Source organism: Anoplolepis gracilipes, chromosome 12 (assembly GCF_047496725.1).
Source record: "Anoplolepis gracilipes chromosome 12, ASM4749672v1, whole genome shotgun sequence".
NCBI lineage: Eukaryota > Metazoa > Arthropoda > Insecta > Hymenoptera > Formicidae > Anoplolepis > Anoplolepis gracilipes.
In genome coordinates, this window is record NC_132981.1 from 2,029,965 (window position 1) to 2,174,143 (window position 144,179).

General features: G+C 28.7%; 9 protein-coding genes and 4 pseudogenes across 13 annotated transcripts; 10 read left to right on the plus strand and 3 right to left on the minus strand.

Annotated features, from left to right (window-relative positions):
* Positions 1 to 10,051: 10,051 nt before the first annotated feature.
* LOC140671907 (proto-oncogene tyrosine-protein kinase ROS-like) lies at positions 10,052 to 21,527 on the plus strand. Its single transcript, XM_072903622.1, is given in 18 exon segments — positions 10,052 to 10,103; positions 10,658 to 10,866; positions 12,597 to 12,837; positions 13,057 to 13,332; positions 13,409 to 13,615; positions 14,740 to 15,099; positions 15,211 to 15,380; positions 15,471 to 15,834; positions 15,947 to 16,210; positions 16,302 to 16,607; positions 16,955 to 17,057; positions 17,177 to 17,815; positions 18,045 to 19,468; positions 19,625 to 19,708; positions 19,846 to 20,084; positions 20,373 to 20,843; positions 21,031 to 21,151; positions 21,209 to 21,527. Coding segments are annotated over 17 exon segments (5,625 nt in total). The 5' UTR covers positions 10,052 to 10,103; positions 10,658 to 10,695; the 3' UTR covers positions 21,394 to 21,527.
* Positions 21,528 to 28,293: 6,766 nt separating this feature from the next.
* Positions 28,294 to 40,711, plus strand: LOC140671911 (proto-oncogene tyrosine-protein kinase ROS-like). The gene is made up of 17 exons (XM_072903629.1): positions 28,294 to 28,467; positions 28,740 to 28,974; positions 31,785 to 32,028; positions 32,248 to 32,523; positions 32,603 to 32,806; positions 33,977 to 34,330; positions 34,441 to 34,610; positions 34,718 to 35,078; positions 35,192 to 35,458; positions 35,550 to 35,855; positions 36,210 to 36,312; positions 36,429 to 37,064; positions 37,298 to 38,730; positions 38,884 to 39,000; positions 39,114 to 39,328; positions 39,593 to 40,063; positions 40,261 to 40,711. The coding sequence occupies exons 2-17, from the start codon at positions 28,804 to 28,806 to the stop codon at positions 40,618 to 40,620; spliced, it is 5,688 nt and encodes a 1,895-aa protein (XP_072759730.1). The 5' UTR covers positions 28,294 to 28,467; positions 28,740 to 28,803; the 3' UTR covers positions 40,621 to 40,711.
* A 734-nt stretch (positions 40,712 to 41,445) lies between these two features.
* Positions 41,446 to 50,129, plus strand: LOC140672022 (tyrosine-protein phosphatase 10D-like). The gene is made up of 9 exons (XM_072903818.1): positions 41,446 to 41,467; positions 41,837 to 42,060; positions 44,509 to 44,752; positions 44,981 to 45,253; positions 45,338 to 45,529; positions 47,699 to 48,052; positions 49,084 to 49,256; positions 49,365 to 49,725; positions 49,840 to 50,129. The coding sequence occupies exons 2-9, from the start codon at positions 41,893 to 41,895 to the stop codon at positions 50,127 to 50,129; spliced, it is 2,055 nt and encodes a 684-aa protein (XP_072759919.1). The 5' UTR covers positions 41,446 to 41,467; positions 41,837 to 41,892.
* A 60-nt stretch (positions 50,130 to 50,189) lies between these two features.
* Positions 50,190 to 55,456, plus strand: LOC140671909 (proto-oncogene tyrosine-protein kinase ROS-like). The gene is given in 9 exon segments (XM_072903627.1): positions 50,190 to 50,489; positions 50,922 to 51,024; positions 51,240 to 51,878; positions 52,028 to 53,439; positions 53,591 to 53,674; positions 53,834 to 54,048; positions 54,337 to 54,530; positions 54,532 to 54,805; positions 55,003 to 55,456. Coding segments are annotated over 9 exon segments (3,366 nt in total). The 5' UTR covers positions 50,190 to 50,404; the 3' UTR covers positions 55,363 to 55,456.
* An 11,539-nt stretch (positions 55,457 to 66,995) lies between these two features.
* LOC140672023 (inactive hydroxysteroid dehydrogenase-like protein 1) lies at positions 66,996 to 68,052 on the minus strand (annotated as a pseudogene).
* A 13,399-nt stretch (positions 68,053 to 81,451) lies between these two features.
* On the plus strand, positions 81,452 to 84,488 carry LOC140672026 (glucose dehydrogenase [FAD, quinone]-like; annotated as a pseudogene).
* A 3,020-nt stretch (positions 84,489 to 87,508) lies between these two features.
* Positions 87,509 to 91,739, minus strand: LOC140671813 (F-box only protein 21-like). Its single transcript, XM_072903420.1, has 8 exons — positions 91,184 to 91,739; positions 90,302 to 90,595; positions 89,768 to 90,221; positions 89,505 to 89,641; positions 89,295 to 89,406; positions 88,997 to 89,146; positions 88,519 to 88,798; positions 87,509 to 88,272 (listed from the first exon to the last, which is right to left on the minus strand). Exons 2-8 carry the CDS (start codon positions 90,484 to 90,486, stop codon positions 88,091 to 88,093), a joined length of 1,500 nt encoding a protein of 499 aa, XP_072759521.1. The 5' UTR covers positions 90,487 to 90,595; positions 91,184 to 91,739; the 3' UTR covers positions 87,509 to 88,090.
* Positions 91,740 to 93,426: 1,687 nt separating this feature from the next.
* Positions 93,427 to 97,811, plus strand: LOC140671803 (uncharacterized). 2 transcript variants are annotated; one of them, XM_072903410.1, is made up of 7 exons: positions 93,427 to 93,766; positions 94,733 to 94,999; positions 95,082 to 95,544; positions 95,687 to 95,811; positions 96,856 to 96,964; positions 97,164 to 97,306; positions 97,395 to 97,811. In XM_072903410.1, exons 2-6 carry the CDS (start codon positions 94,749 to 94,751, stop codon positions 97,248 to 97,250), a joined length of 1,035 nt encoding a protein of 344 aa, XP_072759511.1. In that variant the 5' UTR covers positions 93,427 to 93,766; positions 94,733 to 94,748; the 3' UTR covers positions 97,251 to 97,306; positions 97,395 to 97,811. The 2 variants fall into 2 exon arrangements, with proteins under 2 accessions (XP_072759511.1, XP_072759512.1); XM_072903411.1 differs by having other exon boundaries at positions 95,082 to 95,437.
* A 1,427-nt stretch (positions 97,812 to 99,238) lies between these two features.
* Positions 99,239 to 104,725, plus strand: LOC140671778 (glucose dehydrogenase [FAD, quinone]-like). Of its 2 annotated transcripts, none has more exons than XM_072903370.1 (5): positions 99,239 to 102,053; positions 102,341 to 102,696; positions 102,887 to 103,195; positions 103,536 to 103,738; positions 104,589 to 104,725. In XM_072903370.1, the coding sequence occupies exons 1-4, from the start codon at positions 101,467 to 101,469 to the stop codon at positions 103,733 to 103,735; spliced, it is 1,452 nt and encodes a 483-aa protein (XP_072759471.1). In that variant the 5' UTR covers positions 99,239 to 101,466; the 3' UTR covers positions 103,736 to 103,738; positions 104,589 to 104,725. The 2 variants fall into 2 exon arrangements, with proteins under 2 accessions (XP_072759471.1, XP_072759470.1); XM_072903369.1 differs by having other exon boundaries at positions 99,242 to 102,053; positions 103,452 to 103,738.
* Positions 104,726 to 109,893: 5,168 nt separating this feature from the next.
* On the plus strand, positions 109,894 to 115,815 carry LOC140671777 (glucose dehydrogenase [FAD, quinone]-like; annotated as a pseudogene).
* Positions 115,816 to 119,155: 3,340 nt separating this feature from the next.
* Positions 119,156 to 123,502, plus strand: LOC140671859 (glucose dehydrogenase [FAD, quinone]-like). 2 transcript variants are annotated; one of them, XM_072903531.1, is made up of 5 exons: positions 119,156 to 120,150; positions 120,447 to 120,802; positions 120,960 to 121,268; positions 121,527 to 121,810; positions 122,305 to 123,502. In XM_072903531.1, exons 1-5 carry the CDS (start codon positions 119,564 to 119,566, stop codon positions 122,656 to 122,658), a joined length of 1,890 nt encoding a protein of 629 aa, XP_072759632.1. In that variant the 5' UTR covers positions 119,156 to 119,563; the 3' UTR covers positions 122,659 to 123,502. The 2 variants fall into 2 exon arrangements, with proteins under 2 accessions (XP_072759632.1, XP_072759631.1); XM_072903530.1 differs by having other exon boundaries at positions 119,157 to 120,150; positions 121,524 to 121,810; positions 122,305 to 123,498.
* Positions 123,503 to 124,598: 1,096 nt separating this feature from the next.
* LOC140672027 (glucose dehydrogenase [FAD, quinone]-like) lies at positions 124,599 to 134,418 on the plus strand (annotated as a pseudogene).
* Positions 134,419 to 137,265: 2,847 nt separating this feature from the next.
* LOC140671744 (F-box only protein 21-like) lies at positions 137,266 to 143,087 on the minus strand. Of its 2 annotated transcripts, XM_072903312.1 has the most exons (9): positions 142,489 to 143,087; positions 140,958 to 141,492; positions 140,062 to 140,361; positions 139,528 to 139,981; positions 139,265 to 139,401; positions 139,055 to 139,166; positions 138,754 to 138,906; positions 138,276 to 138,555; positions 137,266 to 138,029 (listed from the first exon to the last, which is right to left on the minus strand). In XM_072903312.1, the coding sequence occupies exons 2-9, from the start codon at positions 141,110 to 141,112 to the stop codon at positions 137,848 to 137,850; spliced, it is 1,773 nt and encodes a 590-aa protein (XP_072759413.1). In that variant the 5' UTR covers positions 141,113 to 141,492; positions 142,489 to 143,087; the 3' UTR covers positions 137,266 to 137,847. The 2 variants fall into 2 exon arrangements, with proteins under 2 accessions (XP_072759413.1, XP_072759414.1); XM_072903313.1 differs by lacking the exon at positions 140,958 to 141,492.
* Between the last annotated feature and the right edge of the window lie 1,092 nt (positions 143,088 to 144,179).

The window sequence follows — 144,179 nt, forward strand, 5'->3', positions numbered from 1 at the left end:
ATATCCGTTAAAACTTTTTTGATACTATGAATAAAGGGTTAAAATATCTACTTCATCATCCTAACACACACATATATATATATATATATATATATATATATATATATATATATATATTTTAGAAAAATTCAAAATATATTATAAACAGATATATGGAATTGTATTATCATATAATTTATATATTTCAGAGTGGACACCAGATGTGATGAAATGTGCGCTTTACAAGCACAAAATGGTATGTATCTACAAATGTGTACATAATCATGAGTTACAAAAATAATTCATATTAAAGAGCAAACATATCAATTTATTTACTGTACACTGAATATAATTAATAAAAATATCCACGTAATAAAAATTATGACATTGTTTTATATCATATAACAACAGATGATATTTTTCGATGCTGCTTTAATAAATCTTATAATAACGGTATTTAAATCAAATTTTAATTTTCATCTAGTCAAATTTAATTTAAATTTTATTCAAAATTTTGTTTAGTAATAATTAGCAATTACACTTACTTACAATTAATTTTAATTGCTATTACAATATATATTAATTAATACGTATTGTTGTGTATATGTATATGTAATTAAACATTATTTAAAAAAATAAAGTAACATTTGTTAATAAAAAGAAAAATATTAAAATTAATTTATTTATATACAAATATATAAAAAATTAATTATTGATAATTTATGAAATGAATATTGGCATAAATAATTAATATAGAGTTGGCCAAATAGTATTGTCATTTTTTTATAATAAACGACATTTTGTGTTTTTCATTACAATATACATATTCTGAAAGCTAACACTTCAACGCATGATTTTAAAGAAATTGTTCCGTTTAATTAAATTTTCTTAAATTCACCTTAATTTGAAAATAAGTGTCAAAAAGATATATTTTAGAGAAAATATCTTTTTTATTTCCGCAAAAAGAAAAATAATAACACAATACAAATCGCAGTAAGAAATTTTTTTTTATGGTTTATACCACGTTTTTCCTTTACAAAATTGTAATAAAAAAGAAAAGTATAATTGCTTAAAAATATATTGCTTCTTGTCATTTATTTTCAAAATAAAATTAATTAAAAAAATTTTAATAAAATGTAACGACTTTTTTTTTAAATTTAGCGTTGAAATATTAACTTTCAAAATATATATATATATATATATATATATATATATATATATATATATATTTTATGGCTTAGGATAAGTACTTTAATAAAACGTCATCTAACTTTTGATTAACACTTAATATATATAATTAATATAATTTACTGATTTGGGAAATTTTTCTTGTTTAGACAACGGTTGTCAATAGCCAGAGTCACATGTTTGTTTTATAATTATAAATTTTTTCGACAAATCTCGTATTTTAAATCATTCTTTGTCCATCACATGTAAATCACTATTTGCGTAAATTATTGTTCTTTTGTAAGTGGAATTATTCGACAATCAAAATAGTACATAAATGATGCTATTCACAATCTCAACAAGTAATAAGTTTTTTTTAAACAAATACGCTTTTTGACGTTTCGTAACATGAGGTGCAAGTTAACATTAGCACATGTCTCACGTAACATTTTTAAAACTTTTAAGATTTTTCATTCGTAACTTAATTATATCGAACTAATTTTTATATTGCATTAATTGCTCTTAAATTAATAATTATATGTACAACATTAATATTTGTTAACTTATAGACTTTTCAAATTTATTAATACATAATTAATAATAAATAAATAATAATAGTTATAATATTAATATAAATATAAATAATAATATTAATAATATCAATATATAATAAATATAAATAATAATAATAATGATAATAATAAGTAAGTAAGTAACATTATCTTATTGTTGTATATTAGATCGACGATCAAGGTTTATTAAGAGAGGAAAAGATTCTTGGAAATTTGAAAAACATTATTTCTAATCAGACCAAGTTAAATTACGGGCAAAAGTTCGTTTCCACGTGCTTGAAACAAGGTAAACAAAATATTTTTACTTCATATTTTAGTTCATATTTTATATAATTGCCATATCTTATTACCTTAATGTATACTCCCTCTTTGTATTATTATTTTATTTTACTACATTTGCGTATTATTGTTATTACAAACATATATAACAAATAGAATAATATATATATGTAATAATATATATTTTATTCGTTTTATGTTATTATTTATATAATAATTATCAGAATCATTGTAAATTTTAATGCAAAAACTTTTAATATTCTATTATATTTTCTTATAATTATAAATTATGATTCAACTTTCCTCTAATGTTTTTGTATATAATATATATTAAAATTATATAGTATCAGTTTTTTGTAACAAAACTAATTTTACAACCTTTATTTCAAATTGCAGGACATCAACACCCAGGAATCAATGAAGAGAAGATTATGATATTTATAAAATGTGTTTTACCAGTAGTAACTTTAATCGATAAACCAAGTTAAAAAAAAAACGCTCCTTCTTATATATACGTCCATATACGTATATACGTACATATTCTCATATTATAATTTCTTATATTTTATCCTTCTTATATTATATATATGTATATAAGTAATAGTCATATAAAATAATAACAATGTGAAAAATACCTGCATAATAAATATTAATCATTTATACCCTCTTCTCATATTGTTGAAATTTTTCTATATTTACAAAATTTCATGTAATGATTGTAACGCTTCTTATGCTGGTCGAGTAGACTGTGATAACAAGAATCAATAAGCATAAAAACAATATACATAGAAATACTGCACAATATTCTGTTATTACGAATCACAGATTGACTTTGATTGATGTAAGATAGAAATCTTGGATGGGAAACTATTTTTGAATAAAAGACTTTTGTCGGAAATGCTTTTTAAATGTCAAACAAAAAGAGCATAAAATATTTACACATTATTTTCCTTTTAATATGTGTATATTTTAAAAGATGCCTCTTAAGTAATACATCTTAAATTTTGTACCGCTCTCTTTTGGCTCCTGTGATATGTGATTTTAAAATATTGTAAAAATAATATTTTTAGGAAAATAAATGTAATCCCAATATTAGATTTTAACTCTTGACATTATTTTGTCCGAGGATTACAGCTGATAACGTCAATATTAATCAATACATTGGTCCGTCCGGAGTCATAAGTGATAGAGAAGCATTGCGAAGAGGTGTAAACGATGTAAACGAGAGTCGAAGACTTTAACGTGTTGCGATTTGCAAGAAAGCGATCGCGAAAAAGTAAGAATTTGTATTCTGTATTATATTATATCATGAATAATATTATATCAATTATATCGTTTATTAAACGTTTGTGTTCCTTTAAAAGAGTCTACATTTATTTTACTGGTTTGCGAGTGCCGATCCGACTTATCAAGATCAATCTGCAGACAAAACAATATATTTTCATGATTTTTATCTTAGACTAAAGACGCAGAAGAGTAGAGCCTCTTCCCTGTGTTCACCTGTTTATTTAAATATTAATTTTTTTTATAATAGATGTTCTCTTGATATTCGGGTTAAATTAAAAAATTAGTTTTTTTATTTCTTATTAAATTATATTTATTTTACAAATCATTTAGAGGACATAATTCTGCCATGATAAAAGAATTTATCAAAAGTAAACTAACATTTGAATAAAAATTTTGCTAAATATTTCCAGTATGTTTTTCCACTAAATATCCACTAAATATCTATAACATTTTTTTGTATACAGTTCTGATAGTAACGAAGTAATGGGCAAATGTAAAAAAAAATATAAACACAAGTAGGATTTAACGAAAAGATGATATAAAAATGATAATTATAATATTTGTAAGCGAAAAAACTTATACGTAAATTGTATCAGTGATTGAACGATATTTTAAAGCCGTGGAGGAACTGATCTCATTCTTAAGCCTTTGGGCTATTTTCGCACTCCTGTATTACGGTTATAAACAAAGACAGATGTTATTTGCTGTCAACAATCCCGCGATAGGTCGAAAGACTCAATAAAAAAGTCGACTCCCTCGAGTTAAAGCCGCACCAATGAAAAATGTCATTATCTGTGTATCAAGATCAACTCATATCCCTAAAATTAGCCTCCCAACGAGTACTAAATTAATTAATTAATTCTAATTTATTTTTAAATTAAGTGCTAATTAAGTGCTGAAGTCCTGAATTAGATGCTCTGCTTTGGCAAAAAAAATATTGTATTATATCTAATTTATATTAGGTGAGGCTGACTTGACATTCAGCTGACTCCCCCTCACATATAAAAAATAAATTTAAATAAAATAATTAAAAAAACAAATACCTAATAATTAAATGCTCGTTCCGTTTAACAGAATTTCAGACTTTAACATCGGTCGCATGTATCGTCTTACAAGAATAAAGTAGTATTAAAAAAATTTACTTTAGATATAATTTAACAATTTCCGAAAACATCTAATTAACATCTAAGTTTTATGTATTTCTTTTTTTTAAATTATTTTATTTATATTTTTAAAAGTTTTTTAAATTTATATTTATAAAAAGTTTTGAGACCAATTTAAAAAAGTTTCCACCTGATAAACGTATCATCATAAGAATCAGATCTACTAACTTTTTAAAATCATTTGCAACATACTCATGTCCAAAAAATACTGCCATTAATAACCTCTTATCTCTGAATTCCGTTACAAAAAAATTTCTAAAAGAAAATCAAAATATACTTACACGAACTGACAAAGAGAATGTCATGGTGGCATTAAACAATGTAATGAGTATGTTGAAAAAAATTGAAGAATAACTGAGAGATCGAAACACGTACATTCCAATAAAGAAATAATGATCCCATCAATAAATTAATCGCAAATCTTCGGGATTTAAACGTAAGGTGGAAAAACCACGGTACATTTCAAATTCAATTTATCGCTCCTTGTTGTTTACTGATGGTGTTTTACCAAGGGCTTACGTCCAAAAATTAATTGCCCATACAGAATAATAATTTCTTCGGTCAACAGTCCACTATACAACTTAGCTTTGTTCTTACACAAGATTATGATCAGTAGTTTTCCGAAACTTTACACAACTATGTAAAAAATAGTTTTGATCTTATTAATAAGATCTCAGATGTGTATATAGATAACAGCGTTAGATTAATTTCGTTAGATGTAATATCTCTCTTCACAAACGTCCTGATACGTCCTGGCTTTAGACAGCATTTCTAGCAGATGGTACTCTTTAGTTAACAATTGTGACATCCCGAAAGATGAATTTTTAATTGGTATCAAATTTGTGTTAAACTCTATTTTAAACTTAGCGATATTTTTTACCGCCACTTCCTTGACACTTCCATGGAGTCCCCCATTATCACTCATCGTGGCAGACATAGTTTTACAAGATTTAGAGAATAAAGCCTTCCAAAGTTTAAATTTTGTTCCCCTCATATACGTTAGGTATGTTGACGACATATTGATGACATTTCCCTCAAAATCTATAAATGACACCCTTTCCACATTAAATTCTTTCTTAAAATTAAACTTTTTAGATACAACTTTGATCTTAGATAATAACAGCATAACATGGCATACAACTGGTATTATAAACCGACATTTCCAGGCAGATTTTTTAACTTTCTTTCCTAACAGCCGTATTGCCAAAGAAGAGGCACCATCATAGGTCTCACAGATAGGGCATTTCTGCTGTCTCATCCGCGCTTCCATTCTGAAAACTTGACTTTTGTAATAAATATTTTCTTATATAATAATTATCTGTTAGATATGATCTTCCAAACTATAAATAATCGTCTAAAATATTTAATTAACAAATGTATGCGTTATACGTAGGACAGACAGGCAAAAACTCAGCACTAGAATTTCGGAACACCGTCTTCATATAGGAAGAAATTCTACGAACAAATCGATTATAATCGACCATCGTGTTAACCATAATCATAACTTTAAATGGAACAAAATAGAGATACTTGATAATGAGCCTTACTTAAATAAAAGACTTATATCGGAAGCTATATTCATAAAAAGACAGCAGAACGGCCTTAACATGCAAAGGCGATGTCGTGAAAGCGTCCGGAGTAAGAGAGCACTAATCAGCCTTGCTTAGGGACGGTTAAAAAATTAATAAGCAAGAAAACATTCTCGTGTCGTTGTAAAGGTTACATAGAAAAATAAGTGACACTCACAGTTTCGAGAGTTTATTTATAATGTCATTATACGAAAGAGGTAAGGCCGCCGCACACACTTACATAACGCATAATGCATATACATAAGGAAATCGATTGGTTGAATTCTTTGTGCATGTGTTTATAGATCAATCAGTTTCCTTATGTATATGCATTATGCGTTACGTAAAAGTGTGTGCGGCGGCCTGTAAACAATCTATATCCGTTAGCTATAAAAAGAATTATTTACGAATTTAAGTATTGCGGATTTACACTTGTTTTGACGTTATGAAAAAAACTTACGTCATTTGGATTTCTGTTTGTCAGTTGATCTGTTTTTATTAACAAAATTTAGATCATCCTGACACTCCTACTGGTGGAATAATCAGAGAAGAGCGCATATCCTCAATAAATCTACGTGTTGGAATAGGTTTGTCTGCAGCACAGGCACTTTACAATCTTTTATATTTATAACAACGTACATATATTAATTATGTTACCGGCGTTATTTCAATACGATTGTTTTTTTTCATGTCTTGTATAATTTGCGATAATTGTCCCATTTATTTTTATATTCCGACTGATATTTATAACTGCTCTTTGTTTATTTATTACTTTTGTTATTTGCGCTGAAGATGGTTGAATAAAATTCAAAATAACCGAAACGTTCGCCATCACTTAATATACATACCATTAACGAACTTCTTGAAATATACGACTACAATTCTCAATCATTATTTTTATTTACTGTTTAGGGCTCTCAATTATATTATTTATTTATATTTTTTATTATATTGATGTATTGATATTGATTTTATTTTTTGACGTAGGAGGCCAACTTAAATCAGCACCGCCTAATATACATATAATTTTCTGCTAAACGATTTAAGCACCTAATTCTGAATTTCAACACTTAACACCTGGCTAGCACCTAATTTTAAGATAAATAAAAATTAATTTAGTGCTGCTGGGAAGAAGCTAACTTAACTCTTACCGCGCGTATATAGCTATTTTTAGTACCTTTAAAGTGTACAACGTGGGTATATTATGTCTGACGCATTTGTGAATGAATAAAAACGTTGTAAAAAATCCTTCTTTCATCTTTCTAAATAAAAATTGAAATAGTAAATTTGAAAAATAATTTGTTTAAGTATATTATTATTACAAATATGTGAAGTAGAAAACTCAAATACACTGTTATGGAAAAAAATTCATAACTTTTAAATAAATGATTTAAAAAAAATAAAACCATCAGGAAATTGAAATTAATATCTTAGAAAATGACAGAAAAATATACCATATTAATAAATTAAAATTAGATACTTAATTTTGAAACATGAAAAGTTGTAATTTTTTAATAGTCGCAGTCAGGTCTTAAATAATAAATGCTTTTTTTGTATATTAAACATTTTTATTACTAAAATTTGTATCATTTATCATATATTATATATATATTATAATAGATAATATTTCGATATTTCTTCTGTCGAACGTATCAACATACTGCATGTACTAAAAAAATATACCATTTTTTTAAATTTAAACTAATGTAAACGTTTTTAAAAATACTCAATAAGTAAGATTTTATAAGAAAATAATTAAATAAGATTCATAAAAAAATAAAAATTAATTTATCTTCAGAAAAAATATACGTAAAGTGTATACATGAATCTTTAATATCTTCCGGAAAAAGTGTGCGTTGAATGTATAGGTGCGTCTTTAAGGACCAGTACAATGTCACAGTTTAACCATATACAGTTACGACAGTAAGGGTGATTTTCGTACACGCGTTACGAATTCTATTTTTTAAATCTTCTGGATTTTGCGGCAGAGTCTCATATACTTTGTGCCGCAAGAAGTCCCACGCGAAAAAATCCATGGCATAAACAATTTTTAATGATTCTTACAAACAAAAATGTGGGCAGGGAATCAATCATGTAATTTTTTCACTTTTTACAAAGAAAAATTACACGATTGATCTCCTGATTTTATTATGTTTCGATTATGCGAAGTCGGTAAAGCATGCCCCTGCCGATCGTCAGATAGGCAACCCAACTTACTGATCTGTATGTTGCGGAAGCACCCTGTACGCTTAGTGATTGTACGCGGTTTTGCCTCTAACTCAATTGAAAACCGAAATACATCGATAGATGGATTCCAAAGAATACCGAGAATACGAGAAGAAGCGTCTTTATTAATTCGAATTGACATTACTTCGCTCTTCTCGCAAATATCATTTAATATACTTGGCTCATTTGACGACCAATGATTTAGTTAGTTGTTGAAATAAACATTGATTTAAGAGTTTAATAATTTCATTGCGCACTACTATTATGTCTTCAATAGTATTCGCGCTTGTTAATAAATCATCGACATAAAAATCACGTTTTATATGTCGTGCACCAATAAAAAATTCCACTCTATATAATTCTGCTAAATAATTGAGAGTTCTTGTAGCCAAATACGAAGTAAGTCACAGTCTTTGATTCATAAACCCCCACATCCGAAGTTACGTCCTCTCGCCACAGAATTCTCTATAAACGCGTTTGTAATGTATGAACCCATATTTGTCGACACATTTTTGTGATATCTGCGGGAAAAACAAATTTAAAAGTTCGAAATCGCAAAATAATTGAAAATAAATCCTATTGAACAGTCGGACTCATCATAAGGATATCGTTTAGTGAAGTTTCAGTATCACTCTTACAAGAGGCATCGAAAACAACTCTCAATTTTGTTGTTTCGCTTGACAATTTCAAAACACAATGATGTGGCAAATAATACGTAGGCAATTCTTCATAATTGTCATTTTTATCATTTATTCGTTTCATGTGTCCGAGTATTAAGTAATCTTGAATAAATTGTGCATATTGCACCCTCAAAGAACCCCGCACAGATCTTATGGAAAACGGCCCCCGGTTAAATTAGCTGAACTTTTGATATGATGTAGTTCATGATGTCTTGATCAAAAGTTCCAATGGGCCCAAGCTCGTAAATTGAACAGTTTCCGAGATACGGGGGATCAAAAGTCAATAATAGTGCGATTATTCGAGACTACCACGTTTGAGCATATCTGAATGTAAAAAGCATTGTTGAGCACTGTTCATTTACTTGACCTCTAAAAACTCAATAGTAGTGCTGTGGGCCCTTATTAAATATGATCCCTTGACCCCCTGATCCTCTGATTCTCATTCAGGAGTCAAAATAAAATATCGCTGATTTAATGAGTGGATATTACATAATCGGCACAATTATTAATTTTTTATGTATGTATAATATATATCACTGCCAGTGAAAACAAATTTTTATACATTTATGATATATTTGAAAATGTCGCTATTGTTATATGCATGAATGCTTTTTAGACACATTCATACACTTTAATAAATCATTTCCAATTGTATGCATGTATAGTTGAATACAAAATGTATATATTATATAAAATAATGATAAATTAAATAAAATGATATGTAAATTATTAAATATATAAACAAATATTTCTGTAATTGTACTATATCTATAAAAATAATTAATCAGAATATCTTTTTACTAATCAAACGTGATATACTTATGTCAAAGAAAAAATTTATTAATAAATAAAGATAAAACATTTAGAAGAACTTACATATATATTAATTATTATTTTTTGTTAAACAATTCTTAGAAAGCGTAATTCTTTGTGAAATAGCGCCCAGTATCTAACTGAAAAAAAAATGAATTGCAAGCAGAGCAAATTAAGAGTTATGGTTCAACTAAAATGGTTACTATGAATCGATTACTGGTACTATAATTTCAATTAATATGATTAATTGAATCACCAATCACACAAACGCAAACACGTTATAAGTCACTCCTCTCGAAACGCATGAGACACATATTTCCGACTGTCAAGAACAACAGACATGAATATTTGGTCCTGAGAACACGCAGAGTATGTACATAATGGAGACAATTGTCACAGTTACAGTTTTTAATATAAAATAAAAAGAAATAAAATATATAAAAATAACTAAGTAGATTAAAGTTTTGCGCATGAATAGTGGCAGTGAAGATCTGTAATTCTGTAATTTTTGGAATGTATGTAATTCACTCAAACAATTATTACAACATATTTATTTTTATTTGATTACTTGTCTACTATTATATATTATATATTAATATAATTTATATATATTATATAAATATAACAGAAACTAGAAAAGAAAATTGATAACATTTATTTTGTTTTCCATCGGATGTATACGTGTCAGTTCATAGCATCTTCATTAACTTTTATGGAAAAAAGTAAACATTTATTTATAAAAAGTATTATAATTTAAACGTATATAAACTGCTTTGTATTTGGTTATAAAGAAAAATAACTTTAGAAAAATATTTCTTGATTGATATACTAGTCAAATTTCAAAAAATAATATACGTAAGAAAACATCAACTTGATTAGTACATTTCTATGGTTCAGAATATCGATAAAATTAATATTTACAGCTGAACTATCAAGAATTGCTTGAAAGAAAGCTGATTAAATGCAAGTATTACAAAAGGACAAAATTATTATGTTGAAAACGGTAATATGTGTTTTACTGGAAGTGTTAATGTTAATAAGAGTGGTCATCTTGTCGGATTCGGAAGATAGTGTAGCTCCGAACAGCTTTCAGGAAGAGTGTTCTATGTGTCCAAATCAAACCTTCACACAGGTAAAAAATATTATTTGATTTATTATTTATTATTTATTATTTCTTATTTATTATTTATTAAATATATATAATAAAATTAAATGTATTGTAAATAATGCAAAAAGTTATTTATGTATATATAATTAAAATTATATAATGCGTAATCAAAATTGATATTTTGAGTAAGAATGTATAATGTAGTGTAATGTTTGACAATTTCTCATTTTAAAATTATCACATAGTAAAAATAAATATTATGTAATATTAAATTAAATTTAATTTTGAAGCAGTTTATTACAATATAATCATAATCCACGCTTTTGTAATTGATGTATATTTAAGAATAGCAATTTTTGACATTAATGATTCCGTTGATTCTGTTTACAGTCTCTGTTATATTTATAACATATGCTCTAACACAATTTTTTAAATTTATATTTCACTCATTTTTCTGTAATGTTTAAAACAGTTTACTCTAAATATTTATTTTTGCAAAATAAAATTAGTACTAAATTAATCAATATTTAACAAAATCAATATATAGAGAATCAACATTTTTTAGTTAAGGATAGTTGTATGTGTACAACTAAATAACGATTTGTAATATATTATAATAATATGTAAAATAGTTTTAGATGTCATCTCAATTTGTATTTCAAATATCAATAAGCTTTGATGTCAATAGTTAAATCATGCGCGCAACAGCAGCCACTCTCTGCCACTCGATTTTATATGCAATTTATTATTCAATGTATATCAATATATATTTTGAACAAATATAAGCATTAAAAATATCAACACTGTTTCTCATTACAATTTGAATTAAAAATACAATAGAAAAAAAAAATTTAGTAAAATTTCTAAATACACAAATTTATGCGATTTTTATAATTTTCAAAAGATAACAAATAAAAATGAAACAATAATAGTAATAAAAAACATATTTATTTCTTAAATAAATATAAATATTGTTAAAACTACAATGATTTCGAATACATTTATAAGAAAGATGTCAAGTAAAAGTGGAGTTGTTTAGTTGAAAAAGTTAAAACCAAAGTAAAAAAACTAAATTATAAGTTAAAAAAATCGAATTATTTATAAGCAAAAGTTTAAATACAGCAACAATTAAAAAATGTTAAACTTTTTATGATTTATTTGTTAAAAAAAAGTCATAAATTTTTCTTATTAGCTCTTTTATATCCATTCTTATGTAATGTTAATCTTTCGCTGTTTCGAATATTCATTCAGCGGTTCTTTTTTTTTATTAAAAAATTAAAAGATTAAATTATTATTACATAACAAAATCCTTCTTATTTGATATTCCATATTTAAAGGCATATTTTATATTAATGAAAAATTTATACATATTATGTCTGTTTTAGAAGAAATATAAGTATAGATATTTATTTCTTTACAAATGAAATTAATAATTATTTAATGTTCGTATACCAAACATCATTTATAGCATCTATCAACACGTCAACAATAATGTTATAGATTCGTATCCTTCCTACGTTCTCCGGAGACGCATTATTTTCTCAATGTGTACATATTACTGTAAATCCGCGATATATAACAAATTATACTTATATATATATATATATGTATATCGATATACTATTTGTTTCCAATAAACAACTGTCTTTCAATTTTCGGACTCTCACTTGAAGCATTTCAATTTTGAGTGAATAATTTTTCAAATATGATATATGCATGCAAATTAACGGCAATTTTTATGTGCCTTGCCACAGGTCACATACTCGGCTGATCTCGCAATCAAGATACCAGATAATCTAAACCAGAATGGGTCTTGGTACCGTTTAGATTACAATCCACCTGTTGGTTTTCCACCGCCAAATACCACTATAGCCGCCACCGAGATCGGTGACGTAAAGTTTAAGGGCTTGCCTGGCATGAGATACGAATATTGGTTGTATTACAGCAATAGTACTCTTCATGACTGTCTGACGTGGACTGCCTCGATTACGACTCGTACGTGGATCGATGTTGTGCGATAAAATTATTTTTAATAGTGCATTTTTTTTACAGTACTCCCTTATATAAATGTAGACAATTTGTTTTCTTCGCTTTTCGAATTAAACAGTTTTATCGTCTAAAAGCACAATTTATTTACTTAAATAAACAATTAAAAGACATGCGATAGAGATTCTTAAGTAAAAGTTCGATTAAAATAGAATTTCATTTCTTCAGCACCCAATCCGCCTAGAAACTTGACGGTATCGATACGAAATGGAAAAACCGCGATTATATATTGGTCACCTCCGGCTCAAGGGAATTATTCCGGTTTTCTGTTGCGGACGCAGAGTTTCAACGATATTCGAAATCTTAAAACCAAAGTCATACCAGTCGACTCGATGCCATATACATTCGGAAATCTCTTTCCTGGTGCTACGTATTCGCTTCAGCTCTTCACCGTGTTGAATGTCAAGGAGAGCGTTGCTTACACCAGCAGAAACTTTACAACAAGTATATAATTGAGAATAATAGCCAAGTTTTTTTTCTGTAAATTTCGTATACAAATATGTTATTGAATTATTTTTAGAACCAAATACTCCGAGAGAATTTTCTGTCCGGTTCAGCGACGAAGCGACCCTGCTGGTAATATGCTATAGGCCGCCTTTCTTTGACGGAATATACACGCACTACAAATTTAGTATAGATCCACCGGATACCATAGAATCTGTTCTCTATGTAGTGAAGAAGGCATCTGTAGGTAGCGGAGAAGCATTTTTTGAAAAACTCGTTCCAGGTCAGCTGTTTGCTGTCACGTAATTACATGTGCTAGGCACTATCGGATATACCAAATTAATAACATTGTGTGTGATTTACGTAAACGTATTTTATAACACATTGTTACGTTATATAGAAAATCAATTTTAATGAAACAGGAAATGCATTTGTTTTTTCTTTCTTTTAAGTTGCAATGTGTATATGTTACAAAATATTTATACGCGTTGACATTGAATCGGCGTCATTAATTTCTTTTTCTGAACATACAAATCGAAACTATTCTAACAATAAGCAGAATCGCGGAGAAAGTACGCGTCTGCAGTTAAATAGCGCAGCTCATGAATTCCAAAACAAGTAAATTGTACGTTTGTACAACAGTAAATTGTATAGAAGTTGGTCAGCTGGAGGAGATATCACTCTAACAATAATACAATTGTATTAATACTTACTTTTTCTAAAACAAAAAACTAGAATCTATTTAAAAGACCTTAAGTAGACCTATAAAAAGAAATTACATACGTAAGAGAAATTAATTTATTTATTATATAAAAAAAATAATTAAAAAGCATTCATTTAGGTTTAATTAAGTTGTGTATCAAATTCTACTTAATATGTTGCACATGTTTAATTTACTTGATTGTACAAGTGCAATGAAATCTGTTATCACAACTGTTATCTGCGGTATTTCTTAGAAAATTAATTGAGTAATAAGAAAAGCGTATGTTATGAAAATTTAAAGTAAAATTGCTTGGCTTTTGAAATTTGAAACAAATCAATACTCAATAGTCTATTGATTTATATTTATGGATTTTTCCAATTCTCAGATGTGCTTGATCTAATCAAATAACACGAAAATAATACTAATAGTTAAATTATTAACTCAACTTGATTGTGCCTTATGTATTAAATATTTAATATTAATAGATTTAATTATATACAAAAATTTAAAACAAATACACAGAGATTTTGGACAATCAAAGTTATTTGGTTTAAAGCTTGTCATAAATCAACCATTATTGATGACAATTAAGATTAAAAAAATTACATAAATAGATATATCTTTTTATAAAAATTACACAATTATTGCAAGTAAAAATTAATGAGCCATATAATTATTTTTCTTAAGTTTTTTTCATATTACAGGCAGAGCATACAACATTTCCGTGCAGACAGTTTCCGAGAACGAAACGTCCGCGCCCCTCACAGCTCAGCATCGCACTGTGCCGTTGCGTCCCCTCAATGTAACCTTCGATAAATCTTCCGTAACGTCGACTTCCTTCCGTATGTTTTGGAATCCACCCAATGAAACGTCCGAGTTCGACATGTATGAATTATCGCTCGATAATAATCGGAATCTCGCGCCAATCAGGCGAAACAGACACGACAAGAACAGATGGGAATTTAAGAACTTACAATTAGAGCCTGGCAAGACGTATAAAGTATTCGTGAAAACGGTTTCTGGCGACATTACAAGTTTTCCGGTTAGCGGATATGTCACTCTGAGTACGTTGTCGGTATTTTCTCTTAATTTAGAGCCTGTTAGAATCGATATACTTTTCGCATGATTATTTAATAAATACAACGTTTCTTGATTTCTTTTTTTTGTATTTTTAGAGCCACTACCTGTTCACGATCTTAGAGCGATCGATGAAGAAGCTGGTCAGGTGACAGTTGTCTGGACTCCGGAGAGTTTCAGTACACAAGACAGTTACAAGTTACAATACCATGAGGTGGAAACAACGATTGGTGGCGATACTAATACTTTGACGACTAATAAAACAAAGGTTTTATAAATTATTGAATAAAATAATTTTTCTTAATTGTTGCCTAATTCATTGGAATTTAATATTTTGACAGAGTTGTTAAATTTACAGGTTATTCTGACTCTGCTGCTTGGAACAAATTATTCCATAATAGTACAAGCAATTAGCAATAAAGTCGAGTCAAACAAAACTGTCATATATCAAGCGACATATCCCGCCCCTCCTGTGATCAAATATGTAAAGACTATTGAAAAAGGTTTGAACATCTCCTGGCAGAGCAATATCAATTATAAGCATGCAAAATATGAAGTAACCTATCACAGGAGAGACCTTTGGGAAAGTGTGAACACTTGGATTACAAAATCGGATTATATCATTTTTAAAGATCTTTACCCTGGTGGACGATATAGAATTTCAATTCACACCATTAGTCATGGACTTCGAAGCGAGCCGTGTGATTTTGACGAAACTGTTCGTAAGTAATAATCATTCTCTAAATTCTTTACACTTTATATTATATTTAAATGCAGTATTTGAACAAACACACAAGTTTGTTAGCTTTATTAATAATCAAAATTATTATTTAGTGCCTCATCCACCTCGGAATCTCAGTATCGAGAAAATTACAAGGAATACTTTTGTCATATACTGGGAAGCTCCGACGGATTCAATGGTTAACGGATATCTCGTCAGATATCGTACGCAAAACGACAATAGCTGGATCAAATCCTTAAATGTCCGTGCCGCGGAAGTGAAAGTGGATATGACACCCGGTGAGAGATACATTATACAAGTAAGCACTCTCAGTTATGAAGCTGAAGGTCATTCATTGCAAATGAATTACACAATCAGTAAGTATAATACATATATACCATAATTTTTAGTAATAGTTAATAGTATATTTAAATAATTAACAGCGCGACTTTGTTTATGTCATTTTAGGGCCTAATCCAGTTTTAAATATCAATTCATATCAAATCATCAACTCTACCAACTTAATTTTCGAATGGCTGCGACCAAAAGGTCGTATCGAGGCTTATTTTATAAGATGGTGGTCAATAAAGAATCCAAAGGATAAGAGAACGAAAAACGTCAGCGAAACCAACGATAGTAGTTTTAATGAGAATGCTATGCAAATTAGAGAGGTTCTGCTGGACAATCTAGTGCTTGAAGAACAGTATGTCTTTGTCATCCATACGGTGTCTTATGGTTTAATTGGCGACATTGGTAATTTAACCACAAAAATAAGTAAGTGCACCAGTCTTTTTCTGTCCATCTTTAATGACCAACTTAAAATGTTAACAAAAAGAAAATTATTTTACTTCACACACTCAACGTCTAACAAAAAATATGATAATTGACGTCTTACCAGAAGACCAGAAAGATTTCAAATCCTGTATCGAATGTCATTGATCGCACAATACGTAAATAAGTTGTGACACTTTGCTGCATAATCGTGAATTAATTACTGTCATCTTTAATGGCAGAGATAAAATGTTACAAACGATTATTTAATTCCAATATTTTTATATTCAGGTATTAGTATTAAAAATTTGTATATAATTGTATTATCATCCAGATATTTAAATTTGTAGAGTACATTCCAGAGTACATTTCAAGCAAGCCAACATCTCCTAGAGCATTCGTGGAATTCCACAATGGATTTATAAGTAACACAGACATTTCTGTGACTTTCAGGTAACAAATATACATTTTTAGTATATATTTCTTTCAAATTTAACGCGACATATGAAAACGTTGATTCTGTTATAAATTTACTAAATATAAAACTAATAAAATTTTGTTTTTTTGGACAGATGGAACCAACCTGAATTTACACATGATATAATACAAGGTTACACAGTACAGTGTTGGTTTATACAGAATCATAAAATGATTCCGATCTGCAACGACAAAAGTATTCTTGCTACGAGATTGGAGAATACGGTGCAGAATTTAACATCTAACACGACATATTATTTTAGAGTACGAGCGCATACTAAAGTTGGTGTTAGTCCTTACACAGATTTAAATGTATCAACCGCACATGAAAATCCAATACCACAATTATTGACAGTATCGAATGACGGTATCGATATATGGGACCTGGATTCTAAAACCAAAAAAATTAATATCTCCGTACAAAATGTGTTAGAAGTCGCTTATTCGATAGCGGAACATAAAATTTATTGGATCGATTTCACGAGAAATCTAATGACATGAGAAATGAATGAAAATAATAATATCACAAAAATAGCTCGGCTTCAAAATAATGCAAGCAATCTTTGCATCGATTGGGTAGCAAGAAATCTGTATTGGAAGGAATTTGACTTAGAGTTATATAAATATGTCATTATGAAGCTCGACTTAACAATGTGGCAAAATGGCATAGTCAAATTTGATAAAATTAAAAGCACAACAAATTTCCGTGATATAACTGTATTGCCAACTATGGGGTACGTTAACTGCCATTTATCTGAAAAAATAAACAAATTTTCTATTAAAGATCATTATTTTATCCATAAATTCATATGACTTTGTAATTAAGATTATACACATAATTTATAAAAATATCATTTAAATTAACAAGTAATTATGAGAATTTTGAATATATACTACATGAGTTTTGCTATTCTTAAAATAATATATAATATAATAAGTAAAATATCCGATATATTTTTTTAGAATTTTATATTGGAATACAAATTCATCAAATTTAATGCAATTAGATTTTGATGGAAAAACCACACAAATCTTTCAATTAGATACATATGATACGTATTACTGCTTTTTTAATACACCAACGTTGTCGACGTATTTCTCCATGATTATTGACGACATGAATATTGAAGAGCCGTTAATTTATTGGACATCGATGGATTACGTGATTGTGACAGACATTGATATTTGTGATTTCAATATCATTTTAAATGCCACAGATATTAGCTATACAAAAAGTTTTAACTTTTTAACGTTTGACAAGACAAACATATACATTTCTACATTCGACAATGATGAAATCTATGTTTTGAGAAAAATATATGCACGTCTCGAGAGCGTAAATGCATTTAAATATATTCAAAAAATAAAAATGCCATACTCAATTACAAGATTTTATGCTTTCAGTAAATCTTTACAATCATACCCTCCGTCCAGATGTCTGACACCTAAAGAAAAAGTTTACAACATTAAAATAATGGAAGTAATGACAAACAGCATCATTGTAAATTTTACGGAACCGGTTCACAAGAGTGGTTGTAAAAAATACAATTTACCTACTACTTTATATACTCTCTACATAAGCTATTGTGTGGACAACAATGGCATTAATAAGTCCGAGGAATTCAAAGTGCAGACGTATGAGCGTTATTACAAAATTCAGAATTTAACACCGCTTACAGAGTACGTGTTACAGTTAAACCTTAGTAATTTTTACGTAGATCAGTTATCGATGAATCCTATATTAGGTTCGGATGACACACTATTTATAAGAACTAAGTTGGGCAAGCTTAATGCACCGGAAAACATAACGGTTCAAACTCTGACACCTACTATAGTGGCAGTTCAATGGATGCCGCCCAAGAAACTGAACTGCGTGCCTGTTACCTACGAAGTGCATTGGAAACTTATTTTAATAGACGGAATACCACACACGGGCGAACAAGTAATTAAAATGCCTAAATATACGGCAGATGGCATGTTTTCTACAAAACTTCAGTTGCTATCTGCATATGAGTACTTGATATATGTGCGTGTATATCCAGTTAATTTCAGCGATTTTTACAATGACAGTTCAAGTAAGACCATTCGCACATACTTGGAACCGAACAATATCACTTTGAGCGAAGTCAGCATAAACACCATGAACATATCTTGGATTCCGAGTACCAATCTGATGGTTCTTTGTGCGTTAAAATACAAAAATGATTCGACAGAAAATTGGCAAACAACAAACAATATTAAGGTGAACTGTAAGAAAAAAGTAACATTCTACATAAAAAATTTACGACCGGAAACTTCATATCAGTTTCTCTTGATACTGAGATATCCCGAGTACGAGGAAAACTTTACATGGCCGTCTGATGAAAGATTTACTTTTTCAACATTAAGTAAGCAAGAGAAGATACCATAACACATATTAAATGTTTATTTTAAAACTAAGAATGCTTATCAAATTTAAAAAATTAGAAATAATGAAGTTACAAGAAGTAGAAGTAAGTTTTGAAACCAAAATATTTAAACTATTTTATTTTTGCGTAATTAAGGTGATGATATTTTGACCACTGCAACAGTGTTTGCCGTTATAGTTATTGTCGTTATACTAATTTGCGTCTGCTGCTTTTATTATTGTAAGTACATTTGATACGTTTCAGTCTTTAATTACAAATTATATTGGATTTTTTATATATATATAGAGATTTTCTGAAAAAGTGAACTTATTGTTAGATGTAAATATTACATATTATACATATATACATATTGGTAGGTAAGTATATTATAATTTTAATAGTATATCGACAACGCAAGGAAGGTAATGAGCAAGTTTTACCTTCTATAATGACCGACATCGAATTAGCGAGTTTAGATTTGATGCCTACTAAGAATACTATTCAGTTCAATACGTCATACAGACCTATGTTGCAATGTAATTCGAATAAATTGATGAAAATCAAACGTGAGCAAATTACAATAACAGAATTACTTGGTAGCGGCGCATTCGGAGAGGTAAAAATTAATTTCTTAATGCAACGTTTTACGCCATTTAATTTGAGATAACAAGAAATTAAAATAAGATATGTACATTCTTTAATAAAAATAGTTATAATAGCTTTTGCAGAAATAACTATTTATGAGAGAGATTAAGTAACAAAATTTTTTGAAACAACATACTCATTTATTCTATTATTTTTAATTAAATTATATTATTATTTCAAATAAAATATATTGTTACTTGACATTAAATTATGTATTTTTTAATGATGTATATTTAAATTAATGTTAAATATTTTACAGGTGTTTCAAGGAAAAGTAAAGAATTTAGAAAATTCGGGCATGGAGATAACCGCTGCTATAAAAATGCTTCGAGAAGGTGCTTCTTTGCAAGAAAAAACGAAATTTTTACAGGAGGCCAGGCTTATGAATCGCTTTCGACATAAACATGTGCTAAGATTGTTGGCCGTTTGCTCAGACAAAGATTCTCCATCACTCGTGTTGGAGTTAATGGAAACTGATCTGCTAAAGTATTTGAGAGAGAGTCGAACATTGCAACCATCAGATTCGCATGCTCTGCGTCTGCAAGATTTGCTCGCCATGTGCGAAGATGTTGCGCGAGGCTGTTGCTATCTGGAAGAATTGCGTTTTGTACATAGAGATCTTGCCTGTCGAAATTGCTTAGTATCCGCGAGAGATCGTGAGACTCGTGTCGTTAAAATTGGCGACTTTGGGCTAACTAGAGATGTTTACAGAGATGAATATTACCGTATGGTAAATACAATTATAAAGAAATAAAACTATTCAGAAATATTTTTTTGTTTTCTTTGAAAAGACAATTTAAGAAAAATAAATTACTTTTATATATAAAACAAAAAATAAGTGTATAGTATCTTTTGGCATATATATGTTAAAAATGAACAACTTTAACCAGAAGAATTTCGCTAAAATTATGTTTTAGAGAAGTGAAGATCTGGTTCCTATTCGCTGGATGGCACTAGAATTTTTGGATACTGGAAAATTTACTTCCCAGAGCGACGTTTGGTCATTCGGAGTGTTAATGTGGGAAATTACATCATTAGGTGAGAAACCCTATACTGACAGAGCTCCTTCTGAAGTGATAAATTATGTACGCGCAGGAGGCAGATTGTCGAGACCTTTCAACTGTCCATCAACACTGTACCAGTTGATGGTGTGTTGTTGGAATGTAGAGAATCGCAGACCGAATTTTAAACGTTGTCTGAAAAATATTATAGCATTGAGAGAGGTCGTAGAAGACGCACTACTAAGTCCAGTGGATAATGAACAAGCGGCAAATGATTAATTTTTTGTATGTATATCACTGCCAGTAAAGGTGAATTTTTGCATATCTATGAAATATTTGAAAAAATGACTATTATATATGCATGAATGTTTTTTAAAGTTATTCATACAGTTTCACAATTCATATAATTGTATGCATGCATAGAATATACAATATATGTTATATAGAATATTAATAAATTAAGTAAAATAATATCTAAATTATTAAATATATAAACAAATATTTTTGTATTAAAATTTAAAATTATGTAATTTATATGATTACTAATTTTTCCTTACAAAACACATTCACACGTATAATAAATTATAAGCTATTTTAAAAATTGATGAGCTACTTTCTTTTTTCTATAAAAAAATATTTTTTAAATAGCAATAACTTGTTACAATAATCAAATTAAGATTAAAGTTTCTAGTTTTAGAATCTTTTAGTCAATTTCAACTTTATTCATTTAATTGAACAAATTTTTTCAAAAATTTGTCAAAGACTGTCAAATAAAAAAATTGTAGTACAATTTTGTTAATTACATTTTAAGGAGCAGAATTTTAATTTGTGTTTTTTATAAATGTTATATAATTTTTTATAGCAAGAGTTATTTTTTTATATAGTGTATATGATGTATCATCGTTATTCTTCATTAAAGTAAAATCGATCTATTACGTTACTATTTATTTATTATGTTTCTTGACTTGTAGCGTAATTAGCAAATTAATGCATAAAAGATTGCGTTTGGCATCCTATTCGGGAAAATCTTGTTTCGGCTTTTTTTTCGTCGCAGCACACATGGAACCTTCGATATCTCCGTTCTCTACGAGTGTATTCTGTCACTTTTCTTTTTTTGACGTTTTATTTCTGTTTTTTCTGTGACTTTGGTGAACTATAGAATCTATACCATGTTGTGCCCACAAGGGGTGTGAGGCACGGGATTTATCGGGATCGTTCGTCGGGAAGTGGGAGGTTGCGGGCCGTGGCCGGATTAATTTATTCACAGCGAAAATTTTATATTGAACTCTTACTTTATTAAACTCTCAAAAACGTATCTTGTTGTCGAGTTATTCACTTACATTTAACTAATATCGTTTAACGATTCTCCGCAACGGTTATACAATAATTTGACTATGAATTTACTATTTGCGATTGATTAACTAATTCGCAACTGCCCGATGCAGTTTTTATTAATTCTAATTCGATTTTACGACTGTCCGTTACAGTCCTTATTAATTCATTTTTGTGTTACGACTGCCTATTGTTTAATTATGACGGGGGGAGGGGGAGTTTTATTACCTCCAAATTGCATGATTTTCGGAGAGGATTCCTTAGGAACATGACCAAATATGGTCAGGCTGCTATCCGAGTCCTGATGCAAGCAAGGAATTCCAAAGTCGAAATTCCTTGCTTGCAGTATGTGCAATTTCAGCGATATAATATAGCTTTTGGGGCTATAACAACCATTACAGTAAATTTTTTTTCCAAAAAATGTTTTCTAAAAGTTGTAAAAATATTTATCTTATATAAAATACTTTCTTTTGTAGAAAATCGATTTCTGCAACAAAAAAAGTTTGGCGTCCTGCAAGAATAGAAGATTGTAAAGAAGAGCATTTTTGTAGTCCATATCTTGCTAAACAATGTTTTGAGTTAGCTGTAAGAAAAGTAGCCGAATATAAAAATCGTTTAAATGCTTCCCGAAAACAAATTGAAAGGTTGAAATCAAAAGTACAAACAGTTGAAGATTTAATATATAAATTAAAAGATAAACAAATAATATCAGAAACGGCAGCTCATATTTTATTGGTACATCACATATATCACATATATCACATATATTTTTATTTATAAATATATAATATTTATCTGTAAATAATAATGAGTGAAACTCATACTAATTTTTCAATACAATTGTATAAATAATTGTATTTTATATTTGTTCTTGATAAAAATTATATAATACTAAAATTTTCTCATGAATATGAAATAATAAATTAAAAAATTAAATTTTTTACTATAATAATAAATACTGTAATAAATTTAAAAAATTTATTTCATTTGATATATTAACATATAATTTATGAAGCAATGTAACATTTTGTATCAAATAGTTTTGTAGACGATAATTTCATGATTTATAAACATATTTTCTCTTCAGTTTTTGAAATTACTGAAAAACGTTCTTTGTGCACAAATATATGAGACAATTAATATTACTTTCTTTACATAACGTTTTTAACTATTTTTTAAAACATTAGATAGATATTAAATAATTAGTTTTTGAGAGTTTTCTTACACTATATTACTATACGACTTACTCATATTTTACATAATTATTTACATTTGAAAAAGACTGTTTCAGTTTGTCTCACACTATAATAATAAGCAGTTATTGAGGATAAATAATATTCATCATTGATAAATTTTTGTTTTCTGTATTGGTGATTAAGGCTGATAAGGTGATAAGGGTGATAAGGATGATGAAGGTGATAAGGTATGATAAAATATTTATCGGATGTATCAATTAGCTAGAGAATTCTTAGAATCTTGATAGACTCTAGAAATTCTCTAGTTATATTTGATATTTTGCGTGTAACCATGGGTAACTCCGCATGCGACGCAAACAAAGTAAAGGATTTTTGTTTTTTTTTATAAAGACTAATGACTCCAAATAAAGGATAAATTGATGCGACTAGAATTTATAACGTTAATGATAAGTTTATTCTGAGTGTTTCGTTAGTTACAACTTGTCGTCACGACGGCTGGAGCCAGAATGATCGCTCCGTCCGTTCTCTCCAATCCCACCGATCGTCGTCTCTGACTTTTGATTTTCAAAAATAAATGTCCGCAATATACAGTATCAGTGAAGTAAATATAACACATCACAAGTCAAAGATTTTTTATTTATGACAATGAGTCGACTAATAACATACTAATACAAAATAAAATAATATAAATAAATACAAAAGAAATAATATAAATTAAATACGAAACATTGCCCGCCTTGGAAGACTAACATAAGTCTTACAATATTTGTACACCATTCTATAATAAAATTCAAACTAAAGAAAACGAAAAAAAATTAACAGATAAACGTTAGTTTGGAAATGAATGACATACTTGATTATTCTAATTATTACTCATCGGTGATCGTCACAATTATTTCATTGAATATATTTGCAATATATACTTGATTAATTTTAATCTTTGTCAGTGTAAATTAGCTAAATCATTGTTAAGTTAAATGTCGTTTAAAATTATAATATTATCAAATTACATCTATTAATATTTATTCAATGTCTAATGGTAAAATCGCTAATTTCGACATTGGTCTTATGATGATTTCCTTGGTTGTAATTATCGTCGCCGACCGGGCAATGTTATCCGATCCAAGGTGAATCTTCTTTACGCGGCCCATCATATTTAATGCAGCGGTGACAGTCCCTATTGTTTTATTAGCACCATTTGGCCGACCTTTAATTGCTCGCCCTTATTGATTGAAAATTGGAAAAAATTTATTAAATTCAATGCTCTTGAAATTTTACCGTGCGACACATGAATATTTGTTCCATTAGCGTTTGATAATGCCTTCTGAGAAATCGTAGACAGTAGACAACAATTCGACACACCTTATTCAATTTGGAGAATTTATAGATCAATTCCACAAAAAGATTAATGATTGTTGTACGTACGGCGATAGTGATTATCTTACGCAATTCGAGTAATTCCGACTTCGTTAACATGTGAGTCATAAACAGGCCATCTATTGTTATTATTCTTTAAAAAATCAGATCCGTTCCATCAGAATGATAAATTTACAATATCGTACGGAGACACACCTCGCGACAACAAATCTGCGGGATTTGCTGACGATGGCACGTGCCGCCAATCGCTGTATCTCGCTCACACAATTTGCAACGAATACCGACCAACTACGCGAACACGATGAACTCCAATGCAATGTTATAGTAGAATCTGACCATTAATTACTTTCATATCAGTTAAGTTAATAGATGATCGTACCTTATCTACTAATTGTGCTAATAAAAGTGCTGCACAAAGTTCAAGTGGCGGAAGTGAAATTGTTTTAAGAGGAGCAACTCTCGTTTTTGAACACAACAATTCGGTGCGAAACTCATCTTCGGCAATTTGATTCTGGATATATATGCACACGACATATGCTCGTCGCATCCCAAAATCCGTGCAATTGAAAACTGGAATAATTATTAAAGATTCTAACGCACGTGGAACGTTGAGATTGTTTAATTGCTCTTCAAAATTTAACCATCTTGTATAAAGATCTATTGAAACAGACTCATCCCAATAAAGTTTTAATTGCCAAATTAAAACTTCTCTTGCATTATTAATTTTGAAATAACAATCACCGAACCCATCAAACTAAGAAAATTAAATAACTTTGAAATTTCTGGTAAGATTGTATGCAGTTTTGCCTCTAACTCAATTGAAAACTGAAATACATCGATAGATGGATTCCAAAGAATACCGAGAATACGAGAAGAAGCGTCTTTATTAATTCGAATTGACATTACTTCGCTCTTCTCGCAAATATCATTTAATATACTTGGCTCATTTGACGACCAATGATTTAGTTAGTTGTTGAAATAAACATTGATTTAAGAGTTTAATAATTTCATTGCGCACTACCATTATGTTTTCAATAATATTCGCGCCTGTTAATAAATCATCGACATAAAAATCACGTTTTATATGTCGTGCACCAATAGAAAATTTCACTCTATATAATTCTGCTAAATAATTGAGAGTTCTTGTAGCCAAATACGAAGTAAGTCACAGTCTTTGATTCATAAACCCCCACATCCGAAGTTACGTTCTCTCGCCACAGAATTCTCTGTAAACGCGTTTGTGATGTATGAACCCATATTTGTCGATACATTTTTGTGATATCTGCAGGAAAAACAAATTTAAAGGTTCGAAATCGCAAAATAATTAAAAATAAATTCTCTTGAACAGTCGGAGCCACCATACGGATATCGTTTAGTGAAGTTTCAGTATCACTCTTACAAGAGGCATCAAAAACAACTCTCAATTTTGTTGTTTCGCTTGACGATTTCAAAACACAATGATGTGGCAAATAATACGTAGGCAATTCTTCATAGTTGTCATTTTTGTCATTTATTCGTTTCACGTGTCCGAGTATTAAGTAATCTTGCATAAATTGTGCATATTGTACCCTCAAATTTGCATCTCGTGCTAATTGTCTTTCTAAACCGTATAAACGCCACAATGCTATATCACGAGTATTACCTAGTGTCTTCAATTTATTTTCATCTATTGGTAATTTGACTATAAATCGTTCTAATTTATCTCTAGATACATTATTAATATAATGTTGCTCACAAAATTGCTCTATTACAAAATAATTATCACTGGCGCAAAATTCTTCTTCTATTTGCCAAAATTTTGTTAATTGATTATGTAGTTGTTCATTAGTAATTGCAAGATGAAATGATTTAATTTCTCTATTATGTACATACGTGAGACGTAGCATTATCTAACCGATCGGCAAGAATCGAGCCCAAATGTGTTTTTTGAAGTGTCGGATGATTTTGACATGAATTTACGCGACCGACACAAATTAGTTGCACCAACATAAGTCGATTCCTATTAATATATCAATATCCGAGCACCGATGAAAATCCGGATCAGCCAATTTAATATTATGTGGTATTAAAATTTTTTCTCGCTTGGTTGAAGACACAGGCAAACGTTCTGTGATACGATCGAACCATATGCACTCAATAGTTGTAGAAATTGCGTTCCTTTGCGATTGCAATTTTAATGTTACTGCGCTAGTTGTATTACTCGCCATTTCATTAATTCTCGTTAATTTAATATTACTTGAATAAGAATTTAATCGAAGCCGATTAGCGCATGCTTGTGTTATAAAGTTAGCTTGAGAGCCACTATCTAATAAAGCACGACACGGTTGTAACGGTTGTACCATCTACTATATTTACTATGGCTATCGAAAGTAAGATACAAACATTATAAGAAGATAGTAAAAGTGCGGTACCAAGGCTTGAAGGCAGGTTGCAGATGCCTCCCAACTGTCCATCAGAATTATACCAGTTGATGATGCGTTGTTGGAATGCAGAGAGTGCCAGACCAAATTTTAAACTTTGTTTGAAAAATATTATAACATTGAGAAAAGACTAAAAGATGCATTACTGAGTGAATATTACATAGTCGGCACAATTATTAATTTTGTAAATAATGAATTTTTTATGTATGTATAATATATATCACTGCCAGTAAAAACAAATTTTTGTACATCTATGATATATTTAAAAATATCACTATTGTTATATGCATGAATGTTTTTTAAAGACATTCATACACTTTAATAAGTCATTTTCAATTGTATGCATGTATAGTTGTATACAAAATGTATATATTATATAAAATAATAATAAATTAAATAAAATGATATGTAAATTATTAAATATTATATATAAACAAATATTTCTGTAATTGTACTGAATATCTATGAGAATAATTAATCAGAATATCTTTTTACTAATCTAACGTGATATCTTTATGTCAAAGAAAAAATTTATTAATAAATAAAGATAAAACATTTTTAAAAATTTACATATTTATTAATTATTATTTTTTATCAAACAATTATTAGAAAGCGTAATTCCTTGTGAAATAGCGCCAAGTATCTTTCTGAAAAAAAATGAATTGCAAGCAGAGCAAATTAAAAGTCATGGTTCAACTAAAATGGTTACTTTGAATCGACTACCCAAACTGGTACTATGATTTCAATTAATATAATCAATAGAATCACCAATCACACAAACGCAAACACGTTATAAGTCACTCTTCTCCAATTGCATGAGACACATATTCTCGACCGTTAAGAACAACAGACATGAATAGTAGGTCCTGAGAATACGCAGAGTATGTACATAAAAAAAACAATTGTCACAGTTACAGTTTTTAATATAAAATAAAATAAAATTAAACATATAAAAAATATCTAAGTAGATTAAAGTTTTGCGCATGAATAGTGGCAGTGAAGATCTGTAATTCTGTAATTTTTGGAATGTATGTAATAAACATTTGTTTATTAACATTTGTTTTGCTTTCCATCGGATGTATACGTGTCAGTTCACAGCATCTTAATTGACTTTCAAGGAAAAAAGTGAACATTTATTTATAAAAAGTTTTTTAATTTAAACGTATATAAAATGCTTTGTAATCGGTTATAAAGAAAAGGAACTTTGAAAAAATATGTCATGATTTATATATTAATCAAATTTCAAAAAATAATATACGTAAGAATACATCAACTTGATTAGTACATTTCTATGTTTCAGAATATCGATAAAATTAATATTTATAGGTGAACTACCAAGAATTGCTTGAAAGAAAGCTGATTAAATGCAAGTATTACAAAAGGGCAAAATTATTATGTTAAAAGCGGTAATATATGTTTTACTGGAAGTGTTAATGTTAGTAAGAGTGGTCATCTTGTCGGATTCGGAAGATAGTATAGCTCCAAACAGCTTTCAGGAAGAGTGTTCTATGTGTCCAAATCAAACCTTGACACAGGTAAAAAAGATTATTTTATTAAATATATATAATAACATTAAATGTATTGTAAATAATGCAAGTTATTTATGTATATATAATTAAAATTATATAATGCGTAATCAAAATTGATAGTTTGAGTAAGAATGTATAATTTGGTATAGTGTTTGTCAATTTCTCATTTTGAAATTATCACATAGTAAAAATAGATATTATATAATATTAAATTAAATTAAATTTTGAAGCAGTTTATTACAATATAATCGTAATCCACGCTTTTGTAATTGAGATATTTAAGAATAGCAATTTTTGACATTAATAATTCCGTTGATTTTGCTTACAGTTACATATTTTTTGTAATATCTAAAACAATTTACTCTAAATATTTATTTGTTTTTATATAGTAAAATTAGTACTAAATTATATTTAATATATTTACCAAATCAATATATAAAAAATTAACATTCTTTGAATTAAGGATAGTTGTATGTGTACAGCTAAATATCGATATTGTAAAATATTAATATTTAAAACAGTTTTAGATGTCATCTCAATTTATATTTCAGTATCAATTAACTTTGAAGTCAATAATTAAATCATGTGCGCAATAGCAACCACTCTCTGTCACTCGATTTTATGTGCAATTTATCATTCAATGTATATCAATATATATTTTGAACAAATATAAAAATTAAAAATATCTATCATCGTTTCTCATTAAGATTTGAATTAAAAATACAATAAAAAGAAGATATTTTATAAAATTTTTAAATACTCAAATATTATTTTAAATATAAAATTAAATTTAACTTTGTAGCAGTACATTACAATTTAATCGTAACGCATGCTCTGTAATTGATATATTTAAGAATAGAATTTTTTGACACTAATGATTTCGTTGATTCTGCTTATAGTCTCTGTTACCTTTATGAAATATGCTCTGACACCTTTTCTAATTTATATTTCACTAATTTTTTTGTAATATCTAAAACAGTTTACTCTAAATATTTATTTTTTCAAAATAAAATTAGTACTAAATTGTATTTAATATTTAATAAAATCAATATATAGAGAATCAACATTCTTTTAGTTAAAAATAGTTGTATGTGTACAGCTAACTAACGATATTTGTAATATGTTATTATAATATGTAAAATAGTTTTAAATGTCATCTCAATTTGTATTTCAAATATCAATTAACTTTGATGTCAATAGTTAAATCATGTGCGCAATAACAGCCACTCTCTGCCACTTGATTTTATATGCAATTTATCATTCAATGTATATCAATATATATTTTGAACAAATATAAAAATCAAAAATATCTAACACCGTTTTTTATTATGATTTGAATTAAAAATACCATAAAAAAAAATTTAGTAAAATTTCTAAATACACAAATTTATGCGATTTTTATAATTTCCAATAGATAACAAATAAAAATGAAATAATAATAGTAATAAAAAACATATTTACTTTTTAAATAAATATAAACATTGTTAAAACTACAATAATTTTGAACACACTTATAAGAAAAAAGTCAAGTAAAAGTGGAGTTGTTTAGTTGAAAAAGTTAAAACCGAAATGTGTAAAGAAACTAAATTATAAATTAAAAAAATCGAATTATTTATAAGCAAAAGTTTAAATACAGCAACAATTAAAAAATGTTAAACTTTTTATGACTTATTTGTTAAAAAAAAGTCATAAATTTTTCTTATTAGCTCTCTTATTAACCCATTCTCATGTAACTTTCTTTTTAATATACAAAAACTATTTGACATATATTTTATATTTATACCAAGAAAGGTTGTTGAAAAAAGGCAACTTATACTTTTCGAAAAACAGACGCTTAGACGCGTTCTTGAATCGAGTAAATTGACAAGCCTGAAATACAAGGTCAACAAATTAATCTCTCGCTGTTTCGAATATTCACTCAGCGGTTCTTTTTTTATTAAAGAATTAAAAGTTTAAATTATTATTACATAACAAAATCCATCTCTTTTGATATTCCATATTCAAAAGCATATTTTATATTAATGAAAAATTTATACACATTATGTCTATTTTAGAAGAAATATAAGTATAGATATTTACTTCTTTACAAATGAAATTAATAATTATTTGATGTTCGTATACCAAATATCATTTATATCATCTATCAACACGTCAACAATAATGTTATAGATTCGTATTTTTATCACGTTTTAGGAACGCACTGTTTTTCGGTATGTATGTACTACTATATCTCATATATGCGATTTTTCGACTTGACAAGTCTGAAATATAGGTCAACGAGATGATCTTTCACTATTTCGAATATTTACTCAGTTGTCCTACTTTAGTTAAACAATAATTAAAGAATTAAATTTCTATTTCGTAGGACTGGATCCATCTTATGTGATATTCCATATTTAAAAGAATATTCTATATTCAATGATTTTTTCATGTTATGTATTTTAGAAGAAATACAGCTAGATATTTATTTTTTTACGAATAAAGTTATTTCATTAATTATTTCATGATCATATATCAAACATCATTTATAGCAAATCCTCTATCAACGCGGCAACAACAATGTTATAGATTCGTATCCTTCCTACGTTCTCCGGAGACACATTGTTTCCTCAATATGTACATACTATTGTAAATCCGCGATATATAACAAATTATACTTATATATATGTATATCGATATATACTATTTGTTTCCAATAAACAACTGTCTTTCAATTTTTTGACTCTCACTTGACACATTTCAATTTTGAGTGAATAATTTTTCAAATATGATATATGCGTGCAAATAAACGGCAATTCTTATGTGCTTTATCACAGGTCACATACTCGGCTGATCTCGCAATCGAGATACCAGATAATCTAAACCAGAATGGGTCTTGGTACCGTTTAGATTACAGCCCACCTGTTGGTTTTCCACCGCCAAATACCACTATAGCCGCCACCGAGATCGGTGATGTCGTAAAGTTTAAGGGCTTGCCTGGCACGAGATATGAATATTGGTTGTATTACAGCAATAGTACTCTTCATGACTATCTGACGTGGACCGCCTCGATTACGACTCGTACGTGGATCGAGTGTTGTGCGATAAAATTATTTTTAATAGCGCATTTTTTTAACAGTACTCCCTTATATAAATATAGACAATTTGTTTTCTTCGCTACTTTTCGAATTAAACAGTTTTATCGTCTAAAAGCACAATTTATTTACATAAACAATTAAAAGACATGCAATAGAGATTCTTAAGTAAAAGGTCAGTCAAAATAAAATTTCATTCTCTTAGCACCCGATCCACCTAGAAATTTGACAGTATCGGTACAAAATGGAACAACTGCGATCGTATATTGGTCACCTCCGGTCCAAGGAAATTATTCCGGTTTTCTGTTGCGGACGCAGAGTTTCAACGATATTCAAAATCTTAAGACCAAAGTCATACCAGTCGACTCGGTGTCATATACATTCGGAAATCTCTTTCCTGGTGCTACGTATTCGCTTCAGCTCTTCACCGTGTTGGATGTCAAGGAGAGCGTTGTTTACATCAGCAGAAACTTTACAACAAGTATATATATTTGAAAATAATGCCTAAGTTTTTTTCTGTAAATTTCGCATACAAATATATCGCATTTAATTATTTTTAGAACCGAATACTCCGGAAAAATTTATTGTTTGGTTCGATAACGGAACGGTGCTGTTGGTGCAATGGCAGCCACTTTATCTTGCCGGAATATACGCGCACTACAAAGTTAGTATAGATCCACCGGATACCATAGAATCTGTTCTCTATGTGAAGCATGAGAATGAGTTTGCTGTGGCACAGGCAATTTTTAAAGGACTCGTTCCAGGTCAGCTGTTTGCTGTCACGTAATTACATGTGCTAGGCACTATCGGATATACCAAATTAACAACATTGTGTGTAATTTACGTAAACGTATTTTAAGACACACTGTTACGTTTTGTGAAAAATCAATTTTAATGAAACAGGGACTGCGTTTGTATTTTCTTTTTTTTTTAAGTTGCAATATGTATATGTTACAAAATATTTATACGCGTTAAAATTGAATCGGGCTCATTGATTTTTTTTCTGAATATACGAATCAAAACTATTGTAACAATAAGCAGATCGCGGAGAAAGTACGCGTCTGCAGTTAAATAGCGCAGCTCATGAATTCCAAAACAAGTAAATTGTACGTTTGTACAACAGTAAATTGTATAGAAGTTAGTCAGCTGGAGGAGATATCACTCTAACAATAAGACAATTGTATTAATACTTACTTTTTCTAAAACAAACTAGAATCTATTTAAAAGACCTTAAGCAGACCTATAAAAAGAAATTACATACGTTAGAGAAATTAATTTATTCATTATATAAAACAAATAATTAAGAAGCACTCATTTAAGTTTAATTAAGTTGTTTATCAAATTCTACTTAATATGTTACAGATGTTTAATTTACTTGATTGTACAAGTGCAATGAAATCTGTTATCACAACTGTTATCTGCGGTATTTCTTAGAAAATTAATTGAGTAATAAGAAAAGCGTATGTTAGGAAAATTTAAAATAAAATTGTTTAGCTTTTGAAGTTTGAATAAAATGAATACTTAATAGTCTATTGATTTATATTTATGCGTTTTTTCAATTCTCAGATATGCTTGACGTAATCAAATACACTTAAATAATACTAATAGTTAAATTATTAACTCAACTTGATTGTGCCTTATGTATTAAATATTTAATATTAATAAACTTAATTATATAGAAAATTTGGAACAAATACACAGAGATTTTGGACAATCAAAGTTATTCGGTTTAAAGCTTGTCATAAATCAACCATTAGTGATGACAATTAAGATTTAAAAAATGTAATATTTATTATATATACTAAATTGCGATATAAAATTGTAATTAATATTTAAACATAAATAGATATATCCATTTATAAAAATTACACGATTATTATAAGTAGAAATTAACGAGTATATATATATTTTTCTTAATTTTTTTCATATTACAGGCAGAGCATACAACATTTCCGTGCAGACAATTACCGAGAACGAAACGTCCGCGCCCCTCATAGCTCAGTATCGCACTAGACCGTTGCCTCCCCTTAATGTAACCTTAGATAAATCTTCCATAACGTCGACTTCCTTCTGCATGTTTTGGAATCCACCCAATGGAACTTCCGAGTTCGACATGTATCAAATATCGCTCGCTAGTAATCGGAATCTCGCGCCAATCAGGCGAAACAGACACGACAAGAACAAATGGAAATTCAAAAACTTACAGCCTGGTAACACGTATGAAGTGGTCGTGAAGACGGTTTCTGGCAACACTACCAGTTTGCCGACTAGAAAAAGTGTTACTCTGAGTACGTTGGCGGTATTTTCTCTTAATTTAGAGCCTGCTAGAATTGATGTACTTTTCATATGATTATTTAATTAGTACAAGGTTTTATGATTTTTTTTTTTGTATTTTTAGAGCCACTACCTGTTTACGATCTTAGAGCGATCGATGAAGAAGCTGATCAGGTGACTGTTGTCTGGACTCCGGAGAGTTCCAGTATACAAGACAGTTACAAGTTACAATACCACGAGGTGGAAACGACGATTGGTGGCGATAGTAACACTTTGACGACTAATATAACAAAGGTTTTATAAATTATTCAATAAAATAATTTATTCTTTTAATTATTGCCTAATTTGTTTTAATCAAATAATTTTGATTTATTCTTTTAATGTAATTGTTAAATTTGCAGGTTAGTTTGACTCTGCTGCCCGGAAGAAATTATTTCATAATAGTACAAGCAATTAGCAATAAAGCCGAGTCAAACGAAGCCGTTTTATATCAAGCAACCAGTCCAGCCAGTCCCGTGATCGAATATGTAAAGCCTATTGAAAAAGGTTTCAACATCTCTTGGAAGAACAATGTCAATTCTAAGCAGGAGAAATATGAAGTAATTTATAAGAGCGATGACACGGACACAAGTGTAAATGTCACTCTTACGGAGTCGCATATTGTCTTAAGAGATCTTTATCCTGGTGCCCTATATCAAATTGAAATTTTCGCCATTAGTCATGGACTTCGAAGCAAGCCGAAGGATTTTGTAGTATGTTTTCGTAAGTAATAATCATGATCTAAATCCTTTACACTTTATATTTTATTTAAATGCAGTATTTGGTATTAAACACACAAGTTTGTTAGCTTACTAATGATCAGAATTATTTTTTAGCGCCTCTCCCACCGAAGAATGTCAGTATTGAGAAAATCACTAGCAATACTATTGTCATGTACTGGGAAGCTTCGACGGATTCAATATTTACTAACTATCTCGTCAGATATCGTACGCAAGACGACCATAGCTGGATCAAATCCTTAAATGTCCGTGCCACGGAAGTGAAAGTGGATATGACACCCGGTGAGAGATATATTATACAAGTAAACACTGTCAGTCATTACGTTGAAAGTCTGCATTCATTGCAAATGAATTACACAATCAGTAAGTATAATACATATATACCATAATTTTTAGTAATAGTTAATAGTATATTTAAATAATTAACAGCGCGACTTTGTTTATGTCATTTTAGGGCCTAATCCAGTTTCAAATATCAACTCATATCAAATCATCAACTCTACCAACTTAATTCTCGAATGGCTGCGACCAAAAGGTCGTATCGAGGGTTATTTTATAAGATGGTGGCCAATAAATAATCTAAAGGATAAGAGAACGAAAAACGTCAGCGAAACCAACGATAGTAGTTTTAATGAGAATGCTGTGCAAATTAGAGAGGTTCTGCTGGACAACCTAATGCTTGAAGAACAGTATGTCTTCATCATCCATACGGTGTCTTATGGTATAATTAGCGACATTGGTAATTTAACCACAAAAATAAGTGAGTGCACCAGCCTTTTTCTGTCCATCTTTGATGATAGACTTAAAATGCTAACAAAAAAGAAATTATTTTACTTCACACACTTAACGTCTAACAAAAAATATAATAGTTGACGTCTTACCAGAAGACCGGAAAGATTTCAGAGCAAATGCTGTATCGAATGTCATTGATCGCACAACACGTGATAAAGTTGTGACACTTTGCTGCATAATCGTAAATTAATTACTGTCATCTTTAATGGCAGAGATAAAATGTTACAAACGATTATTTAATTCCAATAATTTTATATTCAGTTATTAATATTAAAAATTTGTACATAATATAGTATTATTATCGCGGTATTTAAATTTGTAGAGTACATTCCAGAGTACTTTTCAAGCAAGCCAACATCTCCCAGAGCATTCGTGGAATTTCACAATAGATTTATAAGTAAAACAGACATTTCCGTGACATTCAGGTAAAAAATATACATTTTTAGTGTATATTTCTTTCAAATTTAACGATATTAAAAACGTTAATTCTGTTATAAATTTACTAAATATAAAACCAATAAAATTGTGTTTTTTTGGACAGATGGAACCAACCTGAATTTACACATGACTTAATACAAGGTTACACCGTGCAGTGTTGGTTTATAAAGAATCAAGATATGATTCCAATCTGCAACGAGAAAAATATTCCCGTTACGAAATTGGAGAATACGGTGCAGAATTTAACATCTAACACGACATACTATTTTAGAGTACGAGCGCATACTAAAATTGGTGTTAGTCCTTACACAGATTTAAATGTATCAACCACAAATGAAAATCCAATACCACAATTATTGACAGTATCGAATGACGGTATTGATATATGGGACCTGGATTTAAAAACCAACAAAACTACTATTTCCGTACAAAATGTATTAGAAGTCGCTTATTCGATAGCGGAACATAAAATTTATTGGATCGATATCACGAGAAATCTAATGACATGGGAAATGAATGAAAATAATATCACAAAAATAGCTCGGCTTCAAAATAATGCAAGCAATCTTTGCATCGATTGGGTAGCAAGAAATCTGTATTGGAAGGAATTTGACTTAGAGTTATATAGATATGTCATTATGAAGCTCGACTTAACAATGTGGCAAGATGGCATAGTCAAATTTGATAAGATTTTAATCTCACCAAATTTCCATAGATTTACTGTACTGCCATTTATAGGGTACGTTAACTATCATCTATTTAAAGAAATGAACAATTTTTTTATTAAAGATTTGTAATTTATCTATAAATTTATATGACTTTGTAATTAAGATCATTTCTCTTAAAAGTCACATTAACACATATTTATATAAATTTTGAATATTTACTATAAGAGTTTTTGCTAGTCTTTAAATAATGTTCTATTTTAAAAAAAATGTATAATACAATAACTAAAATATTTATATTTTTTAGAATTGTATATTGGAATTTAAATCATATAAAGTTAATGCAATTAGATTTCGATGGAAAACACGCACAAATCTTTCAAACAAACACATCCTATATATGCTACGCCTTTTTGAATGCATTAATGTTGTCAAGACAAAAAAAGCGAGATTTCTCCATGAAAATTGACAACACAAACATTGAGAAGCCACTAATTTATTGGACATCGAGAGATTACGTCATTGTGACAGACGTTTATAATTGTATATGGAATTTCATTTTAAATGTCACAGAAATTAGTTATGAAAGAAGTTTCAACTTTTTAACAATTGACAAAACAAACATATACATTTCTACAGACAACAATGATATTTATGTTTTGAGAAAAAAATATGCACGTCTCAAAAGCGTCAATGCATTTAAATATATTCAAAAAATAAAAATTTCTTACCCAATTACTAGATTTTATGCTTTTGGTAAATCTTTACAATCATACCCTCCGACCAGATGTCTGACACCTAAAGAAAAAGTTTACAACATTAAAATAATGGAAGTAATGACAGACAGCATCATTGTAAATTTTACGGAACCGGTTCGCAAGAATGGATGCGAAGAATACAATTTACCTACTACTCTATATACTATACATATAAGCCATTGTCTAGACAATGGCTTTAATAAGTTCAAAAAATTCAAAGTACAGACGTATGAGCGTTATTATGAAATTCAGAATTTAACACCGCTTACAGAGTATGAATTGCAGTTAAACCTAAGCAATTTTTACGTAGATCGGTTATCGATGAATCCTATATTAGGTTTGGATGACACACTATTTATTAGAACTAAACCGGGCAAACTTAATGCACCGGAAAACATAACGGTTCAAATTCTGACATCTACTATAATGGCAGTTCAATGGATGCCGCCCAAGAAACTAAACTGCGTGCCCGTTACCTTTGAAGTGCATTGGAAGTCACTTATTTTGCTAGACAGAATACCACACATGGGGGAACAAGTAATTAAAATGCCTCAATATACGGCAGATGGCATGTTTTTTACAAAAATTCAGTTGCTATCTGCACATGAGTACTTGATATATGTGCGTGTATATCCTTCTAATTTCAGCGATTTTTACAACGACAGTTCAAGTAAGACCATTCGCACATACTTGGAACCGAACAATGTCACTTTAAGCGGAGTCAGCATAAACACTATGAACATATCTTGGATTCCGAGTACCAATCTGGCGGTTCTTTGTGCGTTAAAATACAAAAATGATTTGACAGAAAATTGGCACACAACAAACAATATTAAGGTGAACTATAAAGAAAAAGTAACATTCTACATAAAAAATTTACAACCGGAAACTTCATATCAGTTTCGCTTAATGCTGAGATATTTAGAGTACGAGGAAAACTTTACATGGCCATCTGATGGAAGATTTACTTTTTCAACATTAGGTAAGCAAGAGAAGATACTATAACACATATTAAATGTTTATTTAAAATATAAAAATGTTTAACAAATTTTAAAAATTATAAATAATGAAGTTACAAGAAGTAGAAATAAGTTTGAAAACAAAAATTTTAAAACCATAATTTTGCTTAATTAAGGTGATATCTCGAGCACTCCTGGAATGTTAGCTACGCAATATTATTCACCGTTGACGTTAATTATTACTGGTATAGTTATTGTTGTTATAGTATTTTGCGTCTGCTACTTTTACTATTGTAAGTATATTTGGTACGTTTCTGAAAAAGTTAACTTACTTATTGTTAAATGTAAATATTACATATTCTACATCTATACATATTGTTAAATAAGTATATTGTAATTTTAATAGTACATCGAAAACGCAAAGAAGGTAATGAGCAAGTTTTACCTCCTATAATTACCGACATCCAACTAGCGAGTTTAGATTTGATGCCTACTAAGAATATTATTCAGTTCAATACGTCATACGGACCTATGTCGCAATGTAATTTGAATAAATTGATGAAAATCAAACGTGAGCAAATTACAATAACAGAACTTCTTGGTAGCGGCGCATTTGGAGAGGTAAATATTAATTTTCTAATGCAATTTTTGACGCCATTTTGTTTTAGATGACAAGATATTAAAATAAGATATGTGCATTCTTGAATAAAAATAATTATAATAGCTTTGCAGAATAACTTTTTATGAGAAAGATTATGTAACAAAATTTTTTTAAACAATATACTCATTTACTTTATTATTTTTAATTAAATTTATTATTATATCAAATGAAATATATTGTTACTTGACATGTGTATATTTAAATTAATGTCAAACATCTTATAGGTTTATCAAGGAAGAATGAAGAATTTAGAAAATCCGAGTATCGAGATGCCTGTTGCTATAAAAATGCTTCGAAGAAATGCTTCTTTGCGAGAGAAAGAAAAATTTTTAGAGGAGGTCAGGCTAATGAATCGCTTTCGATATAAACATGTGCTAAGATTGTTGGCCGTTTGCTCAGACGAAGATTCTCCATTACTCGTGTTGGAATTAATGGAAACTGATCTGCTAAAGTATTTGAGAGAGAGTCGAACATTGCAACCATCAGATTCACATGCTCTGCGTCTGCAAGATTTGCTCGCCATGTGCGAAGATGTTGCGCGAGGCTGTTGCTATCTGGAAAAATTACGTTTTGTACATAGAGATCTTGCCTGTCGAAATTGTTTAATATCCTCGAAAGATCGCGAGAATCGTGTCGTTAAAATTGGCGATTTTGGGCTAACTAGGGATATTTACAGAGACGACTATTATCGTATGGTAAATATACAATTATAAAAAAGAATTAAACTTTTTAAAAATATATTTTATTCTGTTTGAAAAATATGTTTAAGAAAAGTAAATTACTTTTATATGTATAAGACAAGAGATAAGTGTGCGGTATCTATTTTAGCACACATATTCTAAAAATTAACAACTTTAATCAGAAGAACTTTGTAAAAAAAATCATGTTTTAGAAAGGAGGTCTGGTTCCTATTTGTTGGATGGCACCAGAATCTTTAACGACGGGAAAATTTACTTCCCAGAGCGACGTTTGGTCATTCGGGGTATTAATGTGGGAAATTACATCGTTGGGTGAGCAACCCTATACTGGCAGAACTAACGTCGAAGTGGTAGATTATGTACGCACGGGAGGCAGATTGCCGATGCCGCTCAACTGTCCATCAGAATTATACCAGTTGATGATGCATTGTTGGAATGCAGAGAATGCCAGACCGAATTTTAAACTTTGTTTGGAAAATATTATAGCATTAAAAAAAGACATAGAAGATGCACTACTACATCAAGTGGATAATGAACAACCGGCAAATAATTAATTTTTTAAATAATTAATTTTTTATGTATGTCTATCACTTCTTGTGTAAACAAATTTTTGCACATTTATGATATATTTGAAAATACAGCTATTGTTATATGCATGAATGGTTTTTAAAGACATCCATACACTTTAATAAATCATTTCCAGTTGTATGCATGTATAGTTGTATACAAAATGTATATATTATATAAAATAATGATAAATTAAATAAAATAATATGTAAATTATTAAATATATAAACAAATATGTCTGTAATTGTACTGAATATCTATAAGAATAATTAATCAGAATATCTTTTTACTAATCAAACGTGATATGTTTATGTCAAAGAATAAATTTATTAATAAATAAAGATGAAAGATTTAGCAAAATTTACATATTTATTAATTATAATTTTTGATCAAACAGTTCTTAGAAAGCGAAACTCTTTTTGAAGTAGGGCCAAGTATCTTTCTTAAAGAAAATTACAAGCACAACAAAAAATCATGGTTAATTCTAAAGATTACTATAAGTCGATTACTCAGACTGTCACTAATACACTAATAATTCCAATAATATGCCCAATATAACCAGCAATCACAAAGCAATGCAAGTCCGTTATACGTCACTGTCCTCGAACCGCAATATTCACATATTACAGACCGTCAAAGTCGAGAGCAACAGACACGAATAGTGGGTCCTCAGAGCACGCATAGTGTGTATATAAGAGATACAATTGTCAGTTATAGGTTTTAATAATAAAATAAAATACATAGAAAATATCTAAGTAAATTAAAATTTTGCGCGTGAATAGTGGTATGAGTGGTAATGGTGGTGAAAATCTGTAATTCTGGGAGTTTCGGATTGTCTGTAATTTATTAAAATAATAATTATATGTTTATTTGCATTTAATTATTTATCTATTATAGTAAAAGAAATTACAGAAGTGGACTAACATTTTTTTCCTTTCAGTCGAATATATATACATGTCAATTCACAGCATCTTCGTCAACTTTCGGGGAAAAAAGTAAACGTTTATTTACCAAAAGTTTTATAATTTAAGCGTTAATAAGATGCATTGTAATCGGTAATAAAGAAAAATTTTGAAAAGTAACTTTGGAAAATATCTTACGATTAATATATCGAACAAATTTCAAAAAATAATATACGTAATAACATCATTTTGATTAGTACATTTGTATTATCCATAATATCGATAAAATTAATATTTATAGCTAAAAAAAAAAACCTCCAGGAATTATTTACTTCCACGAAAGCTGATTAAATTCAAATGTTACAAAAGGACAAATCTATTAAGTTAAATATGATATTATGTGTTTTACTGAAAGTGTTAATGTTAGCAAAAGTGGCCATCTTGTCGGATTCGAAAGATAGTATAGCTCCGAACAACTTCCAGAAAGAGTGCTTTCCTATGTGTCCAAATGAAACTTTCACACAGGTAAAAGATTGCTTTGTTAATTAAAATTGAATGTATTGTAAATAATACAAGTTATTTGTGTATATTTAATAATACAAGTATATTATTTAAATTGGTATATTATAATATATTGTTATGTCCCTGGGTATAATGTTCAACGTCATGTCTTGCCGCTTGATGTAAAGAATGATTTAAAGTTGTCTCTGGGATTTCGCGTGAGTTTCTTGTCAATAACGACGGATTTCACAGATTTTCGAGATAACTGTCAAGCTGTGCGGCCATATCTTTGACTGCTCCACTCTCTCTAATTCAAACGATTATTTATTTCGCATTGTGTTAGTGCATTGAACTGTGTTCTCATTAAAGTGATTATTTCTAATAAATCGCTTCTTCATTTGACTACTCGTGAGTGCCTTTCATGCCGTGCGCGTTCGATATATATAGCGATCCGGCGAACGTAACAATATTATAATATACATAATAATACAAGTTATTTGTGTAAATATAATTACAATTATATAATACATAACGAAATCATTAATATGAAAAATTACTATTCTTAAATACATCAATTACAAAAGCATATACATTACGATTAAGTTTTAATGTACTGTTTCAAAATAAACATAATTTCATAATATATAATATCTAATTTTACTGTGTCATAATTAAAATAAAAAAAAACAATCGTTTTGAAATTATGACACAGTAAAAATATATATTATATAATATTAAATTATGTTTCATTTTGAGAAGCAGTACATTAAAACTTAATCGTAATGTATATGCTTTTGTAATTGATATATTTTAAGAATATGAATTTTTGATATTAATGATTTCGTTGATTCTGCTTATAGTTTTTATTACATTTATGACACATTCTCTGACACTTTTTCTAATTTATATTTCACTAGTTTGTTTGCAATATCTAAAATAATTTTCCAAATATTTATGTATTTATTTATTTACTTTTGTATAACAAATTTAGTACCAAATTATATTTAATATTTAACAAAATCAATATATAGAAAATCAACAATTTTTTGAGTTACGGATAGTTGTATTTGTATAACTAAATATCGATATTTGTAAAATATTAATATTTAAAACAGTTTCATATCATTTCAATTAGAATTTCAAGTATCAATTAACTTTGGGATCAATATTTCAATCATATGCGCAATAACAGTCAGCACTAACTGCCACTTGATCTTATACGCAATTTATCTTTCAATACATATCAATTTATATTTTGGACAAAGTATAAGAGTTAATTTATAATATTATTTTTCCTTAAGATTTAAATAAAAAAAGAAAAGTAAAATGTATTAAAATTTCTAAATATATGAAAAATAAATATTAAAATTAAATATTCAACAATCAATTAGCATTGTGGAAAAAAAAACTTTAACGCTTAACTTTAACATACACAATATAACACATACATAAAATAAATGGCGCGTGCGTAGCATGCTCTTAAATTGTTCTAATAATAAAAAAATATATATTTATTTTTTAAATTTGAACATTGTTGAAATTTCCAATTATAACAATTACACTTTAAAAGGGATAAGTCAAAGTGGAGTTGTTTATTTGAAAACATTAAAACCGAAGTAGAGAAACCGAATTATGAATAAAAAAAATCAAATTATTCATAAGTACAATTTTAAATGCAGCAATTAGAAAATGCTAAGCTTCTCATGAGCTATTTATCAAAGAAAATAATCATAAATTATTCTTATTAGTTCTTTTATTATCTTATTCTTATGTAACTTCCTTTTTAATATACAAAATATATTTAATATATGTTATGTTCGAAGAAAGATGATTGAAAGGAAAAGGCAGTTTATATTATTCGAAGAATAGGTGCTTAAAGACGCGTTCTTAGATCGATTAAATTGACATTTCTGAAAAACAGATCAACGAGAAGAATTGATCCTTCGTTGTTTCGAACGTTCATTCAATGGTTTTTTTTAGTTAAATAATTAAATCTCTATTGGGTGGAACAGGATTCATCTTATATGATATTTCATATTTAAAGAATATTCCATATTCTATATAATAAAAAATTTATACATGTTATGTATGTTTTAAAAGAAACATAGCTAGATATTTATTCTTTAACCAATAAAATTATTAATTATTTAATGTTTGTATATCAATCATCATTTGTAGCAAAATTCTTCATTAATGCATCAACAGCAATATTATAGATTCGTATCTTTCCTTTCGTTTTTTGGAAATTCGCTGTTTCCCAGAATGAATGTACTACAATATGTCCACGATGTATCAGAATTCATACTTGAGATTAATCGAATATATCTATATCAACATACCATTTGATCCCAATAAACAACTAACGTTTAATCTTTAGATTTTCACTTGAAACGTTTCAGTTTTGAGTGAATAATTTTTCAAATATTACATAAGCGTGCGAATTAACGGCAATATCTATGTGGCTCACTGCAGGTCACGTACTCGGCTGATCTCGAGATCGAGATACCAGACAATCTAAACCAGAATGGGTCCTGGTACCGTTTAGATTACAATCCACCCGTTGGCTTTCCACCACCAAATAGTACTATAGCCGCCACCGAGATCGGTGATGTCATAAAGTTTAAGGGCTTGTCTGGCACAAGATACGTATATTGGTTGTATTACAGCAATAGTACTCTTCATGACTGGCTGACGTGGACGGCCTCGATTATGACGCGTACGTAAATCGATGTTGTTCGATAATAAATTTATTTTTAATAGCGCATTTTTTAAACAATGAACATTGTTTTAACAATGACAATTTGTTTTCTTCGCTATTTTACGAATTAAATAATTTTATCGTTTAAAAACACAATTTATTTTCTAAAATTAACGATTAAAAAGCATGCGATATAGATTCTTAAGTAAAAAATCAATTAAAATACAATTTTGTTTTTTTCATTAGCACCCGATCCGCCTTCAAACTTGACGGTATCGGTACCAAATGGAAAAACGGCGATCGTATATTGGTCACCTCCGGCCCAAGGGAATTATTCCGGTTTTGAATTGCGGATGCTAAGTTTCAGCGACAACCGATACCTCAAGATCAGAGTCCCAATCGACTCGGTGTCGTATACACTCGGAGATCTCACTCCTGGTGCTACGTATTCACTTCATCTTTTCACCGTGTTGGACGCCAAGAAGAGCGTTGCTTACACCAGCAAAAACTTTACGACAAGTATATATATATAATTGAGAGTAATTACTAAATATTTTTTCTGCAAATTTTGCATACAAATATGTCTCATTGAATTATTTTTAGAACCGAATACTCCGAGAAATTTTTATGTCTGGTTCAGGACCGAAACGACCCTAAAGATGAAATGGTATTCGCCTACCGGAATATACACTCACTACAAAGTTAACATAGATCCACCGGACGCCGTAGAATCCGTTCTTTATGTAGAGACAAAGGACCGTTCTGCACGGGCTGTTTTCAAAGGACTTGTTCCAGGTCAGCTATTTGTTATCACGTAATTAAATGTTACAATGTATATGTTACAGAATACACATGCTTTTAAATTGAATCGGCTTTATTGCTTCTTTTTTCTGGATATACGAAGCGAAATTATTCCAAGTAGACTCACGGAGAAAGAACATATCTGCAGTTAAATAGCGCAATTCGTGAATTCCAAGACAAGTAAGTTGTACAATTATAGGGAAACGTGGGATAGAACGGCACCGCGGGGTACAATGGTGCAGAGTCGATATCTTTTTACAGAGATGCTACTATGTCATGAAATATGTTGCAATTATTGTATTATTAGATGTCTCTTTCTGCGTGCTGTTATCAGTGGTCGCAATATTTTTAGTTGAAAGTTGTTATAAATTATTTAATGCACTTGCTGTACTCTCCGCGACTGAGTTGTAATTCTTCGATATATTTACATAAGGTAAACAATGAAATTCTATTTTTTATTACCGTAAATACATTTATGTTTTAAAATGATCTTATCTTATTAATTTCATACTGTGTCTATGTAAATATTGATTAATTATAATTTTTTATATGATCAAAAGTAAGTAAATACGTTTTGAGATTTAATGAAATATTAGCGCACAAAATGTTGTACTTTTTATTTTTATACTAGAGAAAGAAAGAGAGTATACATAGATGCTGTCTTTCAAAATAATACCAAAAATTATTACATTAAAGGATATTTTTCCATGTTTTAAAGAGAAAAATATTTATTATAACAAGAGAATTGTTTTTATTTATTAATTTATAGCTATCATTTAAAAATACAAATCTATATTCTTATGTTCTATATATCATATTATAATATACAACTTTTAAGAAGTTTTAGACATCAATGTTAATGAAATAAATAAGTTTTGGAGGTAGTCCATTATACTCCGCATGAAAAGCATATCACGAAAATCTAGACTTTTACTAAATCAATAATCTCGTCTATTTAAACTATTATTTTATAATAAACTTGTGTTTTTTCTTATAGTGGATATTCCAAAGAATATTTTTAGTAAAAAAAAGATCGATTTAATTTTTTTTAATATGTTGAAAACTTTCTCAATGCTTACGTTGGCCGTTCTACCCCACGTTCCTTTACAACAGTAAATTGTACAACAATTGGCCGGCTAGAGGAAATATCACTCTAACAAGGAACATGTCACAAGTGTCCGACACCGATTTAAATCTTCTTGAAATATGTTGTTAAATACAAAAATTTAAGAGACACATATTTTTTTGATACGTGCGCAATCTTATGTTTAAGAGTACTTAAATTTAGTGAAAAAAATTTTGGGTATACATTTGGGTATACACGTATAAAAAATACGTTTCTCTTAGATTCTTGAGTTTGACAACATATTTTGGGAATTAAGAAAATCAAATCGATTCCAAACAGTTGTGACATGTCCCTTGTAAGTACAATTGTATCAATACCTATTTTTTCTAAAAATAAAAACAAAAAATTAATTTAAAAGACTTTAAGCAGGCCTGTCAAAGAAAATTATATACGTTAGAGAAATTAATTTATAATTAATTACTTATTATATTAAATAAATTTTAATTTATTCATTATATTAGGTAATTAGCAAAGTATTAAGTTAGGTCTAATTAAGTTGTGTACCAAACATATCATTTTCTACTTGTTAGTTTAATTTACTTGATTATACGAATATAAAGAAATTCGTTATCGCAACTGTTATCTGCGATATTTTTTCAAAAGTTAATTGTGTAATAAGAAAAGAGAATGTTATATGAAAACATAAAGTAAAATTGCTTAGCTCTTAAAGTTTGAATCAAATCAATACGCAATAGTCTATTGATTTATATTCATGCGTTTTTCCAATTCTCAAATATGCTTGACGTAATTAAATAACACTAACAGTTAAATTATTAACACAACTTTATTGTGTTCTATGAATTAAATATTTAATATTAGTAGACTCAATTATATAGTAAATTTAAAACAAATACACATACATTTTGGATAATCAAATTTATTTGGTTTAGCTTTGGTTAAAGCTTGTCGTAAATCAATTGATGATCGTTATTGAAAGCAAAAAAAGCAATATTTATATATATTAAAAATTGCAATATATTTTAATTTTAGTAGTAAAAATCATTGAATTATATTTCTTAAATTTTTTCATATTACAGGTAGAGCATACAACATTTCCGTGCAGACTGTTTCCGAGAACGAAACGTCCGCGCCCACCACAGCTCAGTATCGTACAATGCCGTTGCCTCCCCTCAATGTGACCTTTGATAAATCTTCCGTAACGTCAACTTCCTTTCGCATATTTTGGAATCCGCCCAATGCAACTTCCGAATTCGACATGTATAAAATATCGCTCGATAATAACCGGAAGCTCGCGCCTATTAAGCAAAATCGACAAGACAAGAACAGATGGGAATTCAAGGATTTAGAGCCTGGCAAGACGTATGAATTTGACGTGCAGACGGTGTCTGGCAACACCGGCAGTTTGTTGGCTACAGGAAATGTCACTCTGAGTACGTTGTCCGCGTCGCATGTAGGGGAACATGGGGTAGGATGGCCAACGTAAGCATTGAGCAAGTTTTCAACATATTAAAAAAAAATAAATCTATCTTTTTTTTTACTAAAAATATTCTTTAGAATATCCACTATAAGAAAAAACACAAGTTTATTATAAAATAATAGTTTAAATAGACGAGATTATTGATTTAGTAAAAGCCTAGATTTTCGTGATATGCTTTTCATGCGGGGTATAATGGTCTACCTCCAAAACTTATTTATTTCATTAACATTGATGTCTAAAACTTTTTAAAAGTTGTATATTATAATATGATATATAGAACATAATAATATAAATTTGTATTTTTAAATGATAGCTATAAATTAATAAATAAAAACAATTCTCTTGTTATAATAAATATTTTTCTCTTTAAAACATGGAAAAATATCCTTTAATGTAATAATTTTTGGTATTATTTTGAAAGACAGCATCTATGTATACTCTCTTTCTTTCTCTAGTATAAAAATAAAAAGTACAACATTTTGTGCGCTAATATTTCATTAAATCTCAAAACGTATTTACTTACTTTTGATCATATAAAAAATTATAATTAATCAATATTTACATAGACACAGTATGAAATTAATAAGATAAGATCATTTTAAAACATAAATGTATTTACGGTAATAAAAAATAGAATTTCATTGTTTACCTTATGTAAATATATCGAAGAATTACAACTCAGTCGCGGAGAGTACAGCAAGTGCATTAAATAATTTATAACAACTTTCAACTAAAAATATTGCGACCACTGATAACAGCACGCAGAAAGAGACACCTAATAATGCAATAATTGCAACATATTTCATGACATGGTACCACCTCTGAAAAAAGATATCGACTCTGCACTATTGTACCCCCCGCGGTGCCGTTCTACCCCACGTTCACCTATTGCCTCTTAATTTAGTGCCTGCTGGAATCGATGCGCTTTTCTCGTGATTATTTAATAGATACATTGTTTCTTGATTTCTTTTCTGGTATTTTTAGAGCCACTACCTATTCACGATCTTAGAGTAGTGATCAATAAAAAAACTAATCCGGTAGAGGTATCTTGGACTCCAAACAATTTCAGTACACAAGACAGTTACAAGTTACGATACAACGAGTTGGAAACGACGATTGGTGGCGATAGTGACACATTGATGACTAATGAAACAAAGGTTTTATAAATTATTGAATAAAATAATTTCTCATAATTATTGCCTAATTCGTTTCAATCACGTTATTGCCATTTATTTTTTTTTTTGACGTAATTGTTAAATTTACAGGTTACTTTGTCTCTGCTGCCAGGAAGAAATTATTCTATAATAGTACAAGCAATTAGCAATAAAGTCGAGTCAAATGAAACCGTCCTATATCAAGCGACCAGTCCAGCCAGTCCCGTGATCGAATATGTAAAACCTATTGAAAAAGGTTTGAAAATCTCCTGGAAGACCGATGTCAATTCTAAGCAAGAGAAATATGAAGTAATTCATAAAAGGGATGACACGGGTAAAAGTGCAAATGTCACTCTTACGGAGTCGCATATTGTCTTAAGAGATCTTTATCCTGGTGCATTATATAAAATCAAAATTTTCGCCCTTAGTCATGGATTTCGAAGCGAGCCGCGTGTTTCTGTACAAGCTGTTCGTAAGTAATAATCATTCTCTAAATCTTTTAGACTTTATATTTTATTTCAATGCAGTATTTAGTATTAAACACACAAGTTTGTTAGTCTTACTAATGATCAGAATTATATTTTAGCGCCTCATCCACCGAAGAATCTCAGTATTGAAGAAATCACTAACAATATTATTGTCATGTTCTGGGAAGCTCCGACGGATTCAAAATTTACCGAATATATTGTCAAATACCGTACAGAAGACTATCCTAGATGGATCGAGCTTCCAAGCATTCGTAAATATACGGAAGTGAAAGTCGGGGATATGACACCCGGCGAGAGATATACTATACAAGTAAATACTGTTAGCCATAGAGTCAAAAGTCTATATCCATTGCAAATGAATCACATAATTAGTAAGTATTATATATAACATAATTTTCCTAATAGTTAATGTATTTAAATAATCGTTCTTTTGTAACTTTAGAGCCTAATCGAGTTTTAAATATTAACTCATATCAAATCATCAACTCTACCAACGTAATTCTCGAATGGCCGCGACCAAAAGGTCATATCGAGAATTACGTTATAAGATGGTGGCCAACAAAAAATCCAAAGGATTTTAGAACCAAAAACGTCAGTGAAAGCAACGATATTAGTTTTAAAGAGAATGCTGTGCAAATCAGAGAGGTGCTGGTGGACAATCTAATGCCTGAAGAACAATACTTTTTCGTCGTCTATACAGTGTCTTATGATCTAATTAGCGACATTAGTAATTTAACCACAAGCATAAGTAAGTACTCCAGTTTTTTTTCTGTCTTTGATGATATATTTAAAATGTTAACAGACCATAATTATTTTACTTTAAACTCAACGTCTAAGCGTTGAATTGACTCAAAGGCAGCAAATTTTAAAAATAAAACAAAAATTAATTGACATTTTGTATTTCTTTGATATTAGTCGAATTAAAGTCTAGACTGTGTAAATAACGTGACGATCGATTGACTAGAAAGATTTGAGGTGCAAATGCTATATCGAACGTCATCGATCACACAACACGTATATAGATTGTGACACCGTTGTATGTTGGTCAAATAATTACTGTCATCTTTGATTTGAATTGCTAACAAACGATTATTTAATTCAAACAATTTTTTTCTTTTTAGTTATTAAAATTAAAAATTTATATATAATTGCAATTATATGCAGTAATTAAAATTTCTAGGGTATATTCCAGAGTACATTTTGAGCAAGCCGACATCTCCCAGAGCATTCGTAGAGTTCTATAATAGCTTCTTAAATAAAACAGATATTTCTGTGACATTTAGGTAACAAAATCTACATTTTTAGTTTATATTTCTTTTAAATTTAACGACATATACATATAAAAAAGATTCAATATTTACGGAAAGAATTAATTTTCTAAAGAAATTCACGCATTAACATTCGCGTATGGCTCTCATTGCCAAATTGATAGTTACATATAAAAACGTTATATATTTGCTAAATATAAAACCAGTAAGATTCTGTTTTTTTTGAACAGATGGAACCAACCTAAATTTACACATGAAATAATACAAGGATACACAATGCAATGTTGGTTTATAAGAAATAAAAAAAAAATTCAAATCTGCAACGACAAAAGTATACCCGCTACGAGATTGGAGAATACGGTGCAGAATCTAATTTCTAACACGACATACTATTTTAAAGTACGAGCGCATACTAAAGTTGGTGTTGGTGCTTACACTAATTTAATAACCGTCTCTACCATACATGAAAATCCAATACCTCAATTATTGACAATATCGAATAATGGTATCGATATATGGGACATGGATTCAAAAACCAACAAAATTAATATCCCCGTACAAAATGTGTTAGAAGTCGCCTATTCGATAGCGGAATATAAAATTTATTGGATCGATATCGCAAGAAATTTAATGACATGGGAAATGAACGAAAATAATATCACAGAGATAGCTCGCCTTCAAAATAGTGCACATAATCTCTGCATCGACTGGGTAGCAAGAAATCTGTATTGGATGGAATTTGATATTGAGTTATATACAAGTGTTATTATGAAGCTCGACTTAACAATGTGGCAAAATGGCATAGTTGAATTTGATAAGGTTTTAATTATAACAAAGTCCCATGGTTTAACTGTACTGCCAAATATGGGGTACGTTAACTGCCGTTTATCTGAAAAAAATGAACAAATTTTCTATTAAAGATCTTTAATTTATCAATAAATTCATATTACTTGAAATAATGTTCTATTCTCGAAAAAATGTATAATATAATATCTAAAATATTCTGTATATTTTTTAGGATTTTATATTGGAATTCGAATCAATCAAAGTTAATGCAATTAGATTTCGATGGAAAAAACGCACAAATCCTTCAAATAAATTCATCCAATATATCTTTCTGCCTAGATTTATCAATGTTAACAGGATATTCCTCCATGACAATCGACAACATGAATATTGAAAAGCTAATTTATTGGATATGGCAAAATTTCGTGATTGTGACAGACATTTATGGTTGTATGCGCAATTCCATTTTGTATGCCAAAGATATTAGCTATGAAACAAGTTTCAACTTTTTAACAATTGACAAAACAAACATATACATTTCTACATTCGGCAAAGACATTTATGTTATGAGAAAAAAGTATGCACATCTCAAAGAGGATATATTTAAATATATTCAAAAAATAGAAATATCTTACTCAATTACTGGATTTTCTGCTTTTGGTAAATCTTTACAATCATATCCTCCGACCAGATGTCTGACACCTAAAGAAAAAGTTTACAACATTAAAGTAATGGAAGTAGTAACAAACAGCATTATTGTAAATTTTACGAAACCGGTGCGCAAGAATGGGTGCGAAAAATACAATTTACCTACTACTCTATATACTATACACATAAGCCATTGTCTAGACAATGGCTTTAATAAGTTCAAAAAATTTAAAGTGCAGACGTTTAAAAGTTATTACAAAATTCAGAATTTAACGCCGCTTACAGAATATGAGTTACAGTTAACCTTAAGCAATTTTTACGTAGATCAGTTATCGATGAATCCTATATTAGGTTCGGATGACACACTATTTATTAGAACTAAGCCGGGCAAGCTTAATGCACCGGAAAACATAACGGTTCAAACTCTGACACCTACTATAGTGGCAATTCAATGGATGCCGCCCAAGAAACTGAATTGCGAGCCTGTCACCTACGAAGTGCATTGGAGGTCACTTATTTTGATAGACGGAATACCACAGACGGGCGAACAAGTAATTAAAATGCCTAAATATACGGCAGATGGCATGTTTTTTACAAAAATTCAGTTGCTATCTGCATATGAGTACTTGATATATATGCGTGTATATCCAGTTAATTTCAGTGATTTTTACAAAGACAGTTCAAGTAAGATCATTCGCACATACTTGGAACCGAACAATATCACTTTGAGCGGAGTCAGCATAAACACCATGAACATATCTTGGATTCCGAGTACCAATCTGACGGTTCTTTGTGCGTTACAATACAAAAATAATTCGACAAAAAATTGGCAAACAACAAACAACATTAAGAGGAACTATAACAAAAAAGTAACATTCTACATAAAAAATTTACAACCAAAAATTTCATATCAGTTTCGCTTGATACTGAGATATCTGGAATACGAGGAAAACTTTACATGGCCCTCTGATGGAAGATTTACTTTTTCAACATTAGGTAAGCAAGAGAAGATACTATAACACATTAAATGTTTATTTGAAATCTAAAAATATTTATCAAATTTTAAAAATTAGATATAATAAAGTTACAAGAAGTAGAAGTAAGTTTTGAAATAAAAATATTAAAACCATATTTTGGCGTAATTAAGGTGATGATATTTCGAACACTGCAACAGCGTTTGCCGTTATAGTTATTGTCGTTATACTAATTTGCGTCTGCTGCTTTTATTATTGTAAGTACATTTGATACGTTTCAGTCTTTAATTACAAATTATATTGGATACTATATATACAGAGATTTTCTGAAAAAGTTAACTTATTGTTAGATGTAAATATTACATATTATATATATATATACATATTGGTAGATAAGTATATTGTAATTTTAATAGTATATCGACAACGCAAGGAAAGTAATGAGCAAGTTTTACTTCCTATAATGACCGACATCCAATTAGCGAGTTTAGATTTGATGCCTACCAAGAATATTATTCAGTTTAATACGTCATACAGACCTATGTCGCAACGTAATTCAAATAAATTGATAAAAATCAAACGTGAGCAAATTACAATAACAGAATTTCTTGGTAGCGGCGCATTCGGAGAGGTAAAAATTAATTTTCTAATGCAATTTTTAACGCCATTTATTTTTAGATGACAAAATATTAAAATAAGATATGTGCATTCTTTAATAAAAATAATTATAATAGCTTTTGCAGAAATAACTTTTTATGAGAAAGATTAAGTAACAAAATTTTTGGAAGCAACATACTTATTCACTCTATGATTTTTAATTAAATTATATTATTATATCAAATAAAATATATTGTTAGTTGACATTAAATTATATATTTTTTAATGGTGTATATTTAAATTAATGTTAAATATTTTACAGGTGTTTCAAGGAAAAGTAAAGAATTTAGAAAACCCGGGCATGGAAATACCCGCTGCTATAAAAATGCTTCGAGAAGATGCTTCTTTGCAAGAGAAAAAGAAATTTTTACAGGAGGCCAGGCTTATGAATCGCTTTCGACATAAACATGTGCTAAGATTGTTGGCCGTTTGCTTAGACGAAGATTCTCCATTACTCGTTGGAATTAATGGAAAATGATCTGCTAAAGTATTTGAGAGAGAGTCGAACATTACAACCATCAGATTCACATGTACTGCGTCTGCAAGATTTGCTCGCCATGTGCGAAGATGTTGCGCGAGGCTGTTGCTATCTGGAAGAATTACGTTTTGTACATAGAGATCTTGCCTGTCGAAATTGTTTAGTATCCGCGAAAGATCGCGAGAACCGTGTCGTTAAAATTGGCGATTTTGGGCTAACTAGGGATATCTACAGAGACGACTATTATCGTATGGTAAATGTACAATTATAAAAAAAATAGAACTTTTTAGAAATATATTTTATTCTTTTTAAAAAAAATGTTTAAGAAAGGTACATTACTTTTATATGTTTAAGGCAAAAGATAAGTGTGCGGTATCTGTTTTAGCACACATATTCTAAAAAATAAACAACTTTAATCAGAAGAACTTCGTAAAAAAAATCATGTTTTAGGAAGGAGGTCTGGTTCCTGTTTGCTGGATGGTACCAGAATCTTTGACGACGGGAAAATTTACTTCCCAGAGCGACGTTTGGTCATTCGGGGTATTAATGTGGGAAATTACATCGTTAGGTGAGCAACCTTATACTGGCAGAACTAACGTCGAAGTGGTAGATTATGTACGCACGGGAGGCAGGTTGCCGATGCCCCTCAACTGTCCATCAGAATTATACCAGTTGATGATGCATTGTTGGAATGCAGAGAATGCCAGACCGAATTTTAAACTTTGTTTGGAAAATATTATAGCATTAAGAAACGACATAGAAGATGCACTACTACATCAAGTGGATAATGAACAACCGGCAAATAATTAATTTTTTAAATAATTAATTTTTTATGTATGTCTATCACTTCCTGTGTAAACAAATTTTCGCACATTTATGATATATTTGAAAATATCGCTATTGTTATATGCATCAATGTTTTATAAAGACATTCATACACTTTCATAAATCATTTTCAGTTGTATGCATGTATAGTTGTATACAAAATGTATATATTATATAAAATAATGATAAATTAAATAAAATGATATTTAAATTATTAAATATATAAACAAATATTTCTGTATTTGTACTGAATATCTATAAGAATATCTTTTTACTAATCAAACGTGATATCTTTATGTCAAAGAAAAAATTTATTAATAAATAAAGATAAAACATTTAGAAAAACTTACATATTTATTAATTATTATTTTTTGTCAAACAATTCTTATAAAATGTTATTCTTTGTGAAATAGCGTCAAGTATCTTTTTGAAAAAAAAATGAATTGCAAGCAGAGCAAATTAAAAGTCATGGTTCAGCTAAAATGGTTACTTTGAATCGATTACCCAGACTGGTACTATGATTTCAATTAATATAATCAATAGAATCACCAATCACACAAACGCAAACACGTTATAAGTCACTCTTCTCAAATTGCATGAGACACATATTCTCGACCGTCAAGAACAACAGACATGAATAGTAGGTCCTGAGAATACGCAGAGTATGAACATAAAAAAGACAATTGTCACAGTTACAGTTTTTAATATAAAATAAAATGAAATAAAATATATAAAAAATATCTAAGTAAATTAAAGTTTTGCGCACTCAAGCAATTATTACAACATATTTATTTTTATTTGCTTATTTGTCTACTATTATATATTATATATTAACAGGAACTAGAAAAGAAAATTGATAACATTTATTTTGCTTTCCATCGGATGTATACGTGTCAGTTCGCAGCATCTTAATTGACTTTCATGGAAAAAAGTTAACATTTATTTATAAAAAGTTTTATAATTTAAACGTATATAAATTGCTTTGTAATCGGTTATAAAGAAAAATACCTTTGGAAAAATATTTCATGATTGATATACTAATCAAATTTCAAAAAATAATATACGTAAGAAAACATCAACTTGATTAGTACATTTCTATAGTTCAGAATATCGATAAAATTAATATTTATAGCTGAACTACCAAAAATTGCTTGAAAGAAAGCTAAATTAAATGCAAGTATTACAAAAGGACAAAATTATTATGTTGAAAACGGTAATATGTGTTTTACTGGAAGTGTTAATGTTAGTAAGAGTGGTCATCTTGTCGCATTCGGAAGATTGTGTAGCTCCGAACAGCTTTCAGGAAGAGTGTTCTATATGTCCAAATCAAATTTTCACACAGGGGTAAAAAAGATTATTTTGTTAAATAAAATTAAATGTATTGTAAATAATGCAAGTTATTTATGTATATATAATTAAAATTATATAATGCGTAATCAAAATTGATATTTTGAGTAAGAATGTATAATGTAGTGTAGTGTTTGTCAATTTCTCATTTTGAAATTTTTACATAGTAAAAATAGATATTATGTAATATTAAATTAAATTAAATTTTGTTTGCAGTTCATTACAATATAATCGTAATCCATGCTTTTGTAATTGATATATTTAAGAATAGTAATTTTTGACATTAATAATTCCGTTGATTTTGCTGATAGTCTCTGTTACCTTTATGAAATATGCTTTGACATCTTTTCTAATTTATATTTCACTAATTTTTCTGTGATATCTATAACAGTTTACTCTAAATATTTATTTACTTTTATATAGTAAAATTAATACTAAATTATATTTAATATATTTACCAAATCAATATATAGAGAATCAACATTTTTTTTAGTTAAGGATAGTTGTACGTGTACATCTAAATAACGATTATTGTAATATATTATAATAATATGTAAAATAGTTTTAGATGTCATCTCAATTTGTATTTCAAATATCAATTAACTTTGATGTCAATAGTTAAATCATGTGCGCAATAACAGCTACTCTCTGCCACTTGATTTTATATGCAATTTATCATTCAATGTATATCAATATATATTTTCAACAAATATAAAAATCAGAAATATCTAACACCGTTTCTTATTATGATTTGAATTAAAAATACCATTAAAAAAATTTAGTAAAATTTCTAAATACACAAATTTATGCGATTTTTATAATTTCCAATAGATAACAAATAAAAATGAAATAATAATAGTAATAAAAAACATATTTATTTTTTAAATAAATATAAACATTGTTAAAACTATAATAATCTTGAACACACTTATAAGAAAAAAGTCAAGTAAAAGTAGAGTTGTTTAGTTGAAAAAATTAAAACCGAAATGTGTAAAGAAACTAAATTATAAGTTAAAAAAATTGAATTATTTATAAGCAAAAGTTTAAATACAGCAACAATAAGAAAATGCTAAGCCTTTTATGACTTATTTTGTTAAAAGATAATCATAAATTATTCTTATTAGCTCTCTTATTAACCCATTCTCATGTAACTTTCTTTTTAATATACAAAAATTATTTGACATATATTATATCCATACCAAGAAAGATTGTTGAAAAAAAGGCAACTTATACTTTTCGAAGAACAGACGCTTAGACGCGTTCTCGAATCAAGTAAATTGACAAGCCTGTGTGAAATACAGGTCAACAAATTAATCCTTCGCTGTTTCGAATATTTACTCAACGGTTCTTTTTTTTAAAAGGTTAAATTATTATTATATAACAAAATCTTATTTGATATTCCATATTTAAAGGCATATTTTATATTAATGAAAAATGTATACATATTATGTCCGTTTTAGCAGAAATATAAGTATAGATATTTATTCCTTCACAAATAAAATTAATAATTATTTGACGTTTCTACACCAAACATCATTATAACATCTATCAACACGTCAACAATAATGTTATAGATTCGTATCTTTATTACGTTTTTTAGGAACGCGCTGTTTTTCGATATGTTTGTACTACTATATCTTCGCGATTTTTTGACTTGACAAGCCTGAAATATAGGTCAACGAGATAATCTTTCGCTGTTTCGAACATTCACTCAGTTGTCCTTTTTTAAGCTGGCCGCACACGGTACGATTTTTCATACTAAATCGTATACGAGACATTTAATTAACTATCATACTGGTTGTGCAACTTGAAAGTATGTGTGTTGCGTTCTACTATACGTCCTAGTATGCTAGTTTTGGTAATAGGTTTGGCGCTTTTTTTCACTACGTGATTTCTTGCTAGCTGTAAACGATAACAACGATAATAACTGTCAAATATGCGAAAAATTAAAATAACCGATATTTTGGCTTTACACATGCAGATATTTTTATGTATTGAATTAATATTTTAGTTATATAATTTTTGGTGATTTCAAATTCTTCAAGATTCTAAAATTTCTCTAGATAATAGTAGGCAATCGTAATGCGAAATAAATTCTGTCATAAATGAAATGGTTATCTGACATACATTATTCACCACCAAATGAAATAATATTCAAGTCAACAATATACTACAGAAAATACTGCATTCAAGTATGCGTGTAACGTTCCAAGCAAACTATCTCTTGAATGAAAAGAAGCTTTTGCAGACTGAAACTTCAAGTCTCGCGATTACAGTGCAACTTCCAAAAGGAGCTTGCGAGCTTGTCTTGTTTTTCGAATAAATAGAGAGAGAGACAGGGAGAGACAAAGAGAGAGAGAGAGAGAGAGAGAGAGAGAGAGAGAGAGAGAGAGAGAGAGAGAGAAGGATAGAAAAGATATAAGATCAAATTATTCACGATCCCCTGTCCGTCCCTTCGTATGATTATTGGTGGTTTTATCATATAATCAGAAATTTTCATTTGCTTCATTCAATGCCTCTTATTCTCTCCTCCTCATCTATCTAAAAAACTGTCGCCGAGATGTATCGATTATCGAAATGTATCGACGTTGATACACTCCTGTATACGTACAGCAGCAGCAGAGTAGATTCTTGTGTTGTTTGGTTGTCTACTCATCTGCTGATTGATAAATAATGATTGATTGAAAACTCTCTTATGCGATAAAAAACTATTCCGCGATTTCCACGCGTGTACTATATGTCACTAAATCGACTTCGTTCAAACACGAGAATACATTTCTGATTTAATTTGTGTGAATGTAACGAGAGATCTTAATAAATAAGACACTTTGCTTTCTACAGTAATTGTTTTTATTTATTTGTTGATTTGTAAATAATACGTATATTATAAAGTCATTTATTTTGAGGAATTAACATTTCAATAAATGAAGTCATGAAACAATAATGTGGTATAATATAATAATACAGTTGATATATATCTGGTTGTTCTTTATATTGCAAATTCTCTGCATTGCAAAGATCTCTCATCTAATAAAAATTTTAAAGTAAAATATGATGATAGAATTTGTTGAAACATTTGATAATGTCATTCACTGTCATTGAAAGCAATTACAAGCAATTTCAGCAAACATGCTTAAATACTAAATAAAAATTGTGGATTGTTTACCGTCAATTTCCATATAAATTAATGTTTTCAAACTTAATTTCCAATCATGTGTTGTATTAAATTATGCATTTGTATTAAAAATTCTCTCCTTCTTTTCCTAAATATTAAAACTACTCTAAATTTCTAAATTTGAACACACAATCAAAAAAGAAACAAAAACTAAGCAATAAAAACTATGCTAAATTTAAATAAACGTACTTCTAATGTAATTATATATTGTAGAAAAACATCAAAAAATTGCAAAAAACATAAAAAAATTTTGCATTTATATGAACTTGTAAATTTCTTTTTTAGTGACATTGAGTTTTCTCTTATGTCATTAAAAATAGAACATTTACCTAAGATACTTTTTTTATATGTGATACTTTGAGCTTGTTAGACGAGCATTCTGGTAACATTTCCATTTTTATTTTTTAGTCCAACACATAGTATTCGTCATTTCAGAGTGCTTAATTCAATTAATATGGAATTAAAATAATACCATTCTTAATAATTTTAATCCTGTTTTGTCAGATTAATAATTTGAATCCTACTTTAAATGGAATGAAATCGAATATGTTGAAGTAAAACTGTGTTTAAATTTTAAACCTCTTTTAATCTGATATTTCCGTATTATAAAAAATCAAATTCAAATGTATGACATAATGTTAATTTTAAATGTTAATTTTTTGTTAACTTGTTCAAATTTTGAATTTTTTGCTCCTACCAATTAATATATTAATAATGGAAGTGTTAAATTAACATTATGCTAAGCATCTCCACATTAAAAATACATTTATACAGAATTGTAGACAAAACACAAATATATTATAATTGATTGTACAATAGAAAGATATTGCAAATGGATTTCAAAAATATTAAATTTTTATAGGTGCATTAAATAACGGCGTGAATATCTTAACCATATAAATAACACAATCAAAAAAAAGAAATGAAATAATATAAACTTGATGTATATTAAATTGTTTATTGAACTAATTGCTATCGAAATATTTTGATATCAAATTTTTGCACAATATTGAAGAACATTTGAGTTTGCTATTATACATTTAAACGTAATTAGCGTGTCTTAAATAAGTATAACACAAAATGTTTTTCTAAATAAATAAATGTATTTTAAGTGTAAAATCTGCTTAATTATAGGTTTATGCGATTAACGAAAATAAACACAGAATAAGTTCAGAACTCTCAGAAAATAAGATAAAATAATACAGATATCATTATAATAAAATGACATTATAATAAATATTGAAAGACTATAATACATAAAACCAAACTAGAATAAAACAAATTAGCTTATTTTATATATTTTTCTTATTCCTCCCTATTTTCCCCCTAACCCTCCTCTGTCTCCTCTTAAAATAAGAGAGATCAATAAATCTATTTTATTTCCATATATTACAATGTACCCTGCCTAGGGTATTAAACATCTGTACCTTTAAACTGTTTTATAAAACTCAATATACGTATATATAATTAAATAAATAAAAATTTTATATATATGTGTCTTGCATAAAATTGAAATAATACTATATTCTTATTTCTAAAATATTTTGCTTTCCTTTCAATGTTTGTATACAAATAATATGTCTACATTATCTATATATCTATATATCTATTTTATAAGATAAAAGATACAAAAATAATTGTTTTTATAATTTAAAATTGAAAGGAGTTCGTTATGCACGCGGTTATCCTGTCGTCTGAGGATTAAAGTAACGGATTTATCTACAATTTATGTCTCCATCTATAATACATCTGAAATCTAAGAGTCTTTACACAAATCCGACGCTTTAAAATAAAATCTTTTTATCACTCACCGACAATGATGGGCAACAGCGGAGTTGTCGACACTGAAACTATGTTGTCTGTAACAAACAAATATAAAATCCAAATTATAACGTTTAAAATAATTATATTCAAGAAATTATTATTGTACTCATCAATTTTATATTCAATATGTAGAAATAGGCAAATAAATATAAAATACTTTTATAAATTCTAAAAAAAACTATTTTTTAAATAAAAATTTTGATAAAATTTATATAAAAGTTTTCCTCTTTGAATCTTTCTTGTTAAAATCATTTAAATAAATAACTCAAATTAATTCGTGTGAATAATTTATAATAATTAATATATAAATAATAATATTTACCCTAGGGTTGCTCCACCGGTGCAGGATGCCTCTCTTAGGCCTCTTCCTCCTCTCAGATGTCAGAATTGTCAAAAACTATTGTTTTATACGCGCGGTATACTTTTATTAATTTGTGTAAATTGCACAAAAGTAAAATCGCATAATATTTTAACCCGTACAAAAGTAAAAAAGCGCGATAGTTTGACGGCACTCTCGAATTTCGGAACGATTGAAAATCCCATTTCATCACGTGCGAAAATCACATTTGGAGTCGACAGGTCAAGCACGCTCAAAAGTCCGAAGCGAAAAAAGATGAAAGATCAAGGGAATCGATCCAAATAGCGTTCGCTCGACCGCGATCGCGACGAAACCGAGAGCCGAGATGAATGTCAAAACTCAAAGCCAATAGCGCGCTATATGTCACCAAGGTCGAATGTTATTATTTTATATCGGAATCATTTTAGACGTATTTTAACACGTTAAGATTTATTGTAATATTATTACGTATTATTCGTATTATTATTACATGTGTCGTCGCGTAAAATGTGTACGACGCGCTCGACATCGAGGTGACCGAACGAGAGACGCACATGCCGGCGCCGGCGCCGGCGGCGGAGTAAAAGCACGTGCGTACTACTACGCCCGCCGGAGTAAGAATGAATGACTCACAGCTGTCATGAGTTACGTGGGCCGTACGCCACCGTCTCCCGTCTCTTACTACGGAATGCGTGACGTCAAGGTGAAGATCGAGTATGCTCTTTCTCTCTCTTTCTCCTCGCGCCAGACAATGACAAATACGCACTATACTACATAATAAAATTTTACACGTTAAAATATGTACAATTAAGTAATCTTAAAACTATGTAAAATTTCTTAACTAAAATGATATTGTTATTCGATTTAACGTAATAAATTTAAAATACATAAAACGCGATTATACAAAATTTGTAAAATACTTTAACAAAACCAATCTTATGTCTTTTCTGTATAACTATATAACGATTTTTTTATTATATTTGTTGAATAGTATATCATTGATTAGTAAAAATAATAGAAATCTATATTATAGATACATGCATATATTTATAGATGTATAATAATTAAATATAAATTAATAATGAAAAATGTGTGCAAATTTACTGCCTATGCTTATTATATTTATTAAATATAACTCTATGTTATTATAGAAATTTGTCATATTATATTAAATAAATATTCTCTTTTTCGTAACTATTTAATTATTCATATACATTACGTTTTTTTTTTCTATCAGAGAAAGAAAAAGAAAGGGAGAAAAGAACAGATATTACTTATTCGCGACAAGATTCCTTTTTACTGTGGATAGGGAATCAGCCCATGGCACAAACCCTCCTCCTTTATCCAGGCTTGAGACTGGCAGTGGTCCTAGATAAACTATTTCCACTGGGAGAGTTATGGATACACGCATAAGTATATTTATTAGACATAACTAAATGTAAATAAAAAAATATGTAAAAATTTACTGTGTATGAATATATTTATAACTCTATGTTATTTTAGAAATTTGTCATAATATATTAAATAAATACTCTCTCTTTCGTTGTATATACATATAATATTATTGTATATATATAATACTATTTAATTAATCCTATATAAAACGTGTGTTTGTTTTTTTCTATCGAAAAAAGAAAAAGAGAGAGAACAAGGGAAAAGATCAGATATTCTGTTATTACTTTATTCTATCATTAAAAATTAATTTATTAAATACATTTTATTAATATTTTACAAGATAAAAATTTGCATAAAACAATATGTTCTTCCACTATTAAAAAATATCTCTCCTTATTAGAAAATGACTGGATGTAACAATTTTAATGTACATATGGTTATATCGAGTATATTTTAGAAACATAAAATATGCGCTTTATTTGTTGTTTGGTTAAATATGTGAGTACAAATAATTTAAGGGTATCAACCCAGACAGCACATGTCTCTCAAAGATGATTAAAAGACGACTTAAAGACGTCTCATTATCTTTTAGATATCTTTAAGATGTCTTTTGGCCTTTCTGTGCTATGGGAAGTGTACTCGAGACGAATCAAATCCGATAACAGTAAGATTTAAAAAATAAAAAAGTTCAAGTTGAATATTTAGCAACCTCAAATGAAAAATTATCAATTGATTAATTTTTTTGTGACTATTTTTTAATAAATTAATTTGCACATCTTATTGATATCAAAGTAGCCATTCAATTTGTTTCGAATTTTTTAACTACTCACATATTTTACATTATATGCGTTATGATATAATATTTTAAGTAGAATTTAAAAATAAGTTTTGTCCGATATATATATTATAAAATTTGCGCATGTATTTTATTATTGTATGTCCATAAAAAAACCTTAAAAGGTGAAAAAATACGCCAAAACAAAAAGATATTGAAATCAATAGTCAACTAATCGCCAAATACTTCAAAGTCTTGAAAAATTTGAAATCACCAGAAATTATATAACTAAAATATTAATCCAATACGTAAAAGAATCTGCATGTGTGAAGCCAAAATATAGGTTGTTTCAATTTTTCGCTCTACGCGAAAAATTTTTGACAGTTATTTTCGTTATTATCGTTTACAGCTAGCAAGAAATCACGTAGTGAAAAAAAGCGCCAAACCTATTACCAAAACTAGCATACTAGGACGTATAGTAGCACGCGACACACATAATTTCAAGTTGCATAACCAGTATAATAGTTAATTAAATGTCTCGTATACAATTTAGTATGAAAAATCGTATCGTGTGCGGCCAGCTTTAGTTAAAGAATAATTAAAGAATTAAATTTCTATTTCGTAGGACTGGATCCGTCTTATGTGATATTCCATATTTTAAAAAATATTCTATATTCAATGATTTTTTCATTGTTATGTGTTTCAGAAGAAATACAGCTAGATAATTATTTTTTCACGAATAAAGTTATTTCATTAATTATTTCATGATCATATATCAAACATCATTTATAGTAGACCTTCTATCAACGCGGCAACAACAATGTTATAGATTTGTATCCTTCCTACGTTCTCCGGAGACGCATTATTTTCTCAATGTGTACATACTACTGTAAATCCGCGATATATAACAAATTATATATATATATATATATATATATATGTATATCAATATACTATTTGTTTCTAATAAACAACTGTCTTTCAATTTTTGGAGTCTCACTGGCGAAGCATTTTAATTTTGAGTGAATAATTTTTCAAATATGATATATGCGTGCAAATTAACGGCAATTCTTATGTGCCTTGCCACGGATCACATACTCGGCTGATCTGGCAATCGAGATACCAGATAATCTAAACCAGAATGGGTTTTGGTACCGTTTAGATTACAGCCCACTTGTTGGTTATCCACCGCCAAATACTACTATAGCCGCCACCGAGGTCGGTGATGTCGTAAAATTTAAGGTCTTGCCTGGCACGAGATACGAATATTGGTTGTATTACAGCAATAGTACTCTTCATGACTGTCTGACGTGGACCGCCTCGATTACGACTCGTACGTGGATCGATGTTGTACGATAAAATTATTTTTAATAGCGCATTTTTTTAACAGTACTCCCTTATATAGATATGAACAATTTGTTTTCTTCGCTACTTTTCGAATTAAACAGTTTTATCGTCTAAAAGCACAATTTATTTACTTAAATAAACAATTAAAAGACATGCGATAGAGATTCTTAAGTGAAAATTTGATTAAAATAGAATTCCATTCTTTCAGCACTCGATCCGCCTAGAAACTTGACGGTATCGGTACGAAATGGAAAAACCGCGATTATATACTGGTCACCTCCGGCCCAAGGAAATTATTCCAACTTCCGGTTAATAAGAATTTAATGAAGTGTTTTTTCGCTCATGCGCATCGTTTGTCTCAGAGAGAAGTGCGTAAAAGCGTTTCGTCGCACGGCAAAATGCCACAAAACTGCTTTCATTTATTGAAAGTACGAAATTATTTTCTCGAGAGAATGTTGGAATCACGTATTACGCGACATGGACATCATAATATTTAAATGTATCTCTTTATACACACATCTACTATATAATATTTAAAAAAATTGCAAACTTTGCAATGCAAATTGCTATACGTAATTATCGTGATATTCGTTAACGACAGTGCTAAAAAATCTAGATACATTTAATCTGCGCACAAATAGAACGATGGCGCAGATACGCTATTAATAATGATATTCAGATTGTTCTTATGCTATAAAAACTATAAACATGACGATAATGATTTGGGAAAGTAAGCGCTCTCATAATCATAATAATTCGGAACAACACTTTTTTCGGACGAATTTCATATTTTAAGAGAGGATGTTTGCGAGAATAAACATGGCAATATTTCAGATTACATTTAGAAGACATTATAATTTTAAAAATGTTGTATGTATATATTAATAATAATTAAATGTTTATATATAATAATAATTAAATGCCAATAACGTGTATAATTATATTTTATTATTGTAATCACTATGTGTATGTAAATATAACATACAAAATATATTAGTGTTTTTTCAAAAAATGCAATAACAAATTTAATATATGGATACCAATTATCCTTGATTATCTTAGCCTTATTATACATATATAAAAAAGTGCATATATTTTGTTTTAAAGCAAAATTTACATATACATATATATTATTTATAACAAATTTGTAATTTTAAAAGAAAGAAAAATCACCTTGTGTGTTGACGCCTGCAAGAAATTTTTATCTTACTTTTATTATTCTATTTTGTTCATTGCTATAATCAAAGTTATGAATTTATCTTATCACAACTTACAATGATAAATAGAATATTCTGAAAAAATATCTTATATATAAATTCCGATATACATATAACTTATTAATTATCATAATAAAACAAAAATCGGAAATAATTAAAAAACAATTAACAAAATAAGCGTGCTCATCAGCGAATCAGCTCTTAGTGAGAACATCCTTGAACATCTTGGTTCTTTATCTTTTTGCGAAGAGCGCGTCCCCTAATGTTGAGCATTATTTTCGTCACAAAACACACTACGCTCGTCTCGCACATGAAACGTAACCCATTTATAACTCCGATAATTAGAATATGTGGCGGATATCCGGTCTTATGTGATTCAATGCCGAGCGTTTTTAATGTCGCCTCCACGAATTTGTCCGGCGAAGGTGACATCCAAGTTGGTCTCCTGTGGACAGAAAAAAGACAGGAAAAACACAGATATTGGCTATCGTGAGAGAGCCAAAAATAAAATTCTCTCACAAATCAACCCCGGTCACGCTACATTAAGTTGCAATATTTTTGCAAGCACTTCCTCCGAGACACTTGTAAACAGCTCAGGGTGATCGTAGCACGTACCGGCGTTATTAACAAGAACACCCACCTGGTGAAATATGTTTTATGATTATTCGCATCTTTTTATTATATTATAGAGCAATAATTTTTTTTATAATTTTTTTTAAGAGAACATATTTTTATGTCTTCTTTCTATTTAAAAAGGGCCAATTTTTTTCTTATCCTTTTTTATTTAACAATATTTCTCTTTTAAACATTCCTCTTAAGATTCGTATAAAATATGTAAAAAAATTATATAAGATTCTCTAAGTTTATATAAAATTCTCTTACGTCTAAGTCTTGTGTCGCTTTAGCAATTTTTGCGTAGACCACCTGACCCTTTGTTAAATCGGCCTCTATTATGTGGGTTTCCACTCGATATTCCTGCTCGATCTCAGCGGCTACATCGTTGAGCCTCGACATAGATCGCGAGATCAGAACGATATCCAAATCCTTTTTAGCGGACGCCTTTAGCAAACGCTTTTCCAAGTCCATCTGTTGCACCAGTGACCACTGCCCATCTTCCTTGCGTTCGTACGTCGATTCCAAGTCCGAGATTCGGAGCGATTAACTTTTTCCATGCCAAAATCCCGAGCCTTACAAAGATCCTCAGACTGACGATTACTATTATCACCAGAAATAACTTCTGCCACCAGATTAACGTCATTCTATAATAAAATAACAAGTGAAAATGTTAATAGAATTAATTTAATTAATTTTATTTATTTAATTTAATTTATCGAGTAATATAATTAGCCAAGTATAATAAAAAAATATAATATACGTATATAATCTCTAACAATTAATTTTTTTTATACGCAACAGCTCGATCAAATTGAAATTTTCAATTTTAAAGACGATCAGATCGTGAATTCAAATAGACTACTGCCACGATTGCTATTTATCGACTAACTCTGCGTTCGAATTTCACTGCCAGTAACTGCCAGTACTAAAAAATTTGTAGTGTATGTAACGTAAACTATAGATTTTTAGTACTGGCAGTTTACTGGCAGTGAAATTTGAACGCAGAGTAACAGGTTGCCAATCATTATCAGTTCGGTTTCTGAATATCATAACCCTAGGTTATATTATTAGCCGACACAGTCGTTATCTTATTGGCGTATTTGTTTCATCTTCTCATTTCTTTTAAATTTTAAATATATACTGTATACTGGTTTTGTTGCTTTTAACTTTGACACATACTAATATAATTTTCAATATAAATTTTTACAAATCATTTTTTTATAAATATATTTTTTACGCACTTATGTATATTTATCTATGCGCATGTAAATGTTACGCTTATGAAAGAAGAATTAATTTTAATTTGATGAAAATTTAACAGAGCTGTAGTGCTGAGTAATGATACCTTTAAGTATAAAAATCTTTAAAAAAACAATTATAGCTATTTCCAGAATTATTTTATCGATTAATTATTTTTAAAATATTTTTAATAGTTTAAACAATTAGTTACGAGTTACTATTTTAGGTTTCTTTTTATATATAGCTATTTCTGTATCTTAAATTATACATTCTTAGAATAATTATGAGAAAAATAAGTACGATTATATATACAGTATTTCGTAATTTATAAAAAATATTATTATATGTTCCATTAAATACACTTATTAACTTTAACATAAAATACTTTCGCCAGATCTGTTTGTCTATTATTTTAATTTTAATTCTTTTAGTATCGAGTTTTTCTGATAATAAAAATTAAATACGTTTTAATTTTATAAGGAGGATACTTACAATATTTCTAAAATTGCAAATTTAATTTTATGATAAGTACTATTTCAACAAATCCTCACAAACTTTTAAGCTGGCCGCACACGGTACGATTTTTCATACTAAATCGTATACGAGACATTTAATTAACGATCATACTGGTTATGCAACTTGAAATTAAGTGTGTTGCGTGCTACTATATGTCCTAGTATGCTAGTTTTGATAATAGGTTTGGCGTTTTTTTTTACTACGTGATTTCTTGCTAGCTGTAAACGATAATAACTTTCAAAAACGCGAAAAAATAAAATAACCTATATTTTGGCTTCAAACATGCAGATTTTTTTACGTATTGGATTAATATTTTAGTTATATAATTTCTGGTGATTTCAAATTTTTCAAGACTTTGAAGTATTTGGCGATTAGTTGACTATTGATTTCAATATCTTTTTGTTTTGGCGTATTTTTTTACCTTTTAAGGTTTTTTTTATGGAGATACATACAATAATAAAATACATGCGCAAATTTTATGATATATATATATATATTTAACAAAACTTATTTTTAAATTCTATTTATAATATTATATCATAACGCAAGAATGTAATGTAAAATATGTGAGTAGTTAAAATATTCGAAACAAATTGAATGGCTATTTTGATATCAATAAGATGTGCAAATTAATTTATTAAAAAATAGTTACAAAAAAATTAATCAATTGATAATTTTTCATTTGAGGTTGCTAAATATTCAACTTAAATTTTTTTTATTTTTTAAATTTTACTGTTATCGGATTTGATTCGTCTCGAGTACACTTCCCATACAGCACACAAAGGCCAAAAGACATCTTAAAGATATCTAAAAGATAATGAGACGTCTTTAAGTCGTCTTTTAATCATCTTTGAGGGACATGTGCTGTCTGGGTTGGTACCCTTAAATTATTTGTACTCACATATTTAACCAAACAACAAATAAAGCGCATATTTTATGTTTCTTAATCTTATACTCGATTATAACCATATATACATTAAAATTTTTACATCCAGTCATTTTTCAATAAGGAGAGATATTTTTTAATAGTGGAAAAACATATTGTTTTATGCAAATTTTTATCTTGTAAAATATTAATAAATTGTATTTAATAAATTAATTTTTAATAATAGAATAAAGTAATAACAAAATATCTGATCTTTTCCCTTGTTCTCTCTCTTTTTCTTTCTTCGATAGAAAAAAACAAACACACATAATATATAGAAATAATTAAATAGTATTATATATATACAATAATATTATATATATACAACGAGAGAGAGAGTATTTATTTAATATATTATGACAAATTTCTATAATAACATAGAGTTATAAATATTCAGTAAATATATTCATACACAGTAAATTTCTACATATTTTTTTATTTCCATTCAGTTATGTCTAATAAATATACTTATGCGTGTGTCCATAACTCCCCCAGTGGAAATAGTTTATTTAGAACCACTGTCAGTCCCAAGCCTGGATAAAGGAGGAAAGTTTGTGCCATGGGTTGATTCCCCATCTACAGTAAAAAGGAATCTTGTCGCGAATAAGTAATATCTGTTCTTTTCTCCCTTTCTTTTTCTTTCTCTGATAGAAAAAAAACAAACGTAATGTATATGAATAATTAAATAGTTACGAAAAAGAGAATATTTATTTAATATAATATGACAAATTTCTATAATAACAGAGTTATATTTAGTAAATATAATAAGCATAGGCAGTAAATTTGCACACATTTTTCATTATTAATTTATATTTAATTATTATACATCTATAAATATATGCATGTATCTATAATATAGATTTCTATTATTTTTACTAATCAATGATATAATATTCAACAAATATAATAAAAAAATCTTTATACAGTTATACAGAAAAGACATAAGATTGGTTTTGTTAAAGTATTTTACAAATTTCGTATAATCACGTTTTATGTATTTTAAATTTATTACGTTAAATCGAACAACAATATCATTTTAGTTAAGAAATTTTACATAGATTTTAGAATTACTTAATTGTACATATTTTAACGTGTAAAATTTTATTATGTAGTATAGTGCGTATTTGTCATTGTCTGGCGCGAGGAGATAGAGAGAGAAAGAGCATACTCGACCTTCACCTTGACGTCACGCATTCCGTAGTAAGAGAGGGGAGACGGTGGCGTACGGCCCACGTAACTCGTGACAGCCGTGAATCATTCATTCTTACTCCGGCGGGCGTAGTAGTACGCACGCGCTTTTACTCCGACGCCAGCGCCGGCATGTGCGTCTCGCGTTCGGTCACCTTGAGGTCGAGCGCGCCATAGACTAGCATGTTTCTCGCAACGATAATACATAATAATAATACGAATAATATGTAATAATATTACGACAAATCTTAACGTGTTAAAATACGTCTAAAATGATTCCGATATAAAATAATAACATTCGACCTTGGTGACATATAGCGCGCTATTGGTTTTGATATTCATCTCGGCTCTCGATTTCGTCGCGATCGCGGTCGAGCGAACCCTATTTGCGATCGATTCCATCGATCTTTCGTCTTTTTTCGCTTCGGACTTAACTCTTGTTCGGAGTTTGAGCGTGCCCGACTTGTCGACTCCAAATGTGATTTTCGCGCGTGATGAAATGGGATTTTCAATCGTTCCGAAATTCGGGAGTGCCGTCAAAGTATCGCACGTAAAAAGTGCGGAAGTGCCATCAAACTATCGCGCGTTTTTACTTTTGTACGGGTTAAAATATTGTGCGATTTTACTTTTGTGCAATTTACACAAATTAATAAAAGTATACCGCGCGTATAAAACAATAGTTTTTGACAATTCTGACATCTGAGAGGAGGAAGAGGCCTAGGAGAGGCATCCTGCACCGGTGGAGCAACCCTAGGATAAATATTATTATTTATATATTAATTATTATAAATTATTCACACGAATTAATTTGAGTTATTTATTTAAATGATTTTAACAAGAAAGATTCAAAGACTTTTATATAAATTTTATCAAAATTTTTATTTAAAAAATAGTTTTTTTTAGAATTTATAAAAGTATTTTATATTAATTTGCCTATTTCTACATATTGAATATAAAATTGATGAGTACAATAATAATTTCTTGAATATAATTATTTTAAACGTTATAATTTGGATTTTATATTTGTTTGTTACAGACAACATAGCTTCAGTGTTGACAACTCCGCTGTTGCCCATCATTGTCGGTGAGTGATAAAAAGATTTTATTTTAAAGCGACGGATTTGTGTAAAGACTCGTAGATTTTAGATGTATTATAGATGGAGACGTAAATTGTAGATAAATCCGTTACTTTAATTTTCAGACAACAGGATAACCGCGTGCATAACGAACTCTTTTCAATTTTAAATTATAAAAACAATTATTTTTGTATCTTTTATCTTATAAAATAGATATATAGATATATAGATAATGTAGACATATTATTTGTATACAAACATTGAAAGAAAAGCAAAATATTTTAGAAATAAGAATATAGTATTATTCCAATTTTATGCAAGACACATATATATATAAAATTTTTATTTATTTAATTATATATACGTATATTGAGTTTTATAAAACAGTTTAAAGGTACAGATGTTTAATACCCTAAGCAGAGTACATTGTAATATATGGAAATAAGTTAGATTTATTGATCTCTCTTATTTTAAGAGGAGACAGAGGAGGGTTAGGGGGAAAATAGGGAGGAATAGGAAAAATATATAAAATAAGCTAATTTGTTTTATTCTAGTTTGGTTCTATGTATTATAGTCTTTCAATATTTATTATAATGTCATTTTATTATAATGATATCTGTATTATTTTATCTTATTTTCTGAGAGTTCTGAACTTATTCTGTGTTTATTTTTGTTAATCGCATAAACCTATAATTAAGCAGATTTTACACTTAAAATACATTTATTTATTTAGAAAAACATTTTGTGTTATACTTATTTAAGACACGCTAATTTAAATGTATAATAGCAAACTCAAATGTTCTCCAATATTGTGCAAAAATTTGATATCAAAATATTTCGATAGCAATTAGTTCAAGAAATAATTTAATATACATCAAGTTTATATTATTTCATTTCTTTTTCTTGATTGTTTTATTTATATGGTTAAGATATTCATGCCGTTATTTAATGCACCTATAAAAATTTAATATTTTTGAAATCCATTTGCAATATCTTTCTATTGTACAATCAATTATAATATATTTGTGTTTTGTCTACTATTTTGTATAAATGTATTTTTAATGTGGAGATGCTTAGCATAATGTTAATTTAACACTTCCATTATTAATATATTAATTGGTAGAAGCAAAAAATTCAAAAATTGAGCAATAAGTTAACAAAAAATTAATATTTAAAATTAACATTATGTCATACATTTGAATTTGATTTTTTATAATACGGAAATATCAGATTAAAAGAGGTTTAAAATTTAAACACAGTTTTACTTCAACATATTCGATTTCATTCCATTTAATGTAGGATTCAAATTATTAATCTGACAAAACAGGATTATAATTATTAAGAATGGTATTATTTTAATTCCATATTAATTGAATTAAGCACTCTGAAATGACGAATACTATGTGTTGGACTAAAAAATAAAAATGGAAATGTTACCAGAATACTCGTCTAACAAGCTCAAAGTATCACATACAAAAAGAGTATCTTAGGTAAATGTTCTATTTTTAATGACATAAGAGATAACTCAAAGTCACTAAAAAGAAACTCACAAGTCCATATAAATGCAAGGTTTTTTTTATGTTTTTTGCAATTTTTTGATGTTTTTCTACAATATATAATTACATTAGAAGTACGTTTATTTAAATTTAGCATAGTTTTTATTGCTTTGTTTTTGTTTCTTTTTTAATTGTGTGTTTAAATTTAGAAATTTAGAGTAGTTTTAATATTTAGGAAAAGAAAACGAGAATTTTTAATACAAATGCATAATTTAATACAACACATGATTGAAAATTAAGTTTGAAAACATTAATTTATATGGAAATTGACGGTAAACAATCCACAATTTTTATTTAGTATTTAAGCATGTTTGCTGAAATTGCTTGTAATTGCTTTCAATGACAGTGAATGACATTATCAAATGTTTCAACAAATTCTGTCATCATATTTTACTTAAAAATTATTATTAGATGAGAGATCTTTGCAATGCAGAGAATTTGCAATATAAAGAACAACCAGATATATATCAACTGTATTATTATATTATACCACATTATTGTTTCATGACTTCATTTATTGAAATGTTAATTCCTCAAAATAAATGACTTTATAATATACGTATTATTTACAAATCAACAAATAAATAGAAACAATTACTGTAGAAAGCAAAGTGTCTTATTTATTAAGATCTTTCGTTACATTCACACAAATTATTAAATCAGAAATGTATTCTCGTGTTTGAACAAAGTCGATTCAATGACATATAGTACACGCGTGGAAATCGCGGAATAGTTTTTTATCGTATAAGTGAGTTTTCAATCAATCATTATTTATCAATTAGCACATGAGTAGACAACCAAATAACACAAGAATCTACTCTGCTGCTGCTGTACGTATACAGGAATGTATCAACGTCGATACCTCTCAATAATCGATACATCTCGGCGACAGTTTTTTAGATAGATGAGGAGGAGAGAAGAAGAGGCATTGAATGAGGGAAAGAAAATTTCTGATTATATGATAAAACCACCGATAATCATACGGGACGGAGAGGGGATCGTGAATAATTTGATCTTATATCTTCTCTATCCTTCTCTCTCTCTCTCTCTCTCTCTCTCTCTCTCTCTCTCTCTCTCTCTCTCTCTCTCTATTTATTCGAAAAACAAGACAAGCTCGCAAGCTCCTTTTGGAAGTTGCACTGTAATTGCGAGACTTGAAGTTTCAGTCTGCAAAAGCTTCTTTTCATTCAAGAGATAGTTTGCTTGGAACGTTACACGCATACTTGAATGCAGTATTTTCTGTAGTATATTGTTTACTTGAATATTATTTCATTTAGTGGTGAATAATGTATGTCAGATAACCATTTCATTTATAACAGAATTTATTTCGCATTACGATTGCCTACTATTATCTAGAGAAATTTTAGAATCTTGAAGAATTTGAAATCACCAAAAATTATATAACTAAAATATTAATCCAATACATAAAAATATCTGCATGTGTGAAGCCAAAATATAGGTTATTTTAATTTTTCGCATATTTGACAGTTATTATCGTTCTTATCGTTTACAGCTAGCAAGAAATCACGTAGTGAAAAAAAGCGAAAAACCTATTACCAAAACTAGCATACTAGGACGTATAGTAGAACGCAACACACATACTTTCAAGTTGCACAACCAGTATGATAGTTAATTAAATGTCTCGTATACGATTTAGTATAAAAAATCGTACCGTGTGCGGCCAGCTTAAAAAAGGACAACTGAGTGAATGTTCGAAACAGCGAAAGATTATCTCGTTGACCTATATTTCAGGCTTGTCAAGTCAAAAAATCGCGAAGATATAGTAGTACAAACATATCGAAAAACAGCGCGTTCCTAAAAAACGTGATAAAGATACGAATCTATAACATTATTGTTGACGTGTTGATAGATGTTATAAATGATGTTTGGTGTAGAAACGTCAAATAATTATTAATTTTATTTGTGAAGGAATAAATATCTATACTTATATTTCTTCTAAAACGGACGTAATAGGTATACATTTTTCATTAATATAAAATATGCCTTTAAATATGGAATATCAAATAAGATTTTGTTATATAATAATAATTTAACCTTTTAAAAAAAAGAACCGTTGAGTGAATATTCGAAACAGCGAAAGATTAATTTGTTGACCTGTATTTCAGGCTTGTCAATTTACTTGATTCGAGAACGCGTCTAAGCGTCTGTTCTTCAAAAAGTATAAGTTGCCTTTTTTTCAACAATCTTTCTTGGTATGGATATAATATATGTCAAATAATTTTTGTATATTAAAAAGGAAGTTACATGAGAATGGGTTAATAAGAGAGCTAATAAGAATAATTTATGATTTTTTTTACAAAATAAGTCATAAAAGGCTTAGCATTTTCTTATTGTTGCTGTATTTAAACTTTTGCTTATAAATAATTCGATTTTTTTAACTTATAATTTAGTTTCTTTACACATTTCGGTTTTAACTTTTTCAACTAAACAACTCCACTTTTACTTGACTTTTTTCTTATAAGTGTGTTCAAAATTATTGTAGTTTTAACAATGTTTATATTTATTTAAAAAATAAATATGTTTTTTATTACTATTATTATTTCATTTTTATTTGTTATCTATTGGAAATTATAAAAATCGCATAAATTTGTGTATTTAGAAATTTTACTAAATTTTTTTAATGGTATTTTTAATTCAAATCATAATAAGAAACGGTGTTAGATATTTTTGATTTTTATATTTGTTGAAAATATATATTGATATACATTGAATGATAAATTGCATATCAAATCAAGTGGCAGAGAGTAGCTGTTATTGCGCACATGATTTAACTATTGACATCAAAGTTAATTGATATTTGAAATACAAATTGAGATGACATCTAAAACTATTTTACATATTATTATAATATATTACAATAATCGTTATTTAGATGTACACATACAACTATCCTTAACTAAAAAAAATGTTGATTCTCTATATATTGATTTGGTAAATATATTAAATATAATTTAGTATTAATTTTACTATATATAAAAGTAAATAAATATTTAGAGTAAACTGTTATAGATCTCTCTCTCTCTCTCTCTCTCTCTCTCTCTCTCTATTTATTCGAAAAACAAGACAAGCTCGCAAGCTCCTTTTGGAAGTTGCACTGTAATTGCGAGACTTGAAGTTTCAGTCTGCAAAAGCTTCTTTTCATTCAAGAGGTAGTTTGCTTGGAATGTTACACGTGTACTTATAAAACGCACTGTTGATCGAGTTCCTGAAGGTACTATCTATTTCGTTGGCAGGATATTGCCAAGGTGCGACACATCATATATATTTATGTATTTCTCTTCTCTTAAGAAATCTTCTCTCAAAGGTACATGTATATTTCTCTTCACAATTGAAAATTTAGGATTTCTCAAAGAAGTTCACGTGTTCCTCTTGCTCTCTTTGGTTTCCGCATTTCATTATCGCGTGTTTATTCCTCAGGTGTTCGTGCTATTTTTTTGAATTCTAAAGAGGATTGTTCTCCGTCAACGCATTAATATATCATTTTGCGATTGTTTGCTGAAAGACTATCTGTTTTCCGTGCAATCCTATAATTTGTTTCACCTTCTTGCGTTCGAAAATTATGAAAACGATAGCAAACATATGTGTGAATAAATAACTTTTAGTTGTTTTACGAAAAAGCTATACAAACAGCCAAATAGAATTATAATATTTTATTGATAAAAAAAAAATTTGTATAGTATTTTTATTCATAAAATTGTTTATCATTTACAATAGAAATATATAAAACGTTAAATAGATATGGAATATTATGTGTGGGGATGTTTATAGTTTAAAATTATAATTGCCTTCAGAGATATTGCAAATAAAAGTAATATTGAAAAATGATTAAAATTGAAATTGCCCAAATATGCAATTTTACAATACTTTTTATATATTGATGCTGCTAAATTATATCCAAAAGATTAACGGTTACACATTCATTTATAAATTATTCTTACAGTCAACTTGAAGCGCATCAACTATTATTGCTTAAGATCGCAAATATTTGCCAATACGTCCTTGATTTTCTTTCATTTCTTTTAGTCTTTTGCACTTAGAACAAACATTTATTTATATATTCTATTATCTATTCTATTATGTATTATCTCAGTTAAATGTTTTGGATCTCATCTTATACAACTCGATTTCGTCATTCGCACATTTTCTTTATAAGTTTCCGCCTGAAGCGCGCATATTAAATTATTATAAATTACTAAATTATTGTAATTCCACGCCGCAAAGTTTTTTTATTATCTTTACTCGATTGCACAATATATATGTATATATATCTGCGTTTTACAACAAATAAATATAATTGTTGTCAATTTCCGCGACATTCATAATATTTTCCACGGACACTTAACTTTGCTATAGCAAAGCATTACTTTCCACAAAATCCTCTTTCCCGGATATATTTTTTCGAAGAGAATATCACAATATGTCCTCCTCCGATAATCGTCCTTCTCGCGTGGGATAATACACGTTCTCCATTAATCTGCACATCAGTCAGTCCTCGTTTTATACGCAGGAGCGATATGGTAATTTTTTTTTATCCAGTTCAAGGAATGTTTTTTACGATTCTTGCGCCGTAATGTTTCTTTTTCTTTCCGTTAAAATAAACCGAGAATCAGATACACGTCTCATTTGCCGCGGTTATTTGTGCGATGCCATCCTCCGTTTTTTTTTCGCTCGACAAATACTTGGTCCTAACGTTATTCGAATGAACGAGGAACGAGGATCTACTCCTGTCCTGTAGCCGCGTGTCAGGACTAAGGACATCGCAGGATCTCTCTGCGTTGCAGTGACTCGTAATCCTCGTCGGCGAACGAAGCAACATGTTGCATCTGAAAGTAAGCAAATATCACGATTATTTTAATTTCGATGGATTAATTATGAGATTACGCGAGGTTATTTGTTGAGGAGTCTCAAAAAGTATCGGTAGAATTAAGCTTTAAAATTATAAAAGCAACAAACACACATTTTAATTTTTATGTCTAAACATTGAACAATCTTTCTAAAAGATTTCAGGAAAATTTGCAGAAAAATTGGAAAATTTTTGCTCGACAAGCAAACGGTAAACTTGATAATGATAGGATTAACGTGGTAAATTATCGTGTGCTTACTTAATGCTACGTTGATAATGTACGCTTCTTACACGGACCACCTGGGATCCCTTTCTGGATCCGCAACCGCATGCCGTGCTATCTCTCATGCTGCTAAGTATTTACCATATCCTATAGCAAATATATTACAAGTATTTACAAAATAATTACTATACATGTTTAGTTTTTATTTATCAAAAATTATCATATTACTTATCATATATGATATAAAATATTTCATCTATATTTTAAGAATATGTCGAATAAAGATTTTTATAAAATATGTATAAAATATTTATATATTTCAAGAAAATATATTTTTATAAATATTTATCATAAATATTATGTGCTATCTGGGTAATGCACGTTAAAAAATTAAGAATAATTAATATTAAATATTTTGCAACATTAAGTTTATACATAATTTAAGCAAACGAACATGATAATTGAGAAAGAATATTTGCTGATTCTTTGACGTTAAAAAATATCTGATATGTCAAGAAATGTAAATTATTAAGACAAAAGTAAAAATATTAATAGTCGCCAGTAGTTTTTTAAACAAAGTGAAAAAATCTTAAATAACGTTTCGACTCTTGGTTTGGATCTTCTTCAGATGTTCGAGTTCTGAGATGAACATTTGAAGAAGACCCAAATCAAGGGTCAAAACGTTATGTAATATTTTATAAAGAATTAAATAAATATCCTTTGCCAGGTCGACATTTAAGATTTTTTCACTTTGTAAATTATTAAATAATTAAATAATTATTCTATTTTTTTCATGACGATGAGAATCATTTTTATAGCATCAAAACTTGAACTTACTCTTTGAAAATGCCAATTTTACGGCCTGCAGGGCTATTCTGTAACTTTTAACTAATATACGTTACGATATGGCTGTCCTTTTCTTTCTTAATAAGTAAAAAAAAGACAGCACATCATAACGTATGCGTTAGAAGTTTCAGAATAATCCTGCAGGCCTAAATCTCGATGTATGTACATACACGCATCAGCAGGTATGATATTGTGCAACACGCATTATATAACTTTATTTTTTCCATTACGGTAGAATAGGTGCAAATACCAATCCTACTATTAAAGATGATTTTGTAATTAGTTATATAGGTTACATAAAACTCGTTTCTTTGCAATTTTCGACACATTTATCGCGTTTAATTTCATACGTGTAGTAAACAAGAAAAAAATGTAATGTTAAAATATTCAAATATTAATTATACATGCATGTTACATTCTAATATAATGTCTTACAAATGTTTTCAAAATATTACCTAATAACATTTGACTTAATTATACGAGTTATTTAAATCATGCAAGTTATTTAACTCATCTATAGTTATTGTTTTCGTATCAAAAATGTATAAATCTTCTGTGTGCTGTCCTCAAAATAATAAAATAAGCGTTTTATTGTATTTAATCATTATTTTATCATTATTTATATCTGATAGTACAAAGATTTTACCTTCAGCAAGAAAATATTTGCATTGTCAGTAATTTTTTTCCGTAAGGCCGACGGTCTTTAATAATATCTCGTCGGTTGTCTTTGTAAGCCAAAAAACAAAAATAAAATCAATATTTTCAAATATTAATTATACCTGCATTTTACATTCTAATATAATGTTTTACAAATGTTTTCGAAATGTTAGCTAATAACATCTGTATAAATTACATCAATTAGAATTATAATAAATAATATACGCAACAAATTGTGTACATATGTACATAAAAAATATCTTGACATTAAGATGATGTGACAAATAAAATTAATTTATATAATATGTCAGAAGAGGTTAGCCTTGAGTCTTTATTTTCACGCAAGTTTGGCAGCCACTCAGATGAAACAACAAAAGTTCAACTCAATCTCACAATCAGCAGTTGAGTAAATTTCGCGAGCTAAACACGTTTCTTTTTTTTAATCACTTAAAAGATATTAGTTTTTCACTCAAGTATAACTTGCGTTTTCGAAAAATTTTGCCAAAAGCAAAATTAACGCCTTATTAATAACTATAACAAATATTTTTTATTTATTGAATCAAAAAAATGTACACGATACATTTTTAGGGATCATTTCTGTAATAATTATATTACTTAAATTGGTTTGTCTACTTAAATTACATAATCAAAGGCGTATCAAAGATATAACAAAAATTCAAATAATAAAAAAAATATCAAAAATATATTCCGTGTATATAACGTAAATATTGAACGTATAAAAAAATGTAAAAAAAAATTTGAGACAGTCTTTTAAAATCCTTAAAAATTATGTTTTAAAAAGATTGATCTAATGGAGTAAACCAGCGATGAGTATTATTGCATTATTGATTGAAATGAGAATGATGTATTAAACTTAAAGAAAGAGATATAGGCACATGTGTTTGAAGAAGGGTTATCTCATGCGCGATAAAAAGAAACAAGTAGCTTCGCGATGAGCAAATTCTGGTTGATGGTCTTGTTCCTGAGATGCGCGATTGGGATTTTGTCACAAATTTTCGAGACGAACCAGCATTTCTTCTCAGGGTTTTCCCCATTACCGGACCTTAAAACCGAAATATCCGATCATACTTTCGACTTCTTGGTGATCGGCACCGGCTCGGCCGGATCCGTTGTCGCGAATCGCCTAACCGAGAATCCCGACTAGAAGGTCTTGGTACTTGAGCAGAGCAACGACGAGATCTTCCTCACGGAAGTCCCCTTTTTCTCACCATTACTTTTTACGACGGATTACGCCCGTGTGTATAAGAGCGAGCCACGACCGCAGGACACGAGTGGCCATGGAGGATCTTGCCTCATCTTTTCAACTCTTCTTCTTTTTCCTTTCTCTCTTCATTTTTCCTTCTTCTGTTTTCTTCATCACTTCTTTTCTCGTCAAATACCACGGATTCGACGATATCTGGATGTCACGAATTCTCCTTATGCTACTCGTTGAAGGAACGTTGGTTGAAAGCTGGTCAAGAGCTCGGTTACGATTTCGTAGATTATAACAGTGACAGACTGGTAGGCTTCTCGACTGTGCAAGCAACTCTGCGAAATGGACACAGAGTTAGCGCCAGCAAGGTCTTCCTCAGGCCAATCCTCAGCCGAGCAAACTTCTATTTATCCAAATTTTCAACGGTGACGAAAATTGTTATTAATTCAACGACGAAAACAGCCGTACGCGCCGAATTTGTTAAAAATCATAAAATCATAATACTTTGTCTCCGCTTCTAAAGAGATCATACTTTCTGCAGGTATATATTTAGAATATCGTTATAGAACCGAAAAAAAATGTGATAGTACCAGCTACATAAAATGAATTTACTTGAGAAAGAAATTTAATATAATATTTATTAAAAGTTATATTATTATATATAAATCAATTTATTTGTATGTAAATAGATACTTTTTTTATTGAACAGGTGCTCTTGGTTCACCTAAATTATTGATGCTGTCCGGAATAGGTCCAAAGGATCACTTGAGCTCCTTAGACATCCGTGTAATCGAAGACCTTCCGGTGGGGTTAAATTTACATGATCACGTGAGCATGTCAGCTTTAACGTTCCTAGTCAACGAGAGTGTGACTATTGTTGGACAACGTCTAGTTTCCAATCCAGTTAGTTTCTTAGTCTCTACCTGATACGTGGTAAAGGTCTTTGGACGATACCTGGAGGAGCCAAAGGATTAGCTTTTATTAACACTAAGGCTAATTCAAGAAACAGCGAACGATATGGTAAGCATTTTTTAGTGATTATTTTTAGAAATGTATACGACAAAATGTAAAATTTATGGCTAAAGAATTGCTAGAGTTTGTTTTCTTTGGAGTCTCTTGTTATTTAAAATTGTTTTTAAACTCTCGTTTGAGACTCAAACAAAAAATATAAAAATTATATTATTTTTTAAAATTAAACTGTTCCAATGTAACTTCCATCACTATCAATCATGACATCCACAAAACATATTCTAACAAGACAAAATTATTGACAGAAGATAACAATCCTGATATCGAGCTAGTGTTGGGTGTAACTTCACTAGCCGCCGAAACTTCCAGACTTTATCGCAAGTTCTTAGGATTAACGGAAGATTTTGACAAAGATGTTTACAGCTACTACAAGGGTCTTGAGTCGTTCACGATCGGACCTATACTTCTGCGACCGAAAAGTCGCGGCAGACTTACTTTGATGACTAAGAAGCACCGATCTATCGGATTCACCGATCATCGACATAAATTATTACGCTCATCGAGGACGATGTAAACACGATGGTGAGAGGTATAAAAATGGTAAGAACCCCTATATGTATATTAACATACAAGGTAAATTTATTTTAATCTGAATAATCAAATATTTGGAAATCACATCTAACCAATGTAAAGAAAAAAATGTTTTAAACAAAATTGATTGATAGAATTTTGAGAGGTAAAAAAAATGTATGGCCTTAAATTTTAACTTAAAGTCATTTATTACTGTAAAGTAATTTTTTAAGATTACGTAAAGCTCAATCTAGTTTTTTTTTTAAATATAAAACTATCATTACTTTTTATTATATTATAAATATAAAATTAATATAAATATAAATCAATTTTTCTCATTATATTGTAAATAAAAGAGTTAAAGTTAGATTATTGAAAAATGAATATTTTACGAGATATTTTGTAGTATATATTTTATAAAATTATAAATGTATTTATTATTAATTAATTAATTACAAATTAAAGTATAAATATTGTAAACTAATTAATTTTTAATCTTCTTACCTTTGTAACTTTTTACAACGAACATTGCGAAAAATTGATTTATATAATACATATATGTGTACTTGACATTATATAATACATATATAATAAAATATATAATACAATATATATATTTATAATATATAAAATACAATGTATAATATTAAATATATAATAAAATTAGAATTATTTTAAAAAACTTTTTTCTTAAAACACTCAATTTTATTTAAAACATTTTTTTCAATAATTCCTTAATTACAAGATATTACAATTAAACTTAAGATTAAACTAAATCACTTTGTATACCATTTCAAGTTACACAAAATACTTCTTTTTTATTTAAACGTATCTTTAATTAAATTATTTGCTAATTAAATTTTGTATACATTCTTTTCCAGGCGATCGAAGTAGCCTCCACGAAAGCGTTCCAACGTTACAATACCGTTCTGCTATCGGTACCGTTTCCAGGATGCAAGCACGTTGCCTTCAAGAGCGATCCATACTGGGCCTGCGTCGCTCGTCACGTGTCGACGAATGTATATCATTACTCAGGCACCTGTAAAATGTTCACTCGGAGGAATTCGAGTGTGGTGGACCACAGGTTACGAGTGCATGGGATCAGCGGTCTCAGGATCGTGGATGCCAGTATCATGCCAACCATAATCGCCGGTCACACGACGGCGCCTGTGTACATGATCGCCGAGAAAGCCAGCGATATATGATAAAGGAGGAATGGAAAGATTCTACTCTGTGAATCACACGTATACACGTGTGGAAAAGGAAAAAGTGGAGGTGAGAAAATAATTACGAGATAAAATAAGTGAAATATATTGTATATATATTATCGTGAAAGCACGGAGAGACTGTGATTAAATGAGGATTTCCTTTAAATTCGAAGGAAAACGATAATAAAAGCATTGATCTTTGTCACAAAAATTTATAGAATTTGTAAGGAAGCGTGAGAAATATGTATTAAAATTTTATATAATAAAGCACGAACATTTTATGGAATTTTTCTATCTCTTTAATGGAGTATTATTGTTCTACATAGGGATAAAACATATTTATGTACGTATAATTATTATACGTTTTAGTTACATATGTATAAAGATGACGGTCTGCACAAATGTGTAATGCTAGTCAGTGGCTGTATTTTTTGTTTAATACGTCGAAAAACATAGAATAATATTGTCGAAATGATCTAACAGATTCGCTGTCTTCTCAATTTGAAAAATCATGCTGATTCTCTTTGGTTGCTTCTGATTAAACTGCTAATTATAAAATTAAAATTATATTAGCCTAGCGCAATTTAAATAAACACCACGATACACACACACACACACACACACACACACATATTTAAACTATAAATACACTTTATCAAAACTTTACGACACTATGTATTTAAATATTTTAAATTAATAAATTAACGAATTTATAAGCGCTCATCGTTATCCAACATATATTTAGCGCACAAGGAATTGTAAATAATTAAATTAATAAAAAAATAAGATTAATTAATTCGAGGCAACATCGAATAAAAATCTTAAATAAAGTAAACACTGTTGTCGCTGAATTGAACAATTCTGTAGTTCTTCGATTAATGCTTATAATCATCAGTATAAGCACAGAATAGATAAAAACTTTTTTTTTATGCTGTAGAAAAACGTGTTTATCAAACCGTGTATTTAACAAATGAGCAAGTCAACACAGTCCACTTTCGATTTCCATGTTGAATTGCAGTCCTTTAAACTTTCAATGATATAATAATGGTAAGTCTCGCAATTGCCGTGCATTTCTAAAATTGCAAAATTTTGCATGTATTATTTTCGACATAAATGTACGTAATAAAACTTGTATCCATCATGCAAATATATTTTTTTCGAATTTAATTATAATTCTGATTCTAAACTTTATTTGTCTCACACGAAAAATCTCAGGAGATTTATAATAGGAGATTATAAATAATCTGCTATTTCAAACAACAATAATCAATAAATATCAAAATTTTATATATTTTATGTATTAAAATGCATATTTGTTTAGAAAGCAGATTGGAAAATCAGATTAAAATAAAAATTTTTTGTTATAGAAAAAGTACTTTAAAAATTCATATTTAATTGTGTATATTTAAACATTTTGTGCACATTTTCATGTATTTTATATATATTATTAGAACATCACAGGCGCGCGCTACACGCGCGCTATTCCTTACGTAAAGTGTAAAAGAATGCAGGGATTTTAGGAAATTCTAAAAGGGGTTTTAAATTATAATTCAAAGACCTTTTATGATATTAAACTTTTAATTCGCGCTCTAATGTATATATAATAGCTTACGTCGATACAATATATTAAATAATATATTTTATATTAGAGAAATTTCTCTCTATTATTATATACATTTATATATATATATATATATATATATATATAAAATGATATATATATATATATATATATATATATATATCATTGAACAACTTGTTATTAATAAAAGAAAGTAATACAAATTTAAATTTAAATTTTTTATTTCAACATTTTTCTTTTTTTTCTTCTTCTATTTCATAATTATTCTTAGTTATAGAATTTATATGGCAATAACTATTCTCATAGTCATAAAATGTGACAAGAACAATAAAACAATATATGTAATAATTTTTTAAATCTCAATTTATTTTCTTACTGTTCGTGAATTATGATTTTATTAACAGAGAAAGAAATATATTGTATTTATATAATTTAATTTTGAAAAATATTAACACATACGCACACGACTTATATTGAAACTATATCAAGATGACTAATTAAAGATAATTGAGGATTCCATAAAATATGATTACAATCTCTTAGCAACCCGTAGATCTTACCTGTTCGACTTCTTTACGTCTTATTATTTAATCTTTCAGAGATTTCGTTTGGAGAATTTTTCCTTTGGATAAGAGAAATATTAAGAATAAGACAAACAACATAATAAAAAAGAGAAAAATTAAGAACATACATATATAACAAAAATAATACATAAAAATCGTGTTGTTTTAAAAATAAACTAAATTAAGATTCAATATTATATTTATATCGTTTACACATATACAAGGGAATGTGTAAGGTTAAAATCAATTAATTTTAATTCTCATCTTTATAACAAAATCATTAATAGATATTTTTTGTAGCAAGTAATTGCTATATAGGTGTATTTAATTTTTATTAACTATATATATAATTTTTTTTTATTTTATATTAATGGTCAGATGAAGATTGTTGTCAACATTATTACATCACGACAACTATCTTGATTATAAACACTGTGAAATAATAATAATAATAATAATCATTATACAGCCAAATTTTAATGCCCTTCTTCCTCTCTCTCTCTCTCTCTCTCTCTCTCTCTCTCTCTCTCTCTCTCTCTCTCTCTTTCTTTCTCTCTGTCTGTCAACCTTAATAGTGAAGCAAGTCGTATAAGCGAGGCTGACTATATTTAGAGTAATAATATTGATTAAATTTTTTGATCTCTTGAATTTTGCAAAATAATTAGACACAAATAGTTGGAAAAAAGTATCTACAACTATTTTAGAATACAATAATTGAACGTATTGTATTTAGGAATTATCGTTACGCAGTAACGTGTGCTTCTTTCGTCTTTAACCAATCTGCATGTTGAGCAATATCTTTATCAGCCACTCTTTATTTGACAGTTTAAAAATTTTTTATAAATCTCTATATTTATAAATTTCTTTATTTCATTTAACAACTTTTTTATGTTTTTTTCTCACATTTCTCCTTTATTCCTAATATTTTAAAATATGTGTACATAATTGAAAATTGATATTATTTATAGATTTTGATAAAATTTATAAAGAAGAACTTTAAATGCGCCTATATTTGCACATTCTCGATACTACTGGAACACAAATATTAGGGTAAACTCGGGTAAGATGGCCACAGATTTTTAAAATGCAAAAAACATACCTTTATTTTTATTATTTTTTAATAGTGTTTGGCATATTATCTTCACTAAAGTTTAAATTACGTAATATTATCGAAATTAAAAGAAAAATATTTAATAGAAATTTTATATTATCAAAATAATACAACATAAGCATTGGCCATCTTACGCAACTTTTAAGAAAAAGATGACCATAGTGACGGAAAGGATGGCTATAATATTTCTAAAAAAATTACAAAGTACAATAAAAGGCTTTTTTTTCCTCACACGCGCGTATTATAATTAATTGTTCTAATCGTTTTATTTGTCTTAGTCTCCCTGAGTCTCTCGGATCTCATCGACCCGCGGATCGAGAATCGATTCTTTGTCTAGCGCCACCTACCATTTCTCCACACTAATTTATATTTAAATTAATAGTATAAATTCTCTGATATTGTTTTTCTAGCGGTTACAGCGGCAGTTACAGCGGCATCATGCGGATAACATTTTTCCAGCGCTTTGTTTGGTACGTAATGAGTGCCTTCGAATTTGTTAAAGTAACGACCCATCTCACTATTTTCTATCCATTTCGGCGTTGTTAAAGTTAGAGCGTCTATAATAAAAATTAACAAAACACAGAGAAAAAATCAATTATTGATAAGTAAAATTAAATAATAAAAAAGAAATACGATAATAAATAATACTAGAAATAAATAAAATATCTAAATTAAGAAAAAAGAGAACAAGATAAATTAAAATCGAATAAAATATTATTTTGCAATACGTATAAAGAAATGAGACAAATAAAGAAAAATATTGTAATTTAGATAAAGTTACGCCAATATAATTATATTTATACCTTCTCCCACATAACACATTTCATTATTTTCCGTAAGAATTATGTAATGTGTTTGTTTCTTCATGTCGCTACAGATCTTTACTGGAAAACAATTAGAACTTCTTCTATCGCATCCGGAGATTTTAACAAATTTTCTATGTTTATATCGATGCCATCCAATTATTACGCCTGTAGGACAGTCGGCAGATTGATAATCATGTGTTACGATCATTCCAACTGCAAATTTTATATCTTCTGATCTTGCATTTAGCCTTTCAAATTTTTCTATTCTTATGTTGAACTGAAAAATGTAAGTTCAAGTTTTAATTGATATTTCTTGTCAAGTAATTCTTATATAAACATTTGTAGGAAGTTAAATTACAGCTAGTCAAATTATAAATAACTATAATTTTTATGTAATTGTATGTTATCAGAAAAAAGCTTTTTGTTTATTATTATTATTATTATTATTATTAATATATGTGTAGTGCTTACGCACATTACAGTGTGGTCCAATTCTTTCTAAAATCGTACTCCAATCTTTTAAATTCACATCCCAGTTATAATCATATCCTATCGGTGAACCGAAAAAATCCAATTTCCATAAATTTTCATTATACTGAATCATAGAGAATAGTATGGCTTTCATCTACAATAAAAAATAATTTAAATATGTAAATAATGTTCCAATTACAAACGAAAAAATTATATATTGTGCAAGTATATCTGTTTAATTTTAATATTACGTAGATTAATATATTAAAATTGATAAAAATTAAGTGCGAGTAATTACTAACCTTTTCAGCTTCTATTATTTCCAATTTTGTAAAACAGTATTTGATAAAACAATCTGGGAATTTTTCAAAATTTATTCTAAAACATCTTACATCTTTTGAACTATTTGTGTCACTGTAAACAATATAAAATAATATTTGTATGCGTGTGTGTATGGTAAGAATAAAAATATCGAATAATTCAAGTAATTTCAAAATTGATATTATACTTACTATCTTGGTTTCCAAAATAGACAGATATTCGTACCGGGATATCCTATTACTATATTGCAACGTAGACCAAGTCTTCTGGCAACGCTATGATATATTATATATATTATTATTTCTTGACCATATTTATGTTCTAAGACCTATGTCAAAAGTTACAATGCAGAAATTAATTGGAGGGAAAGTATTTCTAAGATTACAACAACATGACTATGTTCACAGCATAATTGGCCATATTTCTATAATACATTATAATCAATAGTTCTTACATTATCTATACATTTGTATTTTAATTGTGCATTCCAATCTATGTTTTCCACTCTGTTTGGTCGAAAGTTTAATTTGCCGAATATATATTCCACGAGTGTGTTCATAATCTGAGTTCCTTCGGCTTCATTCCAATGATTATCATCAATATTGTTTTTTTTCCAATAGGAAAAATTTTTTTCAGACGTCGAGAATATTGAATGGTCGGGATGTTTTTCTCTGAGGATATTTAATGCTTCTAGTGCCATACCATCTAGTATTGCTGTTACGGACGAGTAAAATACCTCCTTTTGAGGCTGTAAATCTTGTGCCATAAAAGTAGCACTTCGTTCTAGTAGTTGGACTTTGTGAGGTTGCTCGATAAATTTTTCAAATTTTATGTCCCACATATAACTCCTCAGACAGTTAAAAAGTTGTACATAGTAATATTTTTCTGTTAGATCGTAAACAGTTTTTCTGAAAAAATTTACATATTAACTGTGCAATATATATGTTAGTTCATAAAGTTAATTGTACTTTAATTAATATAATGTTACCGTGAAAATTCAGGGAGCAAATTTTTAATCTCATCAATATAGAAAGAAATTTTGATATCATCCATATATTCGTCATATGGATACGACGGACTAGTATCTTTATCTAACTCAAACATGTAAGTGTAATGTGTTAAATTGTCGATTGCTATATCGCGTTTATAATATTCTTGAATTTTTTGAGGCATGGAATTTCGTAATTTTCTCGTTCAATTCATTCCTATTTTTATAAAGTTTGAACTTCCTTTATTTTTCTGTTCATTCTTCTTGTTATAGAGTTTTTTCGCTGTAGGCCATCTGAAATTGAAATAAATAATATTATCGTAAATTTATAAAAAACGCTAAATTATTGCATTAGTAACAAATTTTCCAAGAATTATATGATTTAAATTGTGTAATATACGTAATTAGTCAAAATATCGACATTCTTGCGTTATTTTAATACAATATATAGTGTGAGGTATACAATCTTAATTTTAAACTATAATTAAAATTTACACACTAACAATATACAATTATGTAAAATGTAAACTATGGACAGCATGGTAACCATATTCTGTAAATATAACAAATTAACTTTTATATTCCGTGTATTTATTAAACATCAGTTTAATGAGTTATTTAATAACATAATTAAATAAAATAATTAAATTATTAAAACTGGCTAATAAAATTCAAGAAACAGGAAAATGGATATGAGCTATCTTCAAAAATTTTTTGCTCATAAAGGAAATATAAAATTTATTTATTCCTTAATTAAAGGCTAAATATAATTGATGAAAAAATTTATTGCAAATAATTGCTCGCTCTCTTTATGTGATTTAACTTTCATTGATCCGTTTCTTAACCTAATTGCAAAAAATTACCTAATTAACAAGTAATTACCTCTGAAGAAGCTTTTTCTCCATAAATTTGTATTTGACTACGTGTTGAAAGTTCTTGCACACACATCTGAAATTAATGATATCCTCAATACTGATATCGTTGTAGCCAAGTATGATGTATATTACTTCTTCAGGTAAGTTCATTATCGTAGCCATTATTTCGTTTATGAAACAAATTTAGTTAAAAATTTAGCAAAACACAGAAAAATAATTTAATTTAAGAAGATCGGACCGCGTATCATTAATTTCCTTTTTGTAGTCACACAAAATCTATTACGAAATCTATGTTCTTATGTATTTTTCAATTACACCAAAAGCACGTGTCATCACTACAGAAGTTTTTTACACTCTATGTCTGTACTTATTCTGGAAGAATCTGAAAACCTAAAAGCTCCCCCATCATGAGATTGTCATTTCATTGTTGTCACTGCACACAATAGGAAAATTCTGTTGAAGTCTCTCAGGTAATATTTGTCACAAATCTTTCGAGTTTCGAATTTTAAATAAGGAATTGCCTGCCTTTCATTACACATGTCCCTGGCATATGAAGTACATATTTAGAAAAAAAATTATATTTAAAAAAATTCATAAAAATAGCTCTCAATTTTTATTTACGACAATTTTTTTATATCTCCAGCATATTCTATGAAAATTTTGAATAAAATTAATAAAAAATAATGAGATATAGTAATGTCTGCGAACTAATCGCCGCATACGCATCACGCATGTTTTCTCGTATGTATGTTCATATTCATTTTCTAATGTTAAGTTGTTCCTCTATTTTAAACATGTTTAATTAATATTTTGTCTTTGTAAATTTTTATAAACAAATTCTTATTATTAAGCAGCAAAATAAATTTGTATTTTATTTCTCTTTTTATTCGTCTTTCATTTATATTCTCATTATTTCTTTTGCCTACTCTTTTTTTCTTTTTGTTTTTAATTATTTTTAATAGAATCAATCTTCTAAAAAATATATATATAAATAATTTAAATGTTAAAAAAAATATGTTTATTTATTTTTATTTTGGCATTGTTAAGTCGTGATTTTATACACAACAATCTTTAATTAATTTGTAATTATTAGAAATTTTTTTATGAAACACACTCACGAAAAAATTGTCATTAATTTATAGAATATATAATTTAAATGTTTGGCAAATGCAATCATTTTTTAATATATTTTTATAAAATAAATTTATACATTTACGTGAATTCGATAGCTGTTTCTTGAGTTACAGGGTTCGTTAAATTTAATAGATTTTTTAGTTGTTCACGTAAACGGAATCTATTACTGAATATTTCAAAATTCTAGTTGTCGACTGACTTAAAGAGAGGGACTTAAGGAGAAAGACTTTACCTCAGGTAGAGTCTTTTGTTAACAATAAGAAGCAACAGACAACGAAAGATTAAAAGAGAAAATCCATTAAGAAAAGATACAAAGCCATAAATCTCAAGAATAGAGAAGAGAGAATGCTGAGAAATATTTTTTTAAAAAATATGTGCCTTTATTCGTTAATTTTATTTAACCGATCAGAACCAAGAAGCTTTAGTGTTCTCTTTTCTGCTTAGTAACTCAAATTTTTTGAAACATTTCTATCAAGGAAACGGTCGGAAGTGTGTCTCACCGATTTTAATGAGCTTTGAAAATGTTGTAGAATATAAAAAAATTACACATTTATTTTGCTTCAAGAAAAAAAATACGAGAACACCCTCTGATTCAATTGATATTTTCGAAGCTTTATTTTTTAAACTGATATTATATTTGTACAATTACCTGCAAGATATTTTGCATAACTTAATTCTAATATTTTATAATTTTTTTGGTAAAAATATATTTGCATATTTAAGAGAAAGAAAAAATTCACGTGTACAGAATATATTACTAAATATTTCAAAATTCTAGTTGTCGACTGACTTAAAGAGACCTCAAGCAGAGTCAATTGTTAACAATAATAAGCAACAGACAATAAAATAATCAAAAGAGAAAGTCCATTATGAAAAGGAACAAAGCCATTAATCTCAACAATATAGAAACACAACAATAGTGAAAAGAAATCTCAAGAATAGTAAAGAGGATTTGCTGAAAAATATTTCTTCAAAAAAATTTGTGTTTTTATTTGTCAATTTCATTCAACCAATCAAGACCAAGAAATCTTATTGATAGTGCTTTTTTTCTGCTTAGTAACTCAAATTCTTTGAAACATTTCTAAATAAAGTTTATCTTTAGTCTGGACGAACAGTTCGAACAAAGTGCACGTTATAGACGCATCGCGACAGTGTTACAAGCTACATAAACTTTCTATGCTCACATTCGTGATTCGTTATCACATAAATATAATAACGAAATTTAAATAAATGATCGGAACTCATTATCAATAAATAACGTTTTGAGTATTCTTTTGTGAATAATTACATTTTTTGCAATGGCTACGATAACAGACTTACCCAACGAAGTGCTTGAGAAGATTCTTTCATGTGAGAATATTAACTTAAATGATATCAAAAATTTTAAATCTACATGTCAAATATTACGGTAGATAAATCTGCGCAACCAAGTTTGGAAGGAGAAATATTTTCAGAGGTATTTTTTTTATTTATAAGTTTTGATATTAATTTTTTTAATTTAGCATACACTTAATCGATCAACAAAATATCTTTAAGAAAACGGTAAAGTTACTATATTGTTATACCATTAATTTAAATTGTACCTATTGTTTCCTTGCATATTGAACTCGTTTCTAATATTACAGTTTAGCAGGATTGTAATAAAAAAGCAAAATCCGGATTAAAGCCGGAATTTTAAAGTGTCTAAAAGTTTGACGAGTCATAATAAGTTCATCAAATAATCATAATAAATCTTCATTCATTAATTATAAACTTCACACCATTTGATTACCATTATTTGTTTTATAGCGTAAAACATCATGAAACACTCAATTAGAGTAATGTTACATATTTTCATATTTTAATTTTAAAATATTCATAGTTATGTATAATAATTTACATAATTATGTATCTATATAATATTTATATAAAACTCTTTTCTTACATTTATTTGTTTCAAGTGTTACTCTTTTTTACTTTTCATAAATAATATCTTTTGGACCTTGATAATGCAACGTCTTTTATTTATCTTTCTCTGTAAACTTTATAGTTCCTATTTACATTAAATAAAGCATTATATGCAATCAATTTTATTTTTATTTAAATATTGTATTTAATTCTAGTTTTTATTTTCATCTTATTGACTGTATATATACCGCAGTAGATACATCTCGATAACATATTGTTTTTATGTACACAAATTACTATCCATTATACTATTATGATATTTACAATTTAAGTAGTTAATATATATTTTCTTATAACATAGAAATTCATACTATTATCCATAATTTTTTAAACTTATGTATTTTAAACATTAATATGTTTGTAATTAAAAATTGTATATATATTTAAAAAAATATATTGTCTACAATTTATTGCTGCTATTGTTGTTCTAATGTTGTTGAATATAATTTTTTCGAATTTTTTATTTTAATTTCAGTTGTTATACTGCGAGTATGAAGTATATGAAAAAAGAGACAGAAAAACAAAAAAAAAAGTTTGCTAAATTAAATTTTGAAAATCAAATAAAAAAAGCAAAACAGAGTGTCAGGGAATTACAATGTTATGTACATTCGACATCGGAGCAGGAGTTATGGAATACTGAGGATAAAAAATTAGAACATCTACATTTTATAGCTGAAAATTCTATGATTTATTATTTTGTTTATGATGAGTTAAATAGAATTTTTCTTGCAGAATTCTCATGGTAATATTTAATAAACTGAACTGCTTTTAATTTTAAATAAAGTAATTTAATTATTGTATAATTAATATGTAAATTTTTTCAGGCTAGCCAGTTCTACTTTAACAATTCAATATAATTTTAACTTTATTTTTGGTTGCCTAAGACGATATCGATTTATATATAAGATAAATAAATTTATAAAAATGCCAAGAGAAAAGCAAATTTTAGAAAAACTATTCACTATTTTGGTACAATATATTGATCCACATATTTCTTGCTCAGTTATGAAAACATGGTTAGATGATATTACGCAAGAATTTTTATCCCGCTTTAAACAAAAATATCCTGCACATTCAATATTTTCGACATCTTTCGAACAACTTTCTTTTTTGAAAGACAACAATATCGATGACCATTTTTGGAATACAGTAGAAACGAAGCAAATTATGGATGAATTACGTGAGTTTATATATCATTTGCGAGGAAATTTCTATGATTTATTAAGACGATTATGTGCAAATTTGAAAATGACAGTGGAATTACTTGCAATTAGAGATCTAGCTGCTGTAAGTTATTTCAGATTATAAAATTATTAATTTAAAATTATGTTAAAATAATTTTATTTTGTTTTGTTCATCATAAGAATAACATGTCTTTTATATCTTATAAATGTTTAATATAATTTTTCTAATATAATTTATAACACAGAGTACAGAACAAAATCTTATGGTGTCTATGTGTCACTGCATAGCCAGAAGACTCGGTGTACGCTGTGCCCTGGTCCAATATAGAACTCGATACGATCGTATGGCAATTGTATGGAAACCAAAGTAGTAAGTATATAATTTTACTTTTTGAGTGCTTGAAATTTTTTTGGTTTTTATTTTTATATATACACTTATACACATATTATACCTATATGAATGTACCTATACATAAATACATATATATATATATATATATATATATATATATATATATATGTACGTGTATATTGTTTATTGCAAAGTTACGATTTCTCGAATACTTATTTTTAATACATTTATAAAATAAAATTGTATACATATAAATATGCATTAATACCACACATTTCAGAAAATTTTAGTACGCGTTACACACATACCCACATATACGTAGAAAAAAGATATCAATTGTTTATTTATTTTACACGCAAGTATTTTATATATTCAAGCAAATTTAAAAAGATTAATAATAATAGTTCATAAATTTTTTAAATTTATTTTGTATTATGTGTATTATTTTGTACATATTATAACATGTAGATTTTTTAATTTACAATATTACGTAAATTATATACATCTTGAAGAATTTGTTTTAATAAATTTTACATATGAAAAATAATATGTATTGATTTATATTAAAAAATTACATATATAATATAATTGTAGACAACACACTCACACGCACGCACATATATATAAAGCATTAAAAAAATATACAGTATAACGTTTTCTATCCTAATGTTAGTTTTGCATAAGAATGTGATCATATTAGTCGTTATTATTGCATTCTGCAATATAAACCTTATTTGTGTCACCGCGTAGCGGTTTTACTCTACACGTAGAATAACAATAATTTTAGATTTGCAAAATAAAAATTCAATTTATTTAAGAAAAATTATATGATTAAAATAAATGTTAAATAACTTTTATACTTTTTATTAAAAAGATTTTTTTATTCTCGAATTTTCGATAATTTAAAAAAAACATTTTATTGTTTAGTTGAAGCATATTTATATATAAAATTTTATTTACACAGTTTATTCTAGGTATTTGAGATATCGTGGATATCAATTACGGTAACATATTATATATACATATATATATATAAATATATATTTTTTTTATTATTTTCAGTTGTGCAGAAAAGAATATGAAAGAAAGATTTCATATAAATGAAAGTGCGTATCAAATTTATCCATTTGCCGAAAGCAATTATGACTATTATGAACTGCACAATATAGAGGTTAGTAATTTTTTATAAGTAGTTTTTATTAATTTTAGCGGTATAAAAATAACAAAAGATAACAATTTATTATTACGTTTTATTAATAATATGTTAAGTCAACAAATGAATATATTTTAATAGCAATTAGTAAGAATATTAAAATTTTTCTTTATTTTCTTATATTTAATCGAAATTATATTTATTTCTGCTTTTTCAGGTACTACAAAAAGTAATCGGTAGTTTTAGCTATCCAAGCCATTTTTTCGATCCTCGCTTTTTTTTTAATGTTACGCTGGATCTATGATTTATCAAAAAAAAAAAATCGATGCTCAATGCGGGATAATTATAAATGCAATATAGGTAATTTATTACACACACAATATATATTTTTGAATACGTATATCATACAATATACATTTTTTAATATATATATATATATATTTGATAGCGTGGAGTCTGTTGGAAGTGAGATGTCTCTTCTAGTAAGGAAGCGTCCTGACAATGCAATGGACACAAAATTTGCAACTTTACGCATCCAAATACGCATAGATTGTTGTTGGTGAATAATTGTAATTTCTCGCCCTCAACTGACCAAAGAATAGTTACTTACAAATAACTTGTGATGTTGGAAAAATATTGTAATTCTTGCGTAGGAATTGGCGTCGCTCAGACAATTGACTGTTAAATTTATAATTTTTCGATGACAAAAAGAAAATTATCCACATGCTTTCTGACAATGATTGTAGTTTCCGTCACACGTAATATTAACATTTGTATTTACGTTCATAATGTATTGAAAAAGACTGCGTACAGTCGAAACGTTTACTACAATGTAATTTAGAACAATAAATATTATTATTTTTTACTTATCATAAATTATCATATTACGTATCATATATTATATAAAATATTTCGTCTACACGGTAAAAAACATTTTGTATTGTTGCTAAAATTTTCTATTTTTGTAGAAATTTTTGTGTTAAATATTTAACATACTCTTATGTTAATCTTTTCCTATCTATCCTTGTGTTATTTTAACTTTTCTGCATTGTGTTAATATTCACCGTTTCTAAGAGTTAAAACAACACAATAACAATAAGTAAATCTTACACAAATTCACATTTTTGTGTTAATTCTTTACATATTATTTGTGTTATTTGTTTACATATTTGCCTTCTGTTAAATTAACATTAAAATTAGAATGGATAAATTGAGACCCGAGAAATGTGTTAAATATAACACAAAATTATTTACCGTGTATATTTTAAAAATATCATATTAATGTGTCACGATTATTCCTTAAATTTTAAATTACATTAAGAAAATGGCGATAGGGAATTATCTAAACAATTAGTAAATTAGTTAAGAAAAGTTATTTAGTAAATTATATTAAAATTAAATTTAGTAATTATTAAATTATACTATTAGAGTATTTGTCACATCTTCCCATGTACATCATTCTATACGTTTTTGTTTTTTGTTTTATTGTAAAGCACTGAGGAGAATTTCGATTGTATATAGAAACGTTTGCTCACACACATCGATTATAATAATCTCGTCACGACACTTATTAAATTAAAATCTTGTACTTGAATTTTAATATATGTACATTTATTTTTGTTATTGTGACTTTAAGTGTAATGTAAAAATAACATACAAACTAATTAAAAACTACATGAAAGAGTAGTTACAATAACTTGTAAGAAATGTTGATAGAACATTTTAAAGTTCATGATAAGTTCATGATAAGATATTTTAACCTTTCTTAGAATGTTAAATTGACTTTGAAATATGTTAATTGTTTAAAATGATTGTTAATAATGTGTTAAAAGCACTCAAAATAATATTCCGTTTCTAAGAGACGTACACAAAGTGTTAAGTTATGAAGTTAACATAAATGTAACACATGAAAATGTTATTAAAATAATAACATATCAGCTATATGTTAATTTTACATTGAAGTAGTAGTCAAAACGTGATAACACAAGAAAATTTGACATATGGACGCACAACTTTTTACTGTGTACACAGTAAAAAGTAAAATGTTAATTTTAACGTTACATAGCTCTTGGCGCGTTGCTCAGAACAGAAAAGACTCTCTTTATCAGTCTTAATTGACACTGTCTATGATGATGATGGGCTGTAAAATTCATACAAAAATAATTGTGAGTGTATCATTATCATCTTGCACGTTGACATGCTGAGACATTTATATATCACACCTCAGGTAGAACAGAAAGTCACAATAATATCAAAATACGTCAAAATGACAAAAAAATAATCAAAAAGTGAGTTTTTGTAATCATATTCTCGTTTTTAACGTCATTTTGACGTCATTTGACGTTACTTTAATATCATCGTGACTTTCTGTTCTACTGGGGACGAGACGTTAATGTTATTAGAGTATTGGTCATATCTTCCAATGTATATATGTACATACATTATTCTATGCGTTTTTTCTTTTTTCTTTTTTTTTTTTTTTTTTTTTGCTTTATTGTAAACCACTGAGGAAGATCTCCATTGTTGATAGAAACGTTTGCATACACACATCAATTATTATAATCTCGTCACCATACTTACCAGATTAAACATTTTTGTTCGAATTTAAATGTAATTTATTAAATGACTTTTATTAACTGATTCACTAAGTGCTTAGATAATTTACTGCTTCTATTGCCATTTTCTTAATGTTACTTTAAAAGTATGTCGAATAAAGATTTTTACAAAATATGTATAAAGTAATTATATAATATTTTAAAAAATATATATTTTCATAAATACTTATAAATATTTATTATAAATATTGTTTGCTGTCTGGGTAAATAATTTAGGCAAACAAAGAAACATGATAATTGAAAGAGAACATTTGCTGATTCCTTGACATTAAAAAGTATCTGATGTGTCAAAGAAATTGAAATTATTAAATAATTAAATAAGTGTTCTATTTTTTTTTCATAACGATAAGAATCATTTTTATAGCACTAAAACTTGTACTTTCTGCTCGAAAACTGTGCTAATTTTAAACCTTGATGTACGCATTGAATGCATTATCAAATCATTCAAATTCATAAGTCTTAGTAAGTATTTTACATTCTAATATAATCTTTTACAAATGTCAACTTGTCACCTAATAACATCTATAACGACTACGTAAATTGGAATTATAAGAAAAATATTGACGTACACGCAACAAGTTGTATACGTACGTACAAAATATTTTGACATTAAAAATGATGATGTGACAGATGAATTATATTTATATAAAAACACTTTAAAAGAGATTAACCTTGACTTTTTTTCACCTAAGTTTAGCAGTCACTTAGATAAAACCATGGAGATTCAATTCGATCTCGCAATCAGTAGTTGAGTGAATTTCACGGGATAAATATGTATCTTTTTTTTAATCATTTAAAAGATTTTTGTTTCTCACTCAAGTATATCTTGCGTTTTCGAAAAATTTTGTCAAAAGCAAAAATAACGCCTTATTAGTAACTATAACAGATATTTTTTTTATTTGTTGAATTAAAAAAATATATACAACACATTTTTAGTTATCGTCTGTGTAATAATTGTGTTACTTAAATTGGTTTGTCTACTTAAATTACATAATCAAAGGTTTATCAAAAATATAATAAAGATTCAAAAATAAAGAAAAATCAAAGATATATTTAGTGTATATATTGCAAATATTAAGCGAATAAAAAAAACATGTAAGAAAAAAATGGTGTGACTGTCTTCTAAAATCTTTAAAAATTAACATATGTTTTAAAAACAGTGACATAATCGAGTAAACCAACCATGAGTATTATTGCATTATTGATATAATATGATGTAATAAGTTCTTTTCAACTCGAGCGTTTTCAAACGTCACTTCGAATGCACGACAAAGATGTAATTTCGTTCAGCTACAGCATTTCAAACCGCTAATTAATATTCAGTTTGATTTCTTTCATTTATATTCCTTGCATCAGTTGACGTAATTGCGAAACGGATAACAACTGACATACATGTCCTTGATGCTATTCAAATCTACAGCCATATTGAAAGATACTGCAGTTGTTTATTGATATTGCAAATACCTGAAAAAAAAAACAAGATACAATAAAGTGCCACAATAAACTGATGATTTTTTGTTCTCGACGTGCATTTATGATATAAATTGTGAAAGATCACATTTACAGTCTAAATATTATTCAAATTATATTAATACTGAAGATTATGCTGATGGACCTTCGATACTTCAAAATCAGAAAGATGCTAAAGTGATATTTTAAAAAGACATTAGACAAACTTATTTTGATTAACAATCAACGATTCTCGAAAAAGGTCCTATTCGAGCTCACAACAGTGTGTTTGATGTGAAAATTTCAATTATCTGTCGAGTAAGAAACCGACAAAATACTCAACATTGAAATGTGCATGATGTATTAAACTTAAAGGAAGAGATATAGACGTATCTGTTTGAAGAAGAGTTATTCTAAAATTATCCCGCGCGATAAAAAGAAACACGCAGCTTCGCGATGCGCAAGTTCTGCTTGACAATCTTGTTCCTGGGAAACGCGACTGGGATTTTGTCACCGGGTATTCTCGAGACGATTCATCACTTCTTCTCAGGCTTTCCACCCGCACCAAAAATACAGGAGCTTGAGGACGGAATACCCGATTACATTTTTCCCTCCGTCGACTTTCTGGTGATCGGAGCCGGCACGGCTGGATCCGTAGTCGCGAATCGTCTAACCGAGAATCCTAACTGGAAAGTCCTGGTGCTCGAGGAGGGCGACGACGAGATCTTCCTCACGGATGTCCCCTTTTTCTCACCATTACTTTTTACGACGGATTACGTTTGCGTGTACAAAAGTGAGCCGCGACCACAGGACACGAGTGGCCATGGAGGATATTGTTTGTCGATAGTCGATGACCGTTGCAACTTAATATCCGGTAAGGCAGTCGGAGGTACCTCGGTAGTGAACTTCATGGTGTACTCGAGAGGATCGCCCGCTGACTACGATGCCTGGGCGGCGTTGGATAATCCAGACTGGAGTTACAAGGAAGTACTGCCCTATTTCATCAAGTCCGAGAGATGCAAGCTGATTGATAAAGACGCAAGGTACGTGTCTCTTTAGATCAGAAATTATACAATTATTCCATTCTTCCTCCTGTGGGAAGCTTTAGTGACATTTTGCATATAACTTCTATTGTACAAAATTTTTTAGCAGAAATATTATTTTTCTTTCTTATTTCTTTTATTTCTTTTCTTCATCTTTTTATTTCTTGCCGTTAACTCTTCTCCTATTAACTTTTCTATTGTTTCATCTTTTCAACTCTTTCTTTTATTTTTTTTTATCTCTTCATCTTTTCTTCTTCTCTTTTCTTCATCACTTATTTTTTTGTCAGATTCCATGGATACAATGGATACCTGGATGTGACGAATGCTCCTTTCGCTACTCCGTTGAAAGAACTTTGGTTAAAGGCCGGCCAAGAGCTCGGTTACGATCTAGTAGATTATAACAGTGACAGATTCGTAGGATTCTCGACCGTGCAAGCAACTCTGCGAAATGGACACAGAGTTAGTGCTAGCAAAGCCTTCCTCAGGCCGATCCGCGATCGAGCAAACTTTTATTTATCCAAATTTTCGAGGGTGACGAAAATTGTTATTAATCCAATGACGAAAATAGCCGTAGGCGTCGAATTTGTAAAAAATCATAAAACGTACTTTGTCTCCGCTTCTAAAGAGATCATACTCTCTGCAGGTATATATTTAGGATATCGAACCTTCGATATTCTAAAATCGAAAAAAGTGTGCTATTATCATTTACATAAAGTGAATTCACTTGAGAAACGAATTTATTATAATATTTATTAAACGTTGTATTATTATGATTATATATAAATCAATTTATTTGTATATAATCGTAAATAAATACTTTTTTTATTGCACAGGTACTTTTGGTTCACCTAAGTTGTTGATGCTGTCCGGGATAGGTCCGAAAGACCATTTGAGCTCCTTAGGCATCCGTGTAATTGAAGAGCTTTCGGTGGGGTTTAATTTACAAGATCACGTGAACGTGATGTGTTTAATGTTCTTAGTCAACGAGAGTGTGACTATTGTTGGACACCGTCTAGCTTCCGATCCAGTTAGTTTCCTGGACTACCTGATACACGGTAAAGGTCCTTGGACGATACCTGGAGGCGCCGAAGGATTAGCTTTTATTAAGACTAAGCATAATTCAAGAAACAGCAAACGACATGGTAAGCTCTTCATAGTGGTGATTATTTGAAATTTCTACGACAAAATATAAAATTTATCAATAAATAATTGCTAAAATTTGTTTCCTTTAAAGTCAGTTATCATTTAAATTTGTTTTCAAACTTTCGTTTGAGATTCAAACAAACAATACAAAAATTACATTTTTTCTTATAATCTGGACTGTTCCCAATGTAACTTCCATTACTATCAATCATAATATCCACTAACCGCATACTGACGAAAAGAAATTGTTGACAGAAGATGACTATCCTGATATCGAGTTAGTGTTGACTGTAACCTCACTAGTCACCGATATTTCCGCACTTTTTCGCAATTCGCTAGGAATAACGGAGGATTTTAACAACGAGGTTTACAGCGATTACAATGACCTTGACTTGTTCACAATCGTACCTGTACTTCTGCGACCCAAAAGTCGCGGCAGATTCACCTTGAGAAGCACCGATCCGTCGGATTCACCGATCATTGAGATGAATTATTACGATCATGAGGATGATGTAAACACGATGGTGCAAGGTATTTAAATGGTAAGGACTTGTATACTAACAATAATATATTACCCTTCATATACTAACATACAGAGTAAATTTATTTTAATATGAATAATCAAATATATGGAAATCACGTGAAATGTTAAAAAAATTTGTGAAATAAAATTGATTAATAAGATTTTGAGAGGTAAAAAAAATTGATGACCGTGAATTTTATTTTAAAGTTATTTATAATTTTTAAATCATTTTTTAAAATCAAGTAAAAATCCAGTTTTTTAAAAATGTAAAACTGTCGTAACTTTTTATTATATTATAAATGTAAAATTAATATAAATATAAACCAATTTTTCTCATCATTTTCTGTATAAAAGAAATAAGGTAAGAATATTAAAAAATGAATATTTTTCGAGATATTTTATAGTATATATTTTATAAAATTATATTTATTATTAATTAATTACAAATTAAAATATATAAAATTTTATAAACTATTTAATTTTTTACCATCTTACCTTAATAACTTATTACACCGAATATTGCAAAAAATTGATTTATATAATACATTTATATATACATGATATATATAATACATATATGTATACGTAATAAAATATAAATATAATATATATAATGTGTAATATTAAATTATGTATATAATAAAATTAAAATGATTTTAAGATCTAAATTGAGCTCCTTCCTTAAAACTTAATTTTATCTAAAACATTTTTTTCTACAATTGCATAATTAAAAGATATTTTATAAAACTAAACTTAAAGTTAAACTAAATCATCTTCTATTTTATTTCATGTTACACAATATACTTTTTTCATGTTTAAACATACCTTTAATTATTTGCCAATTAAATTTTTTATTCATTCTTTTCCAGGCGATCAAAGTAGCCTCCACGGAAGCGTTCAAACGTTACAATACCACTCTGCTATCGGTACCGTTTCCGGGATGCAAACACATTGCCTTCAAGAGCGATGCATACTGGGCCTGCGTTGCCCATCACGTGTCGACGACTATATATCATTACTCAGGCACGTGTAAGATGTCCACTCGGAAGAATTCGGGTGTGGTGGACCACAGGTTACGAGTGCACGGGATCAGCGGTCTCAGGGTCGTGGATGCCAGTATCATGCCAACCATAATCGACGGTCACACGATGGCACCTGTGTACATGATCGCCGAGAAAGCCAGCGATATGATAAAGGAGGAATGGAAAGATTCTACTCTGTGAATCACACGTATACACGTGTGAAAAGCAAAAAGGTAAAGGTGATAAAACAGTTATGAGATAAAATATGTGAAATATATTGTATGTATGTTATCGTGAAAGCACGCAGAGACTGTGATTAAATGAGGATTTCCTTTAAATTCGAAGGAAAACGATAACAAAAGCATTGATCTTTGTCACAAAAATTAATAGAATGTATAAGGAAACGTTAAAAATATATATCAGAATATTATATTATAAAGGAAAAACATTTTATGGAATTTTTTTACCTTTTAAATGGAGTATTATTGTTCTATATAGGTATAAAATATATTTATGTACGTATACTTAATTATTATACGTTTCATTTACATATGTATAAAGATGACGTTCTGCACAAATGTGTAATGTTAGTCAGTGGCTGTTTCTTTAGTTAATAACGAAAAAATAGAATAATATTGTCAAAATAATCTAAGAGATTCGCTGTCTTCCTTATTTGAGAAAACATGCTGATTCTCTTTGGTAGCTTACGGTTGAACTGTTAATTAAAATATCAAAGTTGTAGTAGTAAAATGTAATTTAAATAAATACAACAATACACATACATATTCAAGCTATATTTAAATTTTATCAAAGCTTTACGACACTATGTATTTAAATATTTAAGTTAATAAATTAACGAGTTTATAAAAAGCGTTAATCGTTATCCATCATATTTTTAGCGCACAAGGAATTTCGCGATAAAGATAATAATAGAAAATATTTCGTACGTTTGTCATTCTGTTGCACTTGAAATAAGAGAACACTGAAAATAAATTAATTTCAACATTAGTAATTAATGTCAAATAATTAAAGTAACAAAAAAATAAGATTAATTTGAAGTAACATCAAATAAAAATCTTAAGTAAAGTAGATAATGTTGTCGCTGAATTGAACAGTCCTGCAGTTTTTTTATTAAGGCATATAATCATCAGTATAAGTACAGAATTGATAAAATCTTTTTTTTTTTTTTAGCGCTGTCAAAAACTGTGTTTATCAAACCGTGTATTTAACAAATGATCACATCAACACAGTCCACTTTCGATTTGCAGTCCTTTAAACTTTCAATGGTCTAATGATGGTAAGTCTCGCAATGGCCGTTCATTTCTAAAATTGTCAAATTTTTCATATATTATTTTCGACATAAATGTAGTAAAACTTGTATCCAACGTGCAAATATATTTTCCTCGAATTTAACCATATTTCTGATTCTAAACTTTATTTGTCTTATACGAAAAATCTCAGCAGATCTATATAATCTGCTATTTCAAATAAAGATAATGAATAAATATCGAGTTTTTATGTATTATTAAACTTTATATTTTTTAGAAAGCAAATTAAAATAAAAAATTTTTATTATAGAAAAAGTATTCTAAAAATTCATATTTAATTATGCTTATTTAAACATTTTTTGCACATTTTTATGTGTTCTCTTATTGATTTCTAATTAATTTTCTTTTTCGGATTTTATTTTATTTTGTATGTTATATTTAAGAGCGTAGTCTACTTTAAAAACTCAAAAAATCGGCTTTTTAACACTTTCTAAAAAAAAGTTTTATGTCTGAAAAATGTCCTCCAAATTTAATTGAAAATTTCGCAAAATTAATGGACTTACTGTTTGAATATCAATAAAAATATATGTAAAACGTCAAAAAGATGAATTTTTTAAGAGTTTAAAACAAATTTTTTTATATCATCAATTTTCATACTGGACTAGGCTAAGGCCTCAAAAGTTGATAGAATTCTCGTAAAAAAATATCGAATTTATTATTAACAGCTTCTATCGATTGTTATATGATACTTACTAGTGTTGTACAACCGGTGTTGAATTCATTTGATGACGCAAATTGCAAGTGCTGAAACACGTGCGTAAAAAGTATTTCTGATGTAGAAATTGTGATTCGAGCATCAATATTTGCCCAACCTACAATCAAGTAGAAGATAAAACTAATTTTCTAATTAATTGAACATGCACTGATCATATGTGTGTATTTACTATAATCAATCCTATTTGACTTTTAATCACAATTTTATTTATCATAAAAATACATAAACATCATAAGCATAAGCATTCATTTTGTTTCCTCTCTTCATGCATTGAATAAAATTTTCCATTCGTTATTGATTTTTCTTCTATTTAAAAAACATCGCTTCCAGATAAAAAATATGTTTCTCAGATATTGATTATCTAAATTAAATTTGTAACTTTATTCTGGAGTGTCAGCATTATTTCTTGACTGTAATTTATTATAAATTTAATATATTCTTGCAAATGCTTTACAAATTACAACAGAATTATCATGATAAAAATTCTTTCATTCACTTTACAGCTTTTCTTATATAAAATTTTGTTACTTGCATTTAAATATCCAGAAGGTAACAGAAAATGACAGTACTTAAATGAAATTAATTGTTTTTATTCAGAATAATGTTAAAACACTTGAAATATATGTATTATATTCCAAAGCTAAATTATACTTTGTAAAATTTATATATTATTTTATATTTTATATATAAAAAATCTTATAGCTATTTGGCAATTTTTTGTCAAATTCAATGTACTTTAAAGTATAAAAAAACGTGAAGAAACAATTTTTGTTGTTCCACACAATTGTTTTTCTGGGTCAATAAAAAAAAGAAAAATCGATAATTTTTACATTATTTTCATCCATTTATAGCATGTTTACATGTTCATTAAAAAAACAATTATATCATTTGATAGAGCAAAATTTCTGCTTTAAGAATCTTTTTTGGTCATTGCGATACGATGATTTTTGACGGAGTTATAAACGATCAAAGTTAAAATGCTCATTTTTTATTTAATCGACAATAATTCGATAAAAAATCATAGACAAACTTTTAAAAAGCGATTTTGTAAGGAAAACTTTAAGCTTTCACAATAGAAACTTTAAAATGTTCGCTAATTTTTTTCTAGAATTTTTTCTAGACACGTGACAAGCCCACAAAGTAAGAAAAAAATTTTCATTTTTATCTTCGATTTTGAGAGACTTGTGACAGCTGACAGCTTGTCAAGCTGAACGGTCGCGTTATCATAGGTTACAAAATTATTGATTTTATTGTGCAGTTTCTATGTTTGTGTTAATAATTAAAGTTCCCCTTGTTTATTAAAAATGTGTTTTATTTACGAGTGTGAATGTGAAAGTGAGAGCCGAGCAGTTGCGCCGCGTACGCGTTCGATATATATGGATCCGGCGGACGTAACAATATATTAACTGAGCAAATTAAAATCAGTGTAAGCAAAAATATCAAATCATAAATACTTGAAATAAGCTTATTTTCCATTTAAAATATTAAAAATCAAGTTTAGTTATGCAAGTGTGAGAAAAGTAGTATAATACAGATAGAAAATATGGATCAATAATGATTGAATGACCATCGTCTAATTCCTAATTATCAAGCACTTCTTAACTTGATTATATTTCTGATAAATATGAAACAGAAAGATCTGTTAACTATGTGTTAAATTAGCACTTGGACGCTATGAGATAGAAATGTCACCATCAAAATATAAGAAGAAAAATAGAATTAATTTACTTGAATTCTTGATCTTCGTTCGGTAAACTTTCACCCCCTAAGGTCACGTAGCCCCTGTCCTTTCTATCCTTTTTGTCCTTTCGCTTTTCACTCAAGAGCTCCTCCTTGGAATGCTTGTCGTGGCTGCCTTCGTCACTAACTGCGTTATAAAAATTAATAATGATATTGTGGGTTTACAGATATTTGATGAATTAATTTGGTGAAAGATGGAGACAAATATATATATATATATATATATATGTAAAACGTCAAAAAAATTAATTTTGTAAGAGTTTTAAAAAAATTTTTTTAAATCAATTTTTGTTTTAGAGTAGGCTAAGCCTTTAAAAGATAGAAAAGTTGAAAGAATTCTCGTAAAAAAATATCGAATTTATTATAACAGCTTTTATCGATTGTTATATGATACTTACTGGTGTTTTCTAGACAATCGGTGTTGGATTCGTCTGATGATGCAAATCGCAAATGCTGAAATGTCCTGGTAAAAAGTATTCCTTATGTAGAAATTATAATTCGAGCATCAATATTTGCTCAAACCTACAGTCAAGTAGAAGATAAAACTAAAGCGTATGGCCGGATAAGGTAGGCAAATCTGTCCCCGCCCGTATCAGGTCCAAATTGTTGTCATAAGTTGACATCAATGTAATATAAAATTATGTTTACTTCAAAGTAACATTTTTGTAAGAGTTATGGAGGAGGGAAACAAATAAAAAAAGTAGTTTTTCTTGAAAATGACTCAGCCAATTTTCATGAAAAAATATATGTTATGGAGATCAATGAAACAATTGTTTAAAAAAATTAAAAAGTTTTTCCGACAAAAAAAATTGGTAAAAAAAATTTTTGTCAGAAGCTCACAAAGTGAGAAAAGAATTTTCATTTTGTTCAGATCGTAGTTGTCTATATGAAAAATTATCAAACTCACAGAAACTTGAAAATAATGGTGGGCTTTCAACAGTAGAGATTTAAAGCTTTAAAACTGTTAAATTTAAATTTTGTTCATTTTTAACGAATTACAACTGGTAGAATTTTATCTATTTTTTAAGAAAACTAAAATGACCTTCTAAATGTTATACGCAGTGTATTACAAAATGCGTGAGTATTTAGACATAAAAAATGATAATGTAGCAAATAAAGTCTACTCGCGTAAAAATATTACATAACAGGTTTGTCTTGACTTATTTTTCACTTTTTAGTTTTAGTCACTCAAAGGAAACCACGAAGTACAAATGAAGAAGGCACAATCAGTAGTTGAGTGAATTTCACGAGAAAAACAAATATCTCTTTTCTAATTACTTAAGAAATTATAACTTTTCACTCAAATACAACTTGCAAATTCGAAAAAATTTGTCAAAAGCAAAAATAACGCCTTATTAAAAAATTTCATTCGAGCTCACGATTGTATTTGATGTGAAAATTTCAATTATCTATAGAATAAGAAGCTGACAGAGTACTCATGATTGAAATGTGAATGGCACGTTAAACTTAAAGAAAAAGATATAAGCACACGTGTTTGAAAAAAGAAGGATTATCTCACGAGTGATAAAAAGGAAAACGCACCTTCGCGATGCGCAAGTTCTGGTTGACAATCTTGTTCCTGGGATACGTGTGGAATGGAATTTTGTCATCGGGTATTCTCGAGACAATCCATAATTTTTTCTCAGGCTTTCCACCATCACCAAAAATACAGGAGCTTGAGGACGGAATACCCGATTACACTTTGCCCCCTGTCGACTTTCTGGTAATCGGAGCCGGCGCGGCTGGATCCGTAGTCGTGAATCGTCTAACCGAGAATCCCAACTGGAAAGTCCTGGTACTCGAGGAGGGCGACGACGAGATCTTCTTCACGGATGTCCCCTTTTTCGCACCATTACTTTCTACGACGGATTACGTTCGCGTGTACAAAAGTGAGCCACGACCACAGGACACGAGTGGCCATGGAGGATATTGTCTGTCGATGGTCGACGGCCGTTGCAACTTAGTATCCGGTAAGGCAGTCGGCGGTAGCTCGGTAGTGAACTTCATGATTTATTCGAGAGGATCGACCGCTGACTACGATGCCTGGGCGGCGTTGGATAATCCAGGCTGGAGTTACAAGGAAGTACTGCCCTATTTCATCAAGTCCGAGAGATGCAAGCTGATCGATAAAGACGCAAGGTACGTGTCTTTAGATCAGAAATTATACAATTATTCCATTCTTCCTCCTGTGGGAAGCTTTAGTGACATTTTGCATATAACTTCTGTTGTACAAAATTTTTTAGCAGAAATATTATTTTTCTTTCTTATTTCATTTTTTCTTCGTCTTATCTTTTTTTCTTTTAATCTCTTTATCGTTTCATCTTTTCAACTCTTTTTTTTCTTTTCTTTCTCTCTTCATCTTTTCTTCTTCTGTTTTCTTCATTACTTCTTTTCTCGTCAGATACCACGGATTCGACGGATATCTGGATGTCACGAATTTTCCTTATGCTACTCCGTTGAAGGAACGTTGGTTGAAAGCCGGTCAGGAGCTCGGTTATAATTTAGTAGATTATAACAGTGACAGACTCGTAGGCTTCTCGGCCGTGCAAGCAAATCAGCGAAATGAGCACAGAGTTAGCGCCAGTAAAGCCTTCCTCAGGCCGATCCGTGAACGAGCAAACTTCTATTTATCCAAATTTTCGACGGTGACAAAAATTGTCATTAATCCAACAACAAAAAGAGCCGTAGGCGTCGAATTTATTAAAAATCATAAAACGTACTTTGTCTCTGCTTCTAAAGAGATCATACTCTCTGCAGGTATATATTTACGATATCGTTATAGAATCAAAAATAATGTGATTTTACCATCTACATAGAGTAAATTCCCTTGACAAATTTAATATAATATTTAATAGAAGTTATTTTATTATATATAAATCACGTCTTATTTGTACGTAAATATATACTTTCTTTTATTTGACAGGTGCTCTTAATTCGCCTAAGTTATTAATGCTATCCGGGATAGGTCCAAAGGATCACTTGAGTTCGTTAGGCATTCGTGTAATCGAGGATCTTCCAGTGGGATTTAATTTACAGGATCATGTGATCATGTCAGCTTTAACGTTCCTAGTCAACGAGAGTGTGACTATTGTCGGACAACGTCTAGTTTCCAATCCAGTTAGTTTCGTGGACTACCTGATACACGGTAAAGGTCCTTAGACGTTACCTGTAGGAGCCGAAGGAATAGCTTTTATTAACACTAAGGCTAATTCAAGAAACAGCGAACGATATGGTAAGCATTTTGTAGTGATTATTTTTAGAAATTTATACGACAAAATGTAAAATTTATGGCTAAAGAATTGCTAGAGTTTGTTTTCTTTGGAGTCTCTTGTTATTTAAAATTGTTTTGAAACTTTCGTTTGAAACTCAAACAAAAAATATAAAAATTATATTATTTTATAAAATTAAACTGTTCCAATGTAACTTTAATCACTGTCAATCATCACATCTACAAAACGTATTCTAACAAGACAAAATTATTGACAGAAGATAACACTCCTGATATCGAGCTACTGTTGGGTGTAAGCTCACTATCCGCCGAAACTTCTGGACTATATCGCGATTTGTTAGGATTAACAGAGGATTTTAAGAAAGAGGTTTTCAGCGATTACGAGGGTCTTGACTCGTTCTCGATCGGACCTGTACTTCTGCGACCGAAAAGTCTGCGGCAGACTTACTTTAAGAAGCACCGATCTATCGGATTCACCGATCATCGACATAAATTATTACGCTGACGAGGACGATGTAAACACGATGGTGCGAGGTATAAAAATGGTAAAAACCCCTATATATTAACATACAATGTAAATTTATTTTAATCTAAATAATCAAATATTTGGAAATCACATAACCAATGTAAAGAAAAAAATGTTTTAAACAAAATTGATTGATAGGATTTTGAGAGATAAAAAAAATTTATGGCCTAGAATTTTAACTTAAAGTCATTCATTACTTTTAAATTCATGTAAAGATTAATCTAGTTTTTTTTAAATATAAAACTATCATTACTTTTCATTGTTTTATAAATATAAAATTAATAAAAATATAAATCAATTTTTCTCATTATTTTGTAAATAAAAGAATTAAGGTTAGATTATTAAAAAATGAATATTTTACGAGATATTTTGTAGTATATATTTTATAAAATTATAAATATACTTATTATTAATTAATTAATTACAAATTAAAGTATCAATGTTGTAAACTAATTAATTTTTAACCTTCTTACCTTTGTAACTTTTTACAACGAACATTGTGAAAAATTGATTTATATAATACATATATGTGTACTTGACATATATAATATATATATAATAAAATATATAATATAATATATATTTTTATAATGTATAAAATACAATATATAAATATAATTAATAACTATTCGGCCAACTAACGAGCAAATTTAATTATGTGTTCACAAAATAATAATATTTACTCTTGTTCTAAATTACAACATACTTAAAACGTTTCAGCTGTACAAAGCCTTTCTCGGTACAATCCGAACGCAAATGCAAATACAAACATTCATGTAACGGAAACTACAGTCAGATCTTTGATTTTAAACCCCGCATTAGTACATATAATGGAGCCTTTTGAGCATTCATGAAGGTTTTAACACGAGCAAAATATGACCAAGCTTAATTACATTCTATGTCGGAAAAAATATGAGTAAGCTTAATTACAATCTATGTCGGTAAATGTGATTAGAGTTCTATGAAAATCTCTTGGTCGTGTACCAATCAAAAAATTATAACATTAATTGTTAGAACGTCTCTAGTCTAACGTAAAATTACAATGTTTTGCACCATCGCAAGTTATTAGTAATCAATTATCCTTTCGTTGTTTGAGAGCGAGAAATTACAATTATCCACCAACAATCTATGCGTTTTTAGATGCGTGGAATTGTATGTTTTATAAATATTAAAAATAACGTTGACGTTGCTGTGTGATGTTAAGATCCTAATAATGCTACTTAATTACAATCTTTTTATCCTAAACTTACTTGTGTGTCCATTATTATAAAATATCCATCGCCACTTGACTCTATTGTTTGAGACATCTCACTTCCAACAATATTCAAGCTAAACTGTTCATAATGATCCAAAGGTCGAGGAATAACCTTTCGTGTATTTAAACAATCTATCGTTATCCCCAGTTATTCTTGTCTTATAAACAAGTTTTTACATGTTTGTCACAACTTCTGTAAGATATCATAATAGGCGTTAAGTAATTCGGTATCTTTTTTCAAATTTAAACCGTTCTTTTGTTTCTTGATATGCAACATTTCTGAAATGAGTCTCTTATGAAAATTTTAAAGTCCAAAATTTTTATGTCTTCTCAGTTAAATGTATGTTTATCTTTCAAGATATGTTCTGAAATTACCGAGTGTTTTTCCGAATTCATTTTTATGTTGTTAATGTGTTCTTTTATTCTTGTTCGTAATTGTCTTTTTGTCTGTTCCACGTAAGACGCGTTACACTCATTACATTTTATTTTACATATAACATTAGAGTTAGTCATAAAAAGGTTTTTATCTTTCTGTATTCTTATAATTTTATTTAGTTTATTTAAACATCCATTAATTCTATCAAATTTAAATACCAATGGTTTAATTTCAATTACATACAACAATCTTTTGCTACAGGAATGGTTAATTGTTTAAAACATTGGATAGACATGAATTACGGTAGAGTATGGGCATTAGAAAAGCTTAATTTTTTAAGCTTGCTCATATTTTGCTCGTGTTAAAACCTCCATGGATGCTCAAAAGGCTCCATTATATGTACTAATGGGTTTAAAAACAAGGATCTGACTGTAGTTTCCGTTACATGAATTTTTGTATTTACATTTGCGTTCGGATTGTACTGAGGAAAACTGCGTACAGCCGAAACGTTTTAAGTATGTTGTAATTTAGAACAGAAATAAATATTATTATTTTGTGAACACATAATTAAATTTGCTCGTTAGTTGGCCGAATAGTTATTAATTATAATTAGATTAGAATACGAGCGGTAACAATTTTATGAATTTATTACAATATATAATATTAAATATATAATAAAATTAGAATTATTTTAAAAAACTCTTTTTTTAAAACACTCAATTTTATCTAAAACATTTTTTTCAATAATTCCTTAATTACAAGATATTACAACTTAAGATTAAACTTAAGATTAAACTAAATCACCATGTATACCCTTTCACGTTACACAAATTACTTTTTTTTTATTTAAACGTATATTTAATTACATTATTTGCTAATTAAATTTTATATACATTCTTTTCCAGGCTATTGAAGTAGCCTCCACGAAAGCTTTCAATCGTTATAATGCGACACTACTGCCGGTACCGTTTCCAGGATGCAAGCACGTTGCCTTCAAGAGCGATCCGTACTGGGCCTGCGTCGCCCGTCACGTGTCGATGACAGTATATCATTATTCAGGCACGTGTAAAATGTCCACTCGGAAGAATTCGGGTGTGGTGGACCACAGGTTACGAGTGCACGGGATCAGCGGTCTCAGGGTCGTGGATGCCAGTATCATGCCAACTTTAATCGCCGGTCACACGACGGCGCCTGTGTACATGATCGCCGAGAAAGCCAGCGATATGATAAAGGAGGAATGAAAAGATTCGACTCTGTGAATCACACGTATACACGTGTGGTAAAGAAAAAAGTGGAAGTGATAAAATAATTATGAGATAAAATATGTGAAATATATTGTATGTATGTTATCGTGAAAGCACGGAGAGACTGTGATTAAATGAGGATTTCCTTTAAATTCAAAGGAAAACGATAACAAAAGCATTGATCTTTGTCACAAAAATTAATAGAATGTATAAAAAAATGTGAAAAATATATATTAGAATATTATAAAGGAGAAACATTCTATGAAATTTTTCTAGCTCTTAAATGAAGTATTATTATCTTATATAGGTATAAAACATATTTATGTACATATAATTATTATACGTTTCATTTACATATGTATAAGAATGACGTTCTGCACAAATGTGTAATGCTATTCAGTGGCTATATTCTTTAGTTAATAACGAAAAAATAGAATAATATTGTCAAAATGATCTAACAGATTCATTGTCTTCTCAATTTGAAAAGGCATGCTAATTCTCTTTGCTTGCTTATGGTTAAACTGATAATTAAAATATTAAAATTATAGTAGGGAAACGCAGTTTAAATAAATACAACGATACACACACGTATTCAAACTATATATAAATTTGGTCAAAGCTTTACGACACTATGTATTTTAATATTTTAAATTAATAAATTAACGAGTTTAAAGAAAGCGTTGATCGTTAACCATCATATTTTTAACGCACAAAGAATTTCGCGATAAAGATAATAATAGAAAGTACTTAGTACGCTTGTCATTCTGTTGCATTTGAAATAAGAACACTGAAAATAAATTAATTTTAACATCAGTAATTAATGTTAAATAATTAAATTAATAAAAAAAAACAAGATTAATTTGAAGCAACATCGAATGAAAACCTTAAATAAAGTAGATATTGTTGTCGCTGAAATGAACAATCCTGCAGTTCTTTCATATAATCATCAGTATAAGCGCACAGAATAGATAAAATCTTTCTTTAGCGCTGTCAAAAACAGTATTTATCAAACCGTATATTTAACAAATGATCACGTCAATACAGTCTACTTTCGATCTCCATGTCGAAATACAGTCCTTGAAACTTTCAATGATATAATAATGGTAAGTCTCGCAATGCCCGTCCATTTCTAAAATTGCAAAATTTTTTATATATTATTTTTTATATATTATTTTCGACATAAATATAATAAAACTTGTATCCAACATGCAAATATATTTTCGTCGAATTTAACTATATACATTTTACATTTTCTAAAAAAATAGTTTTGTCTGAAAAATGTCTTACAAATTTTATTGAAAATTTCGCCAAATTAATGAACTTAATGTTTGAATATCAATAAAAATATATGTAAAACGTCAAATTATCGTATCTAATTATCAAGCACTTGTTAACTTGATTATATTCCTGATAAATGTGAAACAGAAAAATCTGTTAACTATGTGTTAAATTAGCACTTGGACGCTATGAGATAGAAATGTCACAATATAAGAAATTAAAACATAAGAAAAAAATTAGAATTAATTTACTTGAATTTTTGATCTTCGTTCGGTAAACTTTCACCCTCTAAGGTCCGCGTAGCCCGGTCCTTTCTATCCTTTTTGTCTTTTCGCTTTTCACTCAAGAGCTCCTTCTTGGAATGCTTGTCGTGGCTGCCTTCGTCACTAACTGCGTTATAAAAATTAATAATGATATTGTGGGTTCACAGATATTTGGTGAATTAATTTGGTGGAGACAAATATATATATATATATATATATATATATATATATATATATATATTTATATATATATATATATTTATATGCATATATATATATACATATTATATGTATATTATATATATATACATATTATATGTATTTATATATATATATATATATATATATATTATAAAGATTTTAATAATAAAATATATATTAACTGAGCAAATTAAAATCAGTGTAAGCTAAAATATCAAATCAAAAATTCTTAGAATAAGCTTATTTTCTATTTAAAATATTAAAAATTAAGTTTAGTTATGCAAGTGTGGGAAAAGTAGTATAATATAGACAAAAATTATGGATCAATAATGATTGAATGGCCATTGTTTCTAATTATCAAGTACTTGTTAACTTGATTTTATTTCTGGTAAATATGAAACAGAAAGATGTATTAACTATGTGTTAAATTAGCACTTGTATACTATTAAATAGAAATGTCACCATCAAAAAATTAAAAAAAATAGAATTAATTTGGTTTCTTGATTTTCGTCCGGTGAATTTTTACGCTATAAGATCGCGTTAGCGATCCCCTGTCCTTTCTATCCCTTTTGTCCTTTTGCTATTTAATAAATATTTTTAAGATTTTATATAAAATAGATCATAAATATTTACTATAAATATTCTAGCAAATATATAAGAAATATTTATAAAATAATTATTATACATATTTATTTTTTAGTTATTATAAATTATCATATTACTTATTATATTACTTATCATATATTATATAAAATATACTATATAAAATATTTCATCTACATATATTTTAAAAATATGTCGAATAAAGATTTTTGTAAAATATGTATATATTTTAAAATAGTATATTTTCATAAAAATTTATAAAAATTTAACATAAATATTGTGTGCCGTCTGGGTAATACACGTTAACAAAATTAAGAATAATTAATATATTGAGTATACAGACTAATTAATTTTTAATATTTTTTAACATTAAGTTTATACATAATTTAGGTAAAAGATGGAACATGTTAATTGAGAGAGAACATTTGCTGATTCTTTGACATTAAAAATATTAAATAATTAAATAATTGTTCTATTCTTTTTCATGACAATGAGAATCATTTTTATCGTATCTCGACATGCAAACGCGCATTATGTAACTTTGTTATTTTCTCCGCTTCGATATAATAGGTGCAAATACCAATTGCACAATTAAGAACCATTTCGTAATTGCTTATGTAGGTCACACAAAACTGGTTTCTTCATACTGGCAATTTTATAGTACACTTTTGACATTTTCATTACATTTAATTTTATAAGTCTTAGTAAAAAAAACATAAAATCAATATTTTTAAATATTATATATACATGCATTTTACATTCTAATATAATGTTCTACATATGTTTTCAAAATGTTACCTAATAACATCTACATAAACAACGTCAATTAGGATTGTAAATAAAAGTATTAACGTACGCAAAACAATTTGTGTACGTACATATAAAATATTTTGACATACAAATAATAATGCGACAAATGAATTTTACTTATATATAAACATTTGAAAAGAGGTTATCCTTGAGTTTTTCTTTCACTCAAGTTTAGCGGTCACTCCGGATGAAACCACGGAGGTTCAAGTCGATTTCACGATCAGTAGTTGAGTGAATTTCACAGGATAAACACGTTACCTTTTTTTAACAGACTTTAATTTTTCACACAAGTATAAACTGCATTTTTGACAAATGTTGTCAAAAGCAAAAATAACGCCTTATTAATAACTTTAAAAAATATTTTTTATTTGTTGAATTAAAAAAAGTATACACAATACAGTTTTAGTGATCATCTCTGTAATAATTGTATCACTTAAATTGGTTTGTCTTAAATTACATAATCAAAGGTTTATCAAAGATATAACAAAGATTCAGATAATATAAAAAATATCAAAAATATATTTAGTGTATATATTGCAAATATTGAGCGCATAAAAAAGCATGTAAAAAAAAATGTTGTAACTCTCTTTTAAAATTCTTAAAAATTATGTTTTAAAAACAGTGACATAATTGAGTAAACCAACCATGAGTATTATTGCATTATCGACATAATATGATGTAATAAATTCTTTTCAACTCGAATGTTTTCAAACGTTACTTCGAATGCACGAGAAGGATGTAATTTCGTTCGGTTACAGCATTTTAAACCACTGATTAGTATTCAATTTGCATTCTTTCATTTATATTACTTGCGTCACTTGACCGTGATCGTGAAAAGGATAACAACAACTGATGTACTTGACGCTGATGCTATTCAAATTTACACTGCATTGAAAGATACTGCAGTTGCTTGTTGATATAAAAAAAAAAAAATACAATAGTGTGCCACAAGCAACTGAAGATTATGCTGATAGACATTCGATACTTCAAAATCAGGCAGATCCTAAAGTGATATTGAAAAAATTATTGCGCAAACTTATTTTAATTAACAATCAACGATTCTGGGAAAAGATCCCAATTGATCTCATAACCACGTTCGATGTGAAAATTTCAATTATCTGTAAAGCAAGAAGCCGACAAAGTACTCAAAATTGAAATGCGACTGATGTATCAAACTTAAAAGAAGAGATGTAGGCACATGTGTTTGAAGAAGGGTTATCTCATGCGCGATAAACAGAAACGCGCGGCTTCGAGATGCGCAAGTACTGCTTGACAATCTTGTTCCTGGGATACGCGAGTGGGATTTTGCCAACGGGTATTCTCGAGACGATCCGTCATTTCTTCTCAGGCTTTCCGCCATCACTAAAAACACTGGAGCCTGAGAAGGGAATACCCGACTACACTTTATTTTCCTTCGACTTCTTGTTAATCGGCGCAGGATCGGCCGGATCTGTCGTCGCGAATCGCCTGACCGAGAATCCCGACTGGAAGGTCTTGGTGCTCGAGCAGGGCGACGACGAGATCTTCCTCACGGATGTCCCTTTTCTCGCGCCATTTCTTCATATCACGGACTACGCCCGTGTGTATAAGAGTGAGCCACGACCAAAGGACAAGAGTGGCTATGGCGGATATTGCCTGTCGATGGTCGACGGTCGTTGCAAAATAGTATCCGGTAAAGCAGTCGGCGGTACCTCGGTGATGAACTTCATGATCTACTCGAGAGGATCGCCAGCTGACTACGATACTTGGGCGTCATTGGATAATCCAGGCTGGAGTTACAAAGAAGTACTGCCGTATTTCATCAAGTCCGAGAGGTGCAAGCTGATCGATAAAGACGAAAGGTACGTGTCTTCAGATCAGAAATTATACAATTATTCCATTATTTTGTCCTATGGAAAGCATTAGTAACATTTCGTATATAATTTCGATTGTAGGAAATTTTTTAGCCGTAATATTATTTTTCTTATTTATTTCTTCTTTTCTTCATCTTTTTTCTTTTTCTCTTCTCTTTTTTTCTTCTCTTTATCTCTTCTTTCTTTGATTTCTCTATCGTTTTATCTTTTCAACTCTTCTGCTTTTTCCTTTCTCTCTTTATTTTTCCTTCTTCTGTTTTCTTCATTGCTTCTTTTCTCCTCAGATACCACGGATTCGACGGATATCTGGATGTCACGAATTCTCCTTATGCTACTCCGTTAAAGGAACGTTGGTTGAAAGCCGGTCAGGAGCTCGGTTACGATCTGGTAGATTATAACAGTGACAGACTCGTAGGCTTCTCGACCGTGCAAGCAAATCTGCGAAATGGGCACAGAGTTAGTGCCAGCAAGGCCTTCCTCAGACCGATCCGCGGCCGAATAAACTTGTATTTATCCAAACTTTCAACGGTGACGAAAATTATTATTAATCCAACGACGAAAAGAGCCGTGGGCGTCGAATTCGTAAAAAATCATAAAACGTACTTTGTCACCCCTTCTAAAGAGATCATACTTTCTGCAGGTATATACTTAGGATATCGTTATAAAATCGAAGAAAGTGTGATATTATTATCTACATAAAGTGAATTCATTTATTTAATATAATATTTAATAAAAGTTATTTTATTGTATATAAATCAATTTATTTGTACGTAAATAGATATTTTTTTATTGCACAGGTGCTCTTGGTTCACCTAAGTTATTGATGCTGTCCGGAATAGGTCCAAAAAATCACTTGAGCTCTTTAGGCATCCATGTAATTGAGGACCTTCCGGTGGGATTTAATTTACAGGATCACGTGAGCATGTCAGGTTTAATGTTCCTAGTCAACGAGAGTGTGACTATTGTCGGACATCGTCTAGCTTCCGATCCAGTTAGTTTCCTGGACTATCTGATACACGGTAAAGGTCCTTGGACGATACCTGGAGGCGCCGAAGGATTAGCTTTCATTAGCACTAAGGTTAATTCAAGAAGCAGCAAACGACTTGGTAAGCTCTTCATAATAATTACTTTTAGAAATTTTTACGGCAAAATGTAAAATTTATCGATAATAATTGCTAGAGTTTGTCCACTTTACAGTATCTTATTACTTAAAATTGTTTCTAAATTCTGGTTTGAGACTCAAACGAAAAATACAAAAATCACATTATTTCTTATAACTTGGACTGCTCCTAATGTAACTTTCATCATTGTCAATCATGACATTCACGGAACGTATTCTAACGAGAAGAAATTGTTAACAGAAGGTGACTATCCTGATATCGAGCTAGTGTTGGCTGTAAGCTCACTAGCCGCCGATATTTCCGGACTTTATCGCGATTTACTAGGATTAACGGAGGATTTTAACAAGGAGGTTTACAGCGATTACGAAAGCCTTGATTCGTTTACGATCGGACCTATACTTCTGCGACCTAAAAGTCGCGGCAGAGTCAGCTTGAAAAGCACTGATCCGTCGGATTCACCGGTCATCGACATGAATTATTACGATCACGAGGACGATGTGAACACGATGGTGCAAGGTATTAAAATGGTAAGAGCCTCTATATACAGGGTGTCCTTGAATTCGCGAACACAAAATGCATAGCGTAATTGTCATAAATTTGATATTTATTATTAAATAATTACAAATTAAAGTATAAAATCTTGTAAACTATTTAATTTTTAGTCATCTTATCTTTGTAACTTTTTACATCAAACATTGCAAAAAATTGATTTATATAATACATACATAATAAAATGAATAATACAATATATGTAATATATAAAATATAATATATATAATTAAATATATAATAAAATTAGAATGATTCTAAAATCTAGATTGATCTCCTTTCTTAAAATTTAATTTTATCTAAAACATTTTTTTCTGCAATTCCATAATTACAAGATATTATGAAACTAAACTTAAGATTAAACTAAATCACCTTATATCCTAATTCACGTTACACAATATACTTTTTTTGTTTTAAACGTATCTTTAATTAAATTATTTGCCAATTAATTTTTTTATACATTTCTTTTCAGGCGATCAAAGTAGCCTCCACGAAAGCGTTCCAACGTTTCAATACCACTCTGCTATCAGTACCGTTTCCGGGATGCAAACACATTGCCTTCAATAGCGATCCGTACTGGGCCTGCGTCGCCCGTCACGTGTCGACGACTGTAGCTCATTTCGCAGGCACGTGTAAGATGTCCACTCGGAAAAATTCGGGTGTGGTGGACCACAGGTTACGAGTGCACGGGATCAGCGGTCTCAGGGTCGTGGATGCCAGTATCATGCCAACCATAATCGCCGGTCACACGATGGCGCCTGTGTATATGATCGCCGAGAAAGCCAGCGATATGATAAAGGAAGATTGGAAAGATTCTGCTCCGTGAATCACATACACACGTGTGGGAAATAAAAAAGTGGAGGTGATAAAACAGTTACGAGATAAAACATGTGAAATATATTGTATATATGTTTTCGTAAAAGCAAGAGAAGCCTGTGATTAAATGAAGATCGCCTTTAGATTCGAAGGAAAACAATAACAAGAGCATTGATCTTTGTCACAAAAATTTATAGAATTTGTAAGGTAGTGTGAGAAATATATATTAGAATATTATATTATAGAGCACGAACATTTTATGGAATTTTTCCATTTCTTAAGTAGAATATTATTGTTATCTAAAGAGATAATACATATATAATTACGTACAATTATTTCATATTTCATTTACATATTCAGATATGACGTTCTGCTTAAGTGTATAAGCTAGTCAATGGCTGTATTGTTTAGTTAGAACTTTGAAAAAATAGAATAGTATTGTCAAAATGATGTAACAAATTCTCTGTCTTCTCAATTTGTAAAAACATGCTGATTCTCTTTGGTTGCTTATTATGGTTGAACTACTAATTAAAATGTCAAAATTATAATTGTAAAACGCAATTTAAACAAATACAACAATACACACACATTTTAAGACTATAGATATTTTATCAAAGCTTTACGATATTATGTATTTAAATATTTTAAGTTAATAAAGCGAGTTTATAAAAAATGCTGCTCATTATCTGTCACACATATTTTTAACACAAGGAATTTCTCAATAAAGATGATGAAGAAGAGTATTTGTTGTGGCACTTGAAATAAGATCACTCGAAATAAATTAATATTAACATCAGTGTTAATGTCAACTAATTAAATTAATACAAAAATAAAATTAATTTAAGGCAACACCAAATAAAAATATTAATAAAATATAGGTACCATTATCGCTGAATTCAACACAGTCCTGTAGTTTTTCCATTATTATATAACTATCGTTATAAGAACAAAAACCTACAAATAAATATAATCATGTTCCTTTAGCATTATCGAATTTTACTAAAGATGATTAAACTATGTATTTAACAAGCGATTACGTCAATATAGTCCACGATTTCCACGTCGAATTAAAGTTCCTTCAACTTCCGGTGATATAATAATAGTGAGTCTTGCTCAGTTCTATTATATTGATGCTATTTGGGATAGGCCTGAAAGATCACTTGAGCTCCATATAATTGAGGGACCTTCTAATGGGGTTTAATTTACAGGATCACAAAAGCGTGTCATCTTTAATAGTTTTTTAGCCATCGAAACCGTGACTATTGTTAGATACCCAAGTAAAGCAGAAAGTCACGTTAAAGTAATGTCAAATAATATCAAAATGACAAAAATATGAGTACAAAGACTCACTTTTCGATCATTTTCTAATCATTTTGATGTATTTTAACATTATTGTGACTTTCTGTTCTACTTGGGTAGCGTCTAGCTATCAGTTTAGCTAGTTTCCTGGAGTATCTGATATAAACATCACATGTCTTTGAACAATATTCGAAGGCACTGAAGGATTAGCTTTCTTTAAAACTACGGATAATTTGAGAAATCTACGCGCAAACAACAAACATAATAAGCATTTTATATGGTTATTTTTAGAAATTACTATGACGAAATGTAAAGTTTAATAAGGACTGTTTCCAATATAACTTTTATCACTGTCAATCATGACATCCTTGAGACGTATCCTAACAAGAATAAATCATTGAGAAAAGATGGTGACTATCCTAATATCGAGCTAGTGTTGGGTGTAAATTCAGTAGCTGATAGTTTTAGACAACGTCACAATTGATTAATGATAGAGGATTTCACAGGTATGGAATTAACTAAAGAAAAAAAATTAATTAATTGATTAATTAATTAATTTTTTTTCTTTAGTTAATTCCATTTTATCAGATATCAGATTCATCCATCATTGACATCAATTATTATGATAACAAGCACGATCTAAAGTCGATGATGCAAGCTATAAAGGTGGTAAGAGTATATCCCGTGTAAAAGTCATTACCTTGTGTCTTAATATACGGTAATTTATTTTAATCTTAATAATTAAATATCTGAAATTTATAAAATGTAAATAAAAGTTTTAGGCAAAACTTGATTGATAGAGTTTTGAAAAGACAAAAAATTGATAATCTTAAATTTTAACTAAGATCATTCTTCATGTAAAGGTCATCTAATTTTTGAAATAAAATCCTTCTAATTTCTTTGTAAAAATTAATTTTTTTATTATTTTGTATACTCTCTAAAATTAGATTAAAATTATTAAAATAACATTATAGAAAAATGAATATTTTACGAGATATTTCATGGTTTATGTAAAATGTAATAACAAATTGTATAAAATATTTTTTATACCATTCAATTTTAAGTCATCCTACTCTTTTACATCAATTATTGTGAATGAATTTGTATAAAAATATAAAATTATTTTTATTTTAAAAAACTTGATTGACCTCTTTTCCTTATCAAAACTCTATCAATTTTGTCTGAAAGATTATTTTCTATAATTCCAGGATTTCAAGATATTTGATTAGTAAAATTAAAATATACCACTCTATATAATCCACATTACAAAATATATTTTTATTTTTAATTTACTTTCAATTACCTACTTTACTGTGATTAACATTTCCTACATTTTTTTTATCTTCCAGGCTATCAAAGTTTCCACGAGAGCACTCATACGTTACGACACCATGCTGTTGGCAGCACCATTTCTGGTATGCAAATACGTTGCCTTTATAAGTAATTTATACTGTCTTCCCCGTCACTTTGGTCGACTATAGTTCATTTCGTGGACTCATGTAAGATATCCACGAAGGATTTCGGGTGTAATGAAGCACAAGTTACGAATGCACGAGATTATGCAATCACAGAGTCATGGACGCCAGTATCATGACAACCATGCTGCTTCATGAATCACACACAAACACACGCACGTGTGGGAAGCAAGAAAGTGGAGGATGTTACGAGATAAAATGTAGGAGACATTATCATGAAAGGGCGGAGAAAAATGTAATTAAATTTAAAACTTTAAATCCGAACGAAAGCGATAATAAAAGCATTGATTTTTGTGCCACAAAATATCGTAGAATTTTTAAGACAGCTTATAAAGGGGCCTTGTACACGAGAAAGATATATTATATTATAACACGAATATTTTTTTATAGGATTTTCAAAGGGACTTTTTAAAATAAAATATTGTATAATTTTTTATGGAAAGAACGAATGTAATTACGAATAATTATTACACTTCATTTCGCATGTGTAAATGTCACGTTCTGCTCAAGTGTGTAATCTAGTCAATGACTGTATTATTTATCCAATTTGAAATAAAACAAAAACAGTATTATTAAAAAGATCTAACAGATTCGTTGCTTTTTAGACTTGAGAAAACGTGCTGATTCTCTTTGACTATTTATGATCAAACTGCTAATTAAAATATCAAATTTATATTCATAGTCAAGCGTAATTTAAATAAATATAACTATACACACATATTTAAACTATAATTTAACTATATAATTTAACATTTAATTTAACAATAAGTACAGAATAGATGAAATCTTTTTTTTTAGGACTGGCAAAAACTGTGTTTATCAAACCGTATATTTAACAAATTGTCAGGTCAATATAGTCCACTTTCGAATTTCATAACGAAATAAGTTCTTCAAACTTTCGATGATATAATAATCGTAAATTGCAAAGGCTATGCATTTCTAAAATTGCAAAATTTTCCATGTATTATTTTCGACATAAATGTACATATATAATAAAACTTGTATTCAAATGCAAATATATTTTTCTCAAATTTAATCCTAATTCTTATTCTAAACTTTATTCGTCTCACACGAAAAATTTTAGGAGATCTATATAATCCGCTTTTAAAATTTCAAATAAAGATAATCAATAAATATCAAAATTTTATATATATTTGTATTAAACTGCATATTTTTTTAGAAAGCAGATTGGAAAGTCAGATTAAAATAAAAATTTTTTGTTATAGAAAAAGTATTCTAAAAATTCATATTTAATTGTGCATATTTAAACATTTTTATGTATTTTATATATATTATAAAGTTAGTGTTCTGCTATTGATTTTTAATTCATTTTCTTTTTCGAATTTTATTCTATTTTGTATGTTATATTTAAGAGCCCAATCTACTTTAAAGGCTAAAAAAAATCGTCTCTTTTACATTTTCTAAAAGAAAAGTTTAATTCCTGAATAATATCTTTCAAATTTAATTGAAAATTTCGCAAAATTAATGGACTTAAATTTGTAACTTTATTTTGGAATGTGTCAGCATTATTTTTTGACTGTAATTTATTATAAATTTATTCCTGCAATTGCTTTACAAATTACAGAAGAATTATCGTGATAAAAATTTACTTTACAGCTTTTCTCGTGTAAAATTTTGTTATTTGTATTTAAATATCCAGAAAGTAACCAAAAATGACAGTATAAAATTAATTGTTTTTATTCAGAATGTGAAATATACGTATTATATTCCAAAGCTAAATTACACTTTATAAAATTTATATCATTTCATATTTTATATATGTACGTCTTAAGTTTGAATTAATTTATACTAATTACAATTACACATCAAAAGATCAAAAGTGTATTTCGATAAAACTTTACTTTAACGCACACCTTGCCCATGACCTTGACTTTGACATATGTTGTAGAAACTACACTCCTAAGTAACACATACTTTGAATGCTGCAGCTCCGCCCCGCCCCCGTCTACACATTCAATGTATCACATGTAAAGTATTCCTTTCAATGTCAAACGTGATTTATTATTGTACGATTTCATATAGATTCTTGTTTCGATTTTTTCTGTCATATTTACATATTTACTTATACATATTTTGTATCGATATCTATCAACATTTCAAATGCTGTGAATGTGAATTTGTAATTTTTAAGTTGAAAACCCATGTGATACTGTGCAATGATAGTTAACAAAAGCGTAGGCGGGGGAGGGGCTTGTAGGAGAAACTTCAAGCTTTTACATTAGAGAGTTTAAAATGTTCGCAGATTTTTTTCCAGACACGTGACAAACCCACAAAGTGAGAAAAAAATTTTACATTTAAAATTTTTTTTAATATGTTGAAAACTTGCTCAATGCTTACGTTGGCCGTTCTACCCCACGTTCCCCTATATATATATATATGTATGTATATTATAAAGACTTTGATACTAAAATATATTTTTATGTCTTATGATTTTGAGAAATTTGTGACAGCTGTCAAGCTGAACAATCGCGTTATCTTACGTTACGAGATTATTGATATTATTGTAAAGTTTTTCTGTGATCGTGTTAATTATTAAAGTTCCCCTTGTTTATTAAAAGTGTGTTTTATTTATGAGTGTGAGTGTAAAATTGAAAGCCGGGCATTGCGCCCCTGGGATCCGGCGAACGTAACAGTATATTAACTGAGCAAATTAAAATCAATGTAAGCAAAAGTATCAAATCATAAATATTTGAAATAAGCTAATATTAAAAATCAAGTTTGATTATGCCAGTGTGAAAAAAGTATAGCACGGATAGAAAATATGGATCAATAATGGTTGAATGGCCATCGTTTCTAATTATCAAGCACTTGTTAACTTGATTATATTTCTGATAAATATGAAACAGAAAGATCTGTTAACTATGTGATAAATTAGCACTTGTACGTTATGAGATAGAAATGTCACAATCAAAAAAAGAAAAAAAATAGAATTAACTTATTGTTAGTTGATTTCTTGATCTTCGTCCGGTGAACTTTCACTTTCTAAAGTCGCCTCTAGCTCCTGTCCTTTCGCTTCCCACCCAAGAGCTTCTTCTTGGAATGCTTGTCATAGCTGCCTTCGTCATTAACTGCGTTATAAAAATTATTACTTATTAATAATATTATTAATAAATTATTAATAACTGCGGCTTCACAGATATGTGGTAACTTAATTTGGTTAAAGAAAAAGATACAAATATATACATATAATATTTAGGACCAGACAAAGATTCTTTAACAGGTGCATAACATCTTTATTCTTTCTGTCACTTTGAGTCTATTAGTTTAACAGATGTAACACGATGACAGCTGTGTTACGTACAATTGCTTTCATTGCTTCTTCGCCGATTCGGACACATACAATCCAGGAAATTCATTCTCGACATCCGGACTCTTGAAGTCTAGTATCCCTTAAATGCAGATGAGCATTTGACACTTGCTTATTGTGTCAAACTCAAAATCTCGAATTTTCTCGAGATAAGTCGATCAATTATCAAACTATCGTTTTTAAACGCCGTCTGCCAAATATACATATATACCCAGACAGCACAAAATATTTATAATAATTATTTAAATGTTTTACAAGTATTTATTAAAATATTTTATAAATATTTTTAAGATTTTAGGTTGAATAGATCATAAGTATTTACCATATCCTATAGCAAATATATTACAAGTATGTACAAAATAATTACTATACATGTTTAGTTTTTATTTATCAAAAATTATCATATTACTTATCATATATGATATAAAATATTTCATCTATATTTTAAGAATATGTCGAATAAAGATTTTTATAAAATATGTATAAAATATTTATATATTTCAAGAAAATATATTTTTATAAATATTTATCATAAATATTATGTGCTATCTGGGTAATGCACGTTAAAAAAATTAAGAATAATTAATATTAAATATTTTGCAACATTAAGTTTATACATAATTTAAGCAAACAAACATGATAATTGAGAAAGAACATTTGCTGATTATTTGACGTTAAAAAATATCTGATATGTCAAGAAATGTAAATTATTAAAACAAAAGTAAAAATATTAATAGTCGCCAGTAGTTTTTTAAACAAAGTGAAAAAATCTTAAATAACGTTTCGACTCTTGGTTTGGATCTTCTTCAGATGTTCGAGTTCTGAGGTGAACATTTGAAGAAGACCCAAATCAAGGGTCAAAACGTTATGTAATATTTTATAAAGAATTAAATAAATATCCTTTGCCAGGTCGACATTTAAGATTTTTTCACTTTGTAAATTATTAAATAATTAAATAATTATTCTATTTTTTTCATGACGATGAGAATCATTTTTATAGCATCAAAACTTGAACTTACTCTTTGAAAATGCCAATTTTACGGCCTGCAGGGCTATTCTGTAACTTTTAACTAATATACGTTACGATATAGCTGTCCTTTTCTTTCTTAATAAGTAAAAAAAAGACAGCACATCATAACGTATGCGTTAGAAGTTTCAGAATAATCCTGCAGGCCTAAATCTCGATGTATGTACATACACGCATCAGCAGGTATGATATTGTGCAACACGCATTATATAACTTTATTTTTTCCATTACGGTAGAATAGGTGCAAATACCAATCCTACTATTAAAGATGATTTTGTAATTGGTTATATAGGTTACATAAAACTCGTTTCTTTGCAATTTTCGACACATTTATCGCGTTTAATTTCATACGCGTAGTAAACAAGAAAAAATGTAATGTTAAAATATTCAAATATTAATTATACATGCATGTTACATTCTAATATAATGTCTTACAAATGTTTTCAAAATGTTACCTAATAACATTTGACTTAATTATACGAGTTATTTAAATCATGCAAATATTTAACTCATCTATAGTTATTGTTTTCGTATCAAAAATGTATAAATCTTCTGTGTGCTGTCCTCAAAATAATAAAATAAGCGTTTTATTGTATTTAATCATTATTTTATCATTATTTATATCTGACAGTACAAAGATTTTACCTTCAGCAAGAAAATATTTGCATTGTCAGTAATTTTTTTCCGTAAGGCCGACGGTCTTTAATAATATCTCGTCGGTTGTCTTTGTAAGCCAAAAAACAAAAATAAAATCAATATTTTCAAATATTAATTATACCTGCATTTTACATTCTAATATAATGTTCTACAAATGTTTTCAAAATGTTAGCTAATAACATCTGTATAAATTACATCAATTAGAATTATAATAAAAAATATTGAATATACGCAACAAATTGTGTACATATGTACATAAAAAAATATCTTGACATTAAGATGATGTGACAAATAAAATTAATTTATATAATATGTCAGAAGAGGTTAGCCTTGAGTCTTTTTTTTCACGCAAGTTTGGCAGTCACTCAGATGAAACAACAAAAGTTCAACTCAATCTCACAATCAGCAGTTGAGTAAATTTCGCGAGCTAAACACGTTTCTTTTTTTTAATCACTTAAAAGATATTAGTTTTTCACTCAAGTATAACTTGCGTTTTCGAAAAATTTTGCCAAAAGCAAAATTAACGCCTTATTAATAACTATAACAAATATTTTTTATTTATTATTATTTTGAATCAAAAAAATGTACACGATACACTTTTAGGGATCATTTCTGTAATAATTATATTACTTAAATTGGTTTGTCTACTTAAATTACATAATCAAAGACGTATCAAAGATATAACAAAAATTCAGATAATAAAAAAAATATCAAAAATATATTCCGTGTATATAACGTAAATATTGAACGTATAAAAAAATGTAAAAAAAAATTTGAGACAGTCTTTTAAAATCCTTAAAAATTATGTTTTAAAAAGATTGATCTAATGGAGTAAACCAGCGATGAGTATTATTGCATTATTGATTGAAATGAGAATGATGTATTAAACTTAAAGAAAGAGATATAGGCACATGTGTTTGAAGAAGAGTTATCTCATGCGCGATAAAAAGAAACAAGTAGCTTCGCGATGAGCAAATTCTGGTTGATGGTCTTGTTCCTGAGATGCGCGATTGGGATTTTGTCACAAATTTTCGAGACGAACCAGCATTTCTTCTCAGGGTTTTCCCCATTACCAAATATTAAAACCAAAATATCCGATCATACTTTCGACTTCTTGGTGATCGGCACCGGCTCGACCGGATCCGTTGTCGCGAATCGCCTAACCGAGAATCCCGACTAGAAGGTCTTGGTGCTTGAGCAGAGCAACGACGAGATCTTCCTCACGGAAGTCCCCTTTTTCTCACCATTACTTCTTTTCTCGTCAAATACCACGGATTCGACGATATCTGGATGTCACAAATTCTCTTTATGCTACTCCGTTGAAGGAACGTTAATTGAAAGCTGATCAAGAGCTCGGTTACGATTTCGTAGATTATAACAGTGACAGACTGGTAGGCTTCTCGACTGTGCAAGCAACTCTGCGGAATGGACACAGAGTTAGCGCCAGCAAGGCCTTCCTCAGGCCAATCCTCAGCCGAGCAAACTTCTATTTATCCAAATTTTCAACGGTGACGAAAATTGTTATTAATTGAACGACGAAAACAGCCGTACGCGTCGAATTTGTTAAAAATCATAAAATCATAATACTTTGTCTCCGCTTCTAAGAGATCATACTTTCTGCAGGTATATATTTAGAATATCGTTATAGAACCGAAAAAAAATGTGATAGTACCAGCTACATAAAATGAATTCACTTGAGAAAGAAATTTAATATAATATTTAGATACTTTTTTTATTGCACAGGTGCTCTTGGTTCACCTAAATTATTGATGCTGTCCGGAATAGGTCCAAAGGATCACTTGAGCTCCTTAGACATCCGTGTATTCGAAGACCTTCCAGTGGGGTTAAATTTACAGGATCACGTGAGCATGTCAGCTTTAACGTTCCTAGTCAACGAGAGTGTGACTATTGTTGGATAACGTCTAGTTTCCAATCCAGTTAGTTTCTTAGACTACCTGATACGTGGTAAAGGTCTTTGGACGATACCTGGAGGAGCCGAAGAATTAGCTTTTATTAACACTAAGGCTAATTCAAGAAACAGCGAACGATATGGTAAGCATTTTTTAGTGATTATTTTTAGAAATGTATACGACAAAATGTAAAATTTATGGCTAAAGAATTGCTAGAGTTTGTTTTCTTTGGAGTCTCTTGTTATTTAAAATTGTTTTGAAACTTTCGTTTGAGACTCAAACAAAAAATATAAAAATTATATTATTTTATAAAATTAAACTGTTCCAATGTAACTTTAATCACTGTCAATCATCACATCTACAAAACGTATTCTAACAAGACAAAATTATTGACAGAAGATAACACTCCTGATATCGAGCTACTGTTGGGTGTAAGCTCACTATCCGCCGAAACTTCTGGACTATATCGCGATTTGTTAGGATTAACAGAGAATTTTAAGAAAGAGGTTTTCAGCGATTACGAGGGTCTTGACTCGTTCTCGATCGGACCTGTACTTCTGCGACCGAAAAGTCGCGGCAGACTTACTTTAAGAAGCACCGATCTATCGGATTCACCGATCATCGACATAAATTATTACGCTCATCGAGGACGATGTAAACACGATGGTGAGAGGTATAAAAATGGTAAGAACCCCTATATGTATATTAACATACAAGGTAAATTTATTTTAATCTGAATAATCAAATATTTGGAAATCACATCTAATCAATGTAAAGAAAAAAATGTTTTAAACAAAATTGATTGATAGAATTTTGAGAGGTAAAAAAAATGTATGGCCTTAAATTTTAACTTAAAGTCATTTATTACTGTAAAGTAATTTTTTAAGATCACGTAAAGCTCAATCTAGTTTTTTTTAAATATAAAACTATCATTACTTTTTATTATATTATAAATATAAAATTAATATAAATATAAATCAATTTTTCTCATTATATTGTAAATAAAAGAATTAAAGTTAGATTATTGAAAAATGAATATTTTACGAGATATTTTGTAGTATATATTTTATAAAATTATAAATGTATTTATTATTAATTAATTAATTACAAATTAAAGTATAAATATTGTAAACTAATTAATTTTTAATCTTCTTATCTTTGTAACTTTTTACAACGAACATTGCGAAAAATTGATTTATATAATACATATATGTGTACTTAACATTATATAATACATATATAATAAAATATATAATACAATATATATATTTATAATATATAAAATACAATGTATAATATTAAATATATAATAAAATTAGAATTATTTTAAAAAACTTTTTTTTTAAAACACTCAATTTTATTTAAAACATTTTTTTCAATAATTCCTTAATTACAAGATATTACAACTAAACTTAAGATTAAACCAAATCACTTTGTATACCATTTCAAGTTACACAAAATACTTCTTTTTTATTTAAACGTATCTTTAATTAAATTATTTGCTAATTAAATTTTGTATACATTCTTTTTTAGGCGATCGAAGTAGCCTCCACGAAAGCGTTCCAACGTTACAATACCGTTCTGCTATCGGTACCGTTTCCAGGATGCAAGCACGTTGCCTTCAAGAGCGATCCATACTGGGCCTGCGTCGCTCGTCACGTGTCGACGAATGTATATCATTACTCAGGCACCTGTAAAATGTCCACTCGGAGGAATTCGAGTGTGGTGGACCACAGGTTACGAGTGCACAGGATCAGCGGTCTCAGGGTCGTGGATGCCAGTATCATGCCAACCATAATCGCCGGTCACACGACGGCGCCTGTGTACATGATCGCCGAGAAAGCCAGCGATATGATAAAAGAGGAATGGAAAGATTCTACTCTGTGAATCACACGTATACACGTGTGGAAAGGGAAAAAGTGGAGGTGATAAAATAATTACGAGATAAAATAAGTGAAATATATTGTATATATATTATCGTGAAAGCACGGAGAGACTGTGATTAAATGAGGATTTCCTTTAAATTCGAAGGAAAACGATATTGTCACAAAAATTTATAGAATTTGTAAGGAAGCGTGAGAAATATGTATTAAAATTTTATATAATAAAGCACAAACATTTTATGGAATTTTTCTATCTCTTTAATGGAGTATTATTGTTCTACATAGGGATAAAACATATTTATGTACGTATAATTATTATACGTTTCAGTTACATATGTATAAAGATGACGGTCTGCACAAATGTGTAATGCTAGTCAGTGGCTGTATTTTTTGTTTAATACGTCGAAAAACATAGAATAATATTGTCGAAATGATCTAACAGATTCGCTGTCTTCTCAATTTGAAAAATCATGCTGATTCTCTTTGGTTGCTTCTGATTAAACTGCTAATTATAAAATTAAAATTATATTAGCCTAGCGCAATTTAAATAAACACCACGATACACACACACACACACACACACACACACATATTTAAACTATAAATACACTTTATCAAAACTTTACGACACTATGTATTTAAATATTTTAAATTAATAAATTAACGAATTTATAATAAGCGCTCATCGTTATCCAACATATATTTAGCGCACAAGGAATTGTAAATAATTAAATTAATAAAAAAATAAGATTAATTAATTCGAGGCAACATCGAATAAAAATCTTAAATAAAGTAAATACTGTTGTCGCTGAATTGAACAATTTTGTAGTTCTTCGATTAATGCTTATAATCATCAGTATAAGCACAGAATAGATAAAAACTTTTTTTTTATACTGTAGAAAAACGTGTTTATCAAACCGTGTATTTAACAAATGAGCAAGTCAACACAGTCCACTTTCGATTTCCATGTTGAATTGCAGTCCTTTAAACTTTCAATGATATAATAATGGTAAGTCTCGCAATTGCCGTGCATTTCTAAAATTGCAAAATTTTGCATGTATTATTTTCGACATAAATGTACGTAATAAAACTTGTATCCATCATGCAAATATATTTTTTTCGAATTTAATTATAATTCTGATTCTAAACTTTATTTGTCTCACACGAAAAATCTCAAGAGATTTATAATAGGTGATTATAAATAATCTGCTATTTCAAACAACAATAATCAATAAATATCAAAATTTTATATATTTTATGTATTAAAATGCATATTTGTTTAGAAAGCAGATTGGAAAATCAGATTAAAATAAAAATTTTTTGTTATAGAAAAAGTACTTTAAAAATTCATATTTAATTGTGTATATTTAAACATTTTGTGCACATTTTCATGTATTTTATATATATTATTAGAACATCATAGGCGCGCGCTATTCCTTACGTAAAGTGTAAAAGAATGCAGGGATTTTAAGAAATTCTAAAAGGGGTTTTAAATTATAATTCAAAGACCTTTTATGATATTAAACTTTTAATTCGCGCTCTAATGTATATATAATAGCTTACGTCGATACAATATATTAAATAATATATTTTATATTAGAGAAATTTCTCTCTATTATTATATACATTTATATATATATATATATATATATATATATATATATATATATATATAAAATGATATATATATATATCATTGAACAACTTGTTATTAATAAAAGAAAGTAATACAAATTTAAATTTAAATTTTTTATTTCAACATTTTTCTTTTTTTTCTTCTTCTATTTCATAATTATTCTTAGTTATAGAATTTATATGGCAATAACTATTCTCATAGTCATAAAATGTGACAAGAACAATAAAACAATATATGTAATAATTTTCTTAATCTCAATTTATTTTCTTACTGTTCGTGAATTATGATTTTATTAACAGAGAAAGAAATATATTGTATTTATATAATTTAATTTTGAAAAATATTAACACATACGCACACGACTTATATTGAAACTATATCAAGATGACTAATTAAAGATAATTGAGGATGCCATAAAATATGATTACAATCTCTTAGCAACCCGTAGATCTTACCTGTTCGACTTCTTTACGTCTTATTATTTAATCTTTCAGAGATTTCGTTTGGGAGAATTTTTCCTTTGGATAAGAGAAATATTAAAAATAAGACAAACAACATAATAAAAAAGAGGAAAATTAAGAACATACATATATAACAAAAATAATACATAAAAATCGTGTTGTTTTAAAATTAAACTAAATTAAGATTCAATATTATATTTATATCGTTTACACATATACAAGGGAATGTGTAAGGTTAAAATCAATTAATTTTAATTCTCATCTTTATAACAAAATCATTAATAGATATTTTTTGTAGCAAGTAATTGCTATATAGGTGTATTTAATTTTTATTAACTATATATATAATTTTTTTTTATTTTATATTAATGGTCAGATGAAGATTGTTGTCAACATTATTACATCACGACAACTATCTTGATTATAAACACTGTGAAATAATAATAATAATAATAATCATTATACAGCCATAAATTTTAATGCCCTTCTTCCTCTCTCTCTCTCTCTCTCTCTCTCTCTCTCTCTCTCTCTCTCTCTCTCTCTCTCTCTCTCTCTCTCTCTCTCTCTCTCTCTCTCTTTCTTTCTCTCTGTCTGTCAACCTTAATAGTGAAGCAAGTCGGAGCGTATAAGCGAGGCTGACTATATTTAGAGTAATAATATTGATTAAATTTTTTGATCTCTTGAATTTTGCAAAATAATTAGACACAAATAGTTGGAAAAAAGTATCTACAACTATTTTAGAATACAATAATTGAACGTATTGTATTTAGGAATTATCGTTACGCAGAAACGTGTGCTTCTTTCGTCTTTAACCAATCTGCATGTTGAGCAATATCTTTATCAGCCACTCTTTATTTGACAGTTTAAAAATTTTTTATAAATCTCTATATTTATAAATTTTCTTATTTCATTTAACAACTTTTTTATGTTTTTTTCTCACATTTCTCCTTTATTCCTAATATTTTAAAATATGTGTACATAATTGAAAATTGATATTATTTATAGATTTTGATAAAATTTATAAAGAAGAACTTTAAATGCGCCTATATTTGCACATTCTCGATACTACTGGAACACAAATATTAGGGTAAACTCGGGTAAGATGGCCACAGATTTTTAAAATGCAAAAAACATACCTTTATTTTTATTATTTTTTAATAGTGTTTGGCATATTATCTTCACTAAAGTTTAAATTACGTAATATTATCGAAATTAAAAGAAAAATATTTAATAGAAATTTTATATTATCAAAATAATACAACATAAGCATTGGCCATCTTACGCAACTTTTAAGAAAAAGATGACCATAGTGACGGAAAGGATGGCTATAATATTTCTAAAAAAATTACAAAGTACAATAAAAGGCTTTTTTTTCCTCACACGCGCGTATTATAATTAATTGTTCTAATCGTTTTATTTGTCTTAGTCTCCCTGAGTCTCTCGGATCTCATCGACCCGCGGATCGAGAATCGATTCTTTGTCTAGCGCCACCTACCATTTCTCCACACTAATTTATATTTAAATTAATAGTATAAATTCTCTGATATTGTTTTTCTAGCGGTTACAGCGGCAGTTACAGCGGCATCATGCGGATAACATTTTTCCAGCGCTTTGTTTGGTACGTAATGAGTGCCTTCAAATTTGTTAAAGTAACGACCCATCTCACTATTTTCTATCCATTTCGGCGTTGTTAAAGTTAGAGCGTCTATAATAAAAATTAACAAAACACAGAGAAAAAATCAATTATTGATAAGTAAAATTAAATAATAAAAAAGAAATACGATAATAAATAATACTAGAAATAAATAAAATATCTAAATTAAGAAAAAAGAGAACAAGATAAATTAAAATCGAATAAAATATTATTTTGCAATACGTATAAAGAGATGAGACAAATACAGAAAAATATTGTAATTTAGATAAAGTTACGCCAATATAATTATATTTATACCTTCTCCCACATAACACATTTCATTATTTTCCGTAAGAATTATGTAATGTGTTTGTTTCTTCATGTCACTACAGATCTTTGCTGGAAAACAATTAAAATGTCTTCTATCGCATCCGGAGATTTTAACAAATTTTCTATGTTTATATCGATGCCATCCAATTATTACGCCTGTAGGACAGTCGGCAGATTGATAATCATGTGTTACGATCATTCCAACTGCAAATTTTATATCTTCTGATCTTGCATTTAGCCTTTCAAATTTTTTTATGCTTATGTAGAACTGAAAAATGTAAGTTCAAGTTTTAATTGATATTTCTTGTCAAGTAATTCTTATATAAACATTTGTAGGAAGTTAAATTACAGCTAGTCAAATTATAAATAACTATAATTTTTATGTAATTGTATGTTATCAGAAAAAAGCTTTTTGTTTATTATTATTATTATTATTATTATTAATATATGTGTAGTGCTTACGCACATTACAGTGTGGTCCAATTCTTCCTAAAATCGTACTCCAATCTTTTAAATTCACATCCCAGTTATAATAATATCCTGTCGCCGGTGAATCGAAAAAATCCAATATCCATAAATTTTCATTACACTGAATCATAGCCGTTAGTATGTCTCTCATCTACAATAAAAAATAATTTAAATATGTAAATAATGTTCCAATTACAAACGAAAAAATTATATATTGTGCAAGTCTATCTGTTTAATTTTAATATTACGTAAATTAATATATCAAAATTGATAAAAATTAAGTGCGAGTAATTACTAACCTTTTCAGCTTCTATTATTTCCAATTTTGTAAAACAGTATTTGATAAAACAATCTGGGAATTTTTCAAAATTTATTCTAAAACATCTTACATCTTTTGAACTATTTGTGTCACTGTAAACAATATAAAATAATATTTGTATGCGTGAGTGTATGGTAAGAATAAAAATATCGAATAATTCAAGTAATTTCAAAATTGATATTATACTTACTATCTTGGTTTCCAAAATAGACAGATGTTCTTACCGGGATATCCTATTACTATATCGCAACGTAGACCAAGTCTTCTGGCAACGCTATGATATATTATATATATTATTATTTCTTGACCATATTTATGTTCTAAGACCTATGTCAAAAGTTACAATGCAGAAATTAATTGGAGGGAAAGTATTTCTAAGATTACAACAACATGACTATGTTCACAGCATAATTGGCCATATTTCTATAATACATTATAATCAATAGTTCTTACATTATCTATACATTTGTATTTTAATTGTGCATTCCAATCTATGTTTTCCACTCTGTTTGGTCGAAAGTTTAATTTGCCGAATATATATTCCACGAGTGTGTTCATAATCTGAGTTCCTTCGGCTTTATTCCAATGATTATCATCAATATTGTTTTTTTTCCAATAGGAAAAATTTTTTTCAGACGTCGAGAATATTGAATGGTCGGGATGTTTTTCTCTGAGGATATTCAATGCTTCTAGTGCCATACCATCTAATATTGCTGTTACGGACGAGTAAAATACCTCCTTTTGAGGCTGTAATTCTTGTGCCATAAAAGTAGCACTTCGTTCTAGTAGTTGGACTTTGTGAGGTTGCTCGATAAATTTTTTAAATTTCATGTCCAACATAGAACTCCTCAGATTGTTAAAAAGTTGTACATAGTAATATTTTTCTGTTAGATCGTAAACAGTTTTCCTGAAAAAATTTACATATTAACTGTGCAATATATATGTTAGTTCATAAAGTTAATTGTACTTTAATTAATATAATGTTACCGTGAAAATTCAGGGAGCAAATTTTTAATCTCATCAATATAGAAAGAAATTTTGATATAATCCACATATGTGCCACATGATAACGACCGAGTAATATCTGTATCTAACCAAAACAAGTTAGTGTAATGTGTTAAATTGTGGATTGCTATATCGCGTTTATAATATTCTTCAATTTTTTGAGGCATGGAATTTCGTAATTGTCTCGTCCAATTCATTCCTATTTTTATAAAGTTTGAACTTCCTTTATTTTTCTGTTTATTCTTCTTATTCTTGTTATAGAGTTTTTTCGCTGTAGGCCATCTGAAATTGAAATAAATAATATTATCGTAAATTTATAAAAAACGCTAAATTATTGCATTAGTAACAAGTTTTCCAAGAATTATATGATTTAAATTGTGTAATATACGTAATTAGTCAAAATATCGACATTCTTGCGTTATTTTAATACAATATATAGTGTGAGGTATACAATCTTAATTTTAAACTATAATTAAAATTTACACACTAACAATATACAATTATGTAAAATGTAAACTATGGACAGCATGGTAGCCATATTCTGTAAATATAACAAATTAACTTTTATATTCCGTGTATTTATTAAACATCAGTTTAATGAGTTATTTAATAACATAATTAAATAAAATAATTAAATTATTAAAACTGGCTAATATATATATAAAATTCAAGAAACAGGAAAATGGATATGAGCTATCTTCAAAAATTTTTTGCTCATAAAGGAAATATAAAATTTATTTATTCCTTAATTAAAGGCTAAATATAATTGATGAAAAAATTTATTGCAAATAATTGCTCGCTCTCTTTATGTGATTTAACTTTCATTGATCCGTTTCTTAACCTAATTGCAAAAAATTACCTAATTAACAAGTAATTACCTCTGAAGAAGCTTTTTCTCTATAAATTTGTATTTGACTACGTGTTGAAAGTTCTTGCACACACATCTGAAGTTAATGATATCCTCAATACTGATATCGTTGTAGCCAAGTATGATGTATATTACTTCCTCAGGTAAGTTCATTATCGTAGCCATTATTTCGTTTATGAAACAAATTTAGTTAAAAATTTAGCAAAACACAGAAAAATAATTTAATTTAAGAAGATCGGACCGCGTATCATTAATTTCCTTTTTGTAGTCACACAAAATCTATTACGAAACCAATGTTCTTATGTATTTTTCAATTACACCAGAAGCACGTGTCATCACTACAGAAGTTTTTTACACTCTATGTCTGTACTTATTCTGGAAAAATCTGAAAACCTAAAACTCTCCCACCATGAGATTGTCATTTCATTGTTGTCACTGCACACAATAGGAAAATTCTGTTGAAGTCTCTCAGGTAATATTTGTCACAAATCTTTCGAGTTTCGAATTTTAAATAAGGAATTGCCTGCCTTTCATTACACATGTCCCTGGCATAATAAAGTACATATTTAGAAAAAAAATTATATTTAAAAAAATTCATAAAAATAGCTCTCAATTTTTATTTACGACAATTTTTTTATATCTCCAGCATATTCTATGTAAATTTTGAATAAAATTAATAAAAAATAATGAGATATAGTAATGTCTGCGAACTAATCGCCGCATACGCATCACGCATGTTTTCTCGTATGTATGTTCATATTCATTTTCTAATGTTAAGTTGTTCCTCTATTTTAAACATGTTTAATTAATATTTTGTCTTTGTAAATTTTTATAAACAAATTCTTATTATTAAGCAGCAAAATCAATTTGTATTTTATTTCTCTTTTTATTTGTTATGTTTCAAATCACGAGTAATAATTAAATCAGAAATGGCTGGAAATAGATAACACAAAACACAGCAAGAAAAATAACAGAATGACAAAATCAAGAGAGACGATAAAGTATAAATATATTATGATAAATAATTAATCAAGACAAGTTAGGATAATATTAAAAAACTGACAGGTATTATGCAACTTAATGATAATCCATGAAATTATTAACAAAAACATATATATATATATATTAGGAACATCTGTCTTAAACATTATAATAATGAAACGTAAATGCGGTAACAGATATAAAAGAAACTTGAATCCTTATAACTTATTTAAACATAAAGAATAATAGTAAATATTAAAGTTATATTGAACTAATATATTTAACTAAAGAATTAAATAATTGAACTGCCAATATATATAATAAAAAGATATATTAAATATCAAGCAAATCGAAGGATTCACCCACATGTAACGAATGCAAAGGGGCAGTTAAAACATAAATAAAATGTAAGTATAGATAGTAAGAAAAATGCACATAAAAGGCTAAATGACTTCAATTTTGTTACACAAAATTAAATCTGAAAGTTAACTGAAAATTAACTCTATTAAACATCAACCTGAAAAGAAAATTTGTTATTAAATTTGTGGTGTACAGATTACCTTCTCTGATTGTTTATGATTCCAAAATAATACACTTATTATCCATTGTAAAAATGAGGCCTTCTGTAAGCCTTGAGAACGGCCTCATGCCGCCTTGTGGATAAGGTTAATTAGATAGAGAGAAGAGATCTGTTGATAAGGATCTCCCATATAACTTGAGAACGGTTTAAAACCGCCTTAAGACGATAGAGTCGCCTTGAGTGCTGTGTGAGACAAATTGATTTTAGAGAACGGCACAAGGGCCGCCTTCGTCGAACTTTAGAGAACGGCACAAGGGCCGCCTTCGTCGAACTTTAGAGAACGGCACAAGGGCCGCCTTCGTCGAACTTTAGAGAACGGCACAAGGGCCGCCTGCGTTGAACTTTAGAGAACGGCACAAGGGCCGCCTTCGTCGTTTTACGAACGAACAAGATTGTTTTGGCGAACGTATAACGATAGCCTGTAGGATCCTTTGCGAGAACGGTGTATAACCGCCTATTGATTTCTATCGATATTTAGCCAACGAAAATACACTCTGTATCTTTGTATTTTAGAGACAACTCAACTGTACGCAATGACGACTCACTCACAACAAGGGCGGAAGGTTAAGTAATCGAGAACAAAAAGCGTTGCAAGCGCCTCTGTTTCTCCTTGGGTCCGTCGACGCGCCCTTTCAACAGCGCCGTGTGAATCATTGGCCGTTCAAATATCGAGCGCGATTTTCAAACTTCTTATGAGCTTTTAACATTATTCGTCTTTCATTTATATTCTCATTATTTCTTTTGCCTACTCTTTTTTTCTTTTTGTTTTTAATTATTTTTAATAGAATCAATCTTTTAAAAAATATATATATAAATAATTTAAATGTTAAAAAAAATATGTTTATTTATTTTTATTTTGGCATTGTTAAGTCGTGATTTTATACACAACAATCTTTAATTAATTTGTAATTATTAGAAATTTTTTTATGAAACACACTCACGAAAAAATTGTCATTAATTTATAGAATATATAATTTAAATGTTTGGCAAATGCAATCATTTTTTAATATATTTTTCTAAAATAAATTTATACATTTACGTGAATTCGATAGCTGTTTCTTGAGTTACAGGGTTCGTTAAATTTAATAGATTTTTTAGTTGTTCACGTAAACGGAATCTATTACTGAATATTTCAAAATTCTAGTTGTCGACTGACTTAAAGAGAGGGACTTAAGGAGAGAGACTTTACCTCAGGTAGAGTCTTTTGCTAACAATAAGAAGCAACAGACAACGAAAGATTAAAAGAGAAAATCCATTAAGAAAAGATACAAAGCCATAAATCTCAAGAATAGAGAAGAGAGAATGCTGAGAAATATTTTTTTAAAAAATATGTGCCTTTATTCGTTAATTTTATTTAACCGATCAGAACCAAGAAGCTTTAGTGTTCTCTTTTCTGCTTAGTAACTCAAATTTTTTGAAACATTTCTATCAAGGGAACGGTCGGAAGTGTCCCTCACCGATTTTAATGAGCTTTGAAAATGTTGTAGAATATAAAAAAATTACACATTTATTTTGCTTCAAGAAAAAAATACGAGAACACTCTCTGATTCAATTGATATTTTCGAAGCTTTATTTTTTAAACTGATATTATATTTGTACAATTACCTGCAAGATATTTTGTATAACTTAATTCTAATATTTTATAATTTTTCTGGTAAAAATATATTTGCA

Coding starts and splice junctions, on each gene's coding strand:
- LOC140671778 (XM_072903369.1), top strand. CDS start 101,467: ATGCGCAAGTTCTGCTTGACAATCTTGTTCCTGGGAAACGCGACTGGG. Junction 102,697..102,886: donor AGAGATCATACTCTCTGCAG/GTATATATTTAG, acceptor TTTATTGCACAG/GTACTTTTGGTTCACCTAAG. Junction 103,196..103,451: donor AAGAAACAGCAAACGACATG/GTAAGCTCTTCA, acceptor AATTGTTGACAG/AAGATGACTATCCTGATATC.
- LOC140671813 (XM_072903420.1), bottom strand. CDS start 90,486: ATGCCTCAAAAAATTCAAGAATATTATAAACGCGATATAGCAATCGAC. Junction 90,222..90,301: donor TTGCTCCCTGAATTTTCACG/GTAACATTATAT, acceptor AAATTTTTTCAG/AAAAACTGTTTACGATCTAA. Junction 88,799..88,996: donor GAATTGGACCACACTGTAAT/GTGCGTAAGCAC, acceptor TACATTTTTCAG/TTCAACATAAGAATAGAAAA.
- LOC140671859 (XM_072903530.1), top strand. CDS start 119,564: ATGCGCAAGTACTGCTTGACAATCTTGTTCCTGGGATACGCGAGTGGG. Junction 120,151..120,446: donor CTGATCGATAAAGACGAAAG/GTACGTGTCTTC, acceptor TTTTCTCCTCAG/ATACCACGGATTCGACGGAT. Junction 121,811..122,304: donor TGGTGCAAGGTATTAAAATG/GTAAGAGCCTCT, acceptor ATTTCTTTTCAG/GCGATCAAAGTAGCCTCCAC.
- LOC140671744 (XM_072903312.1), bottom strand. CDS start 141,112: ATGGCTACGATAATGAACTTACCTGAGGAAGTAATATACATCATACTT. Junction 139,982..140,061: donor TTGCTCCCTGAATTTTCACG/GTAACATTATAT, acceptor AAATTTTTTCAG/GAAAACTGTTTACGATCTAA. Junction 138,907..139,054: donor AAATAATAGAAGCTGAAAAG/GTTAGTAATTAC, acceptor TTTTTATTGTAG/ATGAGAGACATACTAACGGC.
- LOC140672022 (XM_072903818.1), top strand. CDS start 41,893: ATGTTACAAAAGGACAAATCTATTAAGTTAAATATGATATTATGTGTT. Junction 42,061..44,508: donor CAAATGAAACTTTCACACAG/GTAAAAGATTGC, acceptor GGCTCACTGCAG/GTCACGTACTCGGCTGATCT. Junction 49,726..49,839: donor TGTTTCTGTACAAGCTGTTC/GTAAGTAATAAT, acceptor ATTATATTTTAG/CGCCTCATCCACCGAAGAAT.
- LOC140671803 (XM_072903410.1), top strand. CDS start 94,749: ATGAAGTATATGAAAAAAGAGACAGAAAAACAAAAAAAAAAGTTTGCT. Junction 95,545..95,686: donor CAATTAGAGATCTAGCTGCT/GTAAGTTATTTC, acceptor TTTATAACACAG/AGTACAGAACAAAATCTTAT. Junction 95,812..96,855: donor ATTGTATGGAAACCAAAGTA/GTAAGTATATAA, acceptor TATTATTTTCAG/TTGTGCAGAAAAGAATATGA.
- LOC140671911 (XM_072903629.1), top strand. CDS start 28,804: ATGCAAGTATTACAAAAGGGCAAAATTATTATGTTAAAAGCGGTAATA. Junction 28,975..31,784: donor CAAATCAAACCTTGACACAG/GTAAAAAAGATT, acceptor GCTTTATCACAG/GTCACATACTCGGCTGATCT. Junction 38,731..38,883: donor ATTTACTTTTTCAACATTAG/GTAAGCAAGAGA, acceptor TGCTTAATTAAG/GTGATATCTCGAGCACTCCT.